This window comes from Peromyscus maniculatus, chromosome X, assembly GCF_049852395.1.
Source record: "Peromyscus maniculatus bairdii isolate BWxNUB_F1_BW_parent chromosome X, HU_Pman_BW_mat_3.1, whole genome shotgun sequence".
Taxonomy (NCBI): domain Eukaryota; kingdom Metazoa; phylum Chordata; class Mammalia; order Rodentia; family Cricetidae; genus Peromyscus; species Peromyscus maniculatus.
This window is the reverse complement of record NC_134875.1, coordinates 2,407,464-2,550,692: the sequence shown is the minus strand read 5'-3', so window position 1 is coordinate 2,550,692 and position 143,229 is coordinate 2,407,464. Positions and strand designations below refer to the sequence as shown.

Sequence of the window (143,229 nt, the reverse complement as noted above, 5' to 3'; positions counted from 1 at the left end):
GACCAAGATAGTGACAGGAGCACCTGAGAAGCCACAGGCTACATACAGATGAGGCCAGGAAGCAGGCAAGGGCCTGGACCTGGAATGACAGACCTGGGCACCACAGACCAGGCCATGCCCTCCCTGCCAGCCTCATGCGTGCTGGCCCAAATGGCTATTGCCTGACACAATGTCAAAATGAAATATGCCCCAACCCTGGGGGATCCTGACCTGACCACGCTCTTCCTGGCAGGTGGTTAACTCCTCTCTGCCAGCACCTACCCCCACAGCAGAGTTAAGAAGGGTGCAGACTTACACTCTTGTCCTGGATCCCCTTCAAACCAGCTCTCAGCCACGGTGGTTGCCTTCCTCCAACTCTTACTATGGGTCTTGGTTAGCAGTGATGCAGTGCCCTACAATCAGAAAAACTGGATACTTCAAAGAAATGGGGGCTTAAGAGTAGCAAAGGACAGGAGATAGTGCATGGGAAATAGTTGCTCTATGTGGACGCAGAATGAAACTGCCAAGATTCCAACCTGCATGTTCCTGGGACTGTCCAACCTGGAGTGGCTAGATCTGAGCAAAAACAAACTGAACACCTAAGGCCTACATACCCATGCCTCCAAGGTGCACTGCAGCCTTTTGCCTCCATTCTTGAGACCTGGGCTTGGGTCTGGGGATGCTGCAAGTGGCCAAAGGTTCCATTGCTTTGCATTGATCTGCAATATCCAGCTGCTAAAAGTCAAGTCTAAAGAAAGCTCTGCAGGAAGCTCTTCAGCAGGGATGAATCACATGATTTGGGGTACATGGGGAAGTCCCCTGAGCCCTTTGCAGTAGATATCCTCAATGGGCCTAGGTTCAACAACAGTTAGGAAGCCACAGTAAAGCCAGATAGGGGTGTTGCTTGGCTAGGATGGACCTCGAGTTATGCCCAGGAAGGTTTGTGTCCTGATCAGCAGCAGATAGACCCCCATCTTGCTTCCTCTCTTCTCCCAGAATCAGAAGCAGCTTAACTTGGATAGAAATTCACTGTCCACATTGCCAGGCTTGCCCCTCTCCCTGCTGGAGTTCAAATGCAATGATCACTTCCTGCAGGGCCTACAGCACAGAATCTTCTGGAGCACAGGCAAGGGGAATGGGCCAGAGCAGCTGGAGGAAGCAGCAAAGAGGCACAAGCAAGGGAGCATTAGAGTCAGTTCACCCAGCCTCTCTGCCTTCCCCAAAGGGCTCAGCCAGCTGCTGATGCTTGGGGTGCAAGGGAATGAGTTTTATGATAGGGACATCTCACAGGTTTTTGTCAACTTAACATAAGCTAGAGTCATCTGGGAAAGGGAGCCTCAATTGAACTGACTCCATCAGATTGGCCTGTAGGGATGTCTGTGGGACACTTTCTTGATTAAAGATTGATGTGAGAGGGAGGGCCCAATCCACTGTAGGTAGTACCATTCCCAGGCAGGTAGTCCTGAATTGTTTAATAAAGCAAATTGTTTAAATGAGCAAACCATGAGAAGCAAGCCAGTAAACAGCATTCTTCCATGTCTTCTGCTTCAGTTCCCACCTTGCCTTCCTTTCGGGATTGACTGTAAACTGTAAGCTAAAATAAACCCTTTCCTCACCAAGTTGCTTTGGTCATGGTGTTTTTATCACAGCAATAGAAAACAAACTAAAGTAGTTGGCTTTCTCTCCCCTTTTATACAGTTTAGGACTCCAGTCCATAGGGTGGTGCCACTTACATTCAGAGCAGGTCCCCAGTTAATCTTCTCTGGAATTCCCCTTATACACATACCCAGAGGTATACCTCTCTAATGTCCTAGGTGCTTACTAATCAAAATCAAGCTGGCAATCAAAATTAACCATCACCTTGAGTAAAGCCCATGCCTTCTTGAAGCACACCATCTCCTGAAATGGCTATCACCATTTGGTGGTACTTTCTGGAGATGTGAGTTGTGGGACTCAGGGGAGCCATGGCCTAGCCAGTGGGTGTTCCCAGGATCCTTGGCATAGATGGAGCAGTTTGCTTTCCTCATGACCTCTGGTTCTAGGAGCGGGGCACCAACTTCCTCAAAAAGATGATAAAGAGTATGCTGCATTGCAATTATACCTGAGTGTGCTGGGACCCAGCAGCAACTGGCTGCAGGAGGACTGCCTGGCACTCTAGGCATGGATCAATTCCCCCACCCCATGAGTGTCTACCCTGGGGGGGGGCATTCCCCTGACAGGCATATGGAAACCAGAAAAGAAGGAAAGGCCCCAGAAATACAGGAAAGTATAGAAGACAGTGGAATCAGGAAACCCCAGAGGACCTAGAGCATAGGCCTGGTCTCAAATAGATCTTCAGGTCACCTCCCTCCATGCTCACAGCCCAGGGAAGTTTGGGCCCTGTCACCACCTGCTCCTCTAAGCTATTGCCAGTTTCCAAGGCCTTCTCCCAACACCCCTCAACCTCAAGATCCTCCTCCCTCAGCCATGCCTATGCCTGCCTTGCTGGCACCCAGGAAGCCCATGTGGAGCTGTGGCGACAGACGGAGCTGGCCCAGAGGTGGTTTTAGCTGAGGCGATAACTACAAGAAGAGACATGAAAGGGAGGAGCAGCACAGAGACCGGTGGTGTCCTGGAGTTGCCATCACAGAGCCCCACAAGTGGATGTACTAACACAATAGAAACATAGACTCAGGGTATGAGGGAGTGGGCTTTCTCAGGAGGACTTAAAACAAAATCCTTTCCTCTGATTTGGACAGCTGGTTGGGGTGTTGGCATGAACAGACCTTTCACCACGACAATGACCAGAGGCCACAGGGTTAAGGGGACAGGATACAGTTCTGGAAAGAGTGGACAGGATAAGGGAGGTTGGGAGAGGGCCGTCAAGAAGCTAATGAAGGTCTGCTGATCACCAGACGGGACAGGCTGGAGTGGAGACAGAAGGCAAGGGTCCACAGACAGTCCCACCCACCATTCCCAGGACCAGAACCTCCTGCCCTGTGTCTTCTTGTTCCAGGAAAAAGTTACCAGGACGTTTGGGTTTAATTATTCCTTTTTCCTCTTCACTTCTTGCCAAGGGGGCAAAAGAAAGCAGACAGCAGCCTGGGAGGGGCTACCCCGCTGCTTTCCACTCCACCCCCACCCCCCTCACACACACACACCCGCCCCACATCCGTCCTCCTGCCAACAACATGGGGCCTGGGCAGGGGGGTGGCAGCTAGTCAAACATAGGCTTAGCCCCTGCTTCTCCTTGACTGCAGCACTGTGGTATTTTCTCTGCTGATGGAAGGCATGGGGGCTGCAGCCTGAAAGGATAGGAGACAGAGGAGCTGCCCCAATGACTTGTTCCACTTGGAGGTCACTGAAAGAAGCCACTTTTTCTGCTTTCACCCATCCTGGCCATTACCACCCTCTGTTCTTTCAGATTTGCAAGGACCAGATCTTGCCTGAGGTCTGCCAGTCAGGGCCTCAGATGTTCACCAAGGAGTAACAGGGGTTCATAGTGGCCCAGAGGAAAGTGGTGACCTGAACTTCCCCCTCACTCTAGCCTCCTCAAATCTCTCTGCCCCAGTAGATATCCAGTGCTCATGCTCCACTCTCACTCCTGCTCTTGCTCTCACTCTGCCATCTGATTTTCGCATGGTGGAAGCTAAGCCCCATTTGATCTTTACACCACTGGGACAGTTTTAGATGCCCCACTTCTTCACATGATTGATGAAGACCTTTTCATTCAGCATATGATCCAGTGGAGTTCAAGGGACTGGAGGAGCACTGGTTTGCATTAAATGTAATAAATGCACCTCATTCAAGCCTCTAGCAGCTCCCACCTCCATCTCAGACTTAAGATGCATGCACTGAGAGCTCTGGCTCTCTTTCCCATGGAGTCCCCAGCCACATCCTAGATGCTGCTTTCCTCAGCAAGGGTCTCAGAGACCTGGTTCCCACAGCTCTTCTGAGAGCCTCCCCACATTCTTGTCCTCATCAGAGTCCTGAATCCTTACAGCTCTACCTACTTGTTCCAGGAACTATCTGTAGCTGAACCCTCTATTAAGTTTCCTATCCAGGGCTAAGACTTCTAGTGGTATTTGGTTGCTCGTGCAGATTGATAGAGAAGCCAAACACACTTATCTTTTGTCCTAAAGCAGCCAGAAGCTGGTGACTGCTGCATATTAGTAACTTTGAAGCCCCTGATCCATTCCATATCCCATGACCTTGTCCATGCATACCCATCCCAAAGTCAGCCTGCCCAATCCCCAGGTTCCTACCCACAGTTTGAAAATGGGAGAATAGGATGCAGGTAGGTAAAACAATTTGCCCAAAATTATGCATCTCACTTCCTGCAGCACCAAGTTATATCTTATATGGCCTGATACCAGAGAAGGGGGTGGTCACATTCACCAAGCAGGTACTGGGGACTAAGCCTTGGTTTGTGCAAAGCCAGGCCTGCATCAGAGGTCCAGCCCTGGGGATCTAGCAGTGACTGTCCCCTGATCCAAGTCATTGGCTGACTACCTGACAAAGACCAGGCTGCAGTGCCAGGGTGGTGATGACTCAGGCCTGCTCAGCCCTGAAGACAGGGTCAGCCAGTTGTACTGGACTGAGGCTATCATTCTGAGGAGCCCCATGAGGCCATGGAGCCTTGTCTTACCTGTTAAGGGAGCCACAGGGAAAGTGGCTGAGGTTCCTGCATCAGCTTCTACAGCTTGCAAGACCAGAGAATTAGGTGGCAGGCAAGTAGAATGCAGCAGGAAGAAAGACCATCCCTGCCTTCGGGGTTATAAACAGAGAAAGAACACAAAAATACCTACTACAGAGCCCTAACACTGCCACCAGTTCCAATTGAGCTCTGGGCCTGAGAATTCAGTCTTGCTTTGGTCTCATTCTGCAGCAATTCTCTCCTACCCCCACCCCACCACATTCTCGGCAGAAAAAGGACAAGCAGACTGGGGGTGGGGGTGACTGGGAAGCTGGTGGAATGTTTGCTTTGGACTCATCCATGCATTCCTTCCCCTCTGGGGTCTACGCCCACAGATATGGCACTTCCTGTTTGGGCTGGGTCAGAGGTCAGCAGCCCTGGAGGCACTGGACCTGCTTTCCCAGCTTTCCTAACTCCTCCTCCCCAGCCTAGCCACCCCAAGCCCTGCCCATCCTGCTCTAGCCTTCTAGTCCATCCAGCCCCACCCTCTTCACAGTTGAGTTCAGACCCAAAAGGCACAAGATGTGCAGTATAAGCAGCCCCAACATCCCATCCTCCCAATTCTTAGCCCTGATGTGCTAATGACTCAAGGAGGCCCACTGTGTGTCAGGGCAGCAACTTCCAGGCCTTGGTCTAGACCCTTGGAGACAGGATGGGAATCCCCTGCACAAGGGGGGAAGAGCAAGGAATGGCACCCCTCAAGGATAGCTCCTGAGTTATTTCCAATTTGTCTATGAGGCTGCTATGAGCTGGCAGAGCCTGGGACAGAGAGTATAACTTCTGTGATGTTCCCAACACAGATGCAGGGAATTTAAATTTAGAAATTATAATGAGATGATTCTTTGACTCACCTCCTGATCAAGGTTGAAATTAGACTGTGATCAACATAGCCTCTGCTAGCCCTAACAACAATCTAGAATTGGGCTGGTACCAAGTTGAGACAAAGGGAACATGACTTTATGTCACCAGGTTATCACTAATTAAGGATACCCAGCAAACAAGGCACAGCTGAGGCAAGGATGATCCAATTCTCCAAGAAATCCAGGATCTTGGAGCTCGAGGATCCTGGCAGCTGGAGGTCAGGGCCTCCAGTTCTGAGTTAATCAGGGAGGGGCTAGCTAGCAACCAGAGGCTGGGCTGGTAGTACAAGCAACATCCCCCAAAAGAACTCCAGGCAGGCATGAGTTTCCCAGAATCCTCTAGTCCCTGATGCCATGCCTACTTTGCCTACTTCTCCCTTGGGTAGTCACTTGACAGGTACCAGTCCAACTGGAACCTCAGGCTGCTGAGTCTCAGAGAGAATACAATAGTAGCAACCCAGATCGTGGTGAGAGCAAAGAAGGGGCTGCTGGGGTCATGTGACAAAAAGAGAAACACTCATCAATCTCCATATTAAGATGGGGCACTGAGGTAATAGAGCAGGACTGAAGGCAATGGCAGTGGGGACCAGAAGGGTACTCCTATGGCTGTCAAGTTCAAGTGGAAAATGAGAATGGGGAACAATGTATTTGTTGGGGCTGGCCTGTGTCTCCTACGGAAGACCTCAACAGGACTTTGCACCTCTATTCCCTTTCTCCTGTTCCCATGCAATCAGCTTTCCAGATTCTACAACCCACCAGCCTCCCTGCCTAGTTTCCCCACATTCTACACCAAACCTCCCTCTTGCTTTATACTCAGGGTCTGGATAAGCTTTGCTCAACATGCTGTGCTGGGTACCAAGGCCTCCCCCAGCTCCTACTCCCATAGCAGCTGCCACCACCTCTGAGAAGCTGGATTCTGCAGTCCTCGGGCTATGCACTGCCCTCTGCCAGGCACCTGGCTACTGGTTCTGAAAAACAGGGCCTGGCCTGCCCTTCCCTGACCCTACTATAGACTCTAAGAGAGTAACTAGAGCCTTCTGTTTCCACAGGCCATAGGCAGAGCCAGACAGCACTCCTAAGGTCTAGCTTTATTTAACGGAAGAGTACAGGGTCCCTGGTGCCTCATAGCCTCCTTCTGGTCCTCAGCCCTGAAGACCATCCACACAGGCCACAGTACAGTCCCAGTCCACTTTCTCTCTTCTGGCCATGCCCCAGACTGTGCCTCTAAAGATAGCTAGACACACGCAGACTGGGTCTTCAAGGAGCCCCCTTCAATCCCTGAAATTACAGCCCTGGTGGCCCAAAAGGGAGAGATGCTGTGTGATTATGTCCTCAGGGGAAGGTCAAAAAAAAACTCCTGGCATAGAGAATGCCAGCTTTTACCAGCCACGCCTTGGCCATCAGCACTGGGAAGCTTCCAGACTGTGGAGGTTCGGCTCACTAGCACTACCTCAGCTATCTCTTGCGCACATTGACAGAAGCTGTGTCCCTAATTGCTCCACCTTCTATACTCAAAAGGTATCCCCTTACCAAGCATCCATTTCATACCTCCTCGAGGCTCCAGGTACTCAGTACTCACTCTAGTGGCTGCCCTCTAGAGTCTGTGGATCTCATACCCTGACTTTGTTCTGCCATTGAGGGTGTGGGCATCAGCCATTAACACAGCCAGAGGGTAAGTGTGAGGACTTATCAAAGCATTCTGAGCAAAATGCTTGCTAAAGAAGTGATCCTGGTGTGCATGTGACATGTCTCTGGGTGGGCTTTGTCCTGGAGGCTGAGGTCCCTTGCTCAGGACTGGCTTTGTGGGAGCCCACGGGGCACTGCAGAGAGTGCGGAAGGCAGCCTAGGATACTGCCTTCTCTGCAAGCCTTCCCTGCCCCCTTAGGCTGGTATACTCTTGTCCCACCATCTCTTTGATTCTGCAGACATGACCTTGCTCACAGTCCAGCAGTATTCAAATTCTATGTGCACAGGGCCACTACCTGTTCAACTTATGCACTGTGGATTCCCTTGAGTTCCCAGATGTCCCCTGGGTCTCTTCAGCTTATCCAGAAGCCAGGCATCAGACTGTCACTTAACAATGACTGCCAGAACAAATGAGAGAAACATTGTGCAGTGGGTTGGACATACTAGGGAAACAGGACAGGGAAGGACTCAAAAGGGAGGCTGGCAGAAGAACCCTAAAGCCCAAAGACTCATGAGCTAAGCAACTGGGTTGGCAGGAGCTCTGGTGTGTAGGAGCCCCTGAGAAGTTTTCTCAGCAGCTGTCACCTCTGCAAGGGGCACCTGCCATGCTTCCAGGCCCTGTCCCCCAGGGATTCTCACCAAAAGTCAGTATTTTATACTCAGAGAACCAATGTGTTCACAGCTGTCCTCTAGATGCTCTCTCTCTCTCTCTCTCTCTCTCTCTCTCTCTCTCTCTCTCTCTCTCTCTCTCTCTCTCTCTCTCAGCACAGCCCCCCCCCTCAGCTTTGAAGCTAGGGTAAGAACAGATGTGAACCAGCTGTAGGGGGACAGGCTGCTGCCTATGCCAGGTCCTTTTCCACACATGCCAGGCTGAAATTCCCCTGCCTGGGAAAAGGGGCCTCTCCTTTTCTTAGCTCCTTTCCTCCCTGCCCCTTCCACAAGACATAAACCCTTCTATATATGCATGGCTGTCCTACCAGCTCTTGCCTATGGGATCTTCCTTCCCTAGGCAGGCTGGGGGAGTAACTGCCTAATGATGGATGGAGGGCTGGCTACTCAGAACAGGAAGCCAGCAATGTCTCCTAGTCAGGTGCCTAAGCAGTGCAGGTGCCCATGGCAGGTGCTCACATCAGTACAGCTTCTCCCAGAAGCAGTGCTGGCTGCTCAAAGGATATGCTTCCCATCCATCTAAAGGGCTAGTTTGGCTCCTTACATTCTTACCTCTGGACAGCAAGAGAAAGACCTTCCTAGGCTGTAAGGCAGGCCAGGGGAGACAGGGTAGCTCCCTAAGATAACCTAACTTTCTCCAGGCCTCCGGGAAAGCATACAAGCTAGAGTTGAAGGGGTATACAAACACAGAAGCTAGTCTCTCTCTGGGGTAGCCTGGAGTCACACGCAGATGTGTATTGACAATGATGAGATCTGTCTCCCGACCCTAGCAGAAGGCTTCCACTGGTTCCTGAGGAGCTAAGACAGCTGTGTGGTTGCCTCCTCCTCTGGAGTCCTGGGGGGCCTCAGGAAATGCCTGTTCTTCCTTCCTGTCTCCCCACTGCCCTCCCTCTGCCTTCTCTGCCTCCTCCCAGGCATGGGAGGCCAGAGGGTAAGAGATTGCTGCTGCTGCTGCTGCTGCTGCTGCTCTGTTCTGCTGGCCAGCAAGGACGTTCTGTTCCCAGCCTTGCTACAGCTGGGGTCCAAGTTGTTTCCTCAGAGACAGCTGAGGCATAAGGACAGGGACCTAGAAGAGTGAGAGGGGCAGGCTCAAAGATTGAGAGGTGCTGCCTGGATGGCTTGGGAGTTGCCCCCAAATTAGAGGGCCAGGCTGAGTGACTCAATGGGCCCTGAGCTGAGCATGCAGTTATAGCTTACTGCAGACTGCAAACCACTGACACAAGGACCTTCCAGGCCAAAAACTGTATTTATAGAAGTGCTGCCCCGACCTATCCCCCAACTTTGAAGAAGAACCTCAAAGTGCACAATGTACCTCTTTCCTGGCCCCCATGCAAAGGGTTACCTCAACCTCTATCCAGGAAGAAAGACAGGCTGGCTTACTGCTCAGCCTCCTACCTACCCCTAGGGCACATTTTCTAGGCTGTTCCCTACACCCTCCACAAGGCAAAGGCTCTCTGCCTGTTCTAGTCTGCTCACTGTGGCTCCTCCGGAAAGTCTTCCTGGGTCTCTCTTTGATGCTAGGTGTTATAGCCCTGTTGAGGCCAGAAACAAGAACACATACCTGCCTCCTTCTGGAACTCAGCTCTAAGAGTCCATTTACTGCAGTGGTTCTCAACCTGTGGGTTGCGACCCCTTTGAAGAGTTGAATGACCCTTTCACAGGGGTCACTTAAGACCATCAGAAAACCCAGATATTTACATTACAATTCATAACAGTAGCAAAATTACAGTTATGAAGCATCAACAAAAATAATTTTATGATTGGGGGTCAGTACAATATGAAGAACTATATCAAATGGTTGCGGCATTAGGAAGGTTGAGAGAACCACTGCTCTAGTGGGTCATGACAGCTCCATCCATCTCCAGGGTACTTCTCCCCATTGAGGTTCTTGGAGGCCTAAATAACAACCCCTAGAACAGTGCAGGCTCAGCCCAAGTGGTACCATATTCATTAAGGAATTTGCAGACAGGTGCCTGGGTGCAGTGAGTATATATTCTGTGAGGTTTCACCCTTAAAATAAAAATCTTGACTAGGCATGGTGGCATATGCCTCTAACTCCAGCACATCAGGAGTTTAAGGTCATTCTGGACTACAAAGCAAATTTGAGTTCAGTATGGACTACAGAAGACCCTATCTCAAAAATCAAACCAAAACAAAACAAAAAAGATTTGCTGAGATATACTTGGGTGTAGTAATGGCCTACTCCTGTAATCTCAGCACTCAGGAAGCAGATGCAGGAGGATTGCCACAAGTTCAAGGTTACTTAGTGAGAGTTTATCTCAAAAATAGAAAAAAAGAGATAAAAGATACATAAAACACAAAGCAAACAGTTTAAATAAACAGCTCAACGCTTTTCACTCAGTATGTTCAGAGCACTTTTATTGGTTCAAACTGAAGACTCAGAACTGGTGAGATGGCTCACCAGTTTGATCTGAGTTTGGTCTCTGGGACCCACATGGTGGAGGGAGATAACTCCCAATGGTTGTACTCTGACCTCTACTCACATGTCATGACATGCACACCTACCCACTCCCACACACAAAATAAATAAAATACAATAATTTTTTAAGACCCAAAGACCCATGTATTTGGCTGTTACTCCTCTATTCCCCCATTACCACCCATCTGCTCTTTCTCTGTCTCTATTGGAGAGCCTATTCTGGACATCTTACATAAACAGGCCAGATCTATTGTGACCTTTGCCATTGGCTGAACTCACCAAGCAGAATGTTGCATATGTGCCTCAGCCTTTGCTGCCTCTCTGCCCCTGGTCTCTGCTGACATGTTTAGCCTGGATAAGTAGGTATTAGAGTCCAAATCCACTGGAGAGTATGGCCAGCGTTATCACAAAGTAGCTGTGAATAGAAAATCTGAGGGTCCATGAAGCTCTGTAGCTTCCAGGATGTTACTCTGCCAATGACCAGGTATGTTTGAGTATGAAAAAAAGCAAAAGTCAGGGGCTGGGGATAGTTCAATGGGAGACCATTTGCTTGGTATACACAAGACCCTGCTCCCATCACTAGTACTGAAAAGACAAAAAGGAAAGAGGAAAAAAAAGAAAAACCTGAAAGACATGAACCAAATGGGACATGGCAAAGTATTCTGTAATCCCAGCACTCATAAGACAAAGACAAGAGGATCGGGGTTCAAGACCAGCTTTACATACACAGTCAGTTGAAGGCCAGCTAGGGCTACATAAGATGAGATCCTCTCTCTCTCTCTCTCTCTCTCTCTCTCTCTCTCTCTATATATATATATATATATATATATATATATATATATATATATATATATATATATATATTATATGTATTAGTATATGTATATGTATATGTATATGTATATGTATATGTATATGTGCATGAAATAGCAGACAAAAACAACAGCCTCAGTCTGGAGGACCTTTTTACTCCCCAGTCTCCTGGTCTGGAACATAGAATCCAAAGGCACCCACAGGCTCCCAACACATATCCAGCTTCTTCTATTTTTCTCCTCTCTAAAGCAAGAGGAAAAGCCTCTTGAAGGAAAGTGCCACAGCTGGACACTGAGCTGATTCTGGCTCCAGGCAAAACCCTTACTAGAACCTCTGTCCCCAGCTGGGAACTTGTAGTGGCCCTCATCCCTCACCCCTCACCCTGATCTCTATCTGGGTGGGTTCTCTTTCCCTCCTTATTTGCCCTTCCCTACTCTTGGTCCCTCATTCCTCCTTCAGATTTCAGTGTGGCTCCCTGATTCAGTCTCTCCCATCATCTAAGGGCTCTCACCTTTATATCTTGGAAACTGTACTAGCAAAGGAGAGGTAGTACATCACTAGACAGGTAGATGCCACACTAGGGACCATGACTCTTTTGGGCCATCGAGAAGCAGCTGAGGTTTGGCAGGCTAACCCAGTTACTCCTGAAAGTGACCAAAGGAACTTTCCCCAACAGAGACAATGGTTATGACATCCTGGCCACCCTGTAGGAGTTAAGCAAGAAGATAAGGGACTTGGTTCCTCTTCTCCAAATTAGCTTTGCTAACTTCTCAAAGTCTTCAGGGAGGTGAGCCAAGAAGGTCTCCAGAATCTGGGGACAAATCCGTTTTTAAAGGAGGAAGGGATGGGGAGGAAAGGCTTACCAGGCCCCTAGGAGCCTAGATAAGCACTCCTAGAAGCCTACAATCCCCTACTTCTCTGGATCCCCAAACCACCCCCTTGTTTCAGACCAGACAGAGGTTCTGGGTGGAATTAGGACAGAATTCCAGGGCCACTCACTATCCTAGCCATAAGGTTACCTCCCCTCATCTCCTCTTACTTTCTTCTGCCTGGCAGTATGCCAGCAAGCACCTCAATGTCCCTATTTGAGCAGTGGAAAGTTTGACTCTGTGAGTCTGTTTGCCCAGAGACACCAAGGGTCTGTCCCTAAGTAAGTGTGTGTGTCCTTTCAAAGTGTGCTTGAGGCAGGGGCCAGGGTGGGGGACATAGGGGGAGGGGTACCACACAGCCTCGCCGTCTACAAGAAAATTGCTTCCTTTGAAGCTGCCAGGGGGCTCGGAAGCCTGCCCCCTCCCTCCCAGCTGCCCTTCCTCCCTCCCTCCTTCTCTCCCTGTCTGCTCCACCAGCCCCCTCCCTCCTTGTCTCCCTCTCCGCCCCCTCCCTGCTCGTCCCCTCCCTGTCGGGCTGGCCCGCCCGCCCGCCCAGCCTTTAGCCTCCCTCCCACTGCCTCTGTCTCCCTCTCTCCACGAACTGCCCAGGAGTGAGCAGCTGCTCCCGGTTGGTCTTGCCTGACGGACAGATACACGGACAGCCTGACATCCTAGCCCACCAACTAACCAGCCTGCACCTGGCTGCTTCCCCCTCCCCAGGTAGGGCCTGCTCAAGCCCCGAACTGACTCCACTCTCCCATAAAGACCTCAATTTGTCCTTGTTGTCTTCATTTCTGGCTATGCTGTTACCTCACTAACCCAGAGATGCTGACAATCCTGCTGCTCGCACAGCGGCCCTGCTACATCTGATTCCTCAATCTGTAGTCTTGCTCTCCCACTGTCTGTACCTCCACGGCTTCATTACTGCTCTCTCTACACCAAAGGCTTTGTGTCCTTTCATCAACACCCTGTGACCCTTTTGGTCCTTATCCCATTTCTACCTCTTCTCCCCACCCTCTTCCCTGAACTTTCTTCCCACCCTTCCTTTCCTTCTCCCCTCTGAACTTGCTTAGTTGCTAAGTTCACCCATGATTTGCCTCTCTGCCTCTGGGGGGTGGGCAGGGAGCGTCCCCTGTGCTGCTTCCCAGAACATCACTGAGGCAGGGCTGGGTGGCTGGCATGCTGGCTCTACCCACAGCTCGATCCCTTCATGGCAAGGCTCAGGCATACCCTCCACTCCTGCTAGCCTTGCTCTCCCAGTTCAGCCTTTCTTGGGGGCTTGGCACCTAGCCAGGTCAGGGAGGATGGGGCCAATGCAAAATTCAGCACTGGCAAAGTCTCCACTTGGAGTAGTCTGAGAGACTTGTGCTCCCAGGCATACTTCAGGCAACTTGCCCTGATATTCCACACTCACCACAGACTAACGCCCTGCTTCCACCCTCTCCTGGGCAAGGTGTGGGTCCACAGAGCCCCAGCTATAGGGGTCTTGGGTTCCTCCTGTTTATCTCAGTCCTATCTGTTTCCAGAACCCTCTTGAGCTGAGATGCAGAACGGGCAGAGGATGAGATGGATGTAGAAAATTGGGCAATTGTGCCATGTTCGCAGGGACAAATATGGCTTGGGGCCCTGAGGGGCCTGTCAAGGGGTTCAGGAGAGGAATCAAGAGACAAGTAATTCGGGCATGCGCCAAGTCTAGTGAAGATTGGGGGACTGGAGTACCCTGTCACTGCCCCCAGGGGTGGGACCAGGCTCTCTCCCGTCTGCCCAGAGTAGGAGGCATAGGACCCTGCAGGGAGGAGCTGTAGGTGGAGCAGGCAGAGGAAATCTTCATTAGGCCAAGGACATAGCACCTGGGTGACTCCAATTTCATCTTTCGGAGCTTCTACCTATGTTCCCCTCTGGCCTGCTGGCTTTCTGCTGTGTAATGACTAGAATTGATACAAGCTGGAGACGCCCCCTAGATGCCAGCAAGATTCCCAGGGACAGGCATCTGGACATGTGATCAGTTGCTTGTGCCACCCACACCCTAGGAGAACTTGTGGGTGGGCAGGGGTACTTTGTGTGGAACATGACTGTGTATGGCTGCTGAAGGCCAAATGGCATGAACCTTTGAAGGCAGGCAGTGTAGCCATGCTGACAGGAGGATGTGGGTCTGCCTCTAAGCCACTAGGGCATGGCAGGAGGAGGAGACTCTGAGCCAGGGAGTAGAGGGGGCTCCATAGCCAGCTGGCCACCTGGGTGTGGTAACTGGGCCTCTCTGGCCCATTCCTACACTGGTCCACTTTCCACTCCAAAAGACTCCAGTCTACCACTGCTTCTGCACCCTACCCAGAACAGTGGTCGAAGTCCTACTACATGCAAAGTGAATCTGGACCAGCTAGTTTTAGGGGCCCAGATGGGTGTGCCAGCCACTGACCATCATGTCAGATAACTTGCTAGCACTGACCCAAATCTTTCCCCTGTCCCTCCCAAGCCCTAGGCTGTTGACAGACTGGCAACATGATGAGATAGAAGGAAAAGGGATGTTTCAAAGGTAAAAAAGAGCTTTCTTCAGCAGCATTCTGTAGCCATCCTGTGACAATGTCTATATCCCTCTAATCACAGTCAAATCCTCAGAAGAATAATTAAGGCTATACTTGACAATCTGCACTGGGATCCTCCCTATATCACTCGATTCCTGTCACCCTGTGTTGGGGTGGGGTGGGGACTAGACTACATTCTAGTCTCCCCTTTGCCTGGGCTCACCCACCATGGTCTTTCACCTTCTCTCCCTGCAGAAACAAAGTACCACAAGTCTATCCCAGAAGTCACTAGTCCTTGGTCCCACAGGATTCTCAGCATGCCTCCCCCAACACCAATAGCCTCTAATTCTCCAACTACTGGAACCCTTCAGCTTCCTTGCTCACCCACAACACCCCCTGACTATCTCCACATCGACCACGACTCCCTCCTGCTATTCCTCCTTTGTCCCTGCTCTTAAATGCCCCACCCATCTTCTAGTCTGGCCTCCACATCCCAACAGTCCTAGCATTAGGCTCTCCCCATTGTAGGGAGGCCAATTGGTTGTAGGGAGACACTCCAGCACAGGACCTCCCTCACACCAAGAAGTAGGGTCAGTGTGAATGAATGTTCCTGGATACCCAGTCATGGATGGACCAAAGATTGCAGGGCAGGTACAGTCTCCCTCTAAAGACAAGCTAAGCAAGGGGCTCCTGCTCTGGCCTTATCCACTGAATTCTGGGGCAGTTAGCATTGTTTCTCACCCCTTCCTCACCTCCAGGAGACTTATATTCCTTTGTGCTCAGACACATTGGGCTGGGGAAGGCCAGCAGCATCACCTATCACATCTTGGCCACCCACAGAGTCCTTTCCGCAAATCTCACGGGGTGGGGGTGGGACACGGGGAGGGAAAGTGTGACTCACACTTGTCCCATGTTCAGACCTCAGACCATCCTCCAGCCTTCCAGAAAGCAACAGATTCAGGTGTCCTCAGAGGAAGGCCTGGGTTTGCTGGGCCAACTCCTCTGGGGTTTAAGAACAGGGCTTTGTCTCCTGTCCTCTTCCAGGCCAATAAGTCCCTTACCCAACTTTTATAGCCCACAGCCAACGGTCACTTTAACTAACTTCTTCCAGATTCCTTATTGCTCTAAGTCCAGAAAGCCCCAGATGTGGCCTTTCCATGTGCTTTAGTGGCTGCAAGCATCCAGGAAACCAGTCAGCCTGGGAAGACTGTAAATGAAGAGGCTCTTGGCCTTTCCCAGATGACTGCATGAGGCTGAATCCCACCACAGCCAGAGTTCCTGGCAAGCAGTACGGGACGTGATATTTGGGAGAGAGTTCAAGAACCCCAAGACATGGAAGAAAGGGGCCTCTCTGGGATCTGGAATCTGTTGCCTTGCTACTCTCTTCAGGAGTGGGGCTTGGGATGAGCAGGTAGACAGACAGACACTGTGACATCTTAGCCTGACTTTTACCTCACTGTGAGGCCATGGGAAAGAGTTTGGGACAAATTATCTTAGCCTCAGCTTACTAGACACCTATCAACTGTTAAAAGTGTTATGGTCACCAGGGGTTGGGTAGTAAAGAAATCATTTGACTCTCCTTTTCCACCATTGAGAAGTGACAGCATCCTCCTCTCCTTTGAAAATTCTAGCACATGGTGAGTAGGAGCCCAGACTTTGTTAGTAAGTGGGAGGAGGTGGGCAGACACATGGGTCAGGTGCAAAGGGACTAGGAAACATAGTACCTCCAATCATCTGATATAAGGATTCTTTCCAGAAGTTTCTCAATAGGGCAGGGACAAGCAATAGAAAGTTCTCACTCAATGCACCCACCACCTCTATATACCCCAGGCACCTCTGACACCTGCATTCAGGTACAACCCACTCCCAAGTCTGTTGGAGAGCTGTATCTGACTACCCAGCTACTCTATCAGTGCCAGGGCCACAGGTAGTAAGATGTGGCCCTGACCAGTTTGGCTTAGACTTTGCTCACCATGTGGCATACTAAAAGCATACATCCCATCCTTCTAGTTGACACTTAAATATTAGGCTGGAGCTAGGTGGCCTTAGAGGGCAGCAGGAAGCAGGTCAATTGTCAGCTTGCCTTTAATGATCAGAGGAAGGAAAAACAGTGCCTAGTATCTCCTGTCACTCACACATTTCCCCACCTGCACAGTCCCAGGAGCACAGCAGAACTTGGTAGAAGGCAGCATCTTCCGTTTATCACAGTTGAGGTACAGTTGCTCAGCAGGGCCCAATGCCCCAGGAGGAGGTTGCTGAGACTGCACTTGGTGTCTGCTCCTTGGCAGCTGCCAGCCCCACATCTGCAGGCAAGCTCCCATTGCCTGCCAGACCTCAAGCCTTGCCCCTGCCACCCTTGGCCTAGCCTGAATGCCTAGCACAGCCCTTCCATGTTCTCAGAGACTGACAGCACGTCTTGCTTGGCTGTGACCCAGAGCAATCCTGCATGAAGAACTACACTGGCTTTCAGAGGAACAGACAAGGAGGGCCCTATTGGGGTGGTGGCGCAGACTCCAGGAAGCCCATTCCCTTCCCCTGTTCACATCTGCAGTTGCCAAGCTCAGCTCACCATGATGACCACTTCTTTCCTTTGCTCTGATGAGCTGTTGCCCAGCAAGCTCAGAGCTCACTTTGATGGAGCATAAGAACAGCCAAAGAGGCCAACAAAGGGAAAATGAGGTCTGGAAGCCCCAGTGGAAAGGTGAAGTGGAATTGGAGAAACTCTCTATAGGTCTTACAGGGTCTGTCCACAGAAGATCCCTTCCTGACTGCAACTTTGCCTGCTTCCTCAGTGTACGGGGGTGAGGGCTCAATTTGAGGGAGTTGAGAAAGGGAGGCATGTGAGACTATCTGCAGCACCCCCGCTGTCACCATAACCCCACTTAGTGATTCTCCCACCCATTCTGGGTCTCTGTATTACCCACTTACAGGCCCAGAGTTTCTCAGAAGCTACCCTCATTCATGGACCAGAAGCTGAAAGCTCAGACCCTAGAGTGACCAAAGCTGGACTCTGTTCAGGTTGAGTAAATAGAGGACTTGGGAGAAATCAGTTCCTCTTTGTAGGCCTCAGTTCTCTCATCCATAAAGTGACACTAGTGGTGGTGCAGACATGAAGAAGGCCTACCCTCTGCACTCTCTTAATTTAATGGAATCCCCTTCTTTGGGCTCTGTGTCTGGCATGCCCCCATCCCTGCAGAATATGGGTACTGAATCTAGTGCCAGTTTTCTGAATGAAAATGAGGGCTATACTGGGAAGACTGCCTGGTCCCCGCCCCTTAAGCTTTAAGCCCTGAAAAAGCAGCCAAACTCCATCCTGCCTCTGCATGGGCCTTGAGCCTCGTACCCCAGGTTGAGCCTGGATTAGAACTGACAACAGACTTGGATCTCCTTGTATCATTCTCCTAGCCCCTTGTGGAGCCCCACACCAATGTCCTCTCAAATCTACTTATATAAAGCCACCTAGAGTTCTACAGCTCCTTTCTCTGGGTGGAGGAGGTTTGTAATCCGAACAGGCTGCAGTGCCTACAGAGGAACATCATGCTCTGGTTGTTTATGGGCTACAAAAGGCTTTTTGGGAGATTCCTGCCTAGGAAAAAGATGCCCTGTGGAGATCTCCAGGCTACGCTATAGTTCCAAAGGATCTGGGTTGGCTTCACGAAGATGGTCCTCTGTCCAACTGCATCCCCTGTCCATGCCATCTCCCTTGATTCCTGGCCTATCCAGGTGGATTGTGGGTCCTGTAGTTCAGATAGGCATAAATTCTAGCCTTGACTCATCCTCCTGCAGGGTAGCTTTGGCAGAAGGGACAGGCAGGTGGGTGGGCAGTGCAGAGGGGTGGGGACAGTGCCTCACTCCTTCCCTGCCATTCCATCTTGCTCTCTAGACCCCTTCTGCCTCTTCTGACTGCTCTGGGCTGCTCTTGCTTCTCCTCCCTGCCCTTTTGGTCCATCTGCCTTGGGCAAGTTCCCTACACTGTCCTGGAGGTTGTAGCTGAGAGATGACTGGTCTTTCTAGCTACTCTGGGGCCCAGACTTTCTGGGGAATCTGCTGTGTCTTGCTGGGCCAGACTTGGGTGAGCATCTTGAGGCTACTTGGAAGGAATGAAGGAGGCAGGACACTCACCCAGCTGAGGACTTCTTATAATCTCGGGAGTCAACACCATACCCACTTCTGCATATAAAAAGGAAATTGAGCCAAGCTTTTGGCTGTGTCCCCTACTTTGCTGTGTGACCTTTGGGTATCAGAAAGGCTTCTCTAGTCTCTCCAGGAAGCAGCTCATCACTAACCTCTGTGCAGGCCTTTCTGTCCACTGATATAAGATGGGAGCCAGGACGGGCCTTGAGAACTGGGGTTGGGTCTCTGTGTGTGAGGTCCCCCCCCCACACACACACACAAATCTGGGGCTTTTCAAGCAACAACATACAGTGAGATTTCTTCTGGGGCTGACATCCACTAGATAGGCAGTGCTTGTGCCTAACCAAATTGGGGTGTCCCAACCTCCCTCCTCACTGGTGCTGAGGATTTCAAAGCAGCAGTGAGCCCAGCCCTCTTGTCAACTGGGTTCCTTCTACTTTTGCCTCCAGCAGTTGAGATCAGAGGAGCTTATTTAGCCCAGATGGAGCCCCAAATATCCCAGCTTCCCCACCAAACTATGCCCCATACGAGGCCTCTCTGAGCTGGGACTGCTTTAAGTCTTCAAGAGACAGGGCTTCCTGTTCACACATGCACCAGGACAACCCCAGACATCCAAGCCTGGGAGGCTAGCAAAGCCAACATGGATTCCCTATTTAGAAGATGGGGTAAACAAACCAAAATACCCTGAGCCTTTGCCATGAAGTTGGGCAAGGAGTCGTAAGAGAGACAGGGGCTCTGGCCTTGTCCTGCAGACTATGCCCTGCTTGGGTGGTTGAATGCAGTAGGAAGAAACAGGAGATGTGGGTGCTGTGGGCAGGCTCAGGCAGCATAGAATCTCCACCCCCACCCCACTGCCTCAGCCTGGGGGGCCTCAAGACAAGCCCAACCCTGCCCTGTTACTCTGGCAGCAGCCTACTCTCCTTGGGATCTTCTCTATGGTGCCAGGGCCATGGGCACAAAGAAAGAGCAGAGATAGATGTGGGAGCCCTGAGTTTTGCAGGCTGAGTCCTGGGAAATGAGAGGAAGGGAGATGCCAAGTACTGATCCCCTAATTCCCAGGACTCTGGCTTGGTGTTGCCACAGAATTGGAGAATGGAGAATCTCTCTCTCTCTCTCTCTCTCTCTCTCTCTCTCTCTCTCTCTGTGTGTGTGTGTGTGTCCGTCTATCTCTCTGTCTCTCTCTGTCTCTCTCTGTCTCTCTCTGTCTCTCTGTCTCTCTCTCTCTCCCTCCCTCCCTCCCTCCCTCCCTCCCTCCCTCTCTCCCTTCCTCTCTCTCTCTTTTTCCGTCCACCTCATGTCTTGGCCTCTGGACCATCTCAGAACAACATACAATTTGCGCACTGTGGAGGGACTCAAACTTTGAAGGGGATGACTCACTCATCACCCAGTTAAACTAATAACATCCAAATCTTCCAAGCTCACTCTTGGGAGGGATTAGCCAGGTGGCCAGGGGTCCAATAGCTGGGCTTCCTCTCAGCCTCCATTTGGCCTCACTGACCCCTAACCCTCAGGCAGTGAAGCAGGCTCTGGCTGACTCAGTGGTGGTGGGGGCAGCCTTGAGCTAATTGGGAAGACATTTCATTGCCCAGTGAAACCAGCTCCTTCCAGGAAGGGGAGGGGAGTGGAAAGAGGATCCCTCTTTCCCTCTTGGCTGGCCAACACTCCTACCCTGACTGGTGCCTCTTATCCATACCTCCTCCCTCTGCTGCCTCCTAGCCATCCCTTGTGAGGGATAGGGGAACACAGTGCCAACATAGTGGCCCTTCTCACTTTTTGCTCCCAGGAACATTCACCATGAGTCCCCTGTGGCTACTCACCTTGATGCTGGCCCTGAGCCAGGCCCTGCCCTTTGAGCAGAAGGGCTTCTGGGACTTCACCTTGGATGATGGGCTGCTCGTGATGAATGATGAGGAGGCTTCAGGCTCAGACACCACCTCAGGTGTCCCCGACATGGACTCTCTTACACCTACCTTCAGTGCCATGTGTCCTTTCGGCTGCCACTGCCACCTGCGGGTTGTTCAGTGCTCTGACTTGGGTGAGTCGCTAGGCAGTTTAATGTGAGAGTGTTCAGAGAGGCATAGGCCCTGCCTGGGAGGCCCTACTAAAGGGGATACATGGGCTATCTTGTGAGAGGGATGTAGAATGGTGTGGGTGGTAATGTTATGAGTCACCACAGACTGAGGTGTTAAGGTATGAATGTTTGAGGGTGTCCAGTGTCTGGCATGTGAAAAGCAAGTAGAATGTGCAAGCTCTGGAGCTGGTATTCATTAGCTCAGAGTCCCTGCATTTGTACTAGTGTCTTTCTGTGCGTCCATATGTATGTGTGTGCCCACCACTGTGACAGCAGACTGGATGAGCCAGGCTTATGCTGGTGATGGTGATGATCCCCAGGTCTGAAGACTGTGCCTAAGGAGATCTCACCTGACACCACACTGCTAGACCTGCAAAATAATGATATCTCTGAGATCCACAAGGATGACTTCAAAGGCCTCCAGCACCTCTATGTAAGCCTCCTCCTGCCCCTGCCATTTCTGAGGAGCTGGGAAGAGTTTGATGTTTCTTTGGCTGGGAGAAGGGGTGCTCACAAATGGGGCTGGGAAGAGGGGCTGGGAGCCAATGGAGTTGAGGTAAGTCTGGGGCTGGCTGGATTGGGAACACCCTAGACCATGGATTATGAGTATGGGTGCAAGATAAAAATCCCTCAGGTCAGTTCCCTTTTTGACTGAAAACTTTGCATTTTATTGGTTCCTCTGAGCAACACAGAAAAGAGTAGATCCCATTGTAGCTCTTGGAGAAACTGACTAGCCAAGTATGCTAGGCAGTGATGGCACTCCCAGGGCAGCTTGGAGCTAACCTCAGCTCCTTGCTATGCACTCTGCTCACAAACACAGACTGACCTCTATGAGACCAAACAGGTTCAGATGTCTCAAGTGCCATTAGTAGTAAGTTCAGGAGGCAGAGGAAGAGGGGAGGTGGAGTCAGGGGCTGAGATACTCACCTTGGTCCCCTGCCCTGCCTCAGGCCCTGGTCCTGGTAAACAATAAGATCTCCAAGATCCATGAGAAGGCCTTTAGCCCTCTGCGGAAGCTGCAGAAACTCTACATCTCCAAGAACCACCTGGTGGAGATACCTCCCAACCTGCCCAGCTCCCTGGTGGAGCTACGCATCCATGACAACCGTATCCGAAAAGTGCCCAAGGGCGTGTTCAGCGGGCTCCGGAACATGAACTGCATTGGTGAGAGTAGTCTGTATCTTGGCCTATAAAGGAGCCAGGTAGAGGAGATCTCTTCCAACCAGGGCAGATGGGTCCTGGGGACTGTCCTGTGCAGTCATGGAGAAGCCCTGTGTGCCTCAGAATGTTCCAGAAGCTTGTTTTAGGACATGATGAAGGAGACTGGGGCAGCTTTAAAGGCTCAGTTCAAGAAAGAGTCTCAAAAATAGTCTAAAAGAAGATCACTGTGTTTCTTGACAAAACCCCAATTTGAGTAATCATTGTGGGTAAAGGGAGGGTACAGGACACAGGAAGACTGGGCTGGTAGAGAGAATGGAGAAGGGCAGTGGACCACCACAGCAGCAGGAGTTGGATAGCCTTCTGGAGGACCTGACTTTATCTTTGGATCTCCACACTTTCCTCTTGCTTCCCAGCTCCCAGAGGCCAAGAACAGTGCCAGAGTCATCTTGAACAGCTGGAGTTTTCAGTTAGTTAGCAGGGCAAATTCTTAAACTGCTTTCTAGAGGAAGTGGGAAGAGCCAGTGATCAGTAGATCCCCAGTCCAGAAAAGAACAGGCTCTGATGGTATGTGGGGTGCCACTGATTGGCTCCAGGCTGACAGGGCTTCTCTCCTAGAGATGGGTGGGAATCCCCTGGAGAACAGTGGCTTTGAACCAGGAGCCTTTGATGGCCTGAAGCTCAACTACCTGCGCATCTCAGAGGCCAAGCTAACTGGTATCCCCAAAGGTAGGAAAATGTCAATACCTGACCTCCAGAAGCATTGAAGGGGGTTTGCCCAGTGTACTTGATCAGGACTCTCTTCCTGAAGCAGAGAGTGGACCTTCTACTTGCCCCAGACCCTGAACTTACCTTCCAGTATGCTCTCTTCTGAGTAGATCTCCCTGAGACCCTGAATGAACTTCACCTGGACCACAACAAAATCCAGGCTATTGAGCTGGAGGACCTACTTCGTTACTCCAAGCTGTACAGGTGAGGTTGGGGCAGTCCTTGGGAGCTGCAGGGTTCCATCAGCAAACAGGGCAGATCATAGGGTGGCACCCAAGACCCTGTGCTCTATTCCACAGTCCTCCTCCTCTCCAGCCTCTGATGACTTCTAAATTTACTTATCTTCAGGCTAGGCTTAGGCCACAACCAGATCCGGATGATTGAGAATGGGAGCCTGAGTTTTCTGCCTACCCTGCGGGAACTCCACTTGGACAACAACAAACTGTCCCGGGTGCCTGCTGGCCTTCCAGACCTCAAGCTCCTCCAGGTGAGAGCTGGCTTTCCAAGACTGGGTAGGGTCATGGCACCAGCCTCTGAACTGCCTGGCTCTCCTGACCCCCTTTTTTACAGGGGCCCAGGGTAGACAGCATAACAGGACCTAGATTACTCTCTGGGTCCCATGTCCTCATCCAGACCTCACTGGAACAGTGCCCACTCTCTGTTTGCACTGAGGCAGTGCTAACTCCCATCTGTGGGATCTCTTCACAAGGGGAGTCTCCTTCCCTGACTTAGCCTCCAGCCACATGGGCAAACTATGTCTTTCCCAACCCTGTTCTGGACCTCAATTTTTATCTCAGCTCCATTCACAATGGTGGAAAGCACTTTCATCCTCCCCTAGGGCAACACAACCCATGCCAGGCTAAGAGCACCCTCTAGTGGCTGGCGACATTAGTACCACCAGTGAGCTCCTAACCTAAGGTACCATTTTTCCTACATAGATATCCTGTCAGGATCAATGTTTGTTTCCTACAGCAGCCTCATTCTACCAAACACAACCCCCACCTCACCCATCCCAACTCACCACTCTCTGTATACCTCACCCGAGCCCCTCATCTTGCCCTGGGTTCAGTCATACACCAGCACCCTAATCACAGCCAACACCCACTAACATACTCAGGTCCTTGTCCTCTTCTCAATCATGGGAAAAATCACCAACTGGCCATCAAAGGGTGACCATGAAGTGATACTAGGAAGTGACTGATGGAGTCAAATATGGAGGCAGGCCTGACCCCTCTTACATCTGCCCTCCAACTTGCCTACAACCTACAACATCTACCTAGGCTGGAACAGACTAGGAAGGGTGGTCTGTGATACTGAGCCCTGATGAAAAGCTCCAGCCACATCCCTTCTGCCCCTAGGTGGTCTACCTGCACTCCAACAACATCACCAAGGTGGGCATCAACGACTTCTGCCCCATGGGCTTCGGAGTCAAGAGGGCCTACTATAACGGCATCAGCCTCTTCAACAACCCTGTGCCCTACTGGGAAGTGCAGCCAGCCACCTTCCGCTGCGTCACTGACCGCCTGGCCATCCAATTTGGAAATTATAAGAAGTAGAAGCAATGGTAACCACAATGGCGGCCTTGCTGAAAGTCTCTGAGGAACATAGCCAGACATTCCACAGGGAAAGGGGAAGCAAAGAAGCAAAGCCCCCAACACACACCTTTGTTCCCCAGCATTAACTCACTGCCCTACCACAGCCTCCCCCTGGCCCCCAAGCATGCACATATGCATATGGCCTGGTCCTCTCACCCATTCCTCTCAGCTTTTGAGATTTAACACTCACCTTCCGTGTCCACTCAAAGACTCCCTATAAATCTTTCTTCTTGTCCATTCTGACACCCAGATGTCTGTGGTAGGAGGGGCTAGCAAATGTGGACACAGCACTCTACCACAGCTACTGTTCTATCCAGGCATGTGTTCCTCCTCTTTCTCACCCATGTTTGTCTTCTAGCTCTCTTGGACCCTACCTGCTGCCCTTGGCCTCTGGTGACCCCAAGTTCATTACCTGTCCATCCCAGACATCACCTGGCTCTACTAACTCCTGGATAAGTCCTTCTCTCCAACCTTGTTATCTTCCTTCTAGGGTGGTAGATATCTCCCCTGCCATCTCTCTGGACCTGGTTCATATCTCTCTATCTCTGAATCTCTCTGCATATGTCTCTGTCTCTCTGCCTCTGTCTGCATCTCTCTGTCTCTGTCTCTGTCTGTCTATGTCTCTCTGTCTCTGTCTCTCTCTATCACACAGAGAGAGACAGAGACAGAGAGATACACACACAGAGAGAGACCATCCCCTGGCTGCTTTGTGCTTCATAGGTCTCTGGCCAGTCCCTGCACAAACAAAACTGGGGACAACTCTCTCCCTGATTGCCCTGCCAAGCACTTGATCCCCAACCCTGGAGGAGGCAAAAGGTGAGGCCCAGAATCCTGTCCACATTGTCCAGGAAGAGGGCCTCTCTGCTGTCAAGATGAGGAGCAGGAAGCTTCCTAGCCCCTGGAGAGGCTCAGCAGACCACCAGAGCCCCCCAGAACCAGTCTTCATTAGCCCATGCCCTCTCTACAATATGGCTAGGTCCATCTCCCTCACCCCTGGGTCCCTGCTGTAATAGGGGTTGGTGAGCAGTTGCCCCCAGCTGGAGGGAGTGCCGCTTCTAAGGTCAGTTGTCTTTCAATTAAAGAAACACTGTGCAATACGACTCTGTGTACTACTTCTCTGGGACATCAATGGGCATCAAGAGGAGAGCAGAGGTGAAGCAAGAGACCTCCTCAGGCACCAACATTCTGCCTTTCCATGTCCCCTTCCAGTCCTTGCTCTCAGAAGAAGGCCCTCCTCACCCTCAGGTTCAGAGCTATAAAAGCACACACTAAGTGACCAGACATAAGGCCCAGGTCTTGTCTGTTTTTCCCATCCTTTCTTGGTCCTTCCATTGCCCCAGCTGTTCTTAATCTGAACCCATAAAGCAGGCCACACCTGAGGTAACATCTGCCCTCCCAGAGTGGAGCATTTGTCAAGCACCTTCCGGCTATGGGATACCAAGCTAGGTCCCACTGCCTTCAGGAAGGGAACTTCAATACCCCAGCAGAGTCCTGCCTGCCTGTCTAGATGGAATTAGGGGAACAGAGTAATTCCAGAACCCTGTTTCAGCCTGGAAAGTGACTAGTACCTATGTTAGCACTAGGAAATGGCAGAGGGGAGAAGCCCTTGGTATCAGGCAGTATATTGGTGCAGCTACTTGGGCCAGCTTGGCTTGCTTTCCCACACAGCACCCCACAGGTCCCTGAGAACTGGAAGCAGGCTGCAGCTGGATCCTGAGAGACATTCTAGTTTGGGTCCAGGGAAGAATGACCTGAAAAGAAGCAGACCCTCTGGGGTCTGAAGTGGGCCCAGGCTAAGCACAAGGCTTCCTGCTCAGGTAATGGGAACTGGGGCTTCCCTATGCAGTGACAGCCAGCCAGCGAAAATAGAGCAGCCAAGGCCAGTGTGAGTTGACAGACCACAAGGGGTTCACCTAGAGGCATTGCTTGTGGCTTCTTACACACAGCCATACCCTTATGCCTGACCTGGCAACCAAGGCACCCAGTGTGCCCAGGTTTCTCCTTTTGGGGATGGGAGGCACCACTCAGTGTGGTGGCCCAGAGATAGAATGTCACCCAGCAGCATCATAGCACTATTCTGGGGCATGTGCTCCACAGCCTGGCAATCTCTGCTGAGCTGGGCAGACACAGGGCAAGGGCACTGGTCCAGGGCCAGGAGTCAGGTCCTCAGTGCAGTCCCCATGCTGGTAGGAAGGAGGGGCAGGCAGCAATGAGCCCTGGTAGAGACAGAAAGATGAAGCCTTCAGTGTGTTTCTCTAGGGTGTGTTCTGGGGGCAGGATTCACCTCAACAAGTCTTCCATAGCCCCACTGCATCTGTTTTCCCTTCCTGCCTCTCTCCCTTGCTATTCACCTTTCTTTTCATTTCAGGCTTTCTCTCATTTCAAGAAAGTTTACAAGGCTATTCTCTGCAGGTCTCAAATCAGGGACCCAGTAGGTCAGTGCCACCACCAGCAGCTCAGAAGACAAATGTTGCATAGGTTTTAAGTTCAGAGAAAGGATTCCACAGACAGCTCCACATTGTCTAGACCAAAGGCTGTAAGGCCCCAGACAGGAGCCCATGAGGCTTGTAGGTAATGGTTAAAGGTAGACTCCATCTTCATAGCAGCTGGTCTTGGCCACTGGCATAAATTCCTCTGCCTTGGGACTGGAGAGATGGCTAGGCAGCTAAGAGCATTTGCTGCTCTTGCAGAGAACCCTGGTTTGGTTCCCAGTACCCACTTTGGGTATCTTACAACCAAGAGATCCAAATCCCCTCTTCTAGGACCAAATGCCCTTTTGTATGGGCACCAGGCTTGCACGTGGTACATATACATACACTTGGGCACACACACATACCCATAAGGTAAAAATAAATAAATCTTACATTATATGTTTAAATTCTTCAATCTCACTCTACTATTGAGTGCATTTCAAATTATTAGATAATAATGAACTGAAAAAAATCACAGTGAAAGAGGGTGTGGAGGTGCACTCTCTAATCCTAGCACTTGGGAGGTAGAGAATCAGGAGTTCATGGATGAGTTTAGCTACATGAAAATCAGTCTTAAAAAAATCCAAAATTACATTAAAATAGTCCCTCAGACCCAGCAGTCCTCTACCTTCATTTTCACTGGGTTGTAAAGTAGGGTTATATTCTAGGCACTGGCTTTGGTCATTGGAAGCACCATGGTGGTGATTATGCAGAGCATAGAAGACAAGTTCCAGCCCAACATTTGTTTGAGTATGAGTTCCTGGACTTTGGGACAGATTGAATGAGGAGTAAAAGGAAGAGTACATTGCAGGGTCATGGCACCAAAACAACCTGATGTGCTGAGTGGAGATCAATGTGGGAAGGGGAAAAGGGCTGTGAACACCAGAGCTACCAAGGGTAGTGGGCATGTTCATATGTGGCTCAAAGCAGAGGCCAGCTGGGCAGCCATTAAACTGGTGAACACTCACATGTGCACATATGAACACACTGAGACAGAAATACGTAGATGCACACATGAGCATACAAGCATTGTGCATGAGCATGCATGAATATGTGCAAACATACACAAACACACATGTACAGAGAGAAACACACATGCACACAGACACAAATTAAGACATACACAAGTACACACAAATATATACACAAGCACATATACACATACAAGTCTATGTATGAAGACAGCAGCACATGTGCATCATATGCATAAAAACTCAGGCAAGCACACACTAATGATATGCAATGTATGCAGATATGTGCACATGAACATATATAAAACAAACATATAGCTACATAGGCATGCCCATTCATGCACTGCATAGAGAGAAACACACAAATAGACACATGAGCATGTAGAAGTACATACACAGATTACATAGTAATGTGTGTCATTGGGAACAGCTGTTCTATGAACAAAGTAGCTGCCAAGGAGTGGCCTTTGAGAGGCATGGGGCTAGAATAACAAATTTTTTGAACACTAACTACAGATCAGGTGCCTTTGCATTCAGTGGGTCCCAGCTGGAGCCTAAGCCAAATCCACTGCTTAGGTTTAAACAAGTCAGATCTTGTAGAAGAGGCAGTTGGCCAGGTATCCTGGACCAGGGCCTAGATGGAAACAGGACCCCTGAGGAGAAAATCTCTCCTTGAAGGACCTGAGCAAAGGAGGTGAAGGACCTGGAGTGGGGGCAGCAGGGCTGCTCTGAAAAGTGTGGACCCAGGCTTTTCCCATGGTTTCCAGGTTCTTCTAGGCACTCTGGGATCTCTTGGAAAAACAGAGACCATAGGAAGAGGTAAAGATTCTATTCTGGACACATGAGGTAGAGCCCTTGTTTCCCCCTGGCTTCTGAGGACACACATACCTTGGGGACCCAGAGAATCCAAGGTAGCCTGATGCTGAATGGCCCTAGTGCCCACTACACAAGGGGTGGCTAGGGAAGAGGGTAGTGCCCTAGATAGTGAGCTGTCCTTGCTCAAGAGGGGTGGTGTTTAAAGAGTCTTTGTGCATGTATGTCTGTATGCAAAACACACACACTAAAAAAAATAAAAATAAAAATAAATAATAGCTGACCAGAGCTTTCTAAAAGTCCCAAGTGTGGGATCTATTGAGGCTAAGCAGGCCGGGGGGCTAAGCAGGCTGGGAGGTGGCAGGTATGCAGTGGACAACCCTTGGAGAGTTGGGGTTTATATGAGTATCCTGGGACTTCTGTGACAAATTATTGAAGCTGACAAAAACAGTATAATTTATTCTTTTGTGTTTCATGGGTCATGTTGGCATGATGGTTCTCCTTGATAAGGTCTAGAAGGACACATTATACCTCTTGCAGCTCCTGGTGACTCCTTGTCTTGTGGCTATTTCATAAGCCTCTGTTGTCCATGGTCTCCTGTATATGCATTGGACATTTCTCTCTGCCTCTATCTTAGAAGGACACTATCATTGCACACAGGGCCTCCCTGAAGCACCAGAGAGCATCTCCTCAGCTCCCCATCCTTCACTTAGTCACATTTGCAATGACCCTATTTTCAAATAAAGCCCCTTCTAGCAGTGGCAATCAGCCAGAATGAGTCTTTGGGTTGCTGTCAACCTGCTCCAGGGATGCAGATGGATGTTGATCCTGGAGCCTTGGAGAAGAGCTGTGGTGTCAGCCTGGAAAGTGTAGAGATGAAAGGGGGATTGGTCAAGGCATCTGGGCCTGACCAGGGTATCTGGGCCTGACCAAGAAACTGCTGTCACAGAGGAGGTTGTGACAGCCACACCAAGTGGCAGATGGGAAATTGAACAGGCAGGGGACATGGCCTAGTGGCCAAGGGAAGCAAGGTGGGAAGCCACAGGGTCCATAGAGAGAGGGTGACTGGTGGTAGTGACAGAGTGGACTGAAGACTCAGGAAAATGAGAAGGGCTGGACACAAGGAGACCAGCCTGGAAGGTGTCCAGCTGGCTGCTTCATGCAAATTTCTTAGCCTAAGGTGACCTTTTTTGAGGTTGCCCAGGAGTAGCCATGAACAGCACAGGAGAGGACCAAGATTAGGTCCTGGAGTGACAGGTTCAGACACAGTAGGGTAAGGATAGGACCAAGAAGAAAGAAGGAAAAGGACAGGGAGGGAGCAGAGAGTCAGCCTAGTGACTGTCCCCATCGTGGACATCTCTGGATCTGGCTCCCTAAGGATTTCCAATGCAGGGAACTGGGACAGGGCTTTGTGTAAGAACTTTCTAGCAAAGGTCACTAATAGCTGGTTCCTCCCTCTTCTCACTCTGGACCCAGGGCCCTCAAGACTGGCACAGACAGACAGTGATGCCAGGGATCTCCCCACACTGTGAAAGGTCACGAAGGGGACCCAGTTTGGTGAGTTGAGGGAGGAAGGCCATAGCCCTCAAGACATGATCCTGTGCTTGCAGCTCCTCTACCTTCATTTGGCACCACATTTCCTGACTTTCTCCACCTGGTATATCATGACACCCCCAAGCATCCACTTGTTTAGGGAGAATGTGGGTGACAAAGAAGAGCAACTGGAAAGTGGCCAGATCTGATGCCTACAGCCCAGAGTTGCTCTTCAGAGAAGCTGGGGCTGATTTCACTTTTAGTCCCCCTATTCTAGACAGTGGAAGTCATGGGGTGTGCTGGGGGCTCTGCAGTGCACCCAGTCCCTAAAGGAACCATCTGCTGATTCCAAGCACGTCCAAGTTCCAGGATAGCAGATTGGATTCTCTAGCAGAGCCAATGACACTGTGCTGGGGGTAGGGGGAGCTCTTACCTGGAGGACAGCCAATGCCCAGGGAAAGCCACCTCTGTTGGAATAGAAAGAAAGGGTATACGGAGGCAGTGTAGTGTGTGAGCAACGTTGTGAACAGGAGTGTGAGGGAAAAGTGAGTGAGCATTAGTGTGGAAAGTAACTGTCTAAGTACCCATGTGTGAATACCTGTGTGTGTGTGTGTGTGTGTGTGTGTGTGTGTGTGTGTGTGTGTGTGAGAGAGAGAGAGAGAGAGAGAGAGAGAGAGAGAGAGAGAGAGAGAGAGAGAGAGAGAGAGATGACAGTATGTGACTTTGTGAATCAATAAGCATGTGTGAATGAATGTATGCAGGCTAGCTTATACAAGTGTAAGAGAATATGTGTAAGTGACCTTCTGTGAGTGTGAGTGAGAATATGTGATGCATGTGTATAAGAATGTAGGTAGGTGTGGGTGAATATGTGAGTGGTGCTTAATGAGTGTGAGAGTATGGGGTGTGAGTGAGCATGTGTGTGAGTTGGATGAGCATGAGGGTGTGGGGGTGAACATGTGAAAATATGTGTTGGATGAATGTGGAGTGGAGTGAGCTTACAAATATTCATGTTGGGTGATTGTAGTGTGGGTGAGCACTTGAATGTACATGTCAGGTGAGTGTGGACTGAGGGTGAGCACATGAGTGTGCATGTTGGTGAATGTGGGTGGAATTAATATGAGAGTATGCAATTGACTGAATGTGGGATGGGCATGAGTATATTAGTGTACATGTTGGGTGGCTATAAATGAGTGTGTATGTTGAGTGAATGTGCGTAGGTGTGAATGAGTGAGTGTATATGTTGGGTGACTGTGGGGTGGGAGCAAGCACCTAGGTATACATATTGGGTGAGTGTAGGTTGTAGTAAGCACATGAATGTGCATGTTGGTGAATGTGGGTTGGGATGAGCACATGAGTGTGCATTTTGGCAAATGTGAGTGAGTGTGAATGAGTGAGTGTGTATGTTGGGTGAGTGTGTGAGTAAGCACATGAATGAGCATATTGGGTGTGAGTGTAGATAAGCAAGTGAGTGTGAATATTGGGTTTGGGGTAGTTGTGAATATGAGTGCTCATATTGGGTGAGTGTGGAGTGGCTGTGTGAGTATGCATGCTGGTGTGAAGTGAGTGTGAATGTATGAGTGCTCATGTGTGAATGTGGGGTAGCTGTATGAGTGTGTATGTGAGTGTGCAAGTAGTCTGCCTGTACTGAGAAGTGCAAGTATTGGCCCTGACTTTCTAGGACACCAGATCTCATGGGCTTCTCCACAGAACTAGTTGCTTCCTAGAGGAGGGGCTGGCTATAGGGATGTGACCTTCTCTGGCCCAACATGAGACCACAGCAGTGCCTTCCTGTACTTCAGATAGGTGTTTTACACGGTGGCAGCGCCCCAAAAACTGCTTTCTCTGAACTCCATAACCATTTTATGTCATCCCCAGTTAATGGTTCCCCCATATCCCTTATCCCAACGATCTGAGTAGTCACTGTCTGCCACCCACTCCCTTTCAGTAGACACCATTGTATCCCCATCACCCATCCCAGACTGGTGCATAGGCTCCCTTGATGCCCTGTGTGTTCAGCCTTTTCCCTCTCTGTCTCCAGGAGCTCCAACAAGTTAAGTGACCCCAAGGTTTAGCCCATAGCCTTCTCCTCAGCCCCTAACCCGGTTCACAGACCAAAGCAAGGTAGGATCTGGGCTCAGTTTCTGCTGTCCAAACAGCTGGAAAGCTCAGTGCTACAAAGACTAGTAGCAAGTGCAGCTCCCCTGTGGAAGTCCAAGGGCACACAAGGGTGGCTGCCCTCATTGGTGTGCATGTGTTTTGGCGGGTGCATGTGGGTGTCTTCTCTAGGGTATCCCCTGTATCTGCCTGTGGGTGTTCACTTGTGTGCAGCATAGCCCACTTTGTCCTGGAAAATGGTGTTCACTTGATAACCTTTAGGGGTCACAGAGTGAAAGTCTGTTATAAGCTCCAGCTTCCCTCTGGGAAAATGTGTTTGAATGCCTGCACTCCCATCGCTTACCAGGCAGTTTCAGACAACCACCAACCACAGGAGCCCACCAAGAGCCCAGAGACCCCAAGCTACAAATCGGCTCCAAACCCCAAGGGTAGAGAGGGTCTTGAGAGGTATGACAACCTGCTGCCCCAGTCACATGAGGGGGCTTTCTGCACCAGCAGCTTCTCAGGCCCCACTCTCTAACCACGCCCACCACTATTCTGCCAGTGTCCTTGGAGGGCCATGCCAGGCTAGGAAGTGCTGGCATTCCCTAGCATCCTGGGAACAGAAGGGCGCACACCGGGCGCAAGGCTCAGGAGCACCTTGTCCCCAGAGCCTGTTCACCAGTGCACTGCCCCTCCATCCGCTCCTCCTCCTCTTCCTCCTCCTCCTCCTCCTCCTCCTCCTCCTCCTCCTCCTCCTCCTCCTCCTCCGCTGCCGCCGCCGCCGCCGCCGCTGCCACCACCACCACCGCCACTGCCACCGCCACCGCCACCACCACCGGCTCCCTCCCTCCCCCACCCCTTCCTCCCTCCCTCCGCGCTTAGAGCTGCGGCTGGAGTCGAGCGCGCAGCGTCGCCCGCCGCCGCTGGTGCGGAGCGTGGGGAGCACTGGGACACAGCCCTCGCCTGCCGCGGAGGGTCCTGCTCCGCACTGCTGGTCAGGCCGCCCGGTGCCCGGGCCTCTCCGTCCTTGGAGCGGATCGTTGCCCTCCGGGCGCCCTCCCGCAGCAACAGCAACAGCCAGAGCAGAGGCCGCGGTGGCGGCTGTGCCCATGCCGGGGTAAGTGGTGCCCAGGCGCACAGGCGGGAGCAGAAGGGGTGGGCGCGCTAGCAGGCGGGGGCGAGAGGGCGGCCCAGCAGGTGGCGCGGCGGCAGGTGGGGGTACGCAGGATCCCGCCCAAGGCACCTGCTCCCTAAGGGCCGGGCCTGCGTGTCCTTGCGGCAACAGGGGTGCGTGTCACCCCGAGCCTCAGAGCTGGTGGGGAGCACCCCGCACCCGCACCCGCACCTTGCAACCCGCATCCCGTGCGCACGCGCATCTGTGTCTAGGGAACAAGGCCGCTGGGGACTGTGGGCTGGGGCTCCAAGCAGGCATAGCCAGGGGTGCCAGGCCTGGGCCAAGAGTCTAGCCCCTGCGCACACACCTTCCCAGGGCTTCAAGGCAACCCCTCCCCCGCCTCCTCGTTCTGTGTCATCCTCCCCCTCACATGTTCCTACACTGTTCCCTGCACGCCCACATAGCTGCCCAGCTGACCCTGCCGCTGGCATGGACAGTGCCACGGGCAAGTGAAGTGGCAGAGCCACACTTGAACAAGTCCTTCATCTCTGCCAACAGCTCCTTTCCTCACCTGTGTGACCTTGGCCAGAGGGTTTCTGTGATGGGGAGCCTCAGTGTTCTTGGGACTGAAGGCTCCAGCTCTGCTATTCTGGGATGTGGAGCCACTGGCAACATCTCTGGAGCCCAGGAAGACCGGCTCCTCTCTCTATGACCCGCTCTCCCTACCCTGTGAGCCACTATGGGGCTTAGTGACTCAGCCAACAGGGGAGAGGCAGAAGGCAGGGTCAGGGCTCAGGGTCCTGGTGCCTCACCTAGGCAGAACAGACAGGCAGGAACTCCTAGACTGGGAGCTCTGGCACACCTCTGTCATTCTCCTGCTGCAAGGTAGGCAGGGCCAGGATCTCCCACTCCTCACTGAATGTTTGCCACTCCAAGGCCAGACCCCAAATAAGGCTACTACTTCTTTCACAGATGGGCCTTGGGTTTCTGACCTAAAGTGGGTGCTCCATGATCAAGTCCCCACCCCAGTCTCTCCTAGCTCTCTGCAAGGAGTTAGGCACCAGCCTGGCAGATGCCACCTACATATACACCACCACCCATAGTTCTGGGCTCTGGATCTCTGCCCCTCCTAGTGTGTGACCATTTAAAGCAAAAGGTTTGATTCCTAATCACCATGACTTCCCAGGTGCCTGGCACAGGTTTGACAAAGTGGGCACTTGGTTTTTGTGTGGCACATTCATGACCTTGATTCTGCTGGATCTGCAGACTCACTAACAAGATGCAAAGTCTTGACCTTTGTCCCCATTTCACAGACAGGATCATTGAGGCTCCAGGAGGGTAGAGACTTGGCAGTACACTGAGGGCATAGATGGAGGTCCCTTTGTTTTGTTTGAGCAGATAACTGGGGATGCTCCTGTATATCTATGGGACGTGTGTGTATGAATAATGCCATATCATCCCCCTTCCTGAGCTCCTCCTGCATCCACACATGGTTCTAAGCAGGCTCCTGGACCCCCTGGTGGAGCCTTCCATCAACCATATTCATAAACTGATGTGTTTACACCCACCACCACCACCCTTCATAGACAAGGAAAATAAGGCTTCCTGGCTTGGAAAGGGGAGCCTGGAGGAGTAGTCTGAGAGTCTGCCAAGTTCTATTGGGGCCCAGATTAGGCCGAGCAGAGGAGCCAAGGGTGAAGCTGACCCCTCAAGTCTTCACCAGAACAGCTAGCTTGTCAGTCAGAAGGAACTGGGCACTTGTGGTCCTGGGGCATCGATTGCCTGCCACTAGCCTTGAGGCGGGAGAGGGCCAAGGGCACAGGCAGTCTTGATCAGCTCCATCTGGTCCAATCCCAGCCCTGCCAGGTGGTTTGAGGGGAGGGCAGCCATGCTCTGGCACAGAGGAGGTGAGGCAGGCAGATGGGAGCAGGGCGGTTGTGGGAGAGGGTTCTGCACAAAGCCAGAAGGAAAGCCAGTCCTCAGGGAAGGGAGCCCCCAAGGCTGGGAGTATGCTGGAAGAATGCCAGCCTCAGCAGAGGGAATGCCACTATGAACCCCTGGGGGCAACCAGGGGCACCAACAGCCTATGGCAGACACCTATCTTTGTCCCTAATGACAGGAGCTCTAGGGTATGGTGCCAGCTTTATGCCTGATGTTTTCTGTGACCTTGGCTGAGTCCCTTTCCTTATCTAAATCTGAGGAGCAGGATGCACCTTGCAGGTCCTGCACTGACATTTCAGGATTCCCAGCTGGAGATGCTAGGTTGAAACATTCGAGAGAGCAGAAGAGCTGAAAAGTTAGCCAGTGAATGAAACTAGTCAGTGAGCAGGAGAGGTCAGTCTGTGAATCACTGCACAGTATTCCAATCTGGCCCAGCCAGCCAGAGAGGTATCCAAAGGGGGCTTTAATGAGCTAGCAAAGCCCCTCTGAGCATGGCTGCTATGAAATGAACTTAGCTGGATTCTTGGAGCTAATGCAGCCAGGTCCAGCTTCCTCCAGCCATTTGCCCTGATCCCTTCCACCTCTCAGAGCAAGTTGGTGTACTGTATATAACCCTTCTGATTTTATACTGGTGGAGCCTGTGATTCAGAAATGGTTACTGTCTCCATCCTAGGTTACTAGCAAATCAAATAGCAATAATGATAACACTAACAATGGGAGTCACCTTGTGCCAGATACTGTCCCGAGTACTCCACAGACATCCTTTGTCCTGCCCTTCATTGAAATAATAACTGAATAAAGCAAGTGCTGTTATCTATAGTTGACAATTTATCAGACTGAGGCCCAGAGAAGTTAGGTAACTTGCTCAAGGTCACACAGCCAGAGGATGGCAAAACCACCTGTTATGATGTCTCCAAAAGTTTCTTCCATTGTCTCTAGAAGTATGTGTTGAACTTTACTGAGGAGAGCACTGAGTATTTGAGCTGACTGTCTGGGGAACACTTCTGGGGTAGAGCTAAAGATTCTTATGAACATTCTGCAGCTCAGAAGCTGAGATATTGGTGTCCCCACCCATGTCCCCACTGAGAAAAAAAGGATAAAAGGTGATTTCTACCTATCCAAAGCACATGGAGAATGATTTACTTTCAATAAATTATCTATGTGATGGCTTCAGGGACACCCATGAAGAAGAGCAGATAATGAATGGAGACCTGGACTGTGGCACCAAAGCCCCCCTGAAGATCCTTCAGTGCCATCTCTGACTTCAGAGTGAGCCCTAGCTGTACCCCAGGCTGGCCATGGGAAATGAAGACCTGCAATGTACAGATGGTTCCTCCTTGTCCCCTGTCATTTCCCAGCTCCTCACTGTAGCCCTCCTCCCTGGCCTGATTGGGCCAATGTAAGCCAGGCCAACAGTGCCCAGCTGGATAGTCCTCCCCTGCTGGGGTACCTTCTGTTGGGTGGACAGTGCTGGCAGCAGGCCTGGGAGAAGCCTGGGGAGAAAGGTCTGAGACACACATCACCAGAACAGAGAGAAGGAGGTTCTCAAATGTAGAGGAATTTGGGCATCTGAGACTGTGCCAAGGTTGGGAGGGGAACAAGTCCAAGGTCACATGGCTGAGTAGATGGCAAAACTGAACTAGAGCTACATGGTTCAGGCAGACTTCTTGAGGCTAGGAAGTAGACTCTCTTGGAGCCCAAAACATTTCCAGAGACTTGTGCCCAAACCAAAGGTGTCTAAATGAGAGATAATGTCATTTACCTCAAACTTTGCTTTTTCTTTTTAAATATTTATTTATTTTATTTTATGTGTATGTGTGTGTGCCTGAGTGTATATATGTGCATCATGTGAGTGCATACCATGTACATGCAGGAGCCTGTAGAGATCAGAAGGGACATCAGATCCCCCAAAACTATAGTTACAGACAGTTGCAAACCACATGTGGGTGCTGGGAACAAAACTGGGTCCCCTGAAAGAGCAGTAAGTGCTCCTAAGCACTGAGCCATCTAAGTTTGAAGTGTGCCAAAGGGATATAGAACCCACTGTTCTTGGTTCTCCCAGGAAATGGACAACCATTCCTTCAAATGAATTCTTTCATGAGCCACAGTCTTGAGACACTTTCTAAACCAACACTGATGTGCCAGTTATTAGCCACAAGTGGCAATTTAATTAAAGTAAAATTACAAGTCCCCATCTTTGGTTGCACTGAACGTGTTGCAAGTACTTAGTAGCCATGTATGGCTGCTGGCTTCCCTATCAGATGAGGAATATAAATGTTCCCATTGCTGTCCAAAGGTACCATCTCAGTTTGTATGCAGACCTAAGTCCTGACACGGGTCCTGAAGCCATCTGTATGGCACTTCCCTGTGGCATTCAAGATACTAGTAGCCCAACTATGGCTCAGGCTTTCCCAGAAAACCTACCAGAAATGAAGCCCTGGGGGAGTTCTGGGCACTGATGAACATTTGAGGAAGTGTTCTTTGATTAGCTAGGCTCTGATCAGAGGGCTTAACAACTGAGGGCACAAGGTGCCAGGATGAATGTATTCTATTGTTGAGATGTGTCCAGCCATGCTAGAGGCCACATCTTATTGGTGTGATGGCCCTTGGGGACTCTGTTCCATAATCATTCAACCATATTTGTGGTGACCCTTGTGCCCTGTGTCTGCTTCTGTGAGAGCAGTGAGGAAAGCAAATGTGTTTCCCACCCTCACATAGCAAATGTGCTTCACTGTGTTCATCAAAGAATATACTGCCACCAAAGCACCCAGCTGGCTGGATCCAGCAGCTTGGGTGGAGGCTGTGAGGCCAGGCTGCATCTCTCAGAGCTCAGCCCCCAGCTTCACCCCTGCCCTGCCCATCTTAGCTAAGCAACTCAGACTAAGCTAGACAGCCTGAGTTCCAGCTTCTCAGGAGCCACATGGAGCTGGTGCTTGCTAGATTGGTCATAGAAACTAGAGACTATCTAGTCATTCCAACATGCTCAGCAAGGTGGAAAGTCCCTACACAGATCCTGAGCCACTCTCTCCTGATTCCCTGAAAGGGAGTAATGGAAGCAGATGTGGACACTCCAGATCATCTCATTTATGCCTTGAAGAGTTCATTAGGGCCAGAGTGATGCTTCATAAGAACCAGTTCAGATCTATCTGGGAGGGGTGGAATAATTATGCCAAGCATACTGCTGACTCCAGGGGCCCTTACACACCCAACTTGGAGTCAGCCCCAAATCCTAACACTACAAGATCCTGATAGTCCTCATTAGTCTCCAACATGTACTCAGGGCACCCTTGTATTTGGTAGCTGGGAGGAGGAATCAGGACTGGGAAGCCACAGCTCAGTGGCCCGGGAGGCTCTGTATAAATGGGTAAGGTGTTGTCTGTTTTTTTTTTTAAATAACATTTATGTAGTCAAAAGATTTCCTGTGTCTTGCCAGGGCCACAGTTGGGACAAATACATACTTACATAGAGGAATATAATAATGGAAGATACTTAAAGGAAAGATGGGGATAGGGTGTAACTCAGCACCTAAAGAGAAAGGCAAAGGCAGAGGAGATGCCATCCCACCATCCAGGAAGCACACAGGTAAATCCATGGAATATGTGGTGACATCTAGATCAATAGAAATGGGCTGAGTTTAGTTATAAGAGCTAGCTAGCAAGAAACTTGAGCCATAGACCATAGCCATACAGTTCTTAATTAATATAAGCCTCTATGTGTTTATTTGGGTCTGAGCAGCTGCAGCTGGGCGGGATACAGGAAAACTTCCAGCTACATTTACGTTCCTCCTATTAAAAAAAAAAAAAAAAACCTAATGCTTGCCGCGTGGTGGTGGTGTACACCTTTAACCCCAGCACTCAGAAGTCAGAGCCAGGCAGATCTCTGTGAGTCTGAGGCCAGCCTGGTCTATAGATCAAGATCCAGGATAGATACCAAAACTACACGGAGAAGCCCTATCTCAAAAAAAAAAAAAAAAAAAAAAAACAAAAAAAAAAACACTAATGCTTTATAGACATACTCTTTTTTGACTATTAGAAAAATAAAACACAAAACAGTCTAAGATGTAGGCAGCCCCTCTTCACTTCATCCTATTACAAAAGTGCAAGCCAGTTTTCCATTCTATTGGACTTATTTCTGCTCTCTTTTCTTTGCATAAACTATTTATTTTCACATTACTGTAATTAAACCATGAGCTCAATTGTGTGATCTATTTTTTACTTCACATAAGCATTTCTTATTAATATAATCCCTTCCTAAATTAACTTTTTTCCAAAATGGACATAGTTTACTTTGTTAAGGTACTTACCACAAAAAAAAAGTCAAGTTGAACTGTACCACAAAGAAACTGCAAATGATCATTCACGTATTTGACAGTTATTTACCAGGCACACTGATGTATCTGGGCGGTCCTCAGTAATTAAAATTTTTAATGGCTAAATAGTATTCTCTCAAGAGATTGTAATTCACTTAATTATTTGGCTATTTTTGGAAATCTAGGCAGCTGGATTTGTTTCACTCTTTTGCATGAGACTCTACTGAGCATCTTGGGACAGAACACTCACTCTGTCCTGAGGAGAGAGAGGACCCAGACAACAGTGCAGCCTGCCAAGTGGCTCTCCAGAAGGGCTTCTGAATGTGCCAGAAGGGCTTACTCGCTGCAGCCTTGCCAGCTTTAGGTATTCCAGTCAAACAAGCTGCCATAGGTATCTAGGTCAGAAAACATCTACTTTGCTTTGTCTTCAATTAATTGCCATTGAGGGTGAACATTTCTACAAGTTTCTAAATTGGATCTATTTTGTTTTTAGTAAAATATCTGGTCTTAACTTTATTTTCCAATGTTTTTCCTGTGTATTTGAAATGAGAATTAATTTATATATGGGAAATAATGGTGTGATATATTTGCTGAAAAACATTTTAACCTCTTGATTCTTCACCTTTTGATTTTTTTCAACTCATATGATATACACTTTTCTGATGTCTCATGTGGATTCTAGGCTTACAGAATCTCTTCTATTTAGTTAACATTTTTTTAATTTATATATCTGTGCCTGGTGCCGAAAGAAGCCATAAATGGTATCAAATGCCCTGGAACTGGAGTTGTGGTTGTGAGGATCCATGTGAGTGCTGGGAACTGAACCCAGATCCTCTATAGGAGCAGCAAAGAGCTTTTAACCACTGAGCCATCTCTCCAGCCCCATTACATGATCTCTTTACAAAATTCTAAGAACTATCTAGGTTTGTTCTCCCTCCTCTTTTGTAGTTATGTTTCTTTTCTTTGTTTGTTTGTTTTTTTGAGACAGGGTTTCTCTGTGTAGCTTTGCACCTTTCCTGGGACTCACTTGGTAGCCCAGGCTGGCCTCGAACTCACAGAGATCCACCTGGCTCTGCCTCCCGAGTGCTGGGGTTAAAGGCGCGCGCCGCCGCCGCCGCCGCCGCCGCCGCCGCCGCCGCCGCCACCACCACCCAGCTTATAGTTATGTTTCTTAAGGTGTTTAATTTTTTTCTTTCTTTCTATACTAGGGATTGATGCCAGGGCCTTGGGCATGCTCCCACTGAGCTACACCCACATCCTTCCTTATTCTTTTTAATTTATATTTTTAATTTATTGCCCAAACTGGCCTTGAACTTGCAGTCCCTTTGGCCTCAGCCTTTGCAATAGCTGGAATTACAACTATGTGGTCCCACAGCTGGTAAAATATTTAAGTCTCTAATCCAGGGTCAGCATCTTCTTTGGTAAACTGTCAGATGGTAAATATTTTCCACTTTGCAGAGTGCATGGTCTCTATCCCAGCTACCATGCTCTTTATGGAAACACAAATATAGACACAGACCATATGAAAATGAATGGGTACAACAATGTGCTAATAAAACTTTATTCATAAGCACATTTTGCTGGATTTGGCCCTTGAGCTGTAGTTACTGAACCTCATTTAATTAAAAAGAAATTCATTTTTACGACTATGAGGTGAGAAAGCATTGTGTCCCCTCAGCCAGGTTGCTAGCCCCATTCCTTTATCAAGTCCCTTGTTCCTTGGAGAATTTATACTGGATCTTTCATCTTCCCCTCAAAATACCCCCCATTGACATGCCCGCTGGTATCATTAGAGTTCCTGGACAGCAAAATTACAAACAGAGGTTCCAGACTAAACAAACAGGAAAGGACGGAGGGAATCAAGGAAAAGGAGAGATGGAGAAGGCTCTGTGACTATTCCATTCCAGCTGGAGAATGTTGGCCACTGGCCTCTTTGTTTCTCTGAATAAAAAGTATTTGAGAATGAGCATTCCCATTTTCCCTTTGTGAACTCACTTTGGAACTTTGTTAGTCCCTGGACTATCCCAGAACTCAGAATTATTTGCACTCTGGTGTTTTGACATGAGCCAGACCCAGGTTATGTGTTGAGACTGGTTTGATACTGCTGATCCAAAGTTTGCACGGATGGATAGCCAGGGCCATGATGGTGGCATGGGAAATGACAGAAAAGGGAAAGGTTCTTGCTCCAGCTTAGGCCAGCACTGCTGAAACCATTTGATGTTTTCAGAGCACTGTTCTGTTTCCATGGCAGAGCTAGGGTTCTATGTCACATCTCAGGCCTCAAGCTGGCTGGCTGTTCAGGCACAAGGGTCCTTTCCTATCCCCATGGGATTCATTTCTCCCAGTAGATGTGGGACCAGACACACTACATCTTGGCTTGGAGCCACAGGTCTGGAAGGGATGACTGTGGCCTAGGAACAGCTGGTCCAGGGTTCTCCATTCCTGGGGACTTCCAGGAGGGAGGCTGCCACTAGGAATGGGAACCTAGTGCAGAAAACAATGGAAGGGGGCATATATGGCACATGGACAGAACAACTCTGTCCTCAGCACTTGTCTCACACAATCTAGTCTGCCTTGTGACCCATGACTCATTGGCCCCCAGCTCAATGAACATTGGCTAGACCTTTGTTTTGAAAAGGCCCTACCTATCCTGGGGAGAAGAGCAAGAATAGCCACCACATTCTATTCTTTGGGTCCAAGGAGGAGACAGGGCTGGCCTGGGGGTGGCTGCTTAGAATCTTTGGACTGATGGTCCATGGGAGGTCCATTGGGCTGTCTGAGCATGTGAGTCGAGGCATGGTCAGAACTCTTGGGCTACTGGCTGTCTCCTGTGTTCCCTGATACCCTTCCATAGAGGAAGCAGAACCACAACATCATTGGGATCACCTTAGGGGAGGAGTGGGAGAAACTCCACATGTCTACCTCCCAGGGAGAAGCCTTGCCTCACTACCTATCACTGCCTCTCCCAGCTCTCAGACTCACAAGGCATGATCATCTACAGGGCAAGTGGGAGAACCTAGAGGAGGGCCTGGTTTGGGCCCCTGATGGCCTCTGTGGCCTGCTAAGGGAGTGCACTTAGACCCCTGACTTAGTGTTCATGTGCCCTGATGTGAAGGGGCCTCTTCAGGACCAGCCCCTCCCAGGCCACCCCATGGACACTGCATGACCTTTGTGGTACAAAGCTCAGTCCATGTGATCCCGGTGGCAGCGAGGCCCTGGGGGACCTTCAGGTCCTGCCATCACAGCCAGTTGGGGTTCGTAAGGATGCTGGAGCTGTGCCTAGCAGCATTTCAGGTGACCCTCCCTGAGATGTAATTTTTGAGGTGTCCTTTCTTGGAGCCACCATGGGTCACTAGCCTCTTCTTCCTTTGTTACTGCATTTGACAACAGGCAGCAGTTTTGGACAACCTGGGGATGGGATACTGAGACCTGAGCGTGCTGAGCCTTTGCCTCTGGGTCAGAGAGGTAGCGGTAACAGTTGATTCCCATCTCTAGTCTTTTCTATCCCCAGTACCCTTGCCCTCTTCTCTGCTAAGAATATCATGGTCAAGAATTTTTCAAAGGGAAGAAAAGTAGGTTTGAGACCCCTGTGGCCTCAGAACTCCACACAGTGAAAAGCCCATTTCTTTACAGTTCCTTTTCCACATGGGATTGGTCCTTTGGGTGAGTAAGCTAAGTAACAAAAGTGGCCTAAAGAGACTAGTTTATGAGCATTTGGGACCCCTACACCTCCAACTGCTGACCTTGACAGCAGTGAATTCCTCATAGCCCTGCCTCTGCCTGTTGGCCAAGGACTTTAACCTGCTTCCAGAAGCAACCCCCCCCACACACACACACACATGCATGTCCTCGTAGTCTTCTTATCTAGTCCCTGCTTTTCCAATGGCTTCCAGCTGTCTATAATTTCCTTAATTACCTGTTTAGACCTTGGCTGTTTCCGGTTGTTAGGATGACTCTGGGATTGGACTGGTACCACAGTAGCCAGAAGAGCTGGGAGACTTGGGTGTCCTTCCTTCCAGCAGGGAGTTTTCTGGATATGAAGGGCTGGAGGATTAGAACCTGCTGCCTCCTGGGTAGGAGGCTTTCACAGAGGCTAGCCATGGTGGCTTTTGGTCTCCTTGCCTCTCTAGAGACCACAGGGTGGCCTGGCTGTCTGTGCTTCAGGGCAGGAGGGAAGTGAGGGCCTGCGTGTGCAAGAAGCGTGTGGGGGCGGGGCGCGGGCCTGACTTGGCTCCTGCTGCAATGCAGCTCTCTGGCCGCGCAGCTCGCTGTAATTGGATAATTAGTGTCATTATGCTTCCTGCCCATCGGCTTCTCCAGCTCTCTCCTTTTTCAGCTTCTGCCTTCTCTGGCAGAAAACAAATGACTGTCCCCTTTCTCCATGTAGAGTCATGACCCCAGTAACCATACTGCATGGCCCCAGCCAGAAGGGAGTTTCTAACTCCCTTTGTAACTCAGGGCCATGCAGCACTGTAAGAACCACTTGTGTGGGCATGTTGACTCATCCCACAAAAATATTCTAGGGACCCCAGAGCCATGTGGGATCCAAACAGGCCTAGGGATGGCCCCTAAAATGGAAAACATCCTGGGAGGCCCCAGCCTGAGGCCAAGCGAAATGTTCTGGCTTCAGCAGTGGAGCCTGGTCCTGACCTTTGAACTCTGGGGTCTGGCTGATATCAGCTTCAGGATAGACAAAGGTAAAAGGTTTGGGAAAGACATGTGAAGCAAAACTGACAGACTGAACAAAGAGCCTTGCCCTGCTTTATTTTCCCTGGCCCAATGGTCAGGGGAAGCCTCCAGAGAAACAGATCAAGCCTCATGAAGATCTGCACTGGGTGCATACCAACTCGGCAAGGAAAAATGAAGTCCTGTTTCCAGATAGGCTGAATGATTCTGCAGCCAGTGCTTGAGCTGCACAAGGACACAACCTATCCAGCCACTTTATTAACTCTTTGAATTGGTTCTAATCAGGTGTCCATTGCTTTCTTGGATGTTCTGGGCAGTCACTTAGCAGAAGAGCCATACAGAATCTGAAGCCAGATTATCCAAGCTTACATCAGCCTCTACTCCTTGCTGGCAATATGACCCTGAATAAGCATCTCAATCTCTATTCCTTAGATGCCACAATAGGCATCCTCATCCCTTGACATAGAGCGTCACTGTGCAGAGCAATCATAATCATTCACACAATGCACAGTACTCAACACGGCCCACTGGCTTGGCTTGCATATGACAGGACTGACCTTTTCTCTTTCTTATGGTCCTGTCTTCTCTCTCTGCTTTGACTAGAACATCTAGGACAGTGTCAAATAATACAGGTGAGAGGGAGCCAGGCTACAGATGATCACATGCTACAGGGAACCCATGAAAGTGTGAGATTTGGCAGATCCTGGAAAGTTTGGAAAGCCTCCTAACTCCCCACAACCAGGCCTGAATTGGGCACATAGTAAAGGTGGAGGCTCTAGTTCTTCCCTCTGCATCTCCAATTTCTTTAGGTTGTGGGGTTATCCTCTTTAGTAAAGGTCAGGAATATTAGCAGCTTTGTCAGCAAAGAAGTTAATTCCTGGCTCACACAGAAGTCTAGCTACATAATCTGTGTCTGCTGTGATGGCTTCTTAGTATATAGGGATGTGGGCTCCTATATGATACACATAGATTCATGTGCAAGATGACACAAGATATCTGTTACCACCTGATCCTCACATCAGCATTTCAGCCAGCAGGCAGAAGAAGAGCAGGGAAAAACATGTCCCTTCTCTTTCACGCCTCAACTTGAACCTTGAAGTTGTCCCAGTCACTTCTGTTTATATTCAGTTGGCCAAAGTGTAGTTACATGGTCATATGTAGCTGTAAGAGAGTCAAAAAATACAGTCATGGACTGGACAGCAAGACATCTAGCTAGAAAAATATCATATAGTCCCTTCCAGAACATTCTAGGGGTTCATTAGCACTTCTCAAAGCCATTTTTGGCACTAGCTAGGGGTTGAACTCAGGGCCTCATGATGGCTAAGTAAGAACTCTACCATGAAGCTGTGTTCCCAACTGTCTTAGTTAGGGTTTCTATTGCTGTGAAGAGACACCATGACCATGGCAACTCTTATAAAGGAAAACATTTAATTGGGGTGGCTTACAGTTTCAGAGGTTTAATCCATTATCATCATGGTGCAACGTGGTGGTGTGTAGGCAGACATGGTGCTAGTGCTGTGAGTCATACAGTTTGATCCAAAGGCATCAGGAAGTTAACTGAGACACTGGGCATATCTTGAGTATATATGAGACATCAAAGCCCACCTCAATAGTGACACACTTCCCCCCCAAAAGGCCACACCTACTCCAACAAAATCATACCTCTTAATATTGTCACTCCCTTTGGGGGCTGTTTTCAAACCACTACACCAGCCTTCCTTTTATTATTTTTTTTTTATTTTGAGACAGAGTCCCATTAAGTTACCCAGACTGGCCTTAAATTCATTCTACAGCACAGTCAGGCCTTGAACTTTCAATCCTCCCATCTCAGCCTGCTACGTATCTGGAATCACAAGTCTTGACCACCAGGATCTGCTTCCAAAGGCATATTTTATAAACAGAATTCACCCATCTTGAGGCCAGGCATTCCCCAAGTGATTAGATCATCGCTTCTGAGGATGGACTGGGCTTGCTGCTCCCAAGGAAGCTCTGTCAGTAGCTACAAGAAAGGGACTACATGTTTGCTTCAACCATTTCCAATCAGAAGAGCAAGTTGGAGCATAACAGTGGCAGACCACTTGTTTAGAATTCTTGGACCAGGGGGTCTGCCCCTAGCACCACAAGACAGAAACAAAAGTGGTCCAAGAAGGTGGGCAATAATGGTAGCAGCAGCCAGCAAGTAGCAGGGATAGGGACAAAGAAGCTGTGGGATGTGAGTAGGGCACATGGGGAGAGGGCTACTTAGGTTGACATTTCCATAAGGGGGTTCTCCCTAAAAGCTCATTTCCACATCAGCAGAATGGACTACTGATTTGACCTGCCCAGGGGTGAGACAACATGACTTAGGACACCACAGCAGACCATTCAGGCTTCCTGTCTACCACCTTGGACACAAATGAGAAAAGTGGCTGGTTGGGTTTATTTCCTTTTGGCATTATAGAACACACACAAACACAAACACACACACACACACACACACACACACACACACACACACACACACACCACAAAACAGGACATCTCCACCATTAGAGCCAAAAGACTTGAAAGCAATGCCCCATATCCTCACTGCAGTACCACCATCAATACCATCAATCTCCAGAACTTGATCATTGTCCCAAGCTTTAGCTCAGCCCTACTAAACACCAGCTCCTCATCCGGACCCCAGTCCTCAGCACCCATCATCCTACTGCCTGTCTCTATAAGGCTGGTGACTTTCAAGACCTCCCAGAAGTGAGTCCAGACAGGCTCTGTCCTATTATGTCAACCACATTATAGCATGTGTGATAATTCCCTGACTGATGTTCCATTATATGCAAATGGAGGGACACCCAATCTGTTTGTTCAGTCGTCCATCTATAGACATTGGGCTGTTTCCACTTTTTGGCTACAGTGAGTAATGTTTTTGCAAACATGGCTATACAAGTCTCTGTGGGTCTCTGCCTCCTACTCTTATGAGATGAGGAGCTGCTGTAATACGATGCTGAATTTTTTTCAGAAACTGCCATGCTGTACTGCATTGTGGTTGCAGTATCTATCATTCTGTCCTGAGGCCTCTTTAGACTGGAGAGCTTGGGGCACTCCCAGAACCTCTGAAAGCAGACAAATATGTAGTCACAAACTGGGCTTGGCATGGGATGCTCTTGAGGGGTATTATATTGGGTGGAGGTCCCAAACTCCCTTTTGGAGCAGGCAGTTCTCCAGGTAGGGAAGGCCATGCACATCTTGCCTGGGCTGCCCTAGGTGAGACTAAAGTGACTGGCCATCAGTTTGAGGTTGACCTACCCACAAGCAAGGGTAAAATTAAGCAATGTCTGGATCCCTACCAACCCCATGATTCTGGGTGTGGGTTTTTCTGGGATCTATATTCCTTGGCTGGATCCTCAACAGGGACTTCTACTTTTCCTATGTGCATCTGTCTTCCTGTAGAATGAGTAGGGTCCCTATTGCCATGCTGAAAGTCACCAGCCATTCTCCAGGTTTGCTTGCAAGGGCAGAACTTCAGGAAGGTGGGTGAGTGAGCAAGGAGCAGGGTACCATGGTGACAGTTGACCCTCCTCTGTTGTTATTGTTTTTGCCCAAAGCTCTTCTGGGCTTAGAGCTATTCTGCAGCAGTGGCAGAAACAGCAGAGTGTGCACAGATTGTACCAGGAATAGGGGGAGGACAGAATGGAGTGGGGGGAGGCTATCCCTTTAAATCTGTTTTCTCGGTTTTATTTCTTTCTCTTTTCCCATCCTCCTCTCTCTACCAGCAAAAGTGGTGGGGCTGTGAGGGCCCAAGAGCTGCAGTGACAGTGTCTCTGAAATATTAATGAGGCTGTTTTCTGCCTGGTTCCTTCCCTCCCCCTCTCTGGCTGCATGCATGCCTTGTCCTTGGGTGGTCACCAAGGTGCATCAAGCAGAGGGATGGGGCAGAAGTGAACAAGAAGACAAGAGCCCTGTGCTGAGAGGGAAGATGTAGGAAATCAAGGATTAAAGCACCACCCCCAGGGCCCGAAGCCAAGCCTATATCTGCCTCATCATTAGACCCAAGAGTGGACAGCCAGCTGCCTTACAAGATTCCCTCCTCCCAGACCTTCTCCCCACCTGCTGCCTAGCTGGGCCCCAGGCCCCACCCAGTGTGCAAGTGTGACTGGGATGTCTGACTATAAGGCAGGGGTTAGGCCTCTGCTCCTGCTCTTGGATTGGATCTCTTTTCTCCACTACATGGGCAGGCTGGTGTTTTCCAGGTGCCTGAAGATAGAGAGAGACCAGCACCTATTAATTCAAGAAACCCCCAGTGAGTCACACTGCTGAGGCCTAGTCATATCTGGAAGAAGAGTCCTAACTTGGTGAGTCCATAGGGAGATACTAGTGGGCGGTGAGGGGGCCCAAGGTAGAAGCATGTACCAGATCAGCCCAGGCTTCTACCTCCTGTCCATCCAGATGGACTGATGCTTTAAGTCCTGGACCTGGCTCTAGCACCAGAACATTGGCAAGCCCAGGCACCATACACTTGATTTGTGTAAGGGAACTGTTCTGATCACTCAGGGCCCAGAAACTAAGAAAAAACTTGGGACTGGGACTTTTTGGCCTGCAGCTGGTGCTGGTATCCAGCTGTATCTACCCTAGGAACAGTGGCAGCACTTGGTGGCTAGATGCCCCATCACTAGGGACATGTGTCCCCACAGACTTGTCCGGTGCTAGGTGAGGACAGCCCTGAACAGTTTCTAACTTGATTTTAATGCTTTTTTTTTTTTAGTTCTGACGTGGGAGATGGCAGTGGACTTTGCTCTCTTTTCCTAGACCCTTCTGAACATGAGGCTGTGAAACCCCACAAAGCAAGTAGAACAAAGGGTTCCATCTGAACCCGCTAAGGAAGCTGCTCAGGGTAGCAACAAGGTGTCCTAGTATGGGCGGCTGGGACTCACCTCTGGCCATCAAACAAGCACTTGATGCCTGAGGTCTCTGGTCCCAACTGAGCCCTAATTCCCCCTTTGTGAAACAGGTATTGTGCATAGTGAGCTGTAGCAAGGGTTGGTGGGTATTGTAGGTATTGTTATCCCATGGACATTGACAACTCAAAGTTCAGTGTTAAGAGTGGTGTCACTAGAGGAAGCCTAGAAGCAGAGGAGCCTTCCCTCAGGAACTGCACAGCTTCCTGAAGGGCACGGCCTGTCTAGGGTCAGGGGAACCACACACATATTAAATTGAAGGAGCTGGCAGAGAACCCATTTAAGGTGGTGTGTGTGAGAGAGCGATGGGGTGGAGGGAGAGGAGAGAGAGAGAGAGAGAGAGAGAGAGAGAGAGAGAGAGAGAGAGAGAGAGAGAGAGAGAGAGAGAGAGAGAGAGAGAGAGATACCAGGAAGGTTTTTCTGGTCAAGCAGATTTGAGTCACTGAAAGAGTAGGTGCTCCATTTGTATCTGAAGGGATTAAAGTGTCCAGGTCTCACTAGGGGGGAGAGTCCAGAAGGCATCTGTGTGATGGGTCTGGACTTGTGCTGTCTTCAACACCTCTACTATCTTCGGAGGTAACAACCTGTTGACAGTCATGCTATGAGAGTGAGCCAAGCCAGGGAACCCAATACAGGTTCCTGCTCTCTCTCTACCCCATGATGTTGGCCAATTTGTGCCAGGATGGAGCAAATGCTAGAAAGTTCAAGTGCCACTCTGAGGAGTTTCTCAATTCAATTAAGCCAATTAAGGTCTAAAAGATGAAAGAGCACAGAAATGGTACATTCCCTGCCCTTTCGATGCCTACAGGCCATTCTCCGCAGCTAGCCCAGGCCAGAAACTCTATCAGGCCTACAGAACTGATAGGCCTGGTCACTTCTGTTCTTGGCCATTTCCGTGATGGCTTCTGTCCTTATTAAAACTGGAGGAGGCCATCATCCAGGTTTACAAACAACCCAGGGATTAAGAGAATATGCCTTCTGCTTTCTACAGCAGCCAAGAGTCACTCAAAGGGGGCCTCCTCTTAACTGATGCCTTCTATCTGAACTGTGGCCTGTTGGGTAAATGAACATGAGGAAAGTTTGAGCAACCACATTTATTAGCTTCATGCTGTCCAGGATAGTGCTGCCACCTTCTAGAGCTCCAAGATCCTTCTCTATAGACCAGGTGCCCAGTCACTAATTCCTCCAGCCCCATCACCATCTGGGATAGACCACTCAGTGCACTTTGGCAACTCAGTGGTCAACAATGTGTCTCAAGGAATTAAGGATGCAAGTAAAGGTACTTCTGTTCATGGCTATGCCCAGCTCTGCGAAGTAGGAATGGATCATGGGATCTTGGGCTCAACAGCAATTAATTATGACTGGAAAACAAACTGGTAAATACATTCTAGAGAACTGTGACTAATGGAAGCCATTGGATGTCAGCAGGTGGTGATGAGAGAGAAGGATGTGTTGTTGGAGCTCAGAGATGGTCTCTGGTAGACTGAGTGATGGCCACTGGTAGGCTGGTGTGGGGCATGGGGAACAGGCCAAGGGCAGAGGAAGAGTTGGAAGGTGCTTTGAAGGAATTTGGTCTTCTTGATTGGGGCTGGAGATTGAAACAGTGTATGGCAGAACCAATCGTGGATTATAGGAAGAATTTCCTGGAGTGATGGTGCCCAAGCCAGGGGAAGTAGTTTTCAGGGCTGCGTGGCCACTAGTTGCTAGCCCGAAGGGAGATCTCTCTGCTGGCAGACAGGATGTCACATTTGCTTAGTGGAAGATGGGGAAAAGGGAGCCAGCCACGACTGGTAGTCAGGGTATTGGGGGATACTGAGGTGGGGAGGACGACTTGACACCTGAACAGTCACACAGGAGCAGGGGTGCTATGAGCTCCAGCCCCTCTGGCTATGGGGAGGTAATATGGCTCATCAAACCAATGGCTTTACCTCTCTACCCAGGGTCCTTACTATGAGGCACCGAAGGTCCAGCCATCTTCAGCAATGACAGCATTCCAAAATCAGGAGTACCTCTACACTTCAGGTCAGGGACGAGGAGGAGGAGGAGGAGGAGGAGGAGGAGGAGGAGGAGGAGGAGGAGGAGGAGGAGGAGGAGGAGAAAAATGCTTCAGTTACATTAGGGGAGCCCCGTCCTCCTCCAGGGCTCCTGGGTCTGGGTGAGTGTAGTAGTGACCTATAGGTACCTGCTCTGAAGAACATGCACCCATCTCAGAGTTCACCCAATAGGCTGTTCACTTCACACCCCAAGCCTAAGAGCACCCCTATTTCCAGGTGGGCAAAATGGTTGAAAAGATTAATGGCTTCCAAGGAGTAAAATCCTTCATCTGGCTTCCCTTTCACAAAGAGTCCCTGTGGAGTCCTTAGGCAACTCAGTTGGGGACATGCAGGTTCTCAGATGGAGCCCTGGGGCTTCAAGCTTGGGGTGAGTGAATGTAGTACTGAGCCCTTGCATATGAGAGCATCAGAGCCTGAGGCAAGTACTGGCCACCCCTCCACAAGGGCTGAAAGGGCTTCAGGGCCAATGAGGAAGGATTCTCCCATGTTTCCACTTGCCAGTACTTGGGTACTTATAGCCCTGTTGATCTGGCCTTTCCTAGCAGCCTTGCCTGACTAGGGACTGAGAAGCTGACTCATGGGTGTAGGGGGCGGGCTGTGCTGGCTGAAGACAGTGTCTACCCTGACAAACCAGACCCATTCATCTTCTCCAGCAGCCAGCAGGCTGAGGGTGTCAGAAGCAGAAGACAGAACTCAAACCTGACAGGTACATCCAGCTGCTTATGCACTGGGACTTTGGGGAGCAATGGAGCACTGGTCAGAGACAGGAGGGGAGGAGGAACACCTTCAAGTAGCAAGGACATCATCCTAAGGCAAGGTCACCTGGGGTAGGGTTTGGGGAAGCAGGGATTGGTGAAAAGCTAACATGGCTACCTTGAGGCAGCAGTCTCAATTTCCTCTGGCTCTGTCCTTTCTCGTAACCAAGTCTTTACTTCTTACACTGACAAGAGAGTGATATTTGTCACCGCCTCCTAGGTTGTTGGCATGGCAAAGTCACAGAGTGCCAGTGGAAGGAGCACATTCTACCCAGCTTCCTGTGGGCCCACTGCTTGCTCCTGCCATCCCCAGCCAGTGCTTCTGGCTGCTGCTGCTCAACCAAGCAGAAGGACCACAGTCCTGCCTTCCCCCAGCCTTGCTTAGCTCTTTCTCCTTTCAGTCTTTTCTTCCCTTTGTTCTTCCTCGATGCCTTCTCTGAAACCCCAGGGCTTTGGGCCTCTGAATTGAACCTTATTTCTATAGCTTAGCCACACAGAGAAAAGCAATTAGTTTAGTTTTGTCCACCTCTAGCACAAAATGTCACTGCCTGCCATGTAATAGATGTCCAAGAAATATTTTTTAGATAACCAACTGGAAAAAGGGATGGGAGATAGGTGCACAGGATTGAGAGAAGATGGGGAAGTCATCTTGTGTTTGCCATTTCCATCCCACATCTTCCAGAAGTGAAACCTGGTCCATGTAGAAAGTGATGAAACAGTTATTACTCAGGTGTCCAAACTGTGAAATGGTGACCAATTGGGATGGACATTTTCTAAGTGCCCCTCTCCCCTCCCACCAGACCTTGCAGATAGGCACACACAATTTTTCTTGAGAGCTGAAGTCTTCATGTTTAGAGCATGTGTGGGAATGTTCCCCCCAATGCCTCTGCTCTTCCTCTAGATGTGATATTCTCAGTTCATGGCACCCCATAGCACTCAAAGGATCTAACCCACTAGGCCCTCCCGATAGTGACAGCCATGGAGTTAACCACCTCTATTTTAGCTGCACGAGGGCCTTTTTTCCTTTCTTCTAGGCTTTGGGTTATTTTTTCCCCCATGGGTGGTTCTACATAAGAAACCTAGATGGATGTCTGAGTTCTGGTTTTTGAGAGTATTGTTCTGAGCCAGGAGGTTTTGCCCAAAGGTGAGAGGTCTAGTCCAGCCAAGCATGTTGCCAGGAGGGTTGTTTGCTGATATAAAGGCCAAAACCCTATGCTCTGAGAATAATTCAGTTCTGGGGGACAAATGTGGCAAGTTTGGCACATGGCTCTGCAGGAAGAGGACAGGTCCAGTAGGTCCTAATGGCCCTACTGTCAGAGCCCATGAAGGGTGCAGATGGCAACTAGAGGGAGCAGCAGTTTTCTTAGGCAAGCTAAGGAGCGCTGTTGCAGAGGGTAGACAACAGCCTCAGGAAGCCCTACAGAAGGGGAAGGTGCTATGACCTGGCTGTGCTCTGGATGGTTTTGTTTGTTTGTTTGGTCTGTTTTTCAGGTTGTTGTTGTTTTGGGTTTTTTGTTTGTTTGTTTTTTGTTTGTTTGTTTGTTTGTTTGAGACAAGGTTTCTCTGTGTAACAGCCCTGGCTGTCCTGGAACTTGCTCTGTAGACCAGGCTGGCCTCAAACTCAGAGATCGGCCTGCCTCTGCCTCTGCCTCCCAAGGGCTGGGACTAAAGGTGTGCGCCACCACACTCAGCTGAATGTTTTCAGAAAGGAAGACCTTAGCTTCTTTGTCATCAGGGTGGGGTAGCAATACACTAGAGAGCAGGGTGTCAGCAGTCACTAGTGACTTGTAGTTACTTTGGACTTTCTCCTCTGTGCCCTATCCCAGCCCCCTCCACTTTGATTCCCCTTATCCTTACCCTCTTTTACCTGTCTATTCTGCCTTACCTCTTTCCCTCCCTCACCCTTTTTTCTGCTCTCCACTTGCCATTGGGCCTCCTCCCACCCCCAGGTACCCTGAGGGTTGCAGAAACACCCTGCACAGTCAACCTTGACAAGGAGTGCAGCTGGTCCTTTCCATGGTTCAGTCTGTCCCCTGGAGCCCTGCACAGCCCAGGCCTGAGCCATTGAGGAGTTCTGGGGATTTAGAACATGGCAGTGGCACTGGGCAAGTCTTATTCAGGCAAGAATAGAAAGTAAGGTGAGAGGGTCAAGCAAGAAGCTGGTGATGGGCACTGATCTCTTGTGCATATGAAGCAAGAGTAGCTACTGATAACCCCAAATATATTGCCTTACTTCCATTTGGGTTTTCAAGTGGTTCAGAGAGGCAGTGAGAGCTGGCTGGTGCTGGTGGCAGAAGGGCCCCGCCACTCCCTGCTTCACCACCTAACAAACCCTCTAGCTCTGGGTGCTCATGATAGGCAGGAGTAGGGGACTGGTCTAGCCGGTGAGACCTGGGAGGTCAATTTGCCATTTGTGAGTCATAGAGTACAGTGAATGAAGATGGGTAGAACAGCCCCAAAATCCTGGGCCTTCACTTTGTCCAAACCAGACCCTTGGCCTCTTCTTGCCTCCTTCTCCCCAGGTGTTCACACTTAGCCTCTTTCCCACCACCACCTTGCCTCACCTCAGCACTGGGATCTTAGGTGGCCACCTGTCCCTAGCTACGACTGAGTCGAAACTGCACCTGTGAGGAGGCCTGACAGGATGGGTGACATGGCGAACAGTTCCATTGAGTTCCACCCCAAGCCCCAGCAGCAGCGGGAAGTGCCCCATGTGGGTGGCTTTGGGTGCACACTAGCAGAGCTGCGCAGCCTCATGGAGCTCCGAGGTGCCGAAGCACTGCAGAAGATCCAGGAAGCCTATGGAGATGTCAGCGGGCTGTGCCGGAGGCTGAAGACCTCGCCTACCGAGGGTAAGTCCACTGGGTTTGGCAGGGAAAGAGATATCCCAGGAATGCCTTACCCCTGAAGCACAATTGGGGCTCCGTGCTGCTGCTGCTATGACTGCCTTGAATGGCTCCGTGGAGATAAGGCATAATTGACCCTTGGAGGACACAGAAACTGGCACCCTGATTGACACCCTCTGCTCAGCCACTTTGTCTTGACTGGAAGGTGCCTTGTACAGGGGGAGATTGTCATCCTCTGTGCAACTAAATTCTGAGGGTCTGAATTGAGCCCTCCTCCACACCTATGTGATCAGTCATTTTCCACCCTACAAAAAGAAAAGAAAGGGAAGGGTAAATGAGAACCACTAAAGGTGGAGGGTCCAAATGGAAACTCTGGAAACAGAGCAGTATCAACTGTCTCCTACCAGAGGAGGAGGAAACCATGGCCTCTGTCTATATAGTTGGACTTCATGTGTTTAAACCTGGGCTCAGTTAAGAGGAACCAGAAATAAGAGAATGCAGTGTGGAGGCCCTCTGGGGCTCAAGTTGCAGGGGTCCTCTCCATGGGAAGGGAGGGGTCACATAAGGATGGCACAGAGACATTTTAATCTTGTGGGAATGGCAGACAAAGAGAAGAGCCCAGTAGTCATATGGTACCATTAGCAGTGGCAGTGGTTGGGACTGAGGTGATTGCTCAGTTGGTAAAGTGCTTCCCGTGCAAACCTTAGAGCATGAATTGGAGTTTTTCAGCACCCATGTAAAAAGCTGATCATGGAGTGTGTTCTTGTAATCGCAGCACCGAGGAAGCAGAGATAGGGGGATCCATAGGGCTTGTATATCAACGAGTCTAGCCAGTCAGTGAACTCTAATTTCAATGAAAGACTGTCACAAACAATTAGGTGGAGAGCAACTGAGAAAGACATATGACATTGACCTTTGGTCATGAACATACATGAGCATATATGAGCGCGCGCGCGCGCGCGCGCGCGCGCGCGCGCGCGAGCACACACACACACATACACACACACACACACACATACACACACACACACATACACACACACACACACACATACACACACACACACATACACACACACACACATACACACACACATACACACACACACACACACACACACACACACACACACACACACACACACACAAAGTGACAGTAGTCACAGGCTGTCCCAGAGAGGTACAAGCCTGAAGTAGTGCAAGTATTACACCAGTGAGCGTCTACAGAAGACACATGGTGAGAGTCCTCTAGAAGATCTAGAGTGCAGGTCTGACTGTCATCTTGGGTCCTCAACTTCTGAATGCTGGGGTCTTCTGTGAGACCAGGGTTCCCAAAGAGATGAATCTAGCCCCAGATTTCAAGAGCTGGAACCCGTTATGGCTCATCTGACACTGGTCTTGGAGGATTGCTGGAGCTATCCCAATCTGATGCCAGGCCTGCTTCCCAGCAAGTGCTGATTGATTTTTATCAGCCACCCATATCAGTGGTGGCATTTTGACCCACCCAGTCCTGCAAGTCCTGACCACCACCTGGGTTCCTCCTGTTCCCTGGCTCCCCTGTCCCGCCTATCACCAGGCCTTGCCCATTCTTGTTTCTAAATCAGTCCTTTAGTTACAATACTCATGCTCATCGCCTCAAGCCTCCTTGCTCTGCCCTTGCCTCCATTCAAAGCCTCTAGGGCACACACCAGATGCTCTTACTGTAGCCTTGCCCCAAGTAGATTGAAGAAAGCATCATCACTTCATAGGAAGTAGTGCATGGCCCCACGGGAGCATTAGAGATAGGAGAAGGCAGGCCCATGGGCCAGGTTAAGAACTCCAGGTATGGTGGCCTCCCTGGCCATCTGGATCTTCCTGAACTGAGATGTAGAGCTGCTGCACCCATTGATAGCCTATTCAGCCTGCCTACCACACACACACATACACCAGCCTGAAGCAGCATTATGTCAAGGCAGATGGCTGGGCTTCATGCCAAAGGATCTCTTTCCGTCCTCCTCCTTGCCCACCCCCGCCACCACCACCACCACCCCCCCCGAGAACGTGGGGCCTCTGAAAAGGCTGGGGTAGAGGGCCATTTAGCCACAAGGGCTCTGGCCTCTCCCAGATCAAAGGAAGCAGATGGGCTTTGGCTGGCAGCTCTTCCCTCTGCCTGTCAGGCCTTGTTAAATATTTAAAATGTCAAGGCCTCTGGGAACCTGCCCGATTCTGCCACAGAGCTCCAAAGCTCATCTGGTGCCTGTAAATGGGGTGGGCATGGAGAAGGGCAGGTGCCCAGGTGGGTGGCTCAGCCCCTGACAGGCATCTGAGGCCCTAGGTCCCCATGGCAGCCCAGGGACCAACCCTTCCCCCTAGGCTCCTAGGACCGAGCTGTCTGGGGCCAGGAGCAGGTGATTCTCACTCCCCCATTTCCTCAGCACAGCAAGCCTCGAGCAAGCAGGTTCCTCAGCAGGCCTTCTGAGTAGGAGGGGTAGACTTAACTGCACTTCTGGCCCCATGCCAATCCTCTGGGCAAGTGCCCAGAAGAGGACAAGGGGCCAGGTAGGTATGTTGGCATCTTGATGGAGGGGACTTTGGCAGGTATTGCACCAATCCATTCATCTGTCAGCCTCTGTAGAGATTCAGAAGAATTCCAGAAGCCATCCTGAGGAAGGACCTGCCTGCTGGTCAGGAACTTCAGGGTAGATTGGTTAGGGGGCTCTGCACCCTGCCCCTGTCTTATCTACTCTCTGTAGGCAGCCACAAAAAGGATGGGGCCAATTAGCTGAGAACCAACACAATGTAGTCCTAATCCAATTCTGATGGTATCTGGACTCTGCTCTGGGTGAAAAGCCCATCTGTGTCCATGCCAACCACCCAGCCTCTGTCCCCATGTCTTGGGCCTGCTGGGTGGACATGTGCTTGGGAACAAAAGGGGCCACAGCTGCCTTCTCTACCACACACACACAAATAATGGTACCACGGCAGTTGTGGCAGCTGTTGGTCTCAACCCTACAGAAAAGCCAAGGCTTCAGGGTCAATCTGAAGGCAACTGCCAGTCTTTGCCAGGCAAAGGGGATGCGGGAGCATTGCTGCAGTAGCAAGGACGATCCAAGGCCAAGGGCAAGGCAGAGGAGGGGAACGGAGACTCCTCTGGGGGAAAGGGACTAAGGGCCTCACTAGCGTTAGGAACAATCTGGGCATGTGAAGCAGGACAGTCAGGAAGCAGAGTCACATGATGCCATGGGACTCGGGCTTTTTAGAAGCTAGAATGGGTCACTTGCTCTCTGTGGGGGCTCCAGGCCAAGGGCAATGTAGACCCCAAGTGTCTAGGAATTCAGAGTTCTGGTGCATCTCTTGTGATGTTGAATTTCTCATAGCTCCTGCAGTTGAAGGAGAAAAGGCTCAATCTAGAAGAAAGGCTGGGCCTTTTCAGCTTGGTCCCTACCCCCACCACTGCTACCACAGAGGCTGAGGTCTCCCAGACACCCTACTGGGAAAGCTGTGGGCCTTCAGAAAGAGGCCTTTGGCCGTAGCAGAAATCTGAGCTGCCAGCCCAGCCCAGGCTCAATGAGGCCAGGGAGAGAAAGGCAGGGACAGCTGCAGCCCTTCTGTGTGGGAAGGATACCGTGTGGCTAGATGGTGTGGACGTGCCAAAGCTGTGCTGGTTGCAACTTTTGCTCTTGTCAGTCCCTCCACTTCATTCAAGCTGTACCCTGATCCTCTGCAGAAGGTCCACTGTCAGCACTTCCTTATTGGTGAGCGATCTGGGGCTGAGTCCTGTGAGCCTTCCTAAACCCAGCCTGCTATGCACGTTCCGTGGACTAGATGTCCCTTTTGCTCACCACTCAGCTCCTTCAGCAGGTGGTAGAAGCCATGCCAGTGACTCTGGTGGAAGCTTCAAGCTGCCATCCATCCACTAGGTGTCAGTGTGGAGCTGGTCCCTTTGGGGTATAGCACTAGAGTCCTGCGCGAACCTAAGGAGGGACTGATCATCCTGCACAGAAGTTTGCCAACCAAGGATAAGGGTGTAGCAATTTCTCACTGGTCTGAAATCTATATGGAGATTACCTGCAGGGCCCTGGAGCCATGAGTTAAGGCCTTCTCTGCCCCTGGATCCTGCACTGATTGAGGAGTCTCAAGTTAGGACTAAGAGGGCCTATGCTGGAACTTCGCTTTCCTTTCCTCTCCTTGTTCTCTGCATGAACCGTTGACAATCTCCTTAGCCTCAGCCATCCCCATCTCTCATCCTAAGAAGGTGTTAGGTATAGGGGAGCCATTTGCTTGGGTACTTCCTGGGCACTGTGGGCACCAGACCTTGGGTCATCCTCTCCTCAACTCTGTGTCACAGTAGCTCAGCCTCTGAGGGACTCTGTTTTCCTTTCCTGGTCCTTTCAAGCTCCAGTCTCAGAAGCCTCCTCTGGAACTGGTAAACAGAGTCCCTCCTTCCCCACTGTGGAGCAGCCTCCCTGCACTACCTAGGGAATCAGTTCCCCAGGCCATACCTAGGTGTGAGATGCCACAAACCTCTGCCTTTGCTTCTCCTTGCAGGCCCTATACTTCCACCTTGAAGGACTTCCCAAGCCTCCCTCTTCTCTTCATAAGACAGTCTCTTTATGTAGGTCTTTGGACCTAAGAACTTGCTCTCACACTCATTCTCTCTGATCCTTCCCAGAGAAACTTCTAGAAAGTAGGCCTCCATCCATTTCCAGAAGACATTGCTCTATCTTCCTCAACAGCTATGCTTCTGGACACACCAATGTCCCTGGTCCTAGGTTCCCCTGTGCCTTGCCCCTTTTGCAGGTTAGGCTGGATAGCGCTGAATGTCTTTGGAAACAGTAAACCATACAGTGGGGTGGCCAAGGTCCCAAGACTGCCTCATTTTCAAAGTACCAGTGTCTCAAACACAGTCCTATCTTTCAGGCCTGTGTGGGGCTAAGTGACCAGCACTCTGAAAGAGACATGGAATCTAAGTGTTAGGAGACAGATAGCTTGTCTGATCCCTTTGGAGAGGGCCTTGGCCAATTATTTGGCTCTTGGGTGAAACTGGGCTAATATTACCTGGATCACTTTGATTGGCAACCTCCCCACAAATCTACTGAAGCCACATAGATATTGGTTCACCTCCTTACCCACTTACAACCCAGGGAGCCACTGGGTGCTCTGTTCTGCTCCTGTCTCAGCTACCCTTGGCCACATAGTGTCCTCCTGGGTCCTTGCTGCCCTTTCCTTTATTGGGTGTTATCACTTCCCTGCAAGCATCCCTCGAAGATAGCTTGGACGTGGAAGTGACAGCAGACATGGAAGGTGCATGCTGTGAGCTAATGTTTCAGCAATTGAGACAACCACAGTCCCAAGGCCTCCTTCCCTAGGCCTACTGTCTTTTAATTGCATCAGGAAATTGATAACCCCCTTCCCTGGGTTACCATCCCTTCCTCAGGCTGGGTATTCCCTGTGAGGGCTGTGCTTGGTCCCCTATGCTTAGTCCTGGGCCTGCAGAAAGGCTTATATCACTAGGCCTGTACCACTCTGCCTTCTCTAAGAATCTGCTCCACAGTTCTAGAGAGGCAGGCTTTAGTCAGAGAGCCCCAAGGGCCACTCTTGCAGCAGCAGAAGCTTAGTCAGGGATGCTTGTGGTACCAAAGGCTAGCCTGTACCATCTTCTTCTGTGCTTCTGCCACTTTCCCGGGACACTGTGTAGGCCTGGCAGACAACACCAATGACTTGGAGAAACGCAGGCAAATCTATGGGCAGAACTTCATCCCTCCCAAGCAGCCCAAGACCTTCCTGCAGCTGGTGTGGGAAGCCCTGCAGGACGTGACTCTCATCATCCTGGAGGTGGCTGCCATCGTCTCCCTGGGCCTCTCCTTCTATGCACCACCTGGAGAGGAAAGTGAAGGTGAGGGGCGGGGCTCTGAGATAGAAGGAAGGGTCCCAGCTCTTGGCTCCCATGACTTCACCTCTCCTTCCTTTATGTTCTCCTCCATCCTTGGACACAGCCTGTGGGAATGTGTCTGGTGGGGCAGAGGACGAGGGAGAGGCTGAGGCCGGCTGGATCGAAGGGGCTGCCATCCTACTCTCTGTCATCTGTGTGGTGCTGGTCACGGCCTTCAATGACTGGAGCAAGGAAAAGCAGTTCCGAGGTCTTCAGAGCCGTATTGAACAGGAACAGAAGTTTACTGTCATCCGAAATGGGCAGCTCCTCCAGGTCCCTGTGGCAGCACTGGTGGTAGGGGACATTGCCCAGGTCAAATACGGTAAGTGTGCCCATCTTCATCCACCCTGCCTGAATACCATTTCTGAGAAGGGTGAGCCAGAGGAACCTCCCCAGCTCAGACTGTTTCCCCAGAAGTCTGTGTGTTTTCACCCACAGGGGCCTGAGATTGGAGCATAGGGGGTGTGATTAGGGGCAGAAAAGGAGTTTGAGACACAACAGTGCCCACAGGAAGCACTCTGAAGAGGTCTCCTACTACAAATGTTGCCCCTGTTCCTTGAGAACTGGACATGGTTATATGTGGATGATCCTCCTCAAAGGGAGAGGCTTAAAGAAGAGACCCCCCCAAGTCCTTTCCCAGATGACAGGAACTCCTCTGGAGAAGGTGGGAGGAAGTAAGGGTGGGGAGGTCCCATGGACCCATAGCTTCCGGTTCTGGCCTGGGCTGGCCTATAGGAGACCTTCTGCCTGCCGATGGTGTGCTCATCCAAGGCAATGACCTCAAGATCGACGAGAGCTCCCTGACTGGCGAGTCGGACCATGTGCGCAAATCAGCAGACAAAGATCCTATGCTACTCTCAGGTAAGGATCACCTTCTCAACCAGCCCAGTATAAGGTCACATTGAAAGCCTGGCCCAGCAACCCCAGCCAAGCCATCCTGCTGGACTTGCCTTAACTAGGGTCTCCCTGAATAGCCCTTCTGGTTGGGGAGTCTGAGAATGCTACCCACTGCCATGCCAGAGCAGGTCACTGGAGGCCTGGTGGTGTGGCTCCAGCCACAGGGCAAAGAAATGGGTCTCCCCTGCTCAAGAGGGCCTTTGATATCATGAATGGGATATCCCAAGGGGAGCTTGGGATATTGTGCTCCCTCCACATATAGACTCTGAAGATGACCGTGTGTGTGTTTTGTTCCTTTTCTAGAAGGTTCTCATTCAGCCCACTTTTATCTTAATGGGAAATGTAATATGAAACTGGATAGGAAGACCAGAAGCCCCCTAGTGGGCCCTGTGAATGGCTCAGTCTATGCTTCTGACAAGGACCTGACAGTCTGTGGTCCTCTGGGTCATTCCCACTTCCCCAAGCCTGGAAATAGGTTGCAGTCTAGATTTAGGTGCCAACGGCTGCAGTGACTTCTGCAAGACAAGTCCCTGCCTCAGGGAAACACTGAAAGCCACCCTATGGGTGCTGAGTATGTCCTACCAGGCTGTGCAAATCTGTCTTAGTTCCTCTGTGTTTCTTTGCTAGGCACTCATGTCATGGAAGGTTCTGGAAGAATGGTGGTAACAGCTGTTGGTGTGAACTCCCAGACAGGCATCATCTTTACATTGCTTGGAGCTGGTGGAGAGGAGGAGGAGAAGAAAGACAAGAAAGGTAAGACAGTCATTACTCCAGTGCCCAGAGATGATGAGACAGCTTCCTCCTATGTTACTGTTCTTGCTTCTTCATCTGCCTGCTGACCAATCCTGGCTCCAGGGAGATGGGTTGGAAGCTACCACCCTCTTCTGATTCTTCTTGAGAATCCTTCTGATATTTTCCATAAGAGCCAGCAGGTCAATGACTCCTATGTGGGGGCAACTTTCCTTAGATAGCTATTCTCTGATGGTTTTGGTACATCTGTCCCTGGGATGAAGTGTGGTCACAGAAATGTGACCTCTTATCTCAACTTTGAAAGATGCTGCTGGAGTCTTCATGCCTACCCTCAAGGTACTCAACTTCCATAGAGAAGATTGGGGTTGGGGAGGGAGTCACAAAGTCCAAAGTGGAAGTCTCCTGAGCAGATAGGGATAGGTCTCAAAATGACAGCCAGGACCAGGGGATGCTGGATGGGGTGGGGTAGGGGAGGCTCTCCAGCAAGTGGTAGCCCTGTCCCTGGGGACAGTAAGGGGTAGAAACAGAGGATTTTTAGAGACCCCAGCTTCCTTATGGCCCTGGAATCTACTATACTGCCCCTTCTAGCCATGGAACTCAAAACCATGGAGTCACAGAAGTTCCCTTCACCAGGCCCTGCTCCTCTGTGACTCAGGCATACACCATAGCTCTGGTGAGCAATCCATCCCCAGTTCTTTTCCTCATCCCCAGGTGACTAGGGAGCAGATATTTCCAGATGCATGCCTGTTCATCTTAGAGGACCTGGAGCCACAGCTATCAGTTTTAGACTATTCAGGGATAGACTGGCATGAGGAAGGATAAGTTAGTAGTCCTGGCTTTAGGCTGCTTCTTGAGGTCCGCTGTCCCTGAGAGCCAAGACACATGAGCTGACAGGGCTACAATTGCTGATCACTGGGAAGCTTCTATTATCCTTGTTCTCTGGCAGTCGGTCCTGTGCCTCCCTGAGCACCTCCCTGCTGTTGGCAGGCCAGGCCTTCTGCCAGCTGCACCATGTTCCCAGGCTCCACTAAACTCCTCCCAGTGTTATCCCACAACTTTAATATGTCCAGGAATATACAGATAAATGATAAGTCGGCTCTGGGCCTCAGCTGAGCTTAGCTTGAGTCCTCAGGCTAGATAACCTTGCTTAGTGCTCTCTTGGTTCTGCTTGGTTGACAGGGAGCCCCTTCCACATAAGGCCCTCTAGGAAATCCACTCCCTCCCCTTGAAGACAGTGGTCTCTGCCTTGAACTGACATCACCTGTACTTTCCTGGTGTCCCTGGTGGCTCTTTTCCAAGCTCCTGGCCTCCTGCTCTATCCGTTAGATATTCTTCACAGCTTAGGCCTAGGTCCCTTCTTCCTCATTGAACTTGACATTCTTTATCCAAACCCTCCAACACAGGATGCTTGCACTTCTCCAACACTGCTAGGTTGTAAGATTTAGGGAATTAGAGTAGGCTAACTTCCCGAAGAAGTACCCTGAGGGACTCTGGGGAACAGCATCTATCTTGTCCAGTGTCCCCCCATCTTCTATTGTCTCACTTACTCCTGTGGTTCTGTTAACCCATTGAGCATGCTCTGAAGCTGCTCCCTATCAACTTGCCACCCTTGCCTTCTATTCCTGCCTTTGATCGTGACTCCTACATACTCTTTTCTTCCAGAGTCCCTCCTTCTCCAGCTGTGCTCTGCTTTACTCCAGGCTACCGCTTCTAGTGATGCTCACTTTGCTTCCCAGCACACATATTGGGAAGCTCACAACTACTTGTAACTCCAGCTCCAGAGGCCCTAAACGTCCTTTCTTGGCCTCCATTGACATGGACACACACACACAAAAAAAAATAAGAGACATGGGTGCGCGCACGTGCACATACACACACACACACACACAAATGATAGATAGATGATAGATAGATAGATAGATAGATAGATAGATAGATAGATAGATAGATAGATAGATAGATAGAAATCTCTTTCACCTCTAAACTACCCCCAATTCACTCAGGTGCCCTGAACAGAAAGGGTACAATATATGCCATACTTATCATACTTATGGCTGGAGGTGTCTCTCTCATTCTTTGGACCCCAGACCATGGTCCTATTGCCTAGAAGCTACCTGACACCCTGTCTGTCCTTTGATTGCCCAGTGACATGAGCTACTGGGTGGAAACTGATCCTGTGCTGGCAGATTCCTCCCTAAATGGGGACCAGTGCAGATGTGGCTTGCAGATAAACTCTTCTGTCACCTGAGCTGTGCAACCCTCAGAAAGAGGAACTAGCACTATGGGCTGTACCCAACCTGAGGCTTCAGACAGGGCCACCTGGAGTCCAGTCTTCACACCTTCCCCCTAGTGCTGCTAGATACCCAACATTTAGACCTCCTCTGCACAGTGGCTCTGGACCCACAGTTTGGATGTACCCTAAAACAGACAGAGCCCTTATCCCTTTGAATGACACACACCTCCTAATAGTGGCCTCAGAAAAGAATAGAGGGGTTGGGTTGGTCTAGAGCTTGGGAATTACCTCCTGTTGGGTCTAAAAGATCAAACATCTAAGAAGAGGACATCCCTTAAGGTAGCAGGCCTTCCAGAAACTGTTCACACCTACTTCACCTGACCCAGAGCCCATTCAGAACTGGCTTTAGAGACTCACTGTGGAGCTGAGGTCAAGACCCAGTGGGAAACACTGGGTAGAAGCTTGGCCCAGGAAGCCCAGAGGGTATGCAGTAAATATGTGCTGGGAGGTAATGATATCTTGCTCCTGGAAAGTCAAGAAGGCCCCTCCATAGGCAAGGTCATGGCTATCAGCTATCAGGCCTTTCCTTTCCCTCCTCTACTCCATATAGCTACGAACTGCTGTATGTGCCCAAGCTCTTCCTACTCTCCTGTGCTTCTGTGTATGTCATGACCACATGGGTGTTCTCAAGTCTCTCCGTGTCTGTCATTCCTCTTCCATTGTAGGCAAGCAGCAGGATGGGGCGATGGACAGTAGCCAAACCAGAGGTAACGTATGTGCATGGCTCAGGGCAGCTGAGGAGCTTGTGGGGAGGAGGGGGAAGGGGGAACTGGGGGGGCCACCTGATGCCAGGGAAGAAGCAGCACCTAAAGACAGGTGAGTAGGCCCCACAGTCCTATCCTGGCTTGACAGTGAAGGGGACACCCTTGGAGGATGCTCCAGTTTTCACCAGACACTGTTTTCATGAAGCCTAGATAAGCCACCTGGAAAACAGCTGGTCAGTGCCAAGGCCATCGGCATGGCTTGAACTTGCCCATGTATGAAAATTACCCATAGACACCCTGAGATCACTTTGGCCAGATAAGGAAACTGAGGCATAGAGAGAATAACTTGTCAAAATCCCTAGGCGCCAGTCCTGTGAGTTTTTCAGGTAAGAGAAGTCAGCTAGAACCTGAAAGATAACTGAGATTGGTAAGGCTTTGGGGACAGGAGGCATCCTGTTGGCTAGAGCCTTTGTTGGGTGGGATAACAGTAGGTAGGGACTCAAAACTAGAGTGACCCAGCTAGACAGGGTCTGGCATGTCCTAAGGCTGCTAGGAGGAAGGAGCTATCGTAAGTGGCTTTGGGCTGCCAGGTGAGGTGAAGGGATGCAGAATAAAAGAGAAAAAGACAAACTGGGGGACACCCCCACAACTGCTAGGTCAGGCAACCCCTTCCTTAGGAAGAGTAGAGGAAGCAGGTGGAGTGGACATGGTTACTTTTGGCAGTGTAGTCGAGAGCCCCAAGCCCAAAGACTGGGTAAAGCTTGGCAAAGGGGGAGATAAGGCACCCATGTCACCACCACAAAGGCAGCAAGAACGAAATCTGAGGGGCCTAAAAAGAAGGAGTGGGAGGAGTCACCTGATCCAAGAGGGAGGTAGGGAAATAATAAGAGGGACAAAACAGTCTTTCCCACAGATTCCATAGGAGGAGGCAGGCTGAGCAGTGGTGTCTGAGCTAAAAGGAGCATACACTAAGGCCCTTTAGTGTCCTTTAGGGGAAAGTAGAGGTGGCTTGGATATCTGTGGGCAATTGAGTCAGATTTTGGTTCCAGAACATTCCTTGGACCAACCACAGGACTTCTCTCAGGTATTGAGATTTAGGATATTACTGGACTGGCCAACTTGTCTGTGCACAAGTTCCTTGTACTAGTGTCTGTCCACCCTTCCCACAAAAGAACCATCTGTCTGTCCCACCTAGGACAATACTTCAACTGCCTGCCTACCTCAGGAGGGCCTGGGCTTAGGATGCAACAGAAGCCTACAGATTTCCTTTGCAAAACTTGAAATTAAAAGTGCTCCATTGAATCCCATATGATGAGACATGTCTTTCCTTGTGATTGCCCTCTGTAGCCCCTTTACCCTTGCTAGGCCCTAACTTCAGCCAAGGGTTTCCTCTATGTACAGCTAAGAAGCAGGATGGGGCTGTTGCCATGGAAATGCAGCCCCTGAAGAGTGCTGAGGGTGGGGAAATGGAGGAGCGAGAAAAGAAGAAAACCAACGTACCCAAGAAGGAGAAGTCAGTTCTGCAAGGGAAGCTCACAAAACTGGCTGTGCAGATTGGGAAAGCAGGTACGTTCAGCCAGACACAGAATGCCAGAAGCCTGGAGGACAGCGGGCTCCTGGAAGTAGTATCAGTTCCAGATGCTGTGAATGCAAAGGACAGAATATTGTCCTAGCCCTAGGCAAGTTCATGTACAGAGAAATGTATAGTATTCCAGAAGAGTGTGGCATATACTGTAGGGCCAGATGTGCAGACCAGAGCCAATCATGACTATCAAATCCTGGCTTAGCACCCTCCACCCCAATAAGGCCTAAGCCACACATTCATGTATTACTTAGCAGACTCCCTGATTCAAGGTTTCTGGCCACATCATAGTCAAGAGGCAGCCAACTTTACTGAGAGCCTGCTGGCCAGAGCCCAAATATATGAGGGTGGCTAGTTCCTCACAGGTGTGCCTCTCATACCCTTAGCTTTCTGCTCTTTACACTACACTGTCCTGGGGAACTGGAGCAAAGGCTACCCTAGGACCTCTCACTTCATGGAGTCATCCTTCAAGCTATTTATCCTAAAAGATGACTCAAATCCATCAACCCCTTGCAAAGGCCCTGGCTGGGCTCAGGCCAGCCATGGCTACATTGCCCTCAATTTTTCTTCCTTCCTTTTCTCCTCTTACCTCTTGTGGCCCCTCTCCATCATGGCCGGACAGGGTTGGTGATGTCTGCCATCACTGTCATCATCCTGGTCCTCTACTTTGTGATTGAGACCTTCGTCGTGGATGGCCGGGTGTGGCTGGCAGAGTGCACACCTGTCTACGTGCAGTATTTTGTGAAGTTCTTCATTATTGGAGTCACTGTGTTGGTTGTGGCTGTCCCTGAGGGCCTGCCTCTTGCTGTCACTATCTCCTTGGCTTACTCTGTCAAGGTAATAATACTGCTACTTATAATTAATTCCATCACATAGACTACAAAACTAGAGTGGGATATTATCAAAGCACCTTAGGTGTAGTGGGCACTAAGGAAGGCTGGGGAAGCTAAGGAAGGAGGGAAGGGTAATGACTAAGATGGACTTTGCTAATCCATCCTAACAGAGGGTCCTACTGTGACCACCCATCCCTTAGACACAGTGAAGGGAGCTAGAAAACAAACTGATGTCAAGAAAGACCTGGGCTTGGCATTTGTGGAATACTGGCAGGGAGAGTTGGAAGAGCCAAGAAAAGAGTGGGGGCAGATAGTGCTGCTTGCAGAGGCAGGGGCAGAGAGGCAGGGGCCTCAGAAAAGGTTCTGGGACACTGGGAGGCAGTGGGAGAGTAAAGAAGAACCAGAGGAGTGTGGAGGAACACAGAGGTAGCAGGCAATTGGAGAGGGAGCTCTGGCAGATAGTTTCCAAGTCAGCCATGCAGAGAGTAGCTAGCTTCTTGGAAGCTCACTGTTCCCCATGAGATGGCAGCCCTTGTATCTTACATACCTACTCTCTTAGTTTTATTAGCACCCAATCCAGAGATGACCAAGGTCACCAAATAGATTGTTAGTGTCACTCACATTGCCTTTATCCCTATGAGTAAACAACTAAGCATCTCCCACTCCTTCTTTGCCCTTTACAGAAAATGATGAAGGATAACAACCTGGTACGCCACCTGGATGCCTGTGAGACCATGGGCAATGCCACGGCAATCTGTTCTGACAAGACGGGCACACTCACCACCAACCGCATGACCGTGGTCCAGTCCTACCTAGGAGACACTCACTACAAAGAGATTCCAGCTCCCAGCGCCCTGACCCCCAAGATCCTTGACCTTCTGGTCCATGCCATCTCCATCAACAGTGCCTACACCACCAAAATACTAGTGAGCAGGGCTAGGAGGGCAGATGAGAGAAGGGGGCAGGGCTGGTGGTATGGCATGAACTGCTCTGAAGGGCTAACTAGGCTCAGTTATAAATCTTGGGGTGCTGAGAAAGTAGCTGAGTGGTATTGGTAAAGAATATGCCTAGTGAACATGAGGTTTGACCAAAAATGGTTTGCACCATCATACTATAAAAAGAAACACAGAGCAGGGGAGAAAAATGTAGATGGACTTTTTTGTCAGGACCATCAACCTCCCAATATTGGCACAGAGACCTGTATTAATTATGAAAGCTCAGATAATAGCTTAGTCTGTTTCTAACTAGTTCTTGCAACTTCAATTAACCCATATCTATTAATTTACTTTCTGGCTTGTGGCTTTATCTCTGTAGTGCCCATCCTGCTTGCTCTGCATCCCTGGCATCTCTGCCTTCTTCTTCCCAGCATCCTCTCTGCCTAGAAATCCTGCCTAGCTATTGACCATTCACCTTTTTATTAAACCAGTCACAGTGACACATCTTCATAGTGTACAAAAAGATTATTCCACAACAGAAAAGTAAAAACCAAGGTTGAAGAGATAACTCAGTCAGTAAAGTGCTTACCTTACAAGCGTGAAGACTTGAGTTCACTCACCAGAACCCATGTAAAAAAGATATGCAGCAGTCTGCTTATACTTCCAGCACTGAGGAGGCAGAGACAGGCAGAAAGCAGGGGCTCCAGGCCAGTGACAGACCCCATTTCAACAAAACAAGAAAGACCAAGAACTTTCAAGAGGAACCTTTAGGGTACTGGTTGCCTTTCTTCCTGTCCCTGGCATGACAGAGTACTCATGCTGCTGGGTGGGGTAGGTGGGTTCTAGAAGTCCTTTCCGAGCATGGTAAATGATGGAAAACCTACCTTTAAGGGGACACGTTGCAGCCAGGCCATGTCCTGTGTAGTCAATATGGGTGGCTTCACTCTACTCCATGCCACTGCCCCCTAGCTACATGATGGCCAAAGCTGAATGGGAACCTTAGCCTTGGGGATGGAACAGAGGGTACTCTGGGCCTTGATGCCAAGCTGACTGTCCTTGCCTACAGCCTCCAGAGAAGGAAGGCGCTCTCCCACGCCAAGTGGGCAACAAAACAGAGTGTGCTCTGTTGGGCTTTGTCCTGGACCTGAAACGAGACTTCCAACCTGTACGGGAGCAGATTCCAGAAGATAAGCTTTACAAAGTGTACACCTTCAATTCAGTCCGCAAGTCCATGAGCACAGTTATCCGCATGCCTGATGGTAGCTTCCGCCTCTTCAGCAAGGGAGCCTCAGAGATCCTGCTCAAAAAGTGAGTGGGTAACAGGAAGGAGCCAGGGGCCGGGTGGCTGAAGGCTAGCTAAAGGGTATAAAATTTCTTGTTTTTTTTTTTTTTTGTGGTAAAGTAGACCTAACATAAAATTGACCATGTTAGCTACTTTAAAGTATACAGTGCAGTAGCATTAAGTATATTCCTAATGTTTGCAGCCATCACCACTATAGAACTCTAAAAGATTTTCATCACCCCCAAAAGAAACCCCAGGTCACATTAAGGAGATTTTCATGCCCCCTCTCTACCTCTGGCAACTTCTGACCTGTCCTTGTGGTTTCACCTATTCTATTCCAGAGATTTCATAAAAATGCCATTCTGTACTTTGTGTATTTTTGTGTCTAGCTTTCATCATAGTTCAAAATGTCCTCAAAGTTCCTTTATCTATCAGAACTTCACTGCCATTTGAAGACTGAACAACCTTCCATTGTATGGATAGCACCACATTTGGTTCAGCCATTCATCTATTCTCAGACACCCAGATTGTGTCTACATTTGGGCTCTTGTCAATAGTGCTATGGTCATTCAAGCATAGCACAGGCATAAGTTTGAGTACACATTCTCGATCCTTTGGGGTATACACTGTGTCAGTCAGCTTTCTGTTATTAGAATACTTGAGCTGAGCACAGTGATACACTCCTCTTGTCCTAGCTGCCTCAAATGATGAGACAGGAGGATGTCTTAAATCTAGGAGTTTGAGACCAACCTGAGCAGCATAGGGAGGCCCTGTCTTACCACCATCACCAGAAAAGGAGAAAAGCCAACTCATAAAAGATTTATTTAGACTTATAATTTTAAAGGTTTCAGTCCATAGTCATTTGCCCCCACTGCCTATGGACCTGTGACAGAATGGAACACCATGGCAAGGAGTATGCTTAAAAGGCTAGGATAAGAACAAGGAGAAGTACAAGACCACAGTACCACAAACCTCTTCAATAGCATGTCACCAATGGGCTAAAATTTCCTTAAAATTCCCCCATCTTAAAGGTTGCACCACCTCCCAACAGCATGAAAGTGAAGATCAAATGTTTACACTAGATTTTTTGGAAGACATTATAGATTCATTTTAGCATTCCATCCCTGCCCTCCAAAGGCTCGTGTCCATCTCACAATGCAAACTTCACTCAGTCCACTCCCATGATTTTTCAATGTTGTGACTATTCCAAAAGTCCAAGTTCAAAGTCTCACTCACTTTGTGTCTAGCTTTCATCATAGTTCATAATGTCCTCAAAATTCCTTTATCTATCAGAACTTCACTGCCATTTGAAGGCTGAACATATTGAGTCCCTATAAAATTCAAACAACAAATTATTTTAACATACAATGGCACAGAGTAAATATTCCCATTCTAAAAGGCAGGAATGGAAGCACAGTGAGTACAGATTGAACCAAAGCAATACAGAAAACCAGCATAGCATTAAATCATGTAGTTCCATGCCCAATGGTATCTGAGCCATGTGATGATGTGATGTAAGCTACAAAGGGCTTAGACAGCCCTACCTCTTTGGTCTTGCCTCTCTCTCTTGAGCTGACTTCCTGCAACATTCTTCAGCAGAAGTTACATAGTCTGAGCATGTCTAACTTCCTGCAATCTCTACTGTAGCTTTAGCTTCACCCTCACAGCTATGTGCACTACCTAGAGGGATCCTGACATGACCACACATCTATCTCATGGCTACCCAGGCTTTCCTTTAAAATCTAGGTGGAAACATCCACAACTCTGCAGGTCTTCCATTCTGAACATATGCAAAACCACCACATGGAGGATGCCAAGGCCTTCCACTAGCTTGAGCTACATCTGAGCCCACTTGAACCACAGCTGCAGTGAATTCTGAGTCCCTCCCTGGATGAATGAGTAGGACCATCCCAGGGAAACAATTTACAGTTCATTAGACATATTAGGACAAGCAGGGCTTCCTGGAACTGTCCTCTCAAAAGACTCTGCCCTAGAAAGTCTTTAAAAGCAGCTTGTATTTATACACCCCTGAACTGTGGTGGCTGTGGCCTTATTAATTTCTGAGATTCTCTTATATTGTTCTTATAGTTCTTATAGTTCAGTGTTCTTATAGTATCAGTGCAATACTTGACCTTTTAAAGTGGTACTATCACTTCAGCAACATCCTCCTTGGCTGGAACTTTATAACACATCTTCTCTGGCCAAAATTGCAAGTCTTCTTTAAAAAATTTTAATATTACATTTGTTTGTTTGTTGAGAGAGAGAGAGAGAGAGAGAGAGAGAGAGAGAGAGAGAGAGAACAGAATGTGTGTGTGCACATGTGTGTAGACTAGAAGACAAATGTGAGAGTTGGTTCTTTCTTTCCACAGTGTGGGTCATGAGGATCAAAGTTAGGTCATCACGCTTGAAGGCAAATGCCTTTACCCATTGAACCATCTCACCAGCCCTCTCCTCTTTCTTGCTCTGATGACATTAAATTCAGCTGAAAAAGAGCCAATAATACTTATGCCACAAACTGAATGCTGGGATGCTTGAAATTTCCTCTGCCAGATTAGTCTATCACCTTACATTTAACCACACTGAGTGTGAGGGCATAGGCAAAAGTGTAAAGAAGATATTTTCCATAGCATAATACAAATGGTCTCTAGTCCAATTCTCAATATTGTCCTTGTTCTCATCTGAAAGCTTGCAAGCACAGCCTTTACTGTTTGTATCCCTGTTAGCATTCTAGTTCTCTGAGTTCCCACCAGAATTACCTGTTAAGCTCTGCTTACAGCATTCTAGGCTCTCTCTATTGTTGTTGTTGTTGTTGCCATTCTACTGGGGGGAAAGTAGGGTCTCCTGGGTAGAAAATAGGATCTTCTAGTAATTTCAATTTACATTTATTAAATACTAGTAAGGATGAGAAGATATTAGAATATTTCTATGTTGCTGACAGCAATATAAAATGGTATATTGCCATGACTGAAGAGGTGGCTCAATTGTTAAAGTGCCTACCACTCCAAGCAAAAGAGACCAGCATTCCAACCAGGTGGTGGTGGCACATACCTTTAATCCCAACACTCAGGAGGCAGAGACAAGCAGATCTCTGAGTTCCGAAGCCAGCCTGCTCTACAGAGAGAGTGCCAGGACAGCAAGGGATACACAGAGAAACCCTGTCTCAAAACAAAAACAAGTGGATGAGCTCCAGGTTCAGTGAAAAACCCTGTCCAAAGAAGTAAGGTGGAGAGTAATTGAGGAAGACATGCAAGGTGACCTTTGGCTTACACATGCACACACCCACACAAACACATACATATACCTTCACACACACAACACACACACACACACACACACACACACACACAAATGGTATCATTTTTGGAATATAGTTTTATATTTTATATATTTTATGGTTTCTCAGAAAGTTGAACATGGCACTGCCATGTGACCCAACTGTTTTATTCCTTGGCATATGTGTGATAATTCGCTTTGATTGTCACCTTTACTGTACTGAAGGATGTTTAGAAAACTGGTACCAAGAACTAGGACCATTGCTGTCACCATGCTTGGTCATGTGGAAGAAAACTTAGGATTGACTCATGGTAGGAGTTAGGAGACATTTGGAAGAGCACACTAAAGAGCTGGGCTATCTTCTATTGTGTTTTTAAATCCTTGCTCTATAGTGACTACTAAATCCTCATCAAACATACGCTTTTCTCTTGTCACTCTCCTGATAGTGTCTGTAGATGCACAAATATTTTCAAATCATGATGAAATCCAATTCATCTGGTTTTGCCGTTGATGTTTATGTGGGATGCTTTTGGTTTACTTGGTTATCTTTGGTTTTTATTACATTTATTTAATTTTAAATTATTGTTGATTTATGTGTATGGATGTTATGCCTGAATGTATGTCTATGTACCACGTATGTGCGGTGCCCATGGAGGCCAGAAGGGGGCATTGGATCCCCTAGAAGTGGGGTTACAACAGTTATGAGCTGCCATGTGAGTGAAGGAACTCGATCCAGGATCCTCTGGAAGAACAGCTACTACTCTTAACAACTGAGCCATCTTTCTAGCCCCCCCCCCTTTTAATGTATGTGATGTTTTTGCCTGTTTGTATGGCTGTGCACCACATTCATGCAATTCTCATGGAAATAGAGGGGGCATCAGATCCCCCTGGAACTGAAGTTACAGGCAATTATGTGGATGCTGGGAATCAAACCCCTGTCCTCTGGAAGGAGACAGTGCTCTTAACTGCTGAGCTGCCTCTCTAGCTCCTACTTGTTTGTGTGAATTCATGTGTGTGTCACACACATGCATATGTACATACACACAAGTGGAAGTCACAGGACAACACGTTCTCTCCCTCTACCACATGGGTCCTCAGGATTGAACTCAGGTCATCAGGCAGGCAGGCATCAAGCACCTTGACACTCTGAGCCATCTCACAAGCCCCCATTTGGTTTGTTTTTTGAGACAGATTCTCCACTGTGTAGCCCAGGCTAGCTTGGAACTTGCAGTTCTCCTGCCTTAGCTTCTCGAGTTCAGGGACAACAGGCATGTGCCACTATATCTGAAGTGGGGTTTCTTTCAGGGGTGATGAAAATATTCTAAATATGACTGTGGTGATGGTTGTGTGTATCTAAAGATACAGTAAAAATTGTTGAATTATACACGTTAAATGGGTGAATTGTATAGTTGGTGACTTGTATTTCAATGAAACTGTATAAAACCCAAAGGAGGGAAGGAGCATGAGCCTTGCCCCTGAGCATCTCTGCTTCTCCTACCTCTTCTCATTCTGCATACTTCCCCTTGGTCTTGGCCTTTCTCTTTTCCTAAATCTCTCTGCCTCACCCACATGACTTTTGCCATTTACCCTCAAGGGCCTTGGAAACAAAATCTCCAACAGTACACCAGGGTTCTCTGCCCCCATGCTCAGCCTGCCCCATGCTCTCAGCAGACCTGACCACCAAATACATCTCTACTTGGTTGCCTTACTCAGAATACTCTCCCCAAAACAGCCTAGTCACAGGCTATGCAGCCCATGGTGAAGGCCACCTCTCCCCTGAAGTGGTCCCTACTAGGGTGAGATGAAATGCTGCATTTGGAGGCCCTGGCTCTTTCTGTGCCACTCCTTTGATGGGTACTATGGGGTTGTAACTGAATGGGGTTGTAGCTGAGGCTGACCACCAGCCACTCTGCTCTTTGCTGACAATGGGGCATAAGGAAGTTACTACTCTGTCTTGCTAGCTCAGCTTCCTCATATAATATGAAGATCTTACAAATATGGATCTCCTGGGGGTGCTGAGAATCACATGAGTGAATCCATGACCCTAGGAAGATGTCAGCCTATGGTGGCTTTTGTTAGTTTCTCTCTGTCAACCCCCAAGCTTGATAGCCAGCTTTACCAGTCTTCCTGTGGCACCTGCCAGATGAGGCCCCATTCAGTTCAACCACAACTTTTCTGTAGCTAGCCTCCCTAGGCCTGTCCCTTTTGAAGCCCCCAGACTGTCAGACCTAGGGCTGAGGCTGCTGCTGCCATACGTTGTTCCTGCTCCATTGTTCCAGAGGACTGTCCATTAAATTTGGAGTTCACCTACATTCCACACCCTTGTCCTATAAAATCTGTAGGAAAGGTACAATAAGCCTCAGGTTTCCACCTCTCACCTGGGTCTCTTAGCCAACCAGTGTGTGAGTATTCACAGGTTGCTGTGACAAATGGTCCTAAACCTGATGGCTTACGATAACAGAAGTCTTAGGCTGATGAGATAACTGAATTGGTAAAGTTCTTGCCTCAAAAAACACCAGGCCTGAGTCTGATCCCCAGAAGTCACGTGAAAGGCTGGGTGTGGTAATACCCACTTGTAATTCCAACCCTGGGGAGGCAGACCAGATATAGGCTGATCCTTGGGGCTCTCTGGCCAGCTAGCCTACCCTGCTTGGCAAGCTCTAGGCCAGTAAGAGACCCTGTCTCTAAAACAAAACAAATAACAGTATGGTGGACAGTGACTGAGGAACACCCTACTTTTGACTTTTGGCTTACACACACACACACACACACACACACACACACACACACACACACACACACACAACACCACACACACACCAACATAAATTCATTACCTCACATTTCTGGTGGCCAGAAATACAAAGTTGAGATGTGGGCCAAGCTGTACTCTCTCTGAGAATGGGAAGGGAGGACCTTTGCTTGTCTCTCCCAAATTCTGATGCTAGAAGGCAGCTGCATCACTCCAATTTCTTACCTGTGGTCACATGGCCTTCTCCCCTGTCTCTGCACATCTGCATCCTCTGTTCTTTATAATGTCATTGGTTAAGGTGCCATCATAATCTAGTGTGACTGGCACTGTTTCCTCTTGTTCATTCCCTGTCCCCATCTCACTCTACCACCCCTCCCCTGCCAGGTGTACCAACATCTTAAACAGCAATGGTGAACTCCGAGGATTCCGTCCTCGGGACCGGGATGACATGGTGAAGAAGATCATTGAGCCTATGGCTTGTGATGGCCTCCGCACCATCTGCATTGCCTACAGGGACTTCTCTGCAAACCAGGAGCCTGACTGGGACAATGAGAATGACGTGGTGGGCGATCTCACCTGCATAGCTGTCGTGGGCATCGAGGATCCTGTACGACCTGAGGTAGCTGCCCCTTTTCTGGAAGCTGCTCTAGTGACTATTCCCCATGTTCAAGGTTGTCCAATAGGTGACAAGGTGGCTTTTTCCACACTGGACCTCCACACTAGAGGCTTGGGACACAAGCAGACATGGTGAGAGCCACTTTCTCCTCACTTTCCAAGATGTCACACCTCTTCCTGCCCTATGTATAGATAGAGCAGCCTGGAAAACAGTGACTTGGGATCACTCAAGGTCATGGGACCTTCCTCAGTGCTTTTGATCCCCTTGCCAAGCCCTCTTGTTCTTGACCTATGGGAGTTCTGTGGGCCTGCCTGGCCCCTGGGCAAGGCTCACACTCGACTTCTACCAGGTATAAAAGAAGATTCTGGGTGTCTGCAGGACCAGTGGACTGAAGGAGGATATGGGGGAAACTGAGGAGCTAGACACAGCTGAACTGGGTGGATATTGGTTTGGGGATATGGTGGGCAGTTGTCAGTCAAGAGCTTGATTGTGTCTGAATGAGATTCAGGACACACACATGGAGATGTCAAGTAGACATATAGGTGTGGGAATGGAAAACTTAGAGCATAAGTTCTGACTGAAAAGAAATCCCAGAAGCATCTTCCTATGCATGATGATATCACTGAGGGTAGCTTCCAATGATAGAGGCCAGATTTGGGGGGTAGGATGGATCTCAAGGGTCATATGGGTGAAGCAAGCACAGAATGAAAAAGGACAAGTCTGCCTATTGATGGCCTTGACATTGGGAGGTCACTGAAGCCTTTGACCTGAACACATGTGATGGTTGTATTTGTTGTTCTTTATGGATGTGTTATTCTTGTGAGTGGATACCCAAAAGTGTGAAAGGGCCCTCTACCTTCCCAGCCCTTTCTGTTGGTATACATTTCATGTTAGACTACCTTGATCCTGCCCATTAACCTGAAAGCACATATCTGTGGGAACTGCCCTGGAGCTTTGGGTATGACAGGGAAGGAGAATTTTTTGCATACAGGGTCACAAAACAAAGGCTCTCTGTTCCAAAGTGAATACTCCCATGTCTAAAGAATGGCCATGGGTCACTGTCAACCATATATCCCTGTACTCAGTTGGAGATGGAGTAAGAAATGTAATGAGCACAACAGGCCTAGCCTGGGCTGGCAGCAGAGTGAGCCCAGGGCCAGCTGTACAGTAATAATTTTGAAAGTTTACACCTCAGAAAATGTGAAACACAGACAAGTGTTAAGATGTATACATGTGTTAAGAAAGATATAACCATGACCCAACCTCAAAGGGTACCATGGGGGGGGGGGGGTCGGGGTAGAAGCTCAGAACAGCAAGAACGTATCTCAGTTTGGGTGGTAACAGAGGGGTTCATGGAACAAGGGTAGCTCCTTTGTGGTTTAAAGTGGCTGAGAGGGAGTTCAGCAATAATGTTAATAGAGAGACCAGATATCAGGCCCTGGCTCTGGGGCAAACACTAGGGATCCAGCAAAACCTCCATGGATCGTAGTCAAACTTGCTGGGCACTGGAAAGCACAGGATGGCCACCAGAGGGGAGCAGAGAGCTGTGTCCACAGAACTCTAGCAGATGAATGCTCAGGTGGACCTGGAAACTTCTACAGACATCTGCTCCCTGCTGTGCTGTGAGCCTTGAGGAGAAAATAGGGAACAGGTCAAAGCAGACAAGGAAAGAACAATCTTTCCTACAAGAAAGAGTATCCTCTGGAGGTGGTGTTCCTGCCACCTGGCTAGGAGGCTGAGAGCTTAGAGACTGCATGTGTGGGTGGGCCTTGGAGTAGTGGCTGCTCCCGGACCCTGGGGTGACCCTGTCCAAAGCTCCCAGTTTTCAGATTCATCGTGGCCACCTGGCAGCAGCAGAGAAGAAGGCTTCCAGCCATTTTGGAAAATGAAGCTGCAGAGCCGCCGCCTCACCCCCTGCTTGAGAGGAAGTTCTCTGTACTCAAGGTCTTATGTGGCACCTTAAGACCCTAAGAGAACAGAATGTGGCCTTGAGAGTGAGCGTAAGGAGAGAGAGAGAGAGAGAGAGAGAGAGACAGAGACAGAGACAGAGACAGAGACAGAGACAGAGACAGAGACAGAGAGTTTGGGGGCAGGTGAGAGAGCTACCACAATTAGACTCTGCCCAAGGCATGTCCTTCGCTGTCACTTAACAGTTCTGGTTTGATTATCAGATTCCTATCAAAGCCTTAAGTAGGGACCACTCTGTTCTTGCCTGGCACCCTCTACTTCCTTCCTGATTTCCCCCAAAACTTCTCTGTCCCTCTGTGCCCACCCTGCCTGCTCTAGCCTCCCTACTTCAGAAGACTAGGCCAAATCTAGATACCTCCTACATTCTTTCCCCCTCGGGTCCAGCAGCTGGCCCACCACTGTGCACAGGGTACTCACCAAGAAATTCAAAGACCTAGGCCTCTCTTCACTCAACTCTTCAAACTCTGAGCTGGCCTTCCTCCATCTTGCCTGTTTGTCCCTTCTGCGGCCCCAGGGCCTAAAGGGCCACACATATCATGTGTTTGGAAACTGTCCTTTTCCATCTGCCCACTACTGGGATGATGCTACAATGCCCAGGCTGGTCTCATGGCTTCCCACCCTCTTGTCCTGTTTTCTGCTTTGTGCTAAGGGTTTTCTTTCTTCTTCTTTAGTTCTAGAACCTACTATGTCATTTGAAAGAGAAATGCATTCATTCTAACCCCAAGTAATGCCCTACTTTCTCTAGTGAGCACATTATGTAAAACCTATAGCTGAGACAAAGATTACTTCCTGAGGAAAATGATTGAGTTCTATGCTGAAAAACAAAAACAAACTAGACAAGAGAGGGAGAAGCCCAACATAGCTAGGTCTAACTCACTACTCATTCCTGTGCCAGCCACAGTGAAGGAGATGCCAGGGACAGTGGGCTAGGGGTCTGGGGAGGGTACCTGCCCACTGCAGGCCATCCTCTGAACTCCTTCACACCACATTCCAGAGACCCTGCACTGGAACAATAGGCTTCACTATACTTCCAGATTTGCTGGGACTTATGATTCTGTACCAGACACAAAATATGGGCTTGTCTTGCCAGCCCCTCCTACCATTTTTATATCTCCCAGGTCCCTGAAGCCATTCGCAAATGCCAGCGTGCTGGCATCACAGTCCGTATGGTGACTGGAGACAACATCAACACTGCCCGGGCTATTGCAGCTAAATGTGGCATCATCCACCCAGGTGAAGACTTCCTGTGCCTGGAAGGAAAGGAATTCAACAGAAGGATTCGAAACGAGAAAGGCGAGGTAGCTCCCTGCATCTCTGTCCCGGGATGCTGCTTCTTCCATCCCTCTGCTATCTTCTCATCCCTCCCAGCCATGGTGCCTAGACTCTGAGGTCTCCATTATTTCCTCCAGATAGAACAGGAGCGGCTGGACAAGGTGTGGCCCAAGCTGCGGGTGCTCGCCCGATCATCACCCACTGACAAACACACTCTGGTCAAAGGTAACCAAATGTGTTCATCCTCTTCAACATGTACTTGCCTCTGGCATCCCTGCATGTTGTCACCTGCTCTTAGATTCTTGAATGGAAGATTCTAGAGACCATTGACTAGAAAACATCAAACTAATAATGGCTTGTAGAAGCTGCCCCCTCACTGGAAAAAACGGGGAACTAAGGCTGGGACAGGGAAACAATCATCCAATGCACACAATGTGGGACCTTCTCCTCTACCACTATGTTACTGAGACTATGTTACTGAGCAAAGGACCTTGGTGGAAATAGGGGGATGAAGTTATCCCATTTAAGCCTGAGGACTTGATCCCATAAGTGACCAGGAGTACAGAAGCAGCCCATATCAACCTTTGGCAGATAGCTTCAACCCTACCTTAACCCACTCTGTGTTCTAGGCATTATCGACAGCACAACCGGTGAGCAGCGGCAGGTGGTGGCCGTGACTGGGGATGGCACCAATGATGGGCCAGCTCTCAAAAAGGCAGATGTGGGCTTCGCCATGGTAAGCCACCTAGTGCCATACCAGTTCATCACACAGATGAAATCCTGTTTCTCCTGGACCTAACTTTTGACCAGAAAGTGGAGAGCCAGTGTCAGTGCAGGTGACAGACTGCTAGAAGCTTCCTTCTCTCACATCTTGACCACTTGGGGCTGTATGGGCTCTGACCATTAACAAATGTATATGTGTTTTGTTTAGAGACATTTGGTGTGAAGTCATCAGAGGTGACAGTAGAGCCCAACTGCACCACTGAAGAAAGGGATAAATGTTGACCAGCAGCTTGTCAACAATGACATCTGCCCACCATCACCTATTCTCAGTCCACTCCGAGAAGCCCCTAGCCCCAAGAGTGATGAGCAGAGACCACAGTGGACTCTTCCTCTGGCTTCTCTCTTTCTTTTCATACAGATCTAGCTCTTCTTACTGAGCAAGGTGGCCTTCTAGGCCTTCTAGGCATTGCCCATGTGGTGAGCTCTGTCCCCAACTCACAGTGGCTAGCAGCCTAGTGTCACCTTTCCCCATCCTAGCAGAAAGGAGGACCTTTCACTCAGTCTATATTTGGTTCAGTGGTGGGGTGAGGAAGTATAGCATTCCTAGACCTCACAACCTGGAGTAGAGAGCAAGCTGAGCTTCCCAAGGTGGCTGGTGTCACAAGGCCAGGTCCAAGATGGAGTGAGTGAGGGCTACAACAGACCTGATGTCTATTGCTTGTGCCCAGGCTTGTGTGGTAGAGCAGCAAGAATCTCCCAAGCAGCCAGGGGATGGGTCCTTTACCCTACCCAGACAGATAGCCCACATTTCTCAGGGCTTCTTCAGGTAGCCAGACAAAGGACTGGTGAGTAGCCACCCAGTGGCAGCTGGGCCTTGTGGAAGGCTGTACAGATGGCCATGTTGTTAGCAATTGTGTTGTTTAGCAGCAAAGGCCACCTCACAGCCACATGTGGCAACATGCAGTTTGCGGCATAGAATGTTTTAGATTAAAACAAGTGCTGTTCAATTAAGGCTTTATTTGGAAGAGAAAGGCAGGGGACCATCCCAGGTGGGCTGGGTGGCCAAGGAGGGGTTGAGAAATGAGCACTGTGCCTGTGTACCATCCTCCAGGGCATTGCAGGCACTGATGTGGCCAAGGAGGCCTCTGACATCATCCTGACCGATGACAACTTCACCAGCATTGTCAAAGCGGTCATGTGGGGTCGCAATGTCTACGACAGCATCTCGAAGTTTCTGCAGTTTCAGTTGACAGTCAACGTGGTGGCTGTGATCGTGGCCTTCACGGGTGCCTGCATCACTCAGGTGGGCACCAGGGGCCTACAGGAGGCAGTTGGTTTCTAAGAGCAGTAATGTGGGTTCAAGAGGGCTATGTTGACAGCAAATATTTTGTTTGCTTCAGATTCTTTTTATTGAAATCAAACTCACATACCAAAAATCTTATCTGTTCAAGGTAGATGTTTAGTAGATTTTTTAGTATATTCTTTCTGCCTGGATTTATTTGCTTATTGTAGATAATTTGTGTCAGTGGAGTGAAATGACATGTGGCCTTTTGGGGTTTGTTTTTACAGTTTTTGCAAAGGGGAGAGGGGCACATATATATGCTACAGTGCACATGTGGAGGCCAGAGGAAAACTTGTATGAATAAATTTTCTCCTTCCACCATGTGGGTCCCAGGGAACTGAACTCAGGCCATTATGTTTATGCCTTTATCCACTGTGCCAATTTGAAGATTTGACATATGGCCTTTGCACCCCGCATCTCATGTGGCATGTTTTCAGGATTCATCTATGTTGCAGCTTAGACCAATGCTTTATTCATTTTCATAGCTGCACAATAGTCCAATAAGCCCCATTTTGTTTGTCATTCATCAGCTGACCAAGCTTTGGGCCACTTCCATTTCATTGCATTGTGAGTAGTGCTGCTAGGAACACTCATGTCCAAGTTTCAATGTGCATATGTCTTCTACTCTCTTGGGTCTAGATCTAGGAGTAGAATGACTGAGTCACAGAGAAACTCTAGATTTCCTCTTTATCAATGCTTTCATCCTTCCCATTGGTTGGAGGCCAGAATTTATTGATTTCTTGTTAGTGATGGTTGACTTTATTGTCAAAAAGTAGTTAACTATTTTTGGTAATTATCTTGGTCCTTTCAAGCGTGTGTGTGTGTGTGTGTGTGTTGGCAAGGTGTACATACACCTGTATTCATGTTCATGTAGAGATCAGAGGTAAACCTCTGGTGTTCCTTGGTAGCTTTCCACATTGTTTTTTGAGAGACAGACTTTCAATAGGACCCGAGCCTCACTGATTAGGTCAGGCTAGCTAGGCAGCAAGTCTTACAGATCCTCACATCTTCATCTTCCCGTCACTGAGATTACAAATTCACACCACCATGCCAAGCTTTTTTGATGCAGACTCTAGAGGTTGAGCTTAGGTTTTCATGCTTGTAAGGCAAACACTTTACTGAGTTAACTCCCCAGCCCCTCAGGTACTTTTTCTTGATATCTAAGTCAAGTATAAATGATATCATAATCACCATCCTAGCCATCTGAAAGTGCAGAATCCCAGACCTTGGCATATTCAGTGTTGTATAACCATCACCTTGATTTACTCTCAGAATATTCTCATGGTCCCCAGAGGATACCTCCCACCCATTAGCACATTAGCAGCCACTCCTCATTGCCTCCCCAACCTTTTAAACACTCATCTGCTTTCTCTGTATGTGAATTTCTCAGTTCATTTGATTTCATTCACTCACTCATCATGGTGCTGTACATTCAGATCCTATGAAAGTGATTTTTTCCATTTTTTCTTTTTCTTTTTCTTTTTCTTTCTTTCTTTCTTTCTTTCTTTCTTTCTTTCTTTCTTTCTTTCTTTCTTTTTTTTTTTGAGACAGGGTTTCTCCATGTAGTTTTGGTGCCTGTGCTGGATCTCACTGTAGACCAGGCTGGCCTACAAACCCACAGAGATCCACCTGGCTCTGCCTCCCGAGTGCTGGGATTAAAGGTGTGCACCACTGCCACCCAGCAAAGCTGATTTTTAAAGAGACACTCAGTGGGGATGATGAGAAAGCAGATTAGGGTCAACATTTCTGCCTCTTCCTGCCCTGTGAGGTGAGAGACTCTGGTTTCAAAGGCAGGCTGACCAGACCTTTGAGATCACTGCCACCAGACAAGAAGAAGGGGAGGTAAGTGGAAATTAGAAAGCCCAGTGGAAAACATCTGCAAGCCTGAGGAAACGTGTGTGACAGGCTTCTGGGAGTGAGATTCCCAGATCTCATTGGCATGATATTCGCAAAGCTGAGCTTCTCAATAGTGGCAGGCTTTCATATCATACCATCCCAGGGTTTCTCTGTGTGATCCTGCATGGCCAGCACATAGAAAGGTAACTGCTCCCTCTCTGCAGGACTCTCCTCTCAAAGCTGTGCAGATGTTGTGGGTGAACTTGATCATGGACACATTTGCCTCACTTGCCCTGGCAACGGAGCCCCCAACTGAGTCACTGCTGCTGCGGAAGCCATATGGCCGGGACAAACCTCTCATCTCACGTACCATGATGAAGAACATCCTTGGCCATGCAGTCTATCAGCTCACCATTATCTTTACCTTGCTTTTTGTTGGTAAGTTGGACCTAAGGCACACACTTCAGCCCATATACAAGGTTTTCAATACACTGTTGTTGTGGCCTCATGTGGTGATATTGTGTTCCCCAAAATATTGTGCACCCTAATAAATTTATCTGGGGTCAGAGAACAGGACAGCCACAATATTAAACATAGAGGATAGGCAGTGATAGCACACACCTTTAATACTAGCATTCCAGAGGCAGAGATCTACCTGGATCTCTGTGTGTTCAAGGATACAACCAAGCATGGTGACTCACACCTTTAATCCCAAGAAGTGAGCCTTTAATCCCAGGGAGTGATGGCAGAAAGCAGAAAGGTATATAAGGCATGAGGACCAGGAACTAGAGGGGGTTAAGCTTTTGGCCTGGTTAAGCTTTTAGGCTTTTGAGCAACAGTTCAGCTGAGATTCATTCTGGATGAGGACTCAGAGGCATCCAGTCTAAGGAAACAGGATCAGCTGAGGAACTGGCAAGGTGAGGTGGCTTTGGCTTGTTCTGTCTGTAACCTCAGTCTGGCACAGGATGGGATACATCACTTACAGACAGAAAAGAACAGGCCTGCTCTATACCTTTGACCCATACCTTCCTGCTTCACCATGTGCCCTACTGCACATCTCTGAGGCAGATATGGTGAAGGAGAGTGGCCACTGGTGCTAAGAGATCTCCCTCCTCAGCCCCTGCCTCTCTCTTCCCTTCAGGAGAGCTCTTCTTTGACATTGATAGTGGAAGGAACGCACCCCTGCACTCGCCACCCTCAGAGCACTATACCATCATTTTTAACACCTTCGTCATGATGCAGCTTTTCAATGAGATCAATGCTCGCAAGATTCATGGTGAGAGGAATGTCTTCGATGGCATCTTCAGCAACCCCATCTTCTGTACCATTGTCCTGGGCACCTTTGGAATTCAGGTAGGCCATGAAGGTGTAGGGGCACTGATGTTGGCCTCCCTGTCCCCAAATCTCGTCTGTGTTCTAGAGCAGGTGTTCGTCATCTTCCAAACATTGCTGGGCTAATTTTGGTCTAATCTACTAGCTTCCAAAGGTCGATGGAAGGCCTTTATCTTCCCATCCTGCTCACATGGTTGCTAGAAATAGTCTTCCCTGACTCTCTCTGGGTCAACCATCTCCATTTCTAGCACCTAATTCCTTGGTGTTCTATAACTATAGATTCTTTAAGAAATGCTCATCGTGCACATGGTTGACATGTTAAACTTTGGCTGCCACAACACTGTGGGCAGGTTGGCAAGCTGGCAAGTTCAGCTCCCACAGGTGGGGCTGAATGCTCTAAAGTATAGTGTGTTCAAACAAAATTTCACTTATAGTAAGTCCCACAAATCAGGAAATGGCTGTCATACAAATGCAGTTCACCGTTCACAGATCCCAAGAAGAGGGGCACATCATACCTTGGTGGCCACCCACAAATGCCAATAAGGAACTAATGAGAGGGGAATTTTATTGTGGCTTCCCAGGACCCAATGAATGAGAGGGTCAACAGATTTCATCTTGGCTAGCATAAATCATTTTAACCCACCACAGGGTATAGACTGGCCCTGGTTGCCTGGAAACTGGCTCTGAGGTAGATTGGGTTATACACTATGAATTGGTTAGTTAGCATTTAAAAATAATGTCCTTGGGTGTAGGACTTCTCCTAAAGTAGACAGAAAGGAAGGCAGGAGGCCAAGGCAGGGTGACCCATACTATAGGGTCATGCAGAGCAGGCAAATAAGAAAACAGCGTTGCTGAAGCTGGAAAGATAGTCCAAACTTCTGAGTCTCACCTGGAGGCTGGAGGCACCAGATGTTAGGTGGGTTTGGGTGTCAGCATGTGAAGCTACACATTGACCCATCCTGGTATCCTTGGCCTGTGGGCAGCTAGTCTGTGGGAACCATCTTTAGGCATTTATTGATGGACAAAACAGGGGAAGAGCTGATAAGGAATGCCAAGGCATTTCCCAGAGTCTACCAAAAAGTCAGGAAGCCAAAAAACATTTGCCTATGGCCAGGCTGGTCTGGCTCCCAGAAGGCAAAGTCAATCTGGAAGAAAAGGTTTGTAGAGGGCTGAGCAGAACACAGAAAAGTCAAGAGCTACCCTGGTAATACACTTCTCCTCTGCCCACCACTTTCCATTCCTTCCCCCAGATTGTCATCGTCCAGTTTGGTGGAAAGCCCTTCAGCTGTTCCCCACTGTCCACAGAACAGTGGCTCTGGTGCCTATTTGTTGGTGTTGGGGAGCTGGTCTGGGGACAGGTGAGTGTCTGCCTCATCAGCTTTCTTACCAATGCTTTCATTCTGGTTGCTTCTGTTCATGGCCTTCAGAGTGGGTAAGAAGCCAAACATCCTGTCCCACTTACGCCTCCCCCTATCCTTACTCCCTGCCCCAAAACCTTGGAGCCTATGACCTGGGAAGTGTATGGTGTGTACTCAGGCTCAGGCCTATGACATACTATAACCTGGGGGCAAGGTCACAAGTGACAACCTCAGGAATGAGAACACAGAGCAGAAATGTCACACTGTTCTGGGAAATAATCCAGTTTCCTTCCCCATAGTAGAAGCTAAAAATTGCCTGCTAAACCTGTAAATTTGGGGGACTGCAGTGTGTCTGGGTATAGAGCATTTACTTAGCTTTCGTAAAGTCCTGGGTTCTATCCCCAGCAGTGCAAAAAAACAAGACAGAAGGCAGGCCAGCCTGTGAAGTTTGGGATGTCCCAATGTATTTGAAATTAAACACCCTGCTATGGAATCTGTGAAGCAAAGAGAGCTTGAGAAAAATGAGGTGTTTTGACTAAATGGAAAGTGGCAGGACAACACTTGCAGACCTGAAAGTCTCAGCCGCCCCCAAAGGAGCAGTTTGTAGCACCCAATGATGAGATCAGGAAGTAACATCTTGGGTGTCAGCAGCCAGTACAATCTTAGGCACCAAGCCAGGCCCCTCCATGGTTCACTGAAAGCATTTTCTCCCGAGTTCAGGAACACTGCTATGGGAAGCCACATCCAGGATCTTCTTCTCTTTGGGTCTTGATCAGCCCAGGCTGCTGCAGCAAACTACTAAAGACAGGCAGGTCACATGGAAAGCACGTATTTTCTCACAGCTCTAGAAGCTTGACATCTAAGATCAAGGGCAGCCAATTCAGTGTCTGGTAGGGGTACCTTCCTGACTTCTGGCTAGCTACTTTCTTACAGTGTGTTCCTAGGGAGTTCTCGGGTATCTCCTCTCATAAGGGCACAAATCTGGTGGGATCAGGGCTCCAACCAAATGACTTCATTTAACCTCTATTATCTTCCTTCTCCAAATACTTCCAAACTGATGGTTAGGGCTTACCACTAGGGGGTAAGGGGGTACCATTTAGGTTATAACACTATGAATTTTGTTTCTTTATCCATTGGTGTGTGTCCCCTACAATGCTAGCCACAGAGACCACTTGACTATGGCAGATGCTAGCCTCTGCTGGCCCCTGGCATTAATCAGAGACAACTCACACAGTTTTTCCATCTCATTTTTAGAAATCTCTTTTTTTCCATCACTGCACCTCCCTCCCTCCTGTAACACTTAAGCCTGACAGTCCAATGGAGTCCCTTCATGTTCTGCAGTCTAGACTCCATATATGCCACTCTGCCCTGCCTGTGCCAGCCTCTAGTTAATGTTTGAACTCCCTGATGTAATAGCCACTGCAATTCTCCCCTGGATACATGCTGCCTGCCTGTAGCTCAGGGTATTTTTAATTATAAAAATAATACACATTCAAAGTGAAAAAACTAAGGAAAAAGGAATCTCTATGAAGAACCTTAAAGCCACTCCTGTCATGCTGACAGAAACCTAAGAGGAACAGGATGACCTATCATCCTCTACCCAGACAGTGAAAGGCACATCCCAGCCTTCCCTTCTTGTCACCTCTTCCTCCCCCGAAGCCCCTGATCACAAGCCCTTTTCTAAGTGCTTTCTCCAGAAAATGCCAGGCACAAGTGCAGCAGGAATCTTTTTGTTTTGTTTTGTTTTGTTTTGTTTTTTGTTTGTTTGTTTGTTTGTTTTTTTTTTTTTTGTTTTTCGAGACAGGGTTTCTCTGTGTAGCTTTGCGCCTTTCCTGGGACTCACTTGGTAGTCCAGGCTGGCCTCGAACTCACAGAGATCCGCCTGGCTCTGCCTCCCGAGTGCTGGGATTAAAGGCGTGCACCACCACCGCCCGGCCTGGAATCTTAAAAGTTCTTATTAATAAAAACAAACCTGAGCCAGGTATTGGGTTGAACGCTGGAAGATCAGAGAGACAGAACAAGCCACAGCTACCTCACCTGGCCAACTTCTCAGCTGATCTTGTTTCCTCAGACTGGAGGCCTCTGTGTCCTCATATCCAAATGTCCTCATGTCCTCAGCTCTCAGCTGAACTGTGCTGCTCAAAACCTAAAAGCTTAACCAGCCAAATGCTTAACCAGCCAAATGCTTCTAGTTTCTGGTCCTCACGCTTTAAATACCTTTTTGCTTTCTGCCATCACTCCCTGGGATTAAAGGTGTGAGTCACCATGCCTGGCTGTATCCTTGAACACATGGATTTCTGCCTCTGGAATGCTAGGATTAAAGGCATGTGCTACCACTGCCTATCCTCTATGTTTAATATTGTGGATGTTCTGTCTCTGACCCCAGATAAGTTTATTAGAGTGCACAATATTTTGGGGAACACAGTACCACCATACACAAGCTTCTATGGGGCTCAATCTCAGAGAACATGGCAGTCAGCTTTTCTTCCAGCAACCATGAAGGCCAGCAGATGTGAAGTGCTATCATCTAGGAAGCTCACCTGAGAACTGGTGTGCAGTTTTTCTGTGAGGTCAATCATGTGGATATAGTGAGTACTATACAGTACTCAAATGGCTGGCTTCAGTATCCATCCCCTCTGTGTCCCATAAGGAATACATACACTAGCAGGTGGCCCAAGGCCCCAACTGAGCCCATTCTTCTCAGGAAGGATGCTCCATGCACATCAAGATCCTTCTCAGGAGTAGCCAAAGGCAAGCACTGTCTTTCTCACATGGTACGGTATACATTGGTTTCTCTGCTCCCTGGTCCTGGATGAGACTCTGTGGAGCAGGAGTCTGCTACAAGGAAAGGAGTAGTTTAAGGTCTGCCAAGCCCAGGATATGGGCTTTGTCTCTGAGAGATGGGGCCCCTGGTTTATTCCTGGCCACAGTAGAGCCTGCTCTCATGGCCACCTCTGTTTGCTGCCCTTTGACTGTGGCTTTTCCAGGTCATTGCCACCATCCCCACCAGCCAGCTCAAGTGCCTGAAGGAAGCAGGACATGGGCCTGGGAAGGACGAGATGACTGATGAGGAGCTGGCCGAGGGAGAGGAGGAAATCGACCATGCTGAGCGAGAGCTCCGCAGAGGCCAGATCCTCTGGTTCCGGGGCCTCAACAGGATCCAGACACAGGTAAGCTGCTGTTCCATGTGACTGTTTTGCTGCCTTAAAAAGCAGGCAAGAGACAGAAACTGGACATACAGACCCCAAAGCCAGCAGGAAACTCCCTGGATCTGGCCCCCAAGTATACAGAGGCAGTGTCTAGTTCCCCTCCTATACATAGAGGTGCCCACCCTTGGCTGGCCACCCACTTAGATCACCTCCCCCTAACACTTCCCTCAGTTCCCAGGTAGCTTCTCTCATAGCTGAATAATAACATGTGCTAGCAGCTAGTGGCTCTCTCAGGGCTACAAACCAGCACTGTCTGCTTTTCTTGGTAAGAGCTGCTCAGGTAATAGACAAGCTGCATTTGGGTGTGTAGGAGGAAAATGTCCCTTTCACAGAGCCCTTGGCTAGCTCTCTGATCACTAGAGTCTGATGTAATTACTGTGCAGGACCAAGTTGGCCCAAATCTCCATAGGCTAAGCTAGTCGAGGCCAAAGCCATCAACTATAGTTCCCCAAAACATCTGACTGCCAACAAGAGGCAGTAGTAAAGGCTTCAGAAAAAACCCATGTGCCAGGCTACACTGCTCTCTGCCCCAATCCTTTCTTGGCCAGCTTTCTTACTAGAAGGATCTATACTCGCTGCCTATTTTCATATTCCCCTCACACCCTCTCATGATTGCACTGGCCACCACTCCCACTAATGGCTCTCACCACTGTCTGCCAAGGCCTTCTTGCACTCCATGCTTCCCAGCTGCCCTCTGGGACTGTTGCTGGCCCTGCTCATACTGACAGCTTGCTATTCCTTCTGAGTTTCCATCTTCTCTGTCTTTATATTCCTGGTATCTCCACCTCCCACTCCATTCCTGCTCTCCCATGCTGAAAATCCCTGGGAGAGCCTGCTAGAGAACTGTCTGAGCCCAAACACCCCACCAGGTCACCAGACCTCCTCACATTGCAGCCTCCTGGACTGACCTGTAGGCAATTCCCCATGGCCTTGCTGGGATCCTCTAAATTACCTTGGCACTTTTACTCATTGCCTTTTTCTCATCCAAGGCCTTGGCTACCCTCTCTCTGATGCCAGTCTCACTACCTCTGTTGTAGGTACAATTACTTTTCCTCTCTGGGGACTTACCAGCTAAGGCAGAATCAGCTGGGTAGATTCTCCTTGACTCTGTTTGGCAACTCATTCACTGGGACAGTACTTGATTTCACATCCCTCCCCATGTATTCTTCCAGCTGTCTTGCCACACATGGCCCAGAACTCATACTCAGGCTGTCCTCAGGGCTCCAAGGTACACACAGCTACTCCAGTACAACCCATAGTGATCTAATGGTATCTATCCTGAGAGTGCCCCTCTTCTCCCTTTTAGGCTCTGTGGGTATGCCTGCCACTGGGATCATTCCTTGCCTTCCATCTGTCTTTGTTCATGCCTGCTCCTCTGATGCCACCCTGAGGCCTGTGGAGCTTATCTCCATTATCCCCAGGATGAAGTTTCAGCTTCTGACTGTGGTCTTCGAGCTCCAGCTTCTTGGCATCACCCTACTCCTCTCTATATATCCCTATGACTCTGTGCTGCTTTTCTGGATGTACACCCTGCCCACCCACACTGCTGTGCCTCCCTGCTTGCTGCTGCGTACCCTCAGGGCTCATTTTCCATGCTATAAAAGCCTACTTAAAGGTTGCCAAGTCTATGCCTTCTCACATACTACCCCCTCCTACCACTATGGGCCATCTGTACAACTGAGGCCAGGACACTGAATCTGAGCATGCCAGAATTCCTTGGGGAACTTACTTAGAGAGCAGGATCCTTCAGGACTGGGTGAGGTGGCACCAAAAAAGTCCAAGTTGAAGGCATTCCTCAAGGACCACGCATCCTGAGAACCAACTCCAGTGTGTCCAGGGAGGGATATACTGGGTCCAAATCTGAGCCATGTTACCCTAGCTATGATTCAAATGGATCCCGAGAAAAGGGGAGCCACCATTAGATCCCTAGCCCAAGCCTCCTCTCTCCATGGGGTGAGCCAGTGCCTTCAACACAGTGCCCAGGACAGGCATGGCTGCAGCATAAGTAGCTTTGACTTGTTTTCTGTAATAAATGTTTACTCACTAGCATAAATGCATAGCAAATATCAGAAAACAGCCCTCATATCTTCCCAATGTGCATTTGGCCACCTAACTGTACCTTCCTGGAGACTATGACTATGACCACTCCCAGTACCCTATCCTGATCTGATTCAGGGCAGATCTTAACTGTCATGCTCCAGTTCTGATGCAAAGCACAAGAATAGAGTACAGCAGTGCCCTGACTCTACAAGATAGAGTTAGCATTCCTACCTGCTGAGACAGCAACCCTACCCCAACCTAGTGTCAGTGGTAGCCTGGCCACCAATGTATATTGTATCTTTGTGTGTCTGTAATCTCCTGGGTATGCCACCACTGCCCAACTAGAAGTGGGTCCCACCACTTGGAGTCTTTGTGTTCCATGTCATTCTACTGTTCCATGCCAATTTATATGCTTTGCAAGCAAGGAGATGGGACTCCAGGGAAAGAGGGAGTGGCCCAAAATCAGCCAGTGAGAGCCAAGGATAGTACAAGTTCCTCAAGCACACTTCTCGGCCCTCAGTAAAGCCACACTGGTTCCCCCATGGGATCTCAATTCCCATGACTTTTCAAGGTGGCTTTATCATGTCAGAGTCACCATACCTCTCAAGAATACTGAACCAGACACTTATTCACTATTTGAATCAAATAGAATAAGCTCAACTTATTCTATTTGATTCAAAAAAACCTGCTTGTAAAAACAGAACTAAAGCCTGTGGAAGGCTCTTCAGGTTGTATGTGTTTTCTAGGCAACTGCCCCAAGATTTCTGGATCTTGTGAACCACAAAATTGCTCCCCGGATTTCAGAGGCCTGCACAACATTTTCTGTTACAAAGTAACTTGATGCCCGCTCTCACCACTGTTCTATACTAATGTATCAATGCACCAGATGCTAGGGTGCTGTTCCACAATAAAAGAGAGTGCCTCAAACCTAGAACATGTAGCTTTTTGAATGTTCATGATGTGGTCTGTCTTTTTTGCATTCCATTATAAATTAATGAGACTCTTCACCAATGACTGAGCCCTTGTTCCTGGCCAGTGCTGAGGCCTCTGGTGGGGGTAGGGTGGTGATGGTGGTATTTTCATAGATATGGTTATCCCACGGGGACATCACAGAAAACATCATGGAGACTGATGCAAAACTGAGGCAGCAAAGGCAGGTTTCCCATCCCTTGTCTTTTCCGTAGCCTAGAAACACTGAAATCTAAAGAAGCAGCCCCACACCCGAGTCTGCAACACTAACACATCAAACATCTTTCTCCCATGAAATACTCAACCACGTGAACAACATTCCTCACAGATGCAGTCACAGCCTCAGAGCCTACCTTCTCTTGAGGAAAAGAGTGAGAAAGTGGGTCACGCTGGGTGAAAAGCTGTATTGGGCAGGTTGTATGGAAGGATGATAAGTCTTTCCACAGTGGGTCCCAGGTTGAAAGACATTTTGTTTGGAGGAAGGTGTCAACAGTGAAGCTGCTTCTTTTGGAGAAGCCCTGTCAGAAAGCCAGCGGAAACTGGAAACCACTGACTTCCCACTGCAGAGCTTTGGGTGGACCAGGAAGTAAAGGGTCTTTGGACTTCAGAAATACATGTTGGCTTGTCTGCTTATATTATTCAGTGAACTACATGGTACTTTCCAGAAGATGGATCCACCCTCAAAGATTCTCTCCCGACTGAGGCCATTCTCTGAGAGGAGGCTGCCAGTGGGCCTTGCCTCTGGCCTCCCAGAGTCTAGGCATGTGGTCTCCCAGAGCCATAACACTGGATATGGTTGCTCAGCTACAGTTCTTTCAGACCCTACTTCCTGTGTTTGTCACAATGTCATAGTCAAAGCCAGGGTCAGAAAATCCAACGACAATGAGTCAGGAGGCTTCTAGCAGGATTTATCCACAAGGCCCTCCCATGGGTCTCATCTTCCCCATATGTACTTCCCTTTCATCTTCTAGGAAGCTCAAAGGGTAGGAACGGGGCAGAAGGCACAGGTGTCCCCCGGTCCTCCCAGCCTCCATGCCTGGGGGCTGTAGGAAGAGTTCTGACAAGACAAAGCCTGTGCTCTTGGAAGCCCCTCTTCTGCCTAAATATATCTTCTGCTGAGGGTCCCCCTTACTTCAATGAGCTGCAGAAATCTGGGGGATTATCTATCCCCCACACCAGTGAAGCAGGACAGAGCAAGAGACCCTCTGCTAAGAGGACCATGAACAAGGGCAGTGATTTCCCAGCAATCCAGGCAAGAGCCTCCAGCCCACATACCACTGGAGAATGCTTCCACTTTCTAATAAGAGTATGTCATATCCCTCAGGTGTGTTGGGGCGGAAAAAATGTTCAGAACTACTGAAGTAGGATAAGGAAGTATTTCCAGACACAGGTACTTATTGACAAGTGGCTCTGGATGAGCATATTGTGAACGCAAGTGACTGTCTATAAAATGTTTGCAGTGTGTTTCTACCGGTGACCTTTCCCTCCCACACTTCTGACCACTAACCATTTGCCCAGCAAACCCTCTCTCAGTCATGGCTTTGTCAAAAGCATTGTCAGCCTCCAGGGATGGGGCTGACCTAGCTGAGGCTTTGCTGGCCCCATATGTCCCTAGTGTGGCCCCTGCCCTCACCCAGCCCCACCCTGTGTGGTAGCCTGGACCTCCATGCAAGCCAACCTTTATCTCATTTTCTCTCCCACAGATGGAGGTAGTGAGTACCTTCAAGAGAAGCGGGTCATTTCAGGGTGCTGTGCGCCGGCGGTCTTCAGTCCTCAGCCAGCTCCATGACGTAACCAATCTTTCTACCCCTACTCACGTAACTCTCTCTGCCGCCAAGCCCACCAGCACTGCTGGCAGTGAGTCTTGACTTCCCTTTTCTCTCATAAATGGCACCTGGGGGAAGATAAAGCCTCCCCGACTCTGCCTTCTCTTTTCCAGTCTTGCATTTCTGCTCACCGTGGCTTTCTGTTCCTTCTTTACTGCCCTGTCCAGTCCTTCCTGCCAGATGGTGTCTCTCTCCAAAGCCATACTCTCTTATGAAATGACCCCACAGCACTGCCGGGCCTTTCGTCCTTTGCTTTGTTTGGGTTTTGGTTTGCATTTAGTACCCCTGCTACCATTGGTTTTCTTTTCTTGAATTTGTCTGCATGTACCCATGGTTCTTCATGAACTCAGGCTTCTTCCAGTGGTGTCTGGTGTCAGGCTGGGACTTGCTCCATGTTCTGGGGTGAGAGTCAGGAAAACATGTCACCCAGGGCTACCCTTCTGGGGTAGGCAAAGGCCCACAGTGTGGTATCATTTGCAGCAGAAGAATCCAGCTAATCTCCTTGGAGAAGAAAGTGACAACTTCCAGCATTCTCCTTGAGGTGGCTTCCAAAGGATGCCCCTGTCTCCAGTCCCCAGGTGGGCTCAGTGGTGACCAAGAGCGCCTCTCCTGAGCAGCTGGTGCCTGCCCTGTAGGCCCCTCCCTGAGCCAGGATCTGTTAGAGGAAGCCTGATAACAGGAGCTCAGAGGCCAGGCAGGTGCTGTTTTGTGTGTCCCCAAGCATCTTGCTCTTTCCAAACAGGCCTCAGTACTGGAGGATATGAATCCAATCTTGTGCAATCCTCTCTACTCCTTCCTCAGAGAAGCCAGGACATTTCAATGACAAGTTCCCACCATGCAATTCACATTTTGAAGAGAACCCTGGGGTTGGCCTGACTAGATAGAAGCTTCCACAATTGCTCACATCTTTTTATAAAGACAAAGAAGAGGACAATAGACTGCTGAACCTGTTAACCTACAGTGCCCCAACAGGAGAGAATGCAGGCAACCACATGGAGGCGGGGGTCACTCCTATGGGGGTTGCCTATTTTGGTAACAAAGTCAAGAGGTTTCAAAAAGTGAACAGTAAACCTTCGAGTATGAGTCCAGGGCTCCTGCTGGGATGGTTCAATGCTAAGTCTTTCCTTTCCTTCCAGTGAGTTCCCAGCAGCTCCCTTCGGGAACATGACACTCCCACGCAGACGGAAGGCCGTAACTACTTCACCTTTTTCCCATCACAGACTCTCCGTGTTTCATTTTGCTTGCTTTCTGTTCTTTTCTTTCTTTCTTTCTTTTATTTATTTTTTTTTAGGAACTGGTGAGAGGTCCCCAGTGGGAGGTGCCCCTCCTCTTCCTTAAGCTTTTCTTTTGGGCTGCTCTGCCTTTTACAGAAAGGATAAGGGCCCCTCAGGAACAGCATAGATGTATGTGCACAGACATCCCTTCTCCAAACGACAGGCCACATGCACCTCCAGCTTGTACACCCCTTGGACCACCCACCTGGGCCACAGGTATGGATTGACACATGTCACTGTTGGTCTAGAGAGCAGCCAGTGCTCCTGGCATACCCAAATGGGACCAAGAAAGATCTCAGGGATACTTTGCATGCCAGTAGGAGGCTCTACCAAATCAGTTAAGGATAGAGTGGCCCGTGACCTTCCAGCACACCTTGGCCATGCCCAGGTGGGCAGCAACAACTTCTTCCCTCTAAACAATATGGGGAATGGATGTAGGACACACGGATCTGCTCAGCCCTTTTCTCCCCACCGACTTCCAACACATTTTTCAATGTCATCATCTTTCTGCACTTCCCATCTTTCTACCTACCCACCTGTCTGTCTGTCTATCCATCCATCTACCTGTGCACCTATTACCTTAGGGGGAGGGCAGTTGACAAGACTCTTCTATGTATGCCACCCCCCCCCAAGCCTCTTCCAAAGCTCTGGTCTTAGCTCTCACTGGAGCCGATCAGCCTCTGAGGCCCCTCCTCACCTGTCTCCACTACCTAGGGTGAAGCCTACTGCCTCTTCAGCCCCCATTTCTCCTATTTCATCCCTAAAGATGGTCTTTATTTTCTTCCTTGGCCCATAGTACCTTGCTTTTCTCCCTCCTTCCTTTCATGGTTATCTGTTCCCCCCCTTCCCACCTTTGGGTCCCAACAGTTCCTGGTAAGTACAGTGGGAGAGACACTACCCTCATGCTGTTTGTTCATGAGCCATTCCAGGGGAACCTAAGCAGATGTGAGAGGCCAGTGGCAAGGTCTTCTGAGGAGGGAGCTGTTGTGAAGTTATAGGAGTCCCGTTTCCCAACAAACCAAGGTAGGCAGCCTAAGAAAGATTCACTATGGAGGAACAAGCAGGATAGGTCACCTGGCAACTTCAAGTGGGATGTGCTTTGCTTCTGGAAGCCACTGGCCAGAATTTATTCTTGCCACATATACAGCAGTTCCATCTAGAGTTCAGAGCCTAACTTCTGAATTCTGAGGGCTCTCACAAATCACTGCGTCCAGTGATGCATCCTCATAAGGCAGGAGAAGACAGGTGTCTACAAGGGCAAGGACCTACCCAGGACCCCATAGGCAGGCAGGCCTGGCAGAGTGACCACTAGCTCACCCTACCCATCTCCTTGGAACTCTTCAGAGAACCAAAGCTGCTTGAAAGTAAAGCAGGGTGAAGGCCATGATGGAGTTCCCCTGATAAACATGCAACATTGTGCAAGGTGTTTTGACCACAGCTGTCCTGACTATCCCTAGAGGTCACAAGGTTTCGTAAGGAGAAGCCATGGTCCCATATATGAGAAATTTTCCATCCTCTTCACTTGCTCAAGGCCAGATTGCCTTTCACCCACTCAGAGTCCAGAGGACTGTGCCTATAGTTCTTGGGTACTGGATAAGCTTCCTGTTGAAAGGTATTCCCACTAAGAGCCTTAGGCTCTCTAGGGATAAAAGTCACTCATCCGGTGCACTGGGGCCAATGCAAACAGTGGCCAGAGGGAGAGGTGACCAGGATTCTTTGGGCTCAATATATTCTCCTCATCCTTTCTAATGTCCCACACTGTGCATGCATTCTCTCTCTCTCCCTCTCTCTCTCCTTCCCTCCCTCTCTCCCTCCCTCCCTCCCTCCTTCCCCCATCTCCTGCTAATGATTCTGGACACAAGAGTCCCTTCACATCCCCACATTCCCTTTGCACAGTCTGAGCTGGCCAAGACCTCCTCACTCCTAGCTCCAGAAAGGCCTGTGCAGCCTCTACCCTACTCAGCCATTTTTCTTCATTGCCTGACCTCAAGGCTGTCCCCATCACAGCCATTTCATTAATAATCCTCTGGGTTCAGGGTGTATTTTGTCTTCCCCCTCATAGCTGCCACCTCATTTCTTGTGACCTGGACCATTACCTGAAGGCCAGCCTATCTGGATGGCTCAGGAAACAATGGAGCTTCGGAATCCTATTTTCTGTGGTGTCCATCATGCCCCTTCTCACCCCAGCCACACTCTCAAACACTAAGGCTGCAGGACTTCACTCTCCTAGTGAGTATCAAGAATCTCAAAAGGGTATCTGGAGAGGGATTTATGCAGTCATCCAGCTTTGCTAACAAGCAACAAAAACAGAGCACTAAGTATCTCCCTCCTAGTAGGAACTGAAGAAGCATGATCTTTGGAAACACAAGCCTGGATCCTGGCATCACTGAAGCCTCTCTGGGCTCCAGCGCCCATAAGTTCTTTTGTGTCTCTTTCCCATGGGAACACACAGATACCCTTGACCCTCTCCAGCCAAACACCCAAGTCTATTCCTCTTCATTTCACCCTGGGAACCCTCTCATTCCAGCCAGCAGCCAAGTCCAGGCCATCCTTAGGGTAGCAGCACTGGGCCTCTATACTCGAATGTTTACTGTCTCAGTAGTTTGAGATAAGATACCTTCTGACGCAGGACAGCAAAGATTTGAGCACCATATCACCAGAGGGCCTTCTTCCAGGTTCTGATGAAGAATTTGGAAACTGATCACAACAGTTGTTTCATTTTAAAGGGTTTTTGCAACATGGAAATCTTTCACCCATTGGGGGAAGGGAGCTAAAGCCAGCCAGGTAAGCCCCTGCAGCTTTGCTTGGATATAAATTTCCAGAGCCCAGGAAGGCATGCATGCTCATCACACTCTCACACACTCAACAAGGAAGGAGCTGGAAAACAGTCTTAAGTTTGCTCCCTTGTCAAAATATGAATCAATGTTGAGCCACATCACCCCACGTGGGTTTGTTCCCTGTGAGAGTGTATCGGCATGTTTGCAGCTGTTGGACACTGGCTCCACACTAGGAAAGGCATCAATCAGCTCTCTTGTTAGGGCCCTGTCCTTCCCTTTCTGGAACCACAGGCTAAATCCCAGGGGAACAAGCTTCCAGGAAATCACTAGAGCACACAACGAAATGCAGCCCTGGTCTGAGGCCCTGCAGGTAGGTGCTGTGAGTTCTGCCACGCAGCCAGCAACGGAGAGCTTTTGGAATTTATTCTAACCCTCCCTACCCCAACCTTCCCTGCCCACCCTTACTCCATTCCACCACTACAGCTGGCCTTGGCTACGAGAAATGCTTGGGGCAGGCCGCTGCTGTCAGGAGCCAGTCTACTTTCCATGTCCTGAGCAGGGCATGACAGTTATAACTTACAAAGGCAGTTGAAGCAACTTAAAAAACCAGCCAGCTTCTCCTCAGTTTTACACTTACTGGGCTAGAATGCCAAGGCACCTGAAAGGTCTTTTTTCTCAAGAAGGTTCTGGACTCGTGGTTGGAAAGAGCAATGGAAAGGTGAAGAAGGAGTCAGACAGAAGTATGTGAGTTCCATGAGCCTTAGCAGCTGAGAGTGAGCAGAGAGCATGGGCAAACCTCCTGGAGGACCTCTGGTAGCAGTGGCCAGGTTGGCTTTCTCTCTGGCAGCAGGCATTTTCTACTGTTGCTTTCGCCATTGTGATTCAGGAGCCTTTGCTTTTTTTTTTTTTCTCATTTTATTTATTTTTTTTCATTCTTGTTACTGAGATGAGCCTTCCCTCAAATCTCTCACTTAGTTCCCAGCTTTTACACTCTTGTTCTACCTTCCACCCACAGCCTACCATCCACATGGAAACTCCAGACACACACACACACACACACACACACACACACACACACACACACACACACTTGAGAGTTTAGGCAAGAACATGTGTAACCCGAGAAGGCTTGAAGCTCCCATCCTTTAGAGCATCCTCGATTCCTTCCTACTGCAGCTTATGAACTGGGGTTTGGTCTGCAGCATATCCACCAGTCCTGTGCCAAGTTAGCAGCCTTTGTTCTGCATGCCCTGCTGTCTGAGCCATATAGAGAGGAGACGTTGTGAGTCTTCTCTGGGCAGGAGTTGGTGATCATCAAAGGGATTGACTGTGGATGGTCATAGGCCTCCTAGGAGAGGTGAAGGGACCATTCAAAGCATTAGGGGTGCCATTCGAGGTTCCAGGTTACTCAGGACAGACTCTGAGTTTGGTATGGAAAGAGAAAGGGCAGCTGTGGTGGATATAGGAGAAGCTGTGTTGGATTTAGGGTTTAGGACTTGGTCAGAGCCCAGCAGGTGTTGGGGTTGGGAGCTTTACTTGTTGCAGATGGTTTCAGCTACCTGACTACAGCCAAGTGGGTGGAGAACTCTAGAGGGTGACACTCCCATCGGAGACAGAAGCAAGGACGGACCAGATATTTTATACCCACTCACTGTCTGCTGAGTATGAGCAGCTCACTGGATGTTGGGGCCGCCATAGAACCCTACAGACAAAGTCCTATCTTTTGGGGAATTGTTAGCTTCCACTGAGAGGAGACAGAAGAGAAAATAACTATTGTTACTGACCGGGTGCTGGGGGGAACAGGGTAGAACTTACTGAAAAGGTGAGGAGGGAGTCCTGAGGTTTACTGAGGCCTCTGAGCCACTGACTCTTTGTGGTAGAACAGACAGATAATGCCCTGTGAGAGGAACATGTCGGGGCTAGAGCTAGTAAAAGAGATGGAATGAGAGAGCCCAAGGCAGGCTCTTGGTTGGGGCCATGGGTCTTCTTCTGTAGGAAATGCAGTTAGTAATTTCCTTGCATTGGAAAGGATTAACCAGCTGCCACGTGGAGGATAGACTGTGAGGTAGCATAAGGGTAGCAGGGAGACTATTAAAAAAATGTCCCTGCAGCAGTCAGCTTGAACCTGGTGTCACGGCAATGGTGGTGATGGGTGTGTGTGAAGTGGAAGATTGTGGATGTCATTTGAAGAGAGGGAATGGTGGATTATTGAGAGCTGAGGATATGTGAGGGAATGAGATATGACTCAGACACCGACATCTAGAGCTGAGAGAGCAAACGGAAGAGAGGTGCAATGGAAACTATTGGTAGGCAGCAGCCCCTGAATATTAGGGAAGGGTCAAGGGGAAAGTGGCCAGGAAGGACCTCAGGGGAGGTTGAGGGAGCATCAAGTACTTTGCTTGGTTAGGGACTGCATTGCAAAAAATAAAATATCAAAAGTCTTCTTGGGACACTAGCCATGATGGGTTGCTGAAGTGAAGCAACAGCTGAATGGGACTGTGGAAATGGGGTAGCGAACAAGTAACTGGTGATGCGTGGGTGATTTATCTTTCCTAGAGACATCTTTTATGTAAAATTATCCTGCAGAACTGGATCTTGTGCTGCATGCCTGTCACTGCAGCACGGGGTAAGGGGGCAGTGCTGAAACAAGGGATCTGGAGTTTGAAACCAGCCTGGTCTGTATGGTGAAACCCTGTCTCAAACAAACAATCACACAAAAAATCCTCTGTCCTACAGGTAAATGGGCTGTAAATTAAAGTTCAATGATTTCCTACCCCCAGTCAGCACCCAGGCTACTTCCGTCGCTTACAAGAATATTCATAGTCAGGTAGGGAAGTGACAAGGTCTGACTCGGTGACCAAAAAGCCTGGAAACATCATCTGGACATGGGACATTGCAGGCCACCATAGGGTCATCAGACCCTTAGTCAGAAGCTGTGTGTCAGGCACAGAGGCAGCATGGAGGCCCAAGGCAAACAAGAACATCAGCTTTCAAGCAGCACATGGAGGCTGTAGTGGAGGAGAGGAACACTGGTGAGATGTTTAGGGATTGGTCCCATTGGACAAGCTGACAGTGAAGTGTGTAAAGAGGATGGGCTAGGAGCTGGTGAGGATGGGAGAGTGAGAATTCCAGTGGGCCTCCAACAGAGACACCTGGGAGCAGTAGGAGTGAGATGTAAAAAGGAGGCCTGGATGGATGTGGTACTGAAAGCATTAATGACATCTAGGTGGTCTGATGGGCCTTGAGGGTGCTGAAGGCCCTGGGGAGGAGTAGAGGTAGAGGAGCTTTGAGCATAGCACACTGAGAAACCCAAGCAGGAGGCTGTGAGCTGGGGCATGGCATGGGCTCAGCTCAGCCTTGGCTGCAGCTTGGCCAGAAATACCAAACTCCAGGTCTGAAAGAAGGAATCCCAGGGTCTTGGAGATACGTTCAGGCACCTGGCACAAGTCCTGCCTTCCAGAACAGACCACTCTTCTGGGCAGTTGCTGCTTTGCTGATTGAGATCAGCCTCCCAGGGGGTGCCTGTGCCCTACAGCCTTTGGGTGGTTGAAAATACCCCAAATCATAAGATCAACAGCAAACCAGTTTGTTCTAGCCACAGATTTCAATGCAGGGAAGAAAGAAGCTGGAGAAAAAGCTGACTCACTCTCACATGTTACACTCAAGATGACTCAAAACAGTGGAGTGGGTGGCCCTCTGAACAAGAGGCACAGCACTCATTCACACATGGCATGCATGTGATTCCCAGGGGTTGGTACATCGGGAACTCTGTCCCTGGATTTGACAGAAGGAGGAAGCAAAAGGAACAGACAGAGCAGCAGTGGCTGCAGGAGGCAATGACAGCATATGAGGGTTGTCTTGTGGCCAGGGCTTCTCTCTTCAGGGAAAGACTTGGGCGCTGAGCCGTGCAGTTGAGACCCATGGATAGGTTTGGACAGGTGTCTGGCCTGACCATATGAGGTCCAATTGAGGAGAATGTTGTGGCCAGTCACCTGGCCATTGTTGGAAGACTTGACAGATTCTCCCAGAGTCAAGGGCAACAATGTGCAACTCATTCTCTTTTTTTGTGACATAATGGTATGGCTAACAGCTGGAGTTAGGTGACGTTCCCAGCACCAACATTCCAGTCTTGCCCTAGAAAACCTAATTAATGAAGCAGCATTGGCATTAGATACAAAAAGTGAATTGTTTTCTTCTCACTAAAATCGGCAATGGTTTTCAAATCCTATGTTAAGCCTATTTAAGCAACCAGTCTGAAAATAGTGGCCATCCACAATCTGACAGAAAAAAAAATCCTAACTGGACCTCAGATGTGGATTTAGGAAACCCCAATTTTCTAGAGCCTTTTGGCTTACTTCTTTCCATTGCAAAGGCTGTGAGGTTTGCCTCATTTAGAGTGATTTAGGAGCACTGTGCTTGACCTGGCTGAGTTGTCAGTCCTAAGATCCTGACTGGAGGGTTGAAAGGGACTCATTGTAGCCTGGATGATTCATTGTCAACTGTTCCTATAAAGGACCAACAAATAAACATATTTAGCTTTTCAGGCCAGGTCTCTGTTGCAACTGCACAACCCTGCCCTTGTGGCATGAAAGCAGCCACAGACAGTATGCGAATGAATGGGCATAGCAGCAGCTTGCCAATAAACTTTATTTACGAAACCAGAAGACGTTCAGGGTTCATTCACTTTTTGCCAGAGTTTACAGATATGTTACCTAAACCATGAAAACTAAATCCTAGCTCCTTGAAATTACTTAGAATGTTTCACACAAGGAGAGACTAACCAGAGCTGGGGAACCCAGTTACCCTCCTGGAGAATTGGCAATCTTTCCACTGTCCTTTACACTACCTGGAGGCCATCAGGACTGGCTTTGTGTTTGCAGTAGGGCCAGTTGATATGGGTAGCAGTACTGGCACTGGCTTGTGTGAGATCTAGCAGAGGCCTATTCATTGGCCTCTGGTTCTAGAAGCAGGAAGGAACCCTGTATGTGGGGCCAGGGAGACATCAGAGAGGCAGCTGTTCTGTGGCTTGAAAAAATAATGAAAGTGGAGTCGGTGTGTGAGTGACTGTGGAAAAGCCAGAGAAGGAAGAGGCTGATTCTCAGGCAAGTTCTAAAGCCTTGTCCTGCAGGCTGGAGGGGATGCAGGCGTGGCTCAGAGCATGTGGCCACAGTGGCGGGGAGGTCCAAGTATTGTGGGAAGCACTTCCTTGCAGAATATAATGCTGATGTGAACTGAAGACAAGAGTAGAATGGACAAGGAACATGTAGCAAAGCACAGGGCTGTCTGAACAGAAGCTCAATGAGGAGAAGAGGAGGGAGATGATTTGGAGAAAAAGGGCCAGAAGTGTAGATTGCAAAGGGCTGCTGAGGGCCCCAATTTTAATCAGACCCAATCAGACACACGTAGCTATGACACTGAGCTATAAGAAGACCATGAGGATAACTAGTAGATCAAGACAGGTGAATAGGAGCAGGCTTGGTACATGCAAATCCAAGTGTGGCCATTTTCAGTCTTGGCCTCCAGGTTAGGGCCAGTGGACTCTTAGGCCCAGAGCTCTGCCATATTCCTAGATGGCTTCCAGCACTACACAGAGATGTGGACAGAGAAGAAGAGTAACAGGGACAGTCCAGAGCTTTGGGCCTAAGAGTCCGCCGGCCCTAACCTGGAGGCCAAGACTGGTAAAGTGAAAGAGGGCCAGGCAGGAACAACAATGTTCGAGAGGCTTGAGAAGTTTTCAGAAATGGGAACTCAAGTGTGTGCTGTGCCCCTGAAGGAAGAACTAAGATGCAGGTGCAGAAGTGGCCACTGGCACACTCTTTGGAGAATCTCAGTATATTTGTCTTCCACCAAATTGGAATTCAAATTGAGCAAAGACCTCAGGTGTCACCTAAGCCATTCCTGTTCCCAGGGTAAGGACCAGGAAGGTAGCAGGCATCAGCCTATTGTTCCAGGATATCTACACCTGTCAGAATGTTTTCAACACCAAGGCCCAGACCTGTAAACCCTTACCACAGTCTAGCAAAGCCACCCCATTCCCTACAAGTCCCCCAGTGTGTGAACATTCATCACGCAATGTGCCAGCCCCTGATGTGGGCACAACTTGCCAGCACCAACTACCCATTGACTGTCTCCTCTCCTTTCCTCTCCCTCTTTTCTCCTCTCCCCTCTTCCCTCCCCTTTCCTCTCCCTTCTCTTCCCTTCCCATCTCCTATGTGGGGTCTGTCCCTCCCCTCTACTTCAGATCCGGGTGGTGAAAGCATTCCGTAGCTCCCTTTATGAAGGCCTTGAGAAACCGGAATCCAAGAGCTGCATCCATAACTTCATGGCAACGCCCGAGTTTCTAATCAATGACTACACCCACAACATCCCGCTCATCGATGACACGGATGTGGATGAAAATGAAGAACGCCTGAGGGTCCCGCCTCCCTCACCCCCTAACCAGAACAACAACGCCATAGACAGCGGCATCTACCTGACCACGCATGCCACTAAGTCAGCTACCTCTTCAGCATTCTCTTCCAGGCCTGGGAGCCCACTCCACAGCATGGAGACATCCCTCTAACCAGAACTTCTCTCATCACATGCATACCTACATGCACACATGCACACAGTCACACACACACACACAGTCACACATGCACACATATGTGCATGTACACACAGAGAGGGGAACCTTGCACCTGCCAAAGAGGGAAAACCTGCTAAAGAGGCTAAAGACTTTTCTTATGTGGTATTTTCAAGAAGCCAATTGCATTCGATAAGGGCACGGCCCCATGAGGCTTCTCATTAGGCTCCCAGGAGGTGGAGGAAGGAGGAAGAAGGAAAAGGGAGGAGAGGAAGTTCTTTACCCAATGTGAAGAAAAAAAAAGAGAGCATGAGACAAGATGCACTTTCCATCTTTTTTTTTCTACTGATGCTTCTTTTTTAAAAAACACTAGTTCCACCATGTGTTCACCATTTGGGCTGTGCAGCATGGCAGGGGCTAGCTGAGCCTATCTGGAGCTTTACCATAACACACACACACACACACACACACACACACACACACACACACACACACACAAAAGGAAGTCATTGTGCAGACCGGCCACCGGAGGGAGCCACCTGCAAAGGTACCTTCTACTGCAAAGCACACTAGACCCATCTGCAAATCGCATGTGTGTGCGTGTGTCTATATGTATGTGTGTCTATATGCATATACATATATATATGGCAAATGCATATTTAAAGAATAAGGAACTATTTATCGGCATGATATTTCCATTCCTCTCACCAGGCGTTTTCCTTTTGAAGTTTCAGTTTTGAATGTAGCAAGGTTCTTTTCAGGGAACAAGACTGCAAGAACATCCTTTCAGTACTGTACTTCCCTCCCCAAGCACCTGGCCTGAGGATGTCCATGCTTGACCCTGCTGATTCCAGAGGAGGTAGTCTGGAATGTGTTGTGCAAGAACCTTTGCACTTTGAGACCTCTGCCTACAGAGGAAAAAGACTTTTCAATGGCATTTTATTTAAAAGGAAAATACCAAAGTATTGATGACAATACCCCGCCCCCTCCAGTACAAAGCAAAGCAGGTTTTAGTTTTGGCTTCCTCCCATTTCGTTTCCAACACCTTCATTTTGGCTGATGGCTTTCTTTGTCCAAGTTTGAAAGCATGAAGAACCCTAGGAACAGCTGTGAAAGAGCAGAGACAGGCGCCAGGCCTAACTGCTACAAAGGCCACCTGAGGAAGAGGGGTCATCAAAATCAAGATGCCAACTGCAAGGACAGTCCAGGTTCATCTCTGTCATTCCTCTAGACTTGCACTTTGTGCTTTGGCAAATGACAGTGAGTACTCAAAGGACCACCTCCGTGTCTCCCAAGTCATGGGCGTGCCACCCACCAAAGCATGCTTCCAACCCAGGTCTTCTTGCGCACAGGGAAAATACAACCCAGAAGGCAACACTATAGAAAGAGAGCCTCATGGGAAAATGGCCTTTATTACTGTTGTCATTGCTGTTTTCTTGCTGGTGGCTCTTGTAGGCCTGTGGGGGGCTAAGCACAGGGTCTACAGGACTTGGGCCCACCTAGGCAGGCGAGGCTAGGAAAGCAAGGTCTGGGATCCAGGAACCTATCCCATTAGTGTGGGCATCCGCTGTGCCAAGCCTGCTTTCCTAGAAAAAGTGATAACCTGGGGGAAGAAGGCAGAGGAGAGAGGTCTCATGTCTGCTGCCCTGCAGGGAAGCCCAAGCTGATGAGTCTCTTTCTAGTGGAAAACTGACCCTCCCCATATGCTTCTAGGTCCTGAATCTGGACACCCATAATGACACCAGTGAAATGGGCAGCATCCTGCCCTTGAGGTTCCTTCACCTTCTGAACTTATGAGTGTCACACTTTGCAGAAAGGTGTCTAGAATCTCACTCCACTCCCACACATGCTTGTCACTTGGCCCCGAGGTTTTCTGGCAGGAGACAGATGTGAGCTGAGAGATGGAGGGTAAGGACAGGCATCCTCAGGAGCTGCATTTGCCCCACTCCCATCCCACACTACCACACAGAAAGCTTGTCTCAGCTCCCAGGCATCCACACAAAATTTAATGGAAATGTGCTTTGTCCTCACTGGTCACACCAATGCCATGTCACCCCTGAACAGGATAGTCACATCTCGGGCAAAAGAATTTCAGTTACAAGAGAAACTCCACTTTAAAATGCCAGCTACAGATCACTTAAAGCCATCCCTTTTTTTCTAAAGGGCATATTGAGAATGTTTCCCATTTGTAAATTGTTCCCTGATGTCCTTGTTTAAACCACCACAACAAAAGGGCAACTTGGCTAGCTGAGGGTCTTTGTGTTCTTCAACAAGAAATCAACATGTGGAGGATTGCAGTTGAGGCGGGTCAGCTGTGTCCAGCTACGCTCATGGGCTTCTTGTCATCCTCTGTTGTAGACACACAGATAGAGCAAATGACAACTATATATTAAAAAGCCAACCCTCAATGCTGCTGTGTAAAGTTGCCTGGTGTCAATGTCGACTGTGTGATACCCAGGCTGCCTTTGTGCTGAGCTGTGGGGTTCAGAAAAGGCCCTGGAAACCGACATCATCTGTTCTGGTTCTTGTACAGTCTTCAGACCGAGAGACCTGTCTCACTGGAAGCTTCTCTTTATAAAGCATTATACTGTATGGAATGGCTTGGTCAACTGTGTTCAGTTCATAAATATGTTTTACATTTTTATCTGCTTGTTATAAAAATGAACAAAATATCTTAATAAGAAACATCACAGATGCATAAGAAATTAAAGTCTGTAGTTGAATTTCTTAATTTAAAGAATAGATCAAATTTTCTGTGTATAAAAATATGAAAGGCCCCTACAATCTTGGTCTGGGTCACATGAGTGATTTATTATTTGGTAACTCCCCATGTGGAACCAAACAAAGGTACCTGCATGCCACTGAGCCAAGGTAGGAGAAGCCACAAGCATGGCCTCCCCTGTGGACTGCTGCCCTGCTGGGTTCTATGACAAGAAGGAACACTGGTTCTGTAGGCAAGAGGCTCCCCCACCTGTGGGGCCTCCCACTGACTGATTTGACCAGGTAAAGCGTGCTGTGAATATCCAGGTCCGTGTCCTTCGATATGTCAATGGGAGAACTGCGGCAATTCTGTCTTCAGAACTTTTTCACCTTTCCAAACTTAAACTTCATGTCATTTCCCACCAACTTCCCACTCATCCTCCCCAGTCGCCTATTCTATTGTCTGTCAGAAAATCTGGCTGCAGCATTCTCATACAAGGCCTCTCTTAGAAGTAGGGTGAGAGAAGTATTTGTCCTTTTGTAACTGGCTCATTTCAGTGAGCATCACGTCCTGAAAGGCCATCCATGCTGTAGTAGATGTCAACCTTCTGTTCCTTTTTAAAGCTGGATAATATTCCATTGCTTGCACAGACATGCTGGGTTTATCCACACAATCACAAATGCTTGGACTACTCCCATCTTTTAGGCATTGGGAATACTACTACTATGAACCTGGGTGCACAAATTGCTCTTTGAGATCCTGTTTTCCTTTGGGAATTGATATATACCTAGCCACAAGATTGCTGGATCTAATGGTAATTGTTTTAATGTGTGCATGCATATGCACATGTGTGTTCATGTATGTATAGGTGTGAATGGCCTCGTGTGTGTGTGTGTGTGTGTGTGTGTGTGTGTGTGTGTGTGTGTGTGTGTAAGGTGGAAACCAAGGAGAATTTCCAGTATCATTCCTCAGGTACTGTTCACTCTGTTTTCTGAGACAGGGTCTCTCATTGGCCTAGAGCTCACCAATTAGGCTAGTCTGGCTGACCAACAAACCCCAGTTTTCCCCCTGTCTCTGCTTTCTTAATACTGGGATTTTAAGCACCCAGCCTTTTTTTTTACAAGGATTCTAGAGATCAAACTCAGGTCCTTATTCTTGCAAGGCAAGAACTTTACCAACTGAGCCAGCTCATCAGCCCATGTTTAACTTTTTAAGGCCCCATCAGACTGCTTTTCTACAGCATCTATGCATTTTACGTCCTCATCACTAATGTACCTGAGTTCTGATCATTGACTTCCTCTTTGTCCTAAAGCCACAAAATCAAAGCCCAACATTTCACGTTCACTTACTCTTAGTGCCTCTTTTGTACCGTCTCCAGATCCCTCTGAATGCCTGAGTGTAGATGTCAACGCTCTGTGGCACCCTCTTTGGGCCAGGAAGAGCCCCATAGATAGATCTGTGATTAGGCCTTACAAATGACCACCATGGTCACAGTGCTGTGAGTCCCCTCCACAGCACTCTGCATATTGTCTTCAACTTTTCTTCATGATATTTGTTTTACTTTCCTTAAGATTTATTTCTATTGATGTGCCTATGTGTATGTGCATGCATGTGCAATGTCTGTGGAGGCCAGAAGAGGGCATCAGATCCCCTGGAGCTGGAGTTACAGGAAGTTGGGTACCTCACTCTGGTCCTCTGGAGGAGTAGCAAGTTCTCCCAACCACTGAACCATCTCTCAGGCTTTCTTCATTGTATTTCTATTTATCTGGTGCACAAAATGTCCTTTTATATTTGTTAGCACCAGAGGACAATTTTCCAGGGCAAGAGCCAAAAAGAAGTAACATGTTGCCAAAGATCCCTTAAGCCTCTGCTTCCACAGCAAAAAGGCAAGCAGCACAGCTTGAGTCATAAGACTAAGGAAGTCTAGACAAGACAGATTCCCTATCAACACAACTGGCTCCACATGAAGAGATAAGACGTGATGCTGCCCATAAAGCATGAATTTGTCCTTAGTCAAATGGCTGGGAGCAAGAACACACCACAGCAGTGCAGCCTGGGGAATTAGGAGAAGGTCTGTACGTCTTGGAGCTGTTTTAGCAGACTTCCTCACACTGGTCAGGGAAAAAAAAAGAGAGCGAGAAATGTATCCTCTCTCAATTCTAGATGCCCAAACTCCAAAAATCAAGACATTAGCAAGGCCAAGCTCCCTTTGAAGATGTGTTTCCTGAGGATGTGTCCCTGAGAATGTGTTCCAGATCTTTCTTTTATTTTCTGGTGTTATCCATCTAGGTGTTACTTGACTGATAGACCCTTCCCTCTACCTCTGCCTGTCTTCGTGCGGCCTTGTCATGTGCATATCTGCCTATGTCTCTTCACTTACAAGGACAGTAGTTTGATCCTTTGGATCAGAGCCCACCATAGTGGCCCCACTTAGCTTGATTACAAATGTGAAAAGACTTTTCTAAATAAGGCCACCCTTACAGATTTCAGGGTGAGGACATGGACAGATCTTTTCAGAAACAAAACTCAATGCACCATAGTCAGGAAGAAAGGGCCAAGCAATTACCAGGACCTGGTTGCCCTCCTCCTCATTCCATTGGGTTCATGGGCTAAGTAAGATTCAGCTGCTTATCACTAGGCTGTAAGATATGTTCCATACCACACGATCCTGGAAGCTTCAGGCTCTAGAATAGCTTATCTTGGTCTGTCACTGCTGACCTTTTAAACCTAAAATAAAGGAGATGGAAGGTTGCAACTCTTTAACCTACACCATTTTGTTTACAAAGTCTTGATAAAAGGAAGTAAAACATAAAATCCAAAAGACCCAGAGTATAACAATTTCTTTACATTTCTGATGCCTAGAAACAAGAAGACCTTCTCCTCACTGTCCCATGGGCCAAGTGACAAGCACTGAGCTGATAGGCCCAGAGGGCACCACACAAATTACAGCAAGTAAGGCCAGCAACACTCCTGGGCAGTGTGACAGGCACACAGCATATGGGAGAATTCTAAAAAAGCAGTCACAGTCAGGTTATCTGGTACAACCAGCTCAATCTACAAAGTGGAAACTGAGTCCCAAGGAGAGAGTGGAACTGTTGATAATCAGCAGGAAAGGAAATAATCGGGTTTCTAGGTGCTATGCACTGTATGGGGGCACTCTGGGGGGTGCCTATCCTAACCTCTGGTGAGGTTTATCTACTGTGTCTCCTGTTCTATGCTCTACAGAGGCCCTAAGAAGGGGAGTGGAACAAACTGAAGGAGATGTGGGCAGATAGGGCCTTCTTTATGGTCTGAACAGTCCCATCATCCACCACTGCTAGTCTTCTGAGAGATGAGAGAACACCTTTTTGTAAGTCGGATGAGCTCAAAGGACTGAAATGGGTACAGGGCTGAGGTGTAATTCAGTGATAGAGCACTTGCCCTGGCTTCTTGCCTAAGCACACCAAGAAACAAGTAAATGTGAGAGTCCAGGGAGCATCGTTGGAAGTTGAAGCCTGGAGCAGGGGGCTCAAAAGCCCATTGGGGAAGATAAAAGAAGCCAAGAGTAGAACATCTGTCTTGAAAGTCTGGTCAAGTATGGTTAGCACAGGAGACAGGGCAGTCAATGCTAAAAATGGGACAGGCAACACAATTGGAATCAGCAGACAGCAGAAGGACAGGCTGGATTTCAGCCCTCACTCCATGCTCAGAGCCCTTGCCGTGGGCCCTGGGTCTGCCACAGGTCTCCTCCAGGTATCTCAGCCACGCTGGGTGGGTACAGTGGAAAAGGCACACTCTTGGGACAGTGGGACTCAGAGACAGATCCGTTTGTACAGTGTCACAACCATTCATTCAGGTTAAAGGCTAAGAAGGAAAAGATGAGGAAGTATAAGATGCAGAGTAGGTGACAGAGCAAGTATTCTTCAAACGGCCTGTAAGGAGCAGAGGCCTACAAGGAGTGGACAGAGGTACAGAGCAGCTGACAGAGGTGGATGCACACTCCTCCCTCCCATTTCCTGGATTGCTTGGAAGGGTGACCTGTACTTCCCAAAGCAGATCAATGGTGTCTAAGAATGGGTGGCAAGAGGACCTAGGGGATTTTTGTCAGGTCCACTACTGTGAGCCCTCCTAGAAGGAATGTTAGAAGTCTGGCCCTCTTCCACATGCCTCTTGGAGACTCTCTCCACACCAGATATGGTGCCAAGATGCCACTTTTGTATTCAGAAGAATCCAGAGGTCACCTGACCAGCTGTGTAATGAAAAAGACACTCAAGCAAGTTATTAAGAAGAACTCAGAGTCACAAAGTGTGCAGGAGTATCCAGTCCCACATGCCTGCCAGATCAAATTTCTGTGCTGGTCATTTGTCATTCTGAGACCTGGACTTCCTCTAGCCAGGGCCCACTCCCATGCAGGTGTTCAGTGAAGAGATAAATGAAGCTGCCACCTGTGTGTTCAGGAAGCCAGGACCCAGGCATATCCTGGACCTATGGGAGATTGAAGCCTATCCTATCCCAGGAGAGTCACCTTCTTCCTCTTTTGTGTCTTTCACTGCTGCCCCTTGGGTCTTCCTCCCAGAAGTGAGGCAAGTTTGGTCCAGTTGCTGTGTGGCTCTATCCCCCAGCTGACAAAGGAATTGGTACCCAGCAGTGGCTCAGTAAATATTGTTTCATGACTGCTTGTCTTAAAATGTTTACAGTGAGAATAGCTGAAATGGGAACGCATAATCAGTTTATCATGAGCACTCACAGGAGAACTTTAGGATATGGAAGCCAGGCCACTGGGAGAGACTCGCTTACCAGGAAGGCTGTAACGTTTTCTTGGCTTCCTCACCCTAGGGATAGATAACACATGCACTTTGAAAAGTCAAGAAATCCTTGCCAAACTGTGCCTAGTATGTGAGCACTCTTTGCCCACCAGGAAAAAGTGAGGCCCAAGTGTTGGGAACCTCTTGCTTGAAGCTCCATGAGCAAGTGCTAGCATATTACCCCAATATGCACCAGAGTCCTTTCCAGTGGTGACAACTTACCACATGAGGGGAAGGGGCTGTGTGGGAGCCCGTTTTCGGTTCCTCGTGGCTTGACCCAGCAGGTCCGCATATAGGATGATCAGGACCACGGGCCTGAGTGCAGGTGTCTGAGATGGTCTGCACTTGGCTGTGCTGGGGGAGGAGGTCTTTTGCTCCACCCCTTGGCGTCTCTATAAAAACCCTGGGCCAGAGACAGTCCGGGCCCGTTGGAATAGGTTCCAGGCCCTCTCGAGGCTATCCTTTATTTTCTATCTGTTTATCTCCGCAAGATTCTCCACAATAAATCTTTCTATCTAATATTTCCTGCTGCTCGCACTCAAGAAAACTCTGGGGAACTGTGGGGGTGATGGGTAAACACCCCACAGAATGGCGCCATGAACAGGGACTAAAGAAAAAAGAAAAAGGGACTAAAGAAAAAAAGGAGGGATTAAAAAAAGGGGGGACTAAGACAAATGAACAGGGACTAAAGACAAAGAAATAGGGACTAAAAATAAAGGAAAATAATAGTTTTATTACAGAGTTTTTGGCAAAAGTGCTGAGTCAGCCCTGCCAGTGGAAAGGCATGCCAGTGTTATGGAAAATATAATATATAATTGAGGGGCAGGGGTTTTTATCCTCAAGAGAAAAGGAAAGCAGACTGGAAGGATGTCTGATGCTGCAGCAAAATTCTCTTCTGTCAAAATTTTCTATCCCTTTCTCAATTTCTATCTGTGAAAAATAAGTATAAGGTATAGGGTAGTAATATAGTGTAGGAAAAACTTAGAAGTGTAAGATCCTGTAGGAAAAAATAAGTAAGGCAACTAAGAAAAACTCTTCAATTTTCTAACTTTGGGGGCTATGAATGCAAACTGGGGGGGATCTTTCTTTGGGCTTTATGGGTAATAAAAAACCTCTTCTTTGAGCTTATGGAGAAGAATAAGTTTCCTATGGAAGCTTTTGTCCTGGGGACAGCTGAAATGCTAAGTCTAAGCATCAGGAGAAAGCATTTTCTCCCTGAGGCAAAAATGGTGTAAAAAAACCAAAAAGTTTAAAGTTCAGAAGTTTTGGGAAAAGTTGGTCTCTCTTGGGGAAAAAATCTTTCTCTTAAACTAAAAAGCTTTTCTTGGAAAATTTGGGGGGGGGAATCTCTCTAAAAAACAATCTTTCTCAAAAGCTGTTAAAAAGTAAAGCCTTTCAGAACTCTCGCTCAAAAGGACAAAAATTAGAATCACCTGAAGATATTAATATGGGGATCACCTGTGATTAGCTCTAAGGGAAAACAACAAACCTCTTAAGACAGCAAAACCTCTCTAAGTTCTCTTTCAAGCTTTAAAAATCCTCCCTGCAATGCAGGAGGCAGGGACAAGTTCCTAAAAACCTCTTCTAAGCTCTGTCTCTTTAAACTAGTAAAAGACAGTGGGTCAGAGTACCCTGAGGGAAACACTTGGGAGAGTGTGGGTAAAGAACTACAGAGAGCCCAAAAGGGCAGGAAACTTTAACTGAGAAAAGCAAAAAAGCCAAGCTTTTCAGTTACAGCCGAGCTGAAGGATCAAGTGTTTTGTTTCTGAGTGAGCATTTCAGAATGAAAAGGTGTTCCTAATCATCCAAATGCAAAGATCCCCTGAAGCAATGCAAACTGTTAGCATTGTTTCCTCTCTTCTGACCAAAAACCCAGAGGCGACTGGCCAGCATCTCTGAATTGGAGTGCATTTCGGGGATACTAGGGTTCCTGCGGTTGTAAACTTCCTGGAGCACAGAGCTGAGGCAGGAAGGTGCAGGACCCAGGGGAAGATTGCTAATAAACAAAGCTAAAGCCGTTGGGAATGGCACAGTTGTCTGCTTTCCTACAAGTCCTGGGTTGAAAGGTCCACAGCTGCAAAAAGAAATCTGAGAAAAGCTTTTCTATCAGAGAATGGACCTTTCTGGAAAATGGAAAGCTGAACTGTGTCTGAAGCAGTTGTGCTGCTGAGTCAGAACGCTGTCTGGGGAAAGAGCCCAGCCAGGGCAGGACAGAACTATCCAGGAGTAAAGCTTTCTTTTCTGTCAGAGAAAGCACTTCTTTGAGAAAAGCTTTGTTTCAACTGACTCCCTGAGATGAGGGGGTGTAGCTCTGAGGGGTGATTGCCTCTGGCATAAGCTCTGTCCTTGAGCACCCAGACAAGCAAATGCAACCCACTGGGGGACTGGACCAGGTGAAGGCCTGATGAGGCAAAACACCTGTCCTAATGGGAGTTTAGAGATGGCAAAAACCTCCCTTGTTAGATTTTCAGTCTGTACGCAAACCACACAGACCCCGAAAACAGAAACGGACAAAAAAAAAAAAACTTAGAAGTTGACTCTCAGACCCAAAAAGAACTATGGGAAATGAAGTCCAAAAGCTAGCTTGCAATAAGGGACTGATATAAGGGAAATGCATTCTGGGAAAGGTAGTTTTTCCACTAAAGATGGCGACATTGCCCTGAAACACTTTTGTCAGCTCGAAAATACGTTCAAGGTAAACTTAAAATACAGCTTTTAAAAGAATAAGGAGGAAAATCATCTAAGAGTTTAAGTGTCAGTTCCAATGAAAAATTGAAAGGATATGGAACTAGGTGCTTCGCGGTTTGGGGATCCTTTGGTAAAATGCCTTATTTACCGTAATAGCTGTGCAAAGTTTTTATGGTAGTTGGATGACAAAAAGCTACCTACAAGAGCAAACAAGCCACTTTAAAATCCTTAAAAACAAGGGAAAACAGTTTATACACTGAACGTTGTCTTAGATATGAAGAAACTTATGTTGAAATTAAAATAGTTCTTTGCCTTTTGAACAAACTGCCTGCAATGAGTAATTCCTTTGCAAAACTAATAAGGAGACAAGGAAACAGGCATTCAAAAAAGAAATGACTGCTTTATAGATGGGAAACAAACTTCAGAAAATCTAGCTGTCTTACAATAGAGTTGCTTCACCTGAAAGTTCCTTATAAGAAATCAATGCTAAATATCACAGCTGCTAATAACATTAGGAGTTAAAGCTAGTGAAATGAAAATACTAAATCCTGAAAGTGCTTTTTCTCAAAGTAAGCTAATGAAGGATACCTTTCATGAAAGAACATCTATGCTCTTGACTCCTTTGAATAGTAACAGTTTTGGTGAAAATATTGGAACTAACAACAACCAAGTCAAAATGTTTCAACAAATTCAAGACGCTATTCACAAAAGAAAGCTGCCATGCTTTGTGGGCCATAGTAGAGCTCACTCCAATCTTCCTGGTCCTTTAGCTGAGGTTAATGCAATGACCGATAAGTTAACAAAGATAGTAGCATTATCCCAAGTGGAAATGGCTCAACAGTCGCATGCTCTTCATCATCAAAATAGCAAAAGCTTAAGAAAGCAATTCAATCTCACCAAAGAAGCAGTTCGTCAAATAGTTAAATGATGTGGGGTATGTACAAAATATTTTCCTGTCCCTCACTTAGGGGTAAACCCTCGAGATCTTCTTCCCAATCTTCTATGGCAAATGGATGTTATGCATATTGCAGAATTTGGCAAATTAAAATATGTACATGTGACCATTGTCACTTATTCAGGATTTTTAATGGCTAGTGCACAACCTGGGGAAGCTACAAAACATGTAATTATGCACTGCTTGAAGTGTTTTTCCTATATGGGTATACCAAAAATTATTAAAACTGATGATGGTTCTGGATATTGTAGTAAGGCATTTCAACAATTTTGTACCCAATGGGAAGTCATACATAAAACAGGTATTCCTTATAATCCTCAGGGACAAGGTATTGTAGAAAGGGCTCATAGCAGTCTTAAAATACAACTTCAAAAAATAAATATAAAAAAGGAAGAAATTTACCCTCAATCGCCACATAATGCATTAAATCATGCTCTTTTTGTTCTGAACGTTTTGAATATGGATATCTATGAACAGTCTACCACAGATAGATTTTGACACAGTGGCACCCAAGCGACTTTTGCTCAAGTGAAATGGAAAGATCCCTGCTTGGGATTATGGAAGGGTCCCAATCCTGTTTTAATTTGGGGTCGAGGACATGTTTGTGTTTTTTCACAAGAGGAGAATGAAGCTTGGTGGTTACCGGAACATTTAGTAAGGAGCATGGAACTAAGGGTCAGCTCCAATGATGTTCCTATAAAGGAACCAGGATGAAAGTGGCTCAATTAGTGTTTCTGAGGTTTTGTCACTGGTTAATGAAAACAGTGAGGAAATAGAGTTCGGAGCTGTGCTGCTTTTGGCTTTACTAGCTCCTTTAGAAAAATACTTTATATCACTTAATAGCTATGCAGTATTTGGCAAAGAGCTTTACAGCAGCTAAATACGGTAATTTCACCCTCAGTGTGAAGTGAAGTTTTTCTGGTAGAACAAAGCAAAAGTACTAAGGGGAGCTATTATGAATTTGGGTGAAGGGACAGCCTCTAGTTAAAAACTGTCTACCGCTGACAGTGCATCTCTGCCGGTTCCGAAACTGGCAACTTTGGAGTGTGGCTTCATCCTGGGAAGGTTATAGTCCCCTAGCAACAACTATCACAATTCTATAACAAGGACACTCACTAAATCCCAGTGCTTTATAGCAAAGCTGACTATAAACTCTAAACTTTAGAAATGATGTACGTACTTCCTGTCTAGTTAAGAGAATCTTTCTAATAGAGATGGTGATAATAATTAAGAGTAAGAAGTAGAAAAAGATGAAAATAAGATATGTGAGTTTGTAGAAATTATTCTCTTGTTAGATCTCTGTGTTAAGAAATCTTTAGGTGTTTGCTAAGTTAACTATATGCTAAAAATAGATCTATAGAGTTCCTTTAAGAATATAAGCTTGCAAGAAGTATCTAATGTAGTCTTAAGACATGTAGTAATAAGCTTGTAAGAAGTAAAGACGTTAGTTGTAAATGTAAGTTTAAATAAGAAATAAGATGGAATGAATATAAGTATATAAGAAGTAATAAGAAATATATTTGCTAAAGTAGTTCTATAGTTCCCGTAAAAAGTATAAATAAGTAGATGTTAATGTTATATGTGAATTTGTAAAAAAAAAAAAAAAAAAAAAAAAAAAAAAAAAAAAAAAAAAAAAAGTGTAAATGTTAAATGTGGATCTATTCTTAAGGTATATGGTGAAAGAACCCGAGACACAGAATGTTAGTGTCCCAGTAGACTGCAAAGTAGGCAGTCTGAATGGTTTCAAAAGCTCCAGAAGCCGCTAAGAAGCTAAGAATGGCGGACGCCAGAACCAGCACAACAAGGCATCCGCAGCTGAGACCCATGGAAAATCAACGCAACACAGAAAAACCTGAGCTAACATCAAAAACGGTGCAGTTTAAAATATTACTATACCTAAAAAGGTCTCTGGCTTGAGAATAAAAGTTCAGAGACGCTTATTTGAACAGAAATTGTTAACTGCAAAAGGTTCTGGTTGAAAAACGTCTCTTCATATTTGGAAGTGAAAGCCTGATACAAGAATTTATTTCTCGTTTGAACTTTTTGAACTTAAAATGAGATAAAATTACAAAAAGATTTTGGTTATGGATTTCTCATATTTGGAAGGCTAGTACCAGAATTTATCATTTGAATTTTAAGACTTAAGAAATGAAATAAACAATAGAGAATTCATTGTAATGGGACAATTTTGAGTTTATTCATAGTAATGACCTAGGAACTGCTTGCTGGAATTGGGTTAAAAATGGAACTGTTTAAATGAAGAAATTTATTTCTACCTAGAATCAAGATGCAGTTTTGTGTATACATATATGCTTTATTAACTGGTGATTCATGAATTGTTTTATGGCACTGTTTATGTAAAAATGGAATTACTTATGGAACTGGTTTTGTGTTACAAATGGAACTGTTTAAACAGAAAAGTTTGGGTTTTCTAACTAGGCTTGAGATTTTGCTTAAAAATTATAAAAGGGAGAGTTAATATTCCTTAGTCTATTTAATTTAAAAAATATTTTCTTTGAGTGGATTAATGTCATGTTTTGTTAGTAAGAAATGCAAATGGGGTATACTAAGAGACTACTTTTAAAGTGTAAAGAGTTTTATTAAGAAACTGCTTTTGGATGTTTTGCTAAAAGTTTTCAAAGTGTTAATGGTTAGATTGAAAATATTGCTTTTCAATATGGGTTCGTAGAAATTGTATAAGTTTGGGTTCCTCTAACTAGGTTTGAGATTTTGCTTAAAAAATTATAAAGAAAAGGAGGAGTTATGAGATTGAATTATGTTCACAGAAACCTATTGATATTAATGCACCCTGGCTTTGTGGAGTTAAGGAAATATTTAAGTTTGATGTGAATACATCGAAGTTTTTCCTATGTTGTTAGCAAGAAAATTCAAATGATTAAGAGTTAAAGTTGTAAGACGGAGAAAATTGTTAACTATATATAGCACCATATATTCTAATTCAAATGGTTCTGTTAAGAGTTTGCTTTGAGTTGTAAGATTGAGAGAATTGTGACTATGTATAGCAATATTTATGTTAACCTGTTAATGGTAATGATGAAGCTAAGGGATTCTTTAAGTTTGTAGTTGCCTTAAGAGTTTTTGGTTTAGAAAGGGCTTGAGGCAGCTAAGACTGCTGTAATCACCTTGGACCTAATTCAAAAGAGAAATGCCATCTTTATCACCCTCTACTCCCATACTGGGAGGTGTAACAGCTATGGAGATTGCTGTAAGCCATTAATAGTTATTTTTTATATATTAAGAAAGGGGGACCTATGGGAGCCCGTTCTTGGGTTCCTCGTGGCTTTACCCAGCAGGTCCGCACAGAGGATGATCAGGACCACGGGCCTGAGTGCAGGTGTCTGAGATGGTCTGCACTTGGCTGTGCTGGGGGAGGAGGTCTTTTGCTCCACCCCTTGGCGTCTCTATAAAAACCCTGGGCCAGAGACAGTCCGGGCCCGTTGGAATAGGTTCCAGGCCCCCTCGAGGCTATCCTTTATTTTCTATCTGTTTATCTCCACAAGATTCTCCGCTATAAATCCTTCTATCTAATATTTCCTGCTGCTCACACTCAAGAAAACTCTGGGAAGCTGTGGGGGTGGTGGGTAAATGCCTCACAGGGCTGCCATGTGCTGAATACCGATCAAGACCAGCAAGAGGTGCAAGGAGCCCACAGCAGGCTGTTGTTGCCCCTATACTCAAAGCCAGACTTTCTGAAAGGATAAGAATCAGAAGGGTGCCATAAGGTAGAATGCCCCTGGACTCTTGTTCTACATTGTCTTGACACAAAAACTCCAAGGGCGGTGTGAACTGTAGCGCAAAGATGGAGACCTCTGTTGATCCACATCATTTTTATTACACAAAATAAAATTCCGTCAATGCTTCACATTCATGTTTTCTATAAATCTGGCTTTAAAAAATCCCTAGGGGCCCAATCAGAGAGGCATCATCCAGCAACTGATGGAGGCAGATGCCGAGACCCACAAAACATTAGGCAGAGTTCTGGAATCCTGTAGAGGAGGAGGAGAAAGGAATGTGGGAGCCAGAAGGTCAAGGACACCATGGGATGACTCAGAGAATCAACTAACCTGGGCTCATAAGGGTTCACAGAAACTGAACCAACAACCAGAAAGCCTGCATGAGACTGACCTAGGCACTCTGCACATATGTTAACAGTTGTGTAGCTCCATCCTCTTGTGGGACTCCTAACAGGAGGAACAGGGGCTGTCTCCAACTCTTTTACTGGCTTTTGGGACTCTACTCCTCATACTGCATTGTGTTGCCCAGCCTTAACACATGGGGAGGTCCTTAGTCTTACTGCAACTTGATATGCCATGCTTTGTTGATAACCATGAGAGATCTGCTCTTTCATGGATGAAGACAGAAAAGGAGGGGATTGGGGAGTGGGAATAGAGGAGATGAGAGAGGGACTGGGAGGGGAAGATGGGGGAGGCTGTGGCCAAGATGCAAAATAAATAGATGAATTTTTAAAATTCCTAGGAATGCAGTCCCCTCTGTTCTTTGACATCCCTGTCAATGACATCACATTTAATTGTGGTCGAGTCTTCCCAACAGGCTAAAGCAGAGCCTCAAGGCAGCCACCTTCCTGTGAGTTCCAGTCTGCCTGGCTGGAAGCAACACCAGACATCATCTAGACCAGGGCTGCTGAGCATAGTAATAATGGCAGCATGTCATCACCTTCACCAGCCCATCTCCAGCAGTACACCTAGTCCTCTCAGCTGGTCCTCTGGGGACTGGCTGTCACAGTGATGTGGTGGCACCATCCCCAGGCAGCAAACCATACTGGGCTTCTTTGGAAAGTCCTGGACCAGAGCCTAAGGGAATTTCTGTGTCCATGATATAAATCTGAATGAGATCAGACAATTTTATCAATGGTTGGCTTGGAAAGATCATCACTAAACACCTAGAAAGGAGAAGGAAAACAAGCTCTGATTAGGACACACACACACACACACACACACACACACACACACACACACACACACTCCAGATGAAGAAGCCTTGGTGATGGATGTTGACTAAGGAAAAGGGAGTCTCATTTCAAGAAACAGGCAGGTTAGGCAACCTAGGGCCCACACTTTGCTCCAGCCTGTGGAAAACCTAGAGCAAATGAGTGTGTGAGATCACTCATAAAATGGAAGCATATCCTCAGGAGCCCACAGCAAGAGGGGTATGCAGTTCGGGGCCAATTCACATGCCTAGGGCCATACACTTTCTCCCAAGGTGCCTGGGGATCATCTCTGAGTGCCCTGGGAACCCCTGCCTGTTGTGAGTGCCCTGGTTTGCCAGGGGCCTTAAGGCCCTGGCAGGTTGTCTAACAGCAGGGTTCAAGTGAGGGACCTGGAACACATGGTATGGTACCAGCTGGACCTCAGGGTGGCTGAGGCCTAAGTAAGTCAGGTTAAGCACCCAAATACTCTATGTCTGGATGACTGAGCCCATTATTAATCCTGGTACTCAGGGTGCAGGTGGGGTTCCCAGATGATAGTACCCTGTGCATACTGCCCCCCCTCCACTGATAAAAGCACTGTTCCCCAAGAGGCCACCTGAAAGCTCACACCTCTCTGAAGCCTCTTCTGATCCCTGTACTATGTATCTTGTACCTTGGCAGATTTTCATCTGGATCCATTCACTGTAATAAATTAACTGTGCTATGATGGCTTCTCTTGGTTCTGAGAGTCTTTCCAGCAATCAAGCTTGAAGGGACTTGGAGGGCTCTAAAATAAACCCTGTTGGGTACCATACTCATATTACACCAGGAGGGTTGCTGCCTAGGGGACCAAGGAGCCAATGAGGTCAAGGTACAGGTGGCTCTGCTGTGAAATGACCTGCAAAATCTCTGTACCTACAACTGCCCAGCACATGTGGCTCTGAGTGAGCCAGAAATGCTCAACTTAGTTTTACAGGCTTTAAGAAGAACTGGGGCTGTGGAAGTGGACCAGAGAGATGGCTCAGGGGTTAAAAGCACTTGTTCTTGCAGAACACCCAGGTTATATTTCCAGCACCCACATAGCATTACAACTCTCTGTAATTCCAGTTTCAGGAAATCCAGCGTCCTCTTTTGAATTCTGAGCAGCAGGCACACACATGTGTTGCACATACATATAGACAGAACACTCACACACATAAAATAAAATAAATAAATCTAAAATTTTTTTAAGAAGAGATGGATGAACATGTGTCCACTACCCCAGAGAGGGCAACTGCTTCCCAGGCTGAGTAATTGCTGGGTAGATCCATACTGGCAGTGTTGGATCAGTGTAGCTAACATTCCTCTTGAGAGGGCTGAGGACTGGAGTGGAGGGAGTACTGGTGTACCAAGTGAAGTTTATATGCTACTGAAGAAAATGTAAAGAAAGAAAAATGGAGAAAAGCCAGGACAAATGAACAAGTAACAACATTACAGATCCAAGCAGCTGGGAGAGACAGGGCCATCACGCCCACCAGATACCCTCCGAGAACAGAGCCAGGGAGTAACCGTCCCTTTTACTACCACCTGATGCCAAGGAAGCAAGGCTACTGTTGCCCTCTTATCTGAAAGCCCCTGACTGACTAAGCATGGAATAGCACTTTCTGTCTACACAGGTGCCCTCTTCATCCCACATGACCTGAGAGGAACTCCTGGCTTGACACTGTGACTATAAATACATTAACTGAAGGACCCTGAGCACCAACTATATGTCTAACTTACGCAAGATTAGGTAGATAGAAAACTTGAAGGTCAGCTTTCCCATAGAGCTCACACAGGCCAGAGAAGTGTGTGTAAGAGACCAGAGCCTTTCTGCTTATCACCCACACAGCTTCTCTAATTAAGACTTCAGCGTGCTGCCTACCAATGGCCCTTTCGGCATATCATCCATCTATTCATGCATCCATCCATCCATCCCATCCATCTAATATATCTATCCATCTATACAATCTATTTACTAGTCTCAGCTACCTATGAGTTCATCATCTGTCTTCCTGTAGTGTCTACCTATCCATCACTCCATCTGACCTATCACCTCTCTATTGTTCACCAATCCATCTTTGCCAATAAGAACCCCAAGGATTCTGAGGTGAAACTAGGTCTATTCATTTAGTTTGATCAATGCCAAGATCCTATTTAATTCAATATGTGTCTCATGTTCTTGGTTTATCTGTTGTTCTTTACCAGAGTAACTCCTTCTCCAGGACATTTGGCAATGCCTAGGTGGAAGCCAGGGCTGCTGGTCAACATCTGACAGCCTCTACCACAAAAGAATAACCTGGCCCCAAATGGCAAGAGTATCAAGAGGGAAAGCCCCAGCTGAAGACTGCTAGTACAAACTATTTTCAAGAGTCAATATTCCCAAGTGCCTCACAACCTTATTCATAGGTAACTACTGGAAAGGAATGGGTGAGCATCCAGCTGGAGGGACTTCAGAAAGGAAAAGTACAATACTGTGCCCTGAGCAGCCACCTCACCTGCCACCATGGCTTCTTGGCCTCAGCCTCAGGAGGCACCTCAACCCCAAAGACCTGCAGGGCTGTGTATAACATTATCACAGCTAGGTTTTGAGCCTGGAGATGGAGGCACAGCCTGCCATGGTAGCTATCACACAGTAAGGCCCAGGCTGTGACAGAGATGGGGGTTCACTGCCAACTGTTCTTGACAGAAATCAGGTAGTGGAGCAGGAAATGCAAAGACATACACATCAGCCTCCAGGTGCAGGTCCTGCCTCCTCACTGCTTCACTGCATTCTCTGCAGCAGCCAGCCTCCTTGAATTTGTGATCCCCTGCTCAGCCTCCTGAGTGTTGGGACTGTAGATACATACCACTTGCCTGGTTTGACGGGAAATCATTTGAAACATGGTGCTCCCAAAGGCAGCACCTTTATCTTCAGAACAGAAGACATCATTCCCCCGTACAATGTTCCTGCCATGAAGGCACTGCTTTCAGGATGACCAGAAAATGGTGACTTGTTTTTCTAGGTCATAACAAGAACCCAAAGTAATGGCAGTCTCAGCCACATCTCCATGGTCTCTCAGATTAGAGGTCAGTTCCTGCTCTCAGAAGACAGATGCTCAGCCTGAGTCTCATGCAGTGCAAAAAGATACCAGCAAGAGTCTTCCATATGCATGTGATCCTGGTATGCCAAGAGGAGTAACACCTGTTACTTAAGCCTGCAACAAACAGAGAGAGGCACAGGCTTCTAGCAACACCTGCCACCAGCTCTGATTTGGGCCCAGATCATACAGCTTCCAAGGCCAGAATGTTGTTCCTTTCCAAGTCTTGTTGTCTGGACAACCTCAGCCAGTATGCAATTCCCATCTTCTGGAATGCTGATCAGACAGTCTGCCCACTAACCCAAGACAAGAGATTTCTGTGATCATGAGGAGTTTAGTTGAAATTATGAAGGGGAATCTAAAGGACACTTGCATGAATGGAGTCATTTCACATGTGTGCTCTAGTAGTGGACACATGAATGTAGATACACAATAAAATCATACAGAACTAAATATACATAAAACCAGTGGACTGTGTTGCTGTCGACATCTTGGCCATGACACTGTATTATAGTCTGACATAGTGTTCTCACTGCAGGTGGCTGGACAAAGGGCACAAGATCATTCTTGAATATTTCTTACAGCTGTATGTCAGTCTGTAATTACCTCCATAAAAGATCCATCTAAAAATACCCGAAGTCCTAGCTCTGTCCCAAGCCCAAGCTCCCTTGTCTGCAGGCCATCCCTCCATTGTCCCTGTACATGGGCCTAAGGTACCAAAGTACTCCCCAGTAGGCCTCCTCCTGTGCTGCTTTTGCAAATGGTCTTCTGCTGAGACTTTTGTGACCATGGAAGTTAAAAGAATACAGCTCAATAACTGGCTCTCCCCATAGATCTCTAAGCACAACAGAGTCAGATACAATAGTAACTCATGAGGACAGGGACTTCATCTCATCACAAAACCAGCCCTGCTTCTCTGAGGGTCAGTGAGCACCCACCCTCTAGACTTTTCTGTGGCCACATCTGGGCCTCCTTCTGCTCTATGAAGCCATTGCAGCACCATATGTGGCCACAGAAAAGTGCACAGAAAGGCAGAAGCTGAAATGAAAACTGGCTGAGAACAGCCCTAGACAGGGCAGAGGAAGTCAGCTGACTCATCAGGTGCCCCAGTTCCCAATGCCCCTGAACCTCCTCACATGTTGTGCTTTTGTACACTGGAAGGGATTTGTTTCTAGACTATGGTATGAAAAACCTGGTTAGAGCCACTAGAAACAGTTCCCAGCATCCAGCACACAGATACCTTGTGTGGATGCTGGAAGACCTGGAAGCACAAAATTCTCAACTTGAGGAGCTCACAATACGCAATGCTAACTCAGAACTCCCAGAAGCTGTAATCCAGCTCCAAAGAGTTGCTGCTCTGGTTAAAGTACCTGCAAAAAAAAAAAAAACCCTGCAAGACTTACAGTAGCCAATGATAGCCTCCTATCCCCAAGCAATGAGATGGCTCCAGCAAGCAAGCCCTTAAGGCAAATGATTTGCAGTTGCACATTAAAGTGTCTTGTAAAATTGTTGGTTGTCCACCAGAATAAGATGCTAAAATCCTAAAGCTGAAGATATCACATGCTCTGGTCACAGAACATACAGAAAGTAAGCTAGAATTAACCAGGAAGCTTCCTTCCCACTGGCTAGCCTTTATAGTACCAGAAGGTACTATGCAGGCTGCTGGGGAGGAATGGTCAACAGTCTTAGTTACGGATCCTGCATGCTGCACTTCCAACCAGGGGAAAAAGAGATGTCCACTGATGCAATACTGGCACGTCTGTTATGGGGCAACCAACTGCTTTCTGACTGAATTTAATGCCTACTCCACAGAAGAAATTTATTTCTGATAATCACAGTCAAAAGTCCATTGCTAGGGAAGTCACAGGCACTAGCAGAGAGGCTACTACTGCTCTTTTAACCCACGAGGCTGTACATTGTCAGTAAGATGCTGAACAAAAAGACTGACCTTTTACAATGGTTCCAGAGGAACAAGAGGCACAAGCACTCAAGCCAGTTATATTCCCTAACACAGTCAGTGGGGCAGAAGGGTGGCTCTTTGTATCTGGGCTACAATACCCAAGATTCTTACTCCAGGCTCAAGGAACATAAAGAAACACAGCCATATGCTTGTATATTCTGAAAGGTGAATGTGTTTTAGTTTCCTATTTCTCATATTGTCTTCCTTTCTTCCAGAACTTTCTGTCCTTATTTACACTCTTCACATCTACAATCTCCTGAGAAAGAACTCCAAGGGATACAAACAGGTTTCACACCAAGTGCTCAGAACTCTGTGCCATGACTCATCCTTCTGAGCTGCAGAACACTATCTCTGTCCCCATGTCCACACAATTTCCCTTCTGCTGCTCCTCCCTGCTGGGGACCAGGCAATTACAGATGGACTCCAGACACCCTTCTTCAGCTCTGCTTCTGTTTTTATCTTCACCTCACCTTGTCTGCTGTGAACCAGCCAGGCTTTAGTGGCTGAGGAGTGGTTTTGTTGTTGCTGTTGTTGTTACTTGTTTATTGAAAAAAAAGCAGCAGAATAAAATAGTTTGCTTCTTAATGATTTGAGTTCCAGGAAAGGCCCATGACACACAACTAGTCAGTGATTTTCCTTAAATGCCATGGCTGTCTCCAGGGCCCCAGCATGTTGGTGCAACCTCAAGGCTGGGCTTAGCATCCTTTGGCAGAACATAACTGCATTGCCCAGCTATGCAGTCTACTACCAATATCAGGGGGAGACAGGCTGCTCAGCTACTGAGACTCAATTTCTTTCATGATCTAAGTGTGATGATTGCCTAACTCTCTTTGTAGCCAAGGTCCTGTGGGCCTTGCAGATCTTCCCAATCCCACAATGTAACTGGGAGAGTTTCTCTCCCATGATCTTCTGCCTCCATCCATCCTTGGTTCCTCTGTTGGATTCAAGATTCCACACTATTCTTCTCTGACATACTTCCCCAATCTCTGTCTTCTCAAGCCTTATGTCCAGCTGGGGTGGATGGGGGTGGGAGACTTCATAGCTTCCCTCCTATAAAGACCCCTAATTAGGTTCCTTTCTGATTTTATAGCTAGTGTTTTGAGACCTGGGTCAAGGTGATCCAGCTGCTTTCTTCCAAGCCTGACTGTTGGTGCCTGAAAGGCAAACCACATAGGAGTTGCCAGGGTGGACAGTGGGATACCCTCCTACATGCCTCACCTAGGATGCCAATAGCTGTTGGATATATTAATGAACTCAGGAGTACTCAGGTGTTACTCCTCTAATTTGCCAGCCAAGTAAAAAGAAGGCATGGAACCAGATAACAGTCATAGGTGTCCAGGTTGATCTTGCAGAAGAATTTGTGGTAAATTGCATAAGCTGTGGCAATAAGGATGAACTGCGTGTCCAGCTTGACCACTACAGAGAAAAAAAAAGCAGGTTGATAGTCCTTCAGTTCCATGCTCACTACTCACTGGACTAAGCTCTAATGCTACATGGCCTACCAAGACATTTTACCTTCACAGTACCTTGCTGCTGGATCTCTTGCTAGGTCTATTGTCCTATGATATTTTGTGTTCTGACAAATAAAGCTTGCCTGGAGATCAGAGGGCAGAGCTAGCCACTAGTTAGCCATAGAGACCAGGCTGTGATAGCCCACACCAGCACTTGGGAGGCTCAAGCCTTTAATTCCAGCACAATTGGGGGGTGGAGACAGGAATGTAAGGCTGAGACAGGATCTCAGCCACCATTCAGTCTGAGGATCCAGAGAGGAAAGAAGTCACTGGTGGCTGCTCCTTTGCTCCTCTAATCTTTCAGGTTATTACCCCGATATTTGACTCCTGGTTTTTATTGATAAGACTAAATAGATTCATGCTTCAGTCTATAGGCTTCTCAAATGTCAATGGACTAGCAAAGCCCTTGAGGCTGGAGTTTGAATGCAAACATCATTCATGAGGCCTCCTGGGGCTTTGAGATTATATACTTCTAAGAAGCCCCAAGCTCCTGCCTATGATATGGTATACAAAATCCTGTTCATGAGCAAGAGTTCAGACTATTGTTCAGTTACCAGCTGGCAAATTGGTCTAGACAGAAGCTTAGAAAGGACAATACACTGCCCTGTGTCTGTTTACATCTGACCAAGCACTTACCTAGAGGTCACCCAAACCACAGCTCACCTAGCTAAAATCCTGCCAAGATGACATAGAAGAAAGAGCCTCTGTGACACCAAATAGATGACAAAAGTCCTAGTGTTACAGTTAAAGATCACACTTGTAGGGAGCCGCTATTCAAAGATGGCGCTGGCTTCCTGGTAGCCTAGCTGTAAACAACTCCATATTTGGCTATGATGCACGAGTATGGTAATTGGCCTTATGTCCTCAGCCTATCCCGTGGCTCCCCGTGCTAGCATTCTGGCGGGACCCAATCACAGTACGGCACGTTTGCCTGATTCCCTATATAAGCAGCAGCATTTTAGTCCTCGCCGCCCCTCACCTCCTGCTCTCCCTTAATCAAGAGGCGCTCCAATAAAGTGTGATCTGAGAAGAATCCTCGCGTGGTGGTCGTTCTTCCTCGTTGGCCGAGGAGCGCGCACCAACTGGTGCCAAAACCCGGGAAAGTAACTTCGGACAGCAACTGGTGCCGAAACCCGGGAAGGAAACTTCGGACACCAGGTGAGGGGTCGAAGAGGATTCAGAATTCAACACACGGAGCGGTGACGTCAGTAAGTTCGCCAGGAACGACGAAGTCGGTAAATTCTCCAGGTATGCTGATTACTGGGATTAATCCGCAGCCCTTCGCTCAGACATGGTAAACGGGTATCGGTAATGTGGGCGTTACTGCGACACACACTCAGGTTCTAGTTTGTCAAATGCGGTGGTACACATCTGTAGTGGTATTATGGAAGGTTGTCTTCTTCCTGGCACATAATGGCCTGATGGGTAAAGAACTGCCCTTACCTCTACTGCTGACAGTATGAATGTTGTCCTTTCTGAACAAGCGGGACACTAGGAAAAGCAACTTCTGAACTCTGCCAAGACAGAGTAAGATGGTGGTAGATGTAACAGTCTTATTAAATAAGAAACACAGAGCCAATTCCAGAGTTAAAAGCCCAAGAGGTCAGAGATCAGTAGCTAAGAGCTGAGACTAAAACTGCCTATTACCACTCGCTGCTGCTGCCGTCCTTCCCCTGAGAAAGAGACCAACTTCCTGTGTGTCTGTCTATTTATTGACTTTCTGTTCTGCCTTCTCATTGGTTGTAAACCCAACCACATGACTGCCTCATCACTGCCTGTCTGTACAGACCTCCAGGTCTTCTATGGTTGGTATTGAGATTAAAAGTGTGTGTCTCCATGCTGGTAGTATCCTTGAACACACAGAGATCTGCCTGACATGTGATTGGGATTAAGGGTATGTGCTACCACTGCCAGACTTCTGCTATGTCTTGCTATTAGCTCTGACCACCAGGCACTTTTATTTATTAACATACAAATAAAATCACATTTCAGCACAAATAAAATATCACCATAAATGGTCTTTCAAAATTCCTGCTTCTGAAAATGGTCTGTCAGATATTCTAGGCCTGTGGCCAATTTGAATGCACCAATGATGTTGAGAAACTTTAGTTGACTGTCCAGGCTGCCAGCTGTCTCTGTGTACTCTCAAAAGATTCTCAAAAGTTGCTTGCATCCATCTCCCGTTTTCTCAAGTATTATTATGTTCTTTCTCAGGTCTTTGATGGAGTTGAAGACTAGATAGTTACAATTACAATCTTCTCATATCTTAGCTAGAACATATTAATACTAGAGTCAGAATCTTCAAGATAGAACAGCTATTGGAATAATCTTGGTAATTTGCCATTTACCCATGTTCTGAACATTTCTGGACATTTAGCATGTCTTTCTTGTTTGATATTGTTCTTGTTGGTCGTAGTCCCATTTTTGGTTATGTTATTAATCTTTGTTTTTTCTGGACAATACTTGATAATCATTTTTTTGGTTTTTTAAGACAGGGTTTCTCTGTGTAGTTTTGGCACCTTTCCTGGAACTCACTTGGTAGCCCAGGCTGGCCTCGAACTCACAGAGATCCGACTGCCTCTGCCTCCCCAGTGCTGGGATTAAAGGCATATGCCACCACCACCCAGCAATAATCATTCTTATTGTATATAGTTTGTATTAAGATTAGAACCTTCTTATTTAGACAAAAAGGGGAAATATAGTGGTATTTGTTCCACCCATGACCTTGGGCTATATGGCCCGAAGTGGGTGGTGCTTCCTGCTGTTGTAAGTGACCTCTTAAAAGCAGAGGGAGAAGGGTCACATGCTCCTTCTCCCTGCTCCTGCCTGCGAGGTGGATTCGCTCCCAGTCAGATCAAAGGATGACTTCTGCTGTCTGCTCAGTTCTGTATTCATGAGTGTATTTCTTCAATTTATATCTTAAATTCTGTTACCCATTTAATAGACTCATGTGGATTGATGGTAATACACATCCTTAATCCCAGCACTTGGGAGTCTGAGAGTGGTGGATCTCTGTGAGTTGAGGCTAGTCTGGTTGGTCTACAGAGTGACTTCCAGGCCAGCCAAGGCCACATAATATGACTGTCTCCAAAAAAAGAGGACCAGGAAGTGGTGGTACATGCCCACCTCTTGGGAATGTGGGCGTTGATTTCTTAAAATTACTTCCTGCTTTCAGGGGTGAAGACATCTTTAGGGGAATCCTGAAAGGAAAATTTCTGGGTTAATTGTCAAGTCCTGGGAGAGGTAGCTGTATCATTTGTTGTCCAGTCTTTGCACAGTGGGAAAATGTAGGGCTTGTCTCAAGTCCTTGTTCAAGTAGTCTATGAATCTGAACCATCTCAGCTAGACATCTTGAAATTGTCCTGAGCAGTTTGTTATCCAAAGTCGATCTTTATGTGGTGTTAATCAGCTTAATGGCTTTACCATAGTCCATGTGGAATCATCATTGTGGGGTCCATTCATCCTTTTGAAGATTTCAAAGTTGCTGTTAGGCGTGCTCATGGTTCCCTGCAGATGTGTGTGTGTGTGTGTGTGTGTGTGTGTGTGTGTGTGTGTGTGTGTGTGTGTGTGCCTCCTCTGTGGTTTGGAGCAATCACAGTCTCATAAATGTCTGTCTCTCAGAACTATGAATGTTCTTCCCTAGAAGAGAAAATCTTCACAGCCATTTCTCCCCACCATTTGTCTTGCCAAACTTTTCCAAACTGACCTTTGCCAATGCTTTCTTGTAACACGATGGTCCTGGCAATTCTTCTCTGAACAAGCAGTAGTAAACCCTTCATCCCAGGTAGCAGCATCATTGCAGTCACCAACACAATGAGAAGCAGCCAGCAACTCGGAGCAGCAGCCCCTGCCTCCATGGTCCCACCACCACCGTTTGTGGCTTTGCTGAAGCTTCTCCTTAGCAAACCTCCCAGGCTGGCCTCAAACTCGGGATCTTCCTGCCTCTGCCTCCTTCAGTAAATCCTACCAGCGTGCTTCACCACAACCAGCTGATGGTAGCTCAGGTCTGAGCTGGAGCCCGCAAGGCTACAGGCAAGTAACTTTTACATGAATTCAAACCTTGAATGTTGGGCGCCAATTGTTGCATGAATCTTAAAAGGTCTTATTAGTAGAAACAAACCCGGAGCTAGGTATTGGGGTGAGCGATGGAAGCAGAACAAACCACAGCTTCCTCACCTTGCCAGTTCCTCAGCTGATCCTGTTTCCTCAGACTGGAAGCCTCTCAGTCCTTATCCCAATGGCTCTCAGCTGAACTGTGCTGCTAAAAGCCTAAAAGCTTAACCAGCCAGTTCTTGGTTTTCACGCCTTATATACCTTTCTGCTTTCTGCCATCACTTCCTGGGATTAAAGGCTCACTTCTTGGGATTAAAGGCGTGAGTCACCATGCCTGTCTATTTCCAGTGTGGCTTTAAACTCACAGAGTTTATGTTCTATTCTCTGACCCCAGATAAGTTTATTAGAGTACACAATATTTTGGGGAACACAATACCACCACACCCCACATTTGTAAAAGAAACATTACTAAAGCTTAAATCGCACATCAAACCCCCATACACTAGTAGTGGGAGATTTCAACACCCCACTCTCACCACTGGATAGATCTGCCAGACAGAAACTTAACAGAGAAATAAGGGAACTAACAGACATTATGACTCAAATGGACTTAATAGATATCTACATAACATTCCACCCTAACACAAAAGAATATACCTTTTTCTCAGCACCCTATGGAACCTTCTCTAAAATTGACCACATGCTTGGTCACAAAGCAAATCTCAACAGATACAAAAAAAATTGAAATAACCTCCTGTATTTTATCAGACCACCATGACTTAAAGTTAGATTTCAACAACAACAAAATTTACAGAAAGCCTACAAACTCATGGGAACTGAATAATGCCCAATGAAAATGAAAGTACAACATACCCAAACTTATGGGACACTATGAAAGCAGTGCTAAGAGAAAAATTCATAGCACTAAATGCCCACACAAAGAAGATGGAGATAAGCCACGAGTCATGTGGCAAGGTATAGATTTATAAAAATGGGTTAATTTAAGATATAAGAACTAGATAGGAAGAAGCCTACCACAGCCATACAGTTTATAAGTAATATAAGCATCTGAGTGATTATTTTATAAGTGGGCTGTGGGACTGCCAGAGACTTGGTGGGACCTGGAGAGAAACTCTCCAGCTACACCCTTTCCTCTCCAAGTTGCTTTTGGTTATGGTGTGTGGTATTATTGTGTTCCCCAAAATATTGTGCACCCTAATAAATTTATCTGGGGTCAGAGAACAGAACAGCCACAATATTAAACATAGAGGATAGGCAGTGGTAGCACACACCTTTAATCTCAGCATTCCAGAGGCAGAAATCCCTATGGATCTCTGTGAGTTCAAGACCACATTGGAAACATCCAGGCATGGTGACTCGCGCCTTTAATCCCAAGAAGTGAGCCTTTAATCCCAGGGAGTGATGGCACAAAGCAGAAAGATATATAAGGCGTGAGGACCAGAAACTAGAAGCATTTGACTGGTTAAGCATTTGGCTGGTTAAGCTTTTAGGCTTTTGAGCAGCACAGTTCAGCTGAGATTCATTCTGGATAAGGACTCAGAGGCTTCCAGTCTGAGGAAACAGGATCAGCTGAGGAACTGGAGAGGTGAGTTAGCTGTGGCTTATTCTGCTTCTCTGATCTTCAGCATTCACCCCAATAACTGGCCTCAGGTTTGTTTTTATTAATAAGAACTTTTAAGATTCATGCTACATCTGGTACCCAATGTTCGTGGTACAAATTCTTGAAAAAGCTACTTGCCTGTGGCCTTTCGAGCAGCTGCTCAGACGAGAGCTACACTTTGCCAGTTGTGGTGGTGCACACCAGTAGGATTTACTGAAGGAGGCAGAGGCAGGACGATCCCGAGTTTGAGGCCAGCCTAGGAGGCTTGCTAAGGAGAAGCTTCAGCCAGGGCCCAGGCACAAACGGTGGCAGTGGGACCATGGAGACAGAGGCTGCTACTCCGAATTGCTGGCTCCTTCTCATCATGTTGGTGACTGCGGTGATGCTGCTACCTGGGATGAAGGGTTTACCGCTACTTGTTTAGAGAAGAATTACCAAGACCATCATGTTACAAGAAAGCATCGACAAAGGTCAGTTTAGAAAAGTTTGGCAAGACAAATGGTGGGGAGAAATTGTTGTGAAGATTTTCTGTTCTAGGGAAGAACATTCATGGTTCCAAGAGACAAACATTTATGAGACTGTGATTGCTCCAAACCACAGAGGAGCCACAAAAAAAAAAAAAATGTCTGCAGTGAACCATGACCACACCTAGCAGTGACTTTGAAATCTTCAAAAAGATGACAGGATCCCACAATGATGATTCCACATGGACTATGATAAAGCCATTAAGCTGATTAACACCAAGAAAATATCGACTTTGGACTACAAACTACTCACGACAATTTTGAGATGGCTAGCTGAGATGATCCAGCCTGACAGACTACTTGAATAAGGACTTGAAACAAGCCCTGCACTTTCTCATTATGCAGCGGCTGGACAAATGATACAGGACTTGACAACTAACCCAAAAATTTCTTTTCAGGATTCCCTAAAGATGTCTTCGCCCCAAGCCGGGGCGGTGGTGGCACACACCTTTAATCCCAGCACTCGGGAGGCAGAGCCAGGAGGATCTCTGTGAGTTCGAGGCCAGCCTGGGCTACCAAGTGAGTCCCAGGAAAGCCACAAAGCTACACAGAGAAACCCTGTCTTGAAAAAACTAAAAAAAAAAAAAAGATGTCTTCGCCCCTAGAAAGCAGAGAGTAATTTTAAGAAAATGATGCCCACATTCCCAAGAGGTGGGATGGGAGGTTTTTGGTTGTTTGAGTTATGGATATTGTCATTGTTTATGATGGTTGGTTACAAGTTGTTAATTGTTAATGGCCAGGAAAAAAGCCGAACAAGGAGATTAGATTCAGAGGTTTTGTTTAAAAAAAATAAAAAGAAAAAGGAAAAAGAGAATATAGATATGAGGTAGATCATCGAATCTACTCTGAGAAAAAAGATAAAGAAATAATAGGATAAATGGGTAGATCATTGAATCTACACTAAAAAGAAAAATGGGAAGATATAAAAATGACAAAAGATAGATTATTGAAACTTTTATGAAAAGAAAAGAGAGAATATGAATATGATAAGATAAAAGGTCAATTTTTGAATCTACTTTTAAAAAGAAACTACTTGTTTTAAATAGGATAAGTAATGAAATTTTTTGTCTGAGTTTATCAAGTGTTACTGGACTGCACATTGTTATATATTAATGGAGTTTTTTGTCTGAATCTGTCAAATGTTAATGGACTAGACATCGTTAATGTAATCTTGACTGTGTATATTGTATATACTTATTAGATATAATTTTTCTTGTATTAGTTATAGGCTTTTTTAAAATTTTAGTCAAAAAAGGGGAAATGTGGTGTTATTGTGTTCCCCAAAATATTGTGTACCCTAATAAACTTATCTGGGGTCACAGACAGAACAGCCACAATATTAAACATAGAGGATAGGCAGTGGTAGCACACACCTTTAATCCTAGCATTCCAGAGGCAGAAATCCCTCTGGATCTCTATGAGTTCAAGGCCACATTGGAAACAGCCAGGCATGGTGACATACGCCTTTAATCCCAAGAAGTGAGCCTTTGATCCCAGGAAGTGATGGCAGATAGCAGAAAGATATATAAGGTGTGAAAACCAGGAATTAGAAGCATTTGGCTGGTTAAGATTTTAGGCTTTGGAGCAGCAGTTCAGCTGAGATTCATTTGAATAAGGACTCAGAGGCTTCCAGTCTGAGGAAACAGGATCAGCTGAGGAACTGGCAAGGTGAGGTAGCTGTGGCTTGTTCTGTCTCTCTGACCTTCCAGCATTCACCCCAATACCTGGCCTCAGGTTTGATTTTATTAATAAGACTCTTTAAGATTCATGCTATAATGGTGGTTCATCACAGTAATAAAAACCCTAAGAAAAGCTGGGCAGGGGTGGTGCACACCTTTAATCCCAGCACTCAGGAGACAGAGGCAGGCGGATCTCTGTGAGTTCGAGGCCAGCCTGGTCTACAGAGTGAGAGCCAGGACAACCAGGGCTATACAGAGAAACCCTGTCTCAAAAAAATCAGGAAAAAAATCCTAAGACAAATGTGATCTTCATGTTCCTCTCTAGCTTGTAGTAGCCCCAACTGTCCCTTGATTTGTGACCACATCACTCTGGTCTTTGCTTCTGTGCCTACACTGCCTTCTCCCCTGTATGTGTCTCTTCTGTCTGTCATGTGGACATCTGTCATTAGATTTAGGACCCATCCTGGTAATCCAAAACAACCTTATATCAACATGCCTATCCTCACTACATCTGCAAAGGCTCTTTTGACAGATAAAGTTAGTTTCAAAGGGTCTGAGGATTAGAACAGGAAAATATTTTGGAAGACTGTCTTTCATCCATGATACATCTACCAAAATGAGCTTCTTGGCACAGTAAGGTGAACAGGCCCTTCCATTTACTTCAAGAAAAAGCCAGTAGTTAGGATCTGAGATGCCAGTCTCTGCCCAGTCACTCTGTTGCCTGGGCAGCCTCAGGTCTATGCTTCTCATGGCATGGACCTCAGGCAGCTCCCCTAAAGATGGTGGTCTCTCAGCTTGACAGCTTGGTCTGGTGTAAGGACTCCTGCCACACATCCTTCTGTCTAGCTTGTTCTGGTTTGTATTGTCACAGGTGTTTAGAATTAGAGGGGCTCAGGCCCCCAGGCCTCTGTGTTGTCAACATTTGTCATGCTCTGAGCCATCTTGGTTGTCTATCCCCAGGCTGTGAGCAGCCCTACTTCCCTCTCTGCCTAAGGCTGAGAAATCTCTCTCATCCTGGCTGGTCAAAGCCATGAACTTCATTATATAACACAGAGCCTGGGCCAGACCAATAGATCTGAAAACTGGCAGCTTGAAATTCACACTCCCTAAAGTGACATGGACCTTGGGGGATCAAGTTGTTGCCTTTCAATTTCTTACACTACCTCCACCATACATTCAAGCACATGACACCCCCAAGTACGTGCACATGCACACACACACACACACACACACACACACACACACACACACACACACAACATAATTGAAAATGTGATGTTTCTCCCTCCCCTGGAAGCCAGCCTTCTTAGTCTCTCAGAGCCAGCCTATAGGCCTGCAGTTAAACAGTGTTGTATGGAGACCTGCTTCTCCCTTGGGTATTTTGTAGTGTGAAGAGTCTATGCTCAACAAGTAATAGGTGCTTGTGAATGTGAGTCAAGGGAATGACTCAATGAACACATTAATTTTTAAAGCCCTGGGTCACAAGGCACTCTACTGGCAGGCAGCCTCAGCACAGTGGTTGATAAATGAATAATTCACAAGTGACCAATCAGAGCTAGCAAACTCTTAAGAAGGGCTCTCCCTCTAGCAAGCCACACCTATCACAGAGTCCCTCACTTACCTGACACCTATCAACCACTGACACTTAATATTAATTATAAATGTTCTGTTGGTAGTTCAGGCTTTTTTTTTTCTTGCTAGCTCTTTTAACTTAAATTAACCCACTCCTATTAATCTACATTCTGCCATGTGGTGTTACCCCTCTTTCATCTTGCACTTCCTGTTTCCTCTCCGTGTCTCTCTGGCATCTCCTCTGAATGCACCCCTCTTCTCAGTGTCTTTAGTTTGGTTCTCCCACCTAACCTTATCCTGTCCAGCTATTGACCAGTAAGCTTCTTTATTAAACCAATCACAGTATAATTTACACAGTGTACAGAAGGATTATTCCACATTTCCCCCTTTTGCCTAAAAAAGGAAGGTTTTAACTTTAACATAGTAAAAGTATATACAACAAAAACAGTTATCAAGTAAGAATTACAGTTACAATATCCAGTCCATTTGTATTTGGCAAAATTAGAGAAAATACTCTATTATTTATTTTATTTTTGTGAGTCTAAAGTTTTATACCTAATTTACCTTTTATTATAATTAAGGAAAACTTTAATGATAACTATCTAGTCTTCAACTCCATCAAAGACCCCAGAAGGATATAATATTACCTGAGTAAATAGGAAATACAGAGCAAGCAACTTCTAAAACTAAATGACAGAAACAGCTGGCTGCCAGAACAGTCACTCAAGGTTCCTCTGCAATGTTGGGGCATTTATCTTCAATCTACAGGCGTAGAATATCTGACAGACTTCTCTGTGAAGCAGGTATTTTGAAGGACTCTCCTGCCTTGTCTTAGCAAAGTTCGGCAGTTGCTTTTTTTGTGTCCTGCTTGTCCAATTTGGACAGCATACTGTCAGCAGTCAAGGCAAGGGCAGTTTGTTGCCCAAATGGCTATCTTTTGCCATTAAGAAAGCAAACTCCATATGGAGGTTCTTTAATGCCCATCATGAAAAGCCTTAGGTTATTAAACATATTAAATACCATATTCTGTAGGCCTTTGAAGTGCTTGAAAACCATCTATCTATCTAAATATATCTGTTTAACCTTGAAAACATACCTAATATGATTATAAGTTTGATTATTATAGATGACTACTAACCTGTGTTTCTTAATTACACATTACACTTAAATGAGCTGTATAAGCACAATACCCCAAACAAGAGTAGAAACATACATACAGTATAAAAATAACTTTAAATGTATATCAATAAGCCAAAATCCATACCAATGTAAAATATTTTGAGGTTAATAGTTATTTTTTGGAATAAAGTAGAATCAATAATCTACCCTTTTTCCTATCATTCCTATATCATATCCCTCTTTATTCCTCTAGAAAGAGATCTTTGAATTTAATTTTTAAGCCTTTTTTTACTATGACTAATAACAACTTGTAACCAGCCCCACGTAAATGATAATAAACATTCATAACCCATCTTTTGAGCATGTGGATGTCATTCTCTAGACTACTTCTTATTGTTTGTGGATGCTGGTATCTTTGGGGGAACCTTGATAAAATCAGGATAATTGTTAAATCTTGGCTGTAGTATTCTGTGAGGCTGGATCATCTCAGTCAGCAGCATTGAAGCTGTTATGGATGTACAATTCTGAGGAGACAGTAACAGGCATTCTGACATGCTGAATCACCCGGGCCATCTGTTTTCATTAATATTTCTATTTTGTCCCTTTGTTCTGAAAACACATAAACTTTTTTTTGTTTTGTTTTCAAGATAGTTTCTCTGTGTAGTTTTGGAGCCTGTCCTAGATCTCTCTCTGCAGACCAGGCCTCGAACTCACAGAGATCCACCTGGCTCTGCCTCCTGAGTGCTGGGATTAAAGGTGTGCACCACCATTGCCCAGCTAAAAATACATAAACTTTTAAAAGTAATGCACATTACAAGTATGGAATATGTGGTGTGCACAAGTCAGTTATGATGTTTTGTATTATGTTTGAACAGGTAAAATATATGTTATGTGTTTTGTGGGGTTTCTTAAGGTTTATTTCTTTATGTCTATAGTCAGGATTTTCAGGGGGTCTTACTCAATCAAACCTGATCATCTTTAACCTGGAATGAATCCCCAGCCTCTCATTTCCTGTGGAAATAAAAGCATAACCTCTTTCTCAAAACAGCACACCTTTTGACTTCCATTCTGAGGTCAAGATATTTTTAAAATATATAGGTTGGTTTAATCTAGCAACTTTCATAATCCAGTGTTTCTTAGCAGCCAAAAAAATTAAATACAACACAATAACATATAAGATCCAGAGTCTCTGCATATTTCCTATCTTTACATGGCATTTTTATATTACTTTACTCACTTTTTAAGGACTTTACTATTATTTTAAATATATATATATATATATGACTGTCTATACCCTTTTCTCTCTCCCTTTTACATTTTTAAACACACTGTAACCCCTTTAGAGATTTTTCCCCTCTAGATCCAAGTATATACCTACTCACCTAGGTTCTGGCCTAGTGCTGGGAACACAGCTGCAACCATGGGAAACAGAGTCTCCCTTCAATAGATTTGCCTCCTTCACCCCAGTCCCACTCCACACAGAGCAACTTCATCACAGAAGGTCTAATCATGGCCCTTCCCACTAACATACAGAAATACTAGCACAAGTTCTAGGCACATATAAGACCATGTGTGGGGCATGAGAAGTGCTAAATGCTGGGCACCAGGGTGTGCAATAGATATGTGTTGTGAGCCCTGAAAGTAAAAAAGAAGTATGATTGCTGGGTGGTAGATAGAGGGACAAGAGGTGGCTACTACTGGGGACAGGCAAAGAGGATTCCCTCAGACCTAAATTTTGATGATAGATGAACATCTCTGAATATATTTAAAAACCGCCGGGCGGTGGTGGCGCACGCCTTTAATCCCAGCACTCGGGAGGCAGAGCCAGGTGGATCTCTGTGAGTTCGAGGCCAGCCTGGGCTACCAAGTGAGCTCCAGGAAAGGCGCAAAGCTACACAGAGAAACCCTGTCTCGAAAAACCAAAAAAAAAACAAAAAAAAAAAAACAAATAAAAACCATTGAATTATATAGTTTAAAGGGGTCTCTATTATACCATGTGAATTATACCTAAATAAAGCTCTTGTTTTAAAAAATTATACTGAGCAATTGGGCATTGAAGACAAAAGCTTCCCAGTGGACAAGTTCAAGACTAACCAACAAAGGAAGTAGGAGAGCAAAATGACAGGTGATTAAGCAGCAAAGGAACCAGTGAAAGGTCTTGGAGGGCTCAAGGCTCTATGAAGACATATGAGCTCAGACCTGGGACATGAACAGGAGGACAGCTGCAGTGAAGGTGGCAACACTATGCCACAGAAAAGGCCCTAACTTATAATACCTTCAAAGACCCCTTTTTTTCAAAATATGGTCCCATTCATAGAGAGTTATAACCTGATATCCTTGAATTTAAAAAAAATCAGCTCCAAGGTGAGGTAACTACCTGATGTAACTCAGTATGTTGGTACCACTCTGCCTTTAAGAGTTTTGACTCCTGCCTCTGAGTTTTCCCCTTGACCCCAAATGCCCTCCCACTGACTTGGAAAGAGAAGGCCTGACCAGTTTCACCATCATTGCCTGACCCCTTTCTTGTGTGCTCTGTGTATCCATGCTTCCCACTTTCAAACATATCAGCTAGTCCACCTCTCTAGTTCTAGTTCATATTGCTGAGGCTCAGGGCCAGAAATGAGTTCCAGGACATCCAGGGCTACACAGAGAAACCCTGTCTAAAAGAAAAAAAAAGAAAGGAAAGGAAAAGAAAAGAAAAGAAAAGAAAAAATACCTGAGAGATAACTACTTAAAGGAGGGAAAATTTATTTGGGTTCACAGTTTTAAAGGCTTCAATCCATGGTCTCTTGCCCTCATCAGTGTAGGACTGTGGCAAAGAAAGACATCATGACCATGGGGATACAGCAGAGCAAAACTGCTCACCTTATGACATCTGGGAAGCAAAGAGAATGCAAAAGAGAAAGGAAAGGCCTGGGAACCCAGTATAGTCAGGGGGCTGCCTCCAGTGGCCTGTTTCCTCTAACAAGGCCCAGTTGCTATAGTTTCTTTCACCTCCCAATGATGCTGTCAGCTGGGGATCAAGGCTTCAACACAGGAGATATTGGGAACTACTAAAGGTCCAAAACACAACATGATGATCAATGAACAAGGTCTACCTCGATAGCTGAAGAAAACTGTGAAAGTTAATTGGTTAGCAATGTGGAGGCAACTTAACAGAAATGTCCCCAAACCCTGCACAGCCATATTCATTGCAGTACTAGTCATAATATGCAAATTATGGAATCAGCCTAAGTGCCCATCAATAGAATAAGGGATAAAGAAAGTGTATATACACATAAAAGACTTTTATTCAACCATAAACTGTGTCATTTTCTGGAAAATAAATGCAACTAGAGATCATTATATTCAGTGAAATAAGCCAGATTCAGAAAGGCAAATGTCATGCTTTCTCTCATTTGTGGATCTTAGGTTATATTTCATTACATAAACACACACACACACACACACACACACACACACACATGCATACGCACATGCACACGCACGCACACGCATGTGACATAAAATCAGAAGTGAGACTGGAGAAAGAAGACTGGGGAAAAGGGGGAAGAAGGAAAGAGTAAGGATGGATAAAGTTGGTCAAAGTACATTATATACTTGAAAGAAATTCTTTAGGAAACTCAGCACTATGTATAATGAATATATACCAAAAAGAAGTAATAATTAAGAGAATATTTCTACAAAATAAGAAGATAGTGACATTTATAACAGAATTAAAAAGAATAATACCTAGGAATAAACTTTTTAATAAAAAGGCAAATTTGTACAAAATGTTATTGAAAGGCATTACAAAATCTAAATTTTAAAACCTCCAAGTTCATGTATTAAGACTTAGTACTGATGGGATAGCAATACTCTCTACCCAAGTGGTTCTCACCCTACCTAATGCTGTGACCCCTTAATACAGTTCCTTGTGTTGTGGTGACCCCAACCAGAAAATTATTTTCTTTGCCACTTTATAACTGTAATTTTGTTACTGTTATGTATCATAATGTAAATATCTGTGTTTTCTGATGGTGTTAGGAGACTGCTGGGAAAGGATCATTTGACTCCCAAGGGGTCATGACCCATAGGTTGAGAACCAATGCTCTAAACTGATCTATAAATCCAATGCAAACCCTATCAAAATGTGCCTGGAATTTTTGTAGAAATTAATAAACTGGTTCCTAAAATTCGTATGGGCAAAATATGGGTTCATTCTGAACCAAAAACACAAGATAGTTAAAATAATCTTGGGGAAAAATATTTAGAAGACTCACATTTCTTAATTTCAAGTTTTATGACAAAGCTATAGTGATCAAGACTATGTGGTAGCATGTAAAAAAATTAGTCAATTATTTATGGTAGTAATTGAAAATATGAATTTAAAAAGACATTACCAGTCAGCACACCTTTAATCCCAGCACTTGGTAGATAGAAGCAGGTGGATCTCTGTGACTTCAAGGTCAGCCTGGTCTACAGAATGAGTTTGAGGACAGCGAGGGCTATATAGAGAGAGACCTTATCCTGCCTCAAAATAAAATAACTAAAAATAAAAAGAAATTAGCAGTAAAGTCAAAAGAGAACCTTTAAAAAGACTCTGTGGAATTTGGCACGAAGATAGACCCAAGGGGCTTCAATGATGGCTCAGTCAGTAAAGTGCTTGCCAGTCAAACATGAGGACCTGAGTTTGGATCCCTAGCAACTTCATAAAAGCTGAGTTGGCAGTGTTTGGCTGTAATCCCAGTTCTGAGGCATGGTGGGGAATAGCAGAGACAAGTAGCTTCCTGAAGTTTACTGGCCATCCCTTCTAGCCAATTAGTGAGCTCCAGGTTCAGAGAGAGACTTTGTTTCAAAAATTAAGCTGGAAAGAGGCCTGGAGACATAGTATAGTGGTTAAGAGTACTAACTGCTCTTTCAGATGAATTCCCAACACCCACACAGCAGCTAAT

The 143,229-nt window shown here is 47.6% G+C and overlaps 3 protein-coding genes across 15 annotated transcripts; 2 read left to right on the top strand and 1 right to left on the bottom strand.

Moving 5' to 3' along the window:
• The first annotated feature begins 12,581 nt into the window (after positions 1 to 12,581).
• Bgn (biglycan) lies at positions 12,582 to 25,336 on the top strand. The gene is made up of 8 exons (XM_006992486.4): positions 12,582 to 12,711; positions 20,431 to 20,682; positions 21,039 to 21,151; positions 21,669 to 21,882; positions 22,495 to 22,605; positions 22,755 to 22,848; positions 22,993 to 23,131; positions 24,003 to 25,336. Exons 2-8 carry the CDS (start codon positions 20,442 to 20,444, stop codon positions 24,198 to 24,200), a joined length of 1,110 nt encoding a protein of 369 aa, XP_006992548.1. The 5' UTR covers positions 12,582 to 12,711; positions 20,431 to 20,441; the 3' UTR covers positions 24,201 to 25,336.
• Positions 25,337 to 32,739: 7,403 nt separating this feature from the next.
• Positions 32,740 to 107,866, top strand: Atp2b3 (ATPase plasma membrane Ca2+ transporting 3). Of its 13 annotated transcripts, none has more exons than XM_042269593.2 (22): positions 32,740 to 33,241; positions 54,440 to 54,769; positions 60,441 to 60,638; positions 60,739 to 60,996; positions 61,410 to 61,535; positions 62,199 to 62,324; positions 65,280 to 65,321; positions 66,720 to 66,884; positions 67,523 to 67,737; positions 68,417 to 68,659; positions 69,735 to 69,976; positions 76,360 to 76,594; positions 79,678 to 79,857; positions 79,969 to 80,056; positions 80,461 to 80,567; positions 81,666 to 81,857; positions 83,957 to 84,170; positions 84,874 to 85,085; positions 86,315 to 86,422; positions 89,410 to 89,592; positions 94,344 to 94,497; positions 104,759 to 107,866. In XM_042269593.2, the coding sequence occupies exons 2-22, from the start codon at positions 54,562 to 54,564 to the stop codon at positions 104,782 to 104,784; spliced, it is 3,522 nt and encodes a 1,173-aa protein (XP_042125527.1). In that variant the 5' UTR covers positions 32,740 to 33,241; positions 54,440 to 54,561; the 3' UTR covers positions 104,785 to 107,866. The 13 variants fall into 13 exon arrangements, with proteins under 13 accessions (XP_042125527.1, XP_006992546.1, XP_006992544.1 ...); XM_076562413.1 differs by having other exon boundaries at positions 33,044 to 33,241; positions 94,344 to 94,430; XM_076562410.1 differs by having other exon boundaries at positions 33,053 to 33,241; positions 66,666 to 66,884; positions 94,344 to 94,430.
• A 13,102-nt stretch (positions 107,867 to 120,968) lies between these two features.
• Positions 120,969 to 127,714, bottom strand: Ccnq (cyclin Q). Its single transcript, XM_006999089.4, is given in 6 exon segments — positions 120,969 to 121,089; positions 121,091 to 121,131; positions 123,675 to 123,887; positions 125,497 to 125,611; positions 127,435 to 127,528; positions 127,531 to 127,714. Coding segments are annotated over 6 exon segments (729 nt in total). The 5' UTR covers positions 127,676 to 127,714.
• Between the last annotated feature and the right edge of the window lie 15,515 nt (positions 127,715 to 143,229).

What these genes read in the sequence shown, in the direction of transcription:
- Bgn (XM_006992486.4), top strand. Translation starts at nt 20,442, where the DNA reads ATGAGTCCCCTGTGGCTACTCACCTTGATGCTGGCCCTGAGCCAGGCC. An exon ending in GCTAACTGGTATCCCCAAAG is followed by an intron (nt 22,606 to 22,754) that starts GTAGGAAAATGT and finishes TCTTCTGAGTAG; the next exon opens with ATCTCCCTGAGACCCTGAAT. An exon ending in CGTTACTCCAAGCTGTACAG is followed by an intron (nt 22,849 to 22,992) that starts GTGAGGTTGGGG and finishes ACTTATCTTCAG; the next exon opens with GCTAGGCTTAGGCCACAACC.
- Atp2b3 (XM_076562410.1), top strand. Translation starts at nt 54,562, where the DNA reads ATGGGTGACATGGCGAACAGTTCCATTGAGTTCCACCCCAAGCCCCAG. An exon ending in ACCTGGAGAGGAAAGTGAAG is followed by an intron (nt 60,639 to 60,738) that starts GTGAGGGGCGGG and finishes CCTTGGACACAG; the next exon opens with CCTGTGGGAATGTGTCTGGT. An exon ending in GGACAGTAGCCAAACCAGAG is followed by an intron (nt 65,322 to 66,665) that starts GTAACGTATGTG and finishes TGCCCTCTGTAG; the next exon opens with CCCCTTTACCCTTGCTAGGC.